Source organism: Canis lupus, chromosome 11 (genome assembly GCF_003254725.2).
Source record: "Canis lupus dingo isolate Sandy chromosome 11, ASM325472v2, whole genome shotgun sequence".
NCBI lineage: Eukaryota > Metazoa > Chordata > Mammalia > Carnivora > Canidae > Canis > Canis lupus.
The window spans coordinates 68,585,018-68,729,196 of NC_064253.1; the positions used below are offsets into that span (position 1 = coordinate 68,585,018).

The following is a 144,179-nucleotide window of genomic DNA, read 5'->3' on the forward strand; positions in this document are numbered from 1 at the left end:
GTCTAGTGGTCTTGTTATAATCAATCTCCAGCCTGCACATTAAAAACATGTATTATACACACACACACAAAAACAAGAACAAAAAACAAAACGAAAAACAAAAGAGCATGTGTTGTGCGATGTCCATGAAGTCATTTTTTTTTTCTTTTTTTTTACACATACACAGAGGGGGGGGGGGGGGCAGAGACACAGGCAGAGGGAGAAGCAGGCTCCATGCACCGGGAGCCTGATGTGGGATTCGATCCCGGGTCTCCAGGATCGCGCCCTGGGCCAAAGGCAGGCGCCAAACCACTGCGCCACCCAGGGATCCCCATGAAGTCATTTAAATTCCAGTTGAGTTCCTTGCTCCTGGCGTTTAGATGAAGCGGGAAGAAGGGGTTAAGGGGTGAGTGATGTTGGGGGTTGAAGGATAGCGTGATCTCCCTGTTTACACTCAGGATCTCCTGTCTGAACCCCTGTAACCCCCGAAGTGAAGTTAGAGAGTGGACTCCGGCTCGCAGCAACCCTTTGCAGCAAACATCCCGGCCCAGGGCAGTGAGAGGCTCCCGCAGGGGGTCACGGTCGGGGCTGCAGGTTGTCCCTTCTGAACGGAGCTTGCTTCCAAGAAACTCATCAAACCTAGAATTTTTAGGGCGTTTCGGGTTTTGCCCACTTGGAAGCGTGGCTCCTCCCAGTCCATTCCCTGGAGGAAGGAAAGAGAACCCTCAACACTGTGTTTATCTCGTGTGTCCCCAAGGGGCCGCCTTCTTCAGATAACACCCGTGTCTTGTGGTGTCGTCATTCTGTCACAGGGGCCTGTCCTTTTGCTGCGTTGGAGACCCAGGCTGGAGGCTGAAAACCTGGCACAGAAGCTTTTCGACAGCTTGTATGAGAAGCTAACCGAGCCGGAGGAGCAGGATAATAAGCCCGTTTTAGGGCTGCGAGGCACAGCACGACACCACTTTATTTAATACGTGAACCTCAAGACCTAGGACCCCTCCAGTATCGGGGCTCCCTGCCTCTCTGATGGCTTGCTTGTTCCCTGGATGGTTTTGGTGGTGACAAGTTCGTTTTTGTTTTTAAAGATTTTATTTATTTATTCATGAGAGACACACGGAGAGAGGCAGAGACACAGGCAGAGGGAGAAGCAGGCTCCCTGTGGGGATCCGGATGTGGGACTCGATCCCGGGACCCCGGGGTCACACCCTGGGCCCAAGGCAGGTGCTCAACTGCTGAGCCCCCAGTGTCCCGGTCGTGACAAGTTCTTTTCTTATTTGGGTGCCATTTGTCCCATGTAGGTTTCAGCACGGACCCTCCTTCTCCCCTCTGTCACCCAACAGGGGACGTCCACCTTCTCTCTGCCACTGAGATTTCTCTCCGCCCTACAGAGACTCTGAGCCCGAGCTCCTGTCCCTGCTCGTGATCCCATCTCTCTTCCTCTCAAAAGACTGCAGCGCTCTCAGTTTCTTCACTATCCGATTGCCTCGCGGAGCGGCACTCTAAGGATGTCATCTATTGAGTGAGGGCCATTCTCTTTCGGGCTGGACCTGCTTGTGACCTGAGAGCCCTGCCTGAGAACTTCCAGGCAGTTATGGGAAATTGATACCATACCAAGGAAATCTTAGGTGTGCGGCTACTGGGCCCAGCACTGTGAACCGTGGACGCGGTGCTGGAGACGCAGGGTGACCGCAGCAGGACCCGCTGGGCCCAGCCGGGCCCTCCTGCAGCTTACAGCTCCCCAGGTGGCCCTGGAACCAGCCCCGTGTTGCTCTCAGTTGGAAGTTCTTTGCTGCCTCAGGACTGGGCTTTGGGGCGGAGATAGGTGCTGTCTCAGACCCAACTGTGACGCTCCCCTGGGTGTCCAGGTGGAGTGCAGGTCCCAGCTTCTGCTGAGCCGGGTCTACCGTGCAGACCAAAGCCCTGGGGCCTGCTCCACCCTCTCCTCTGCTTGGTGCTTAGAAGGCCTCGACCGTCAGCAAATAGATATACTTCTTTTTGGAGAAGCTCTTGAACCCACAATTAGGTGACTTTAGTTTATGATGCTTCTACCGTCCCTGGAAATTTTTCTCTGTCTCTGTCTTTGTCTCTGCCCCTGTCTCTGTCTCTTTCTCTTTCCCCTTTTCCCTCCGTGTCTGTCTCTCTCCCTATTATTTCAGTAGATTTTTTTAAGTTAATTCATGAAAATAAAAGGCTTGATAGGTCACTAATTTCACTCACTTCCCATCAACCCTTGAGAAATGATGGTTCTCAGCGTGGTGGCGTGGAACAGCCTCTGTCCAGCGTTGGGAGGATTCTCTCCAAGTGACCACATGTGTGGAAAGTCCCTGGACGAGTGACTTTGGTTGGAGACACACCATGCTCTGCCTTTGAGATGACTGATATTTATGGTGTTTTGCCTCTAACTATCCTGCTGGATTTCTCCCAATCTCAGCCCACAGCCTCTCCCTCCCGAGGAGAGGCTGCTGCCCGGGACTCTGGATAGAGCAGTTCTCCTGCTGTTTCTTTAAACCACAGGACAAGTGATGTGGGTGAGCAGGAACCGAATTGGAATCCATACCGGTTGCATGACCGTTCTGGGAAAAATCGCTGCTCTGAGCTTATTTCCGCTTACAATGATGATATCTAGGGGCAGAGTTGATGCTCCACGAGTTAAACAGAAAAGAAGGCGAGGCGGATAAGGCCTGTTTGCCAGTCTTCCTAGCACGTTGACACATTCGGTTAAGACGGAAGGACCAGGAAACCTTAGAAGGGCTCTCTTCTAGGTGCTGGAGGTACAGCAGGGGCAAACACATAGGAAGGCTCCGTTGTCACGAAGCTTCATTTCTAGAAGTCACACCCACCAAGTCAGGTGGGAAGATGTGCCGTGGAGAGAAGAAGAGTACAGGGGACGGGAGGCGTGCGTGCTGGGGCACAGACTTGCGCGTGTGGGGTGCACCTGCGTGTGTTGGCGTGGGGTGCTGAGGGAGGGTCTCACGGAGCAGACGGCTTTGGGAGGTTGCCCGAAGGAAGTGAGAACGCGGCTGTGACATGTTTGGGGGCAAGAGCATTCCAGGGGAAGGTTCCGAAGCGGGAGAGCGCTGGGTTCGAAGAACCGCGGGCGGGCCCGAGCTCCTCGAAGGCCACCAGACGGGGGTGCGTTCAGGGAGGTATCACGGGACAGAGCACCCAGGGCTCCCAAGGCCGCTGTATCGTCTCGGGCTTTGCTGGAAGCCAGAAGGCAAGCTCGGAGGGAACGAGGTGATGGGACTCAGCAGTTTGGGCAGACGGCTCTACACCTCTGTGGAGGGATGGGCCGATTCAGGGAGCCAGGCCCTGCGGACCCAGGGCCCTTGGTTACGGTCCCCATGCCCCAGCTGCTCGGGGTCACCCAGCGGGATCACCATCCCAGCCAGGCTTGTGAGGAGAGGAGAAAGTAAAAACAGTAGCAACGACAGCCGGAACCAGTTCCCATTTCCAGAAGGGCCTCACTCTGTGCTGGAGGGTTAGGCGGTGGGCACGACGAAGTGGGGGGCTGAGGCGCCGGGGACAAGTCAGGGGAGCCAGCAGAGGAGGGTGGAAATTGTGTGGGCTGGTCCGTCACCCCCAACAATGAGGGGTTAGTGAGGGCACGCAGGTTAGTGAGGAGAGCGCACGGCCACTGAGCCGGAGGAGGGGCTGGGCCCTCAGACTCTGCGTGGGGGCCGGTCACCCGTGGGCCAGAAGCCTCCCTGTCCCCCCTCCCCGGTGCACATGTGCCAGGGGATATATAAGCAAGAGGGTCTGCAGTGTCGACCTAAGGTTTGGGGCCGTCGAGGGCGAGACAAGAACAGAAGGGATGGCCTGCCGTGCCCTGCGGTCCCTGGGCAGGGTTCGAGCCTCTCATGGAGCAGAGGATGGGGGTGAAGGCAGAGAAGGTGACTCCCTGGGTCCCCAGCCACGTGAACACATCCCTAGGAGCACCTCTTTGGGTGCCCCTCCTAAAGCCGGAGGGGACTGCCATCTGCTGGCGACTTGAGGATCTTACCCTGATGCTCGGCTTGGGACCAGGGCCTCTCAGCTTTGGGGTTGGGGGGTGGGGGCAGGTAGGGTGGGCATCTTCTCCAGGCCACGTGCTGTCCATTTTCCTCCTTCAGATCATCACAGCTTCTCATCGGCGTATATCTTCTTCACCCTAATTTTAAGGATGCGCAGAAAAATTCAGCGACTGGACCGAGATCATCGAATAATCGGACGGCGAGATTCAAGCTCAGCTCCGACTGCGAAGGTGATTACTTCAAAGAAGTCAGGACCACGTTGGCTTTGCAAACTCCGAAGGGTTCGGAGGGCACTGGCTTGCGGCAGGTGTTCCTCGCGTGCCGAGCGGAAGAATATTGGATAAAGGAGTAAGTGTGCGATAGATGCTCCCGAGGCGCTTGGCCTAGTCGGAAGGCCAAGGCCGCAGTCCTAGGTCTGGCCCTTCAAGGTCAGGTGAACCTCAGAGAAGTCATTTCACTGCTCAGTTCCTTTCCCTGCTGCTGCAAAAGTACCGGCTACTGCGGGAGCTGCTCCCTGTGACTCTGTGTGTGTGTGTGTGTGTTTCTGTAACACACTGACATCTATTTTCCTGTCGTGCTGAGGTTGGAGTGATGCTCCAGAGAAGAGCCCTTGCCTGCTTCCTTCCTGAGCTTTAAATTCACTTTGTGGGGCAGGCGGTGGAGGCAGGAGGACCAGGAGTGAGCCCTCTGCTGGCCACTAGGAGGCCACACCCGCCCGAAATCCTGGCGAGGGCGGGGGTGGAGGGGGCGCCTGTGCGGGCGTCCAGCACCCCACTGAGGCCTTAGGACGCGCAGCAGGAGCAAATGCCTTTCTAGTCTGGGAGGGAGTCTTCTAAAGGGCAATGCTGACTCTGTCACTCTTGCCCTAAACTCTCGGCTGCACTCAGGACCCAAGGCCTTCGGGGCAACGCCCGCCTCCGCCTTCACCCTTCCCATTCTGCCCACAGCCTCGCCTTGGCATTGATCCCATTCTCACCACAGTAACCTCCAGGGAACCCCCCGGAACACCCCCCCCTAAAGTCCGAGGAGCGATGCCTAGTACTCTGAGACCCTGAAGCCCTCCTGGTTCCTGGGGCTCAGGAGGCTTTGACTCTAGCCCTGCACACCCCTAATGAGACAACGGAGCTGCGTCTAGAAGACACCCTGTGCAGGAACTGGGAGCAGTTCAGGAACTAGGACGTGGACCTGGAGCAGCTCTGTGGGACCCCAAGTCCTATGGGGTCTTCCCTCTAAACGTCTCCCAGAACCATATGCCCCATCTCCACGACACCATCAAACCCCATCGAACCCCATCACCTTTCCCCTGGGCCCCTTCGGCACCTCTCGTCTTGCAAGCTGCAACAAAAAGATGGTTTAAAGAAAAGCTATGAGCATAATCCTGCCCCGCTTCAAATTCCTTAGCAGCTTCCCATTGCACTTAGAAAGAAGATCAGAATCCTGATCCTGGACCAAAGGAACCCCCAGGACCAGATTCCTGGCTTGCTTTCCGCACAGCCTGACCTCAGGGCCTCTAGAGTTGCTCTGCCCCTGCTTCCCCTGCCTTCTTCACTGGTTAGTGCCCACTTATTATTTGGGCCACGATTCAGATGCCCTTGCTCAGGGAAGCCTTCCCGGTCAGGGTCGGGTCCTCGTTAGATATTCTCAGTGTCTCGGACTTGCTTCCAGAGCCTACCCTCTGTTTGCTTGTGTGACGCAGCGGCCGTTGCCAGCCTCCCCCGGGCATGGAAGCTGCACGAGGCCAGGGCCTGTGGTCATTTTGTTCACTTCGCGCTGGGCATCCGGGGGATGTTCAGTACTGACTTCTAAATGGAAAGGGAAAAGAGGATGTTGGGAGAAGAGAGGCAATCAGCACAGCCCACCGGGCGCCCCCACCCCACGCTTGGAGTTGCCAAGACGTGGTCGGGAAGAAGGATGGCGCCGGAGGGGCAGATGGAGAAAGGGACAAGGTGGGATCCCCTGAAGGATGGGGAGGTGTGGGCAGACCCTGTGGTTGGGGTGGGGGGAGCCAGCCTCATAGGCTCCTTGATTTGCATTCCTCGCTCGAGGCGGAAAGTCCCGCTGGGGTATCAAATGGGCAAAGTTCCAGTTACGTGCCCTGGCTTCCACGGGAGGAGACAGAGGTCCCCTGTGGCTTCCGTGGAGGGAGGGAACTCATGGGGAGCGGCAAGCAGGCGGCTGCAGCCGTGGTGCCAGGAGCCCCGGGAGAGGCAGAGGCTGGGGGACTGGGTCCCAAGGGGCCGGCGTAGGTCCCAGGGTGGCAGCAGCCACGGTGCGGAATCACCCTTGGGCCTGGAGGCTCATTGCAGGGGCCGCGTGCCCGACACCGGCCAGGCGCTGTGCCTCTGCCGGGAGGGCGACTGTCAGCCGCCCTGACGCCTGGAGGAGGGGCCGCGAGGTCAGTGCCCCGACCCCTCAGCTCCCCAGCGCCCCGCCTGCAGTGTTCTAGCACTTTCCACCTGGGTGGCTAGCCCAAGACTTGAGGGTGCGGTACAACACGCGGAGGCTGGCCCTGAAAGGGCCAAGCGGGGACAAGGGGACAAGGGGGGTTGGAGGCAGGGCAAAGGGCAGGCCAGACTCCCCGTGTCCGTCCTCGGCCCAGAGCTTCCAGGGAGGCCGAAGTGGAGGAGGCCGTTCAGGAGCCCTCGGGGTGCTGGAGCTTGCTTGGACGAAGCCAGAGTCGCCGACAGAAGGACCGTTTGAGGACCGGCGAGCTCGTGCCATGGGGGCCCCTTGAACCCAGCTGCACAGCCCTGAGCGGCTTGGCTCGGGCCCTCCTGCCTGCCCAGCTCTGGGTGGGGGGCACCCACGACCCCCCCAGGGCCCGTCAAGGCCTCCCGCCTGCTGGGGCTCCTGCACCAACCAGAACTGCACGCCGCTGTGGCTCCTGGACCTCCTGCCTGCCCAGCCCCGGTGGGGGGGGCACCCACGACCCCCCGTGGGGCTCCTGCACCAACCAGAACCACACGCCGCTGTGGCTCGGGGCCAGTACGTTGGTGCCCCTGGTCTCGCTGGAGGGGCCGGGCGGCCCGGGCTTCCGGCTGGGGGCTCGGTGGCTGCAGGCGCCCGTGGTCGGGTTGACACAGCGCGGCCGGGGTTGCTATGGCCCAACTGCAGGCAGCGAGTCTTGTGATCTGGGGCAGCCAACTGTGTATATAACGTGACAGCATTTATTAAAGCAAGATAAACTCGGCAGCAAAGGATCCGGCCCGAGCCATAAATTCTTCTCGTCCTCACATCTGAGCCATCACATTCCATTTGAATGAGGCCTATCAGCCCAAACGTTTCCATTAAATCAGTCCATTTGCTGAAAATCTCTGAGGATCAGCTGGGGGTTGCTCCTCCCGCCCCCCAGCCCCCACCCTGCTCGCAAAGACGAACGTGTCCTGTGGGGTCCCAGCTCACTATGCCGTGTGCTTTGGGGCCCCAGCCCGCTATGCCGTGTCCTGTGGGGTCCCAGTCTGCTATGCCGTGTCCTGTGGTGTCCCAGCCCGCTATGCCGTGTCCCCTGGGTACAAACAGATGTGCTATGCTTGGGGGGGTTCCCGCCCCGCCAGAGGCATTCAGGCCGAGGCTGGGGACACCGGGGGCTCTGAGGCCGGGACACGGAGATACCCCTGACACACACTCCTTCTGGCTCTATGACCTCGGGGTTGTCGGAGGCATCCACTGGACCTCCCCGCCCTTGATCATAGCTCACAGCACACACACGTTTCCTCGGGGAAGGGGGGCTTTTCATCATATCCCGAGGGACAGTGAGAATACTGGGGTCAGAGACCGGAGTCGAAATCCTAGCTCTAGGATTAACTGGGGGTGGGGGGTGGCCCAGGGCAAGTCATTGCACCTTTGTCAACCCCAATCTGTCACCGACAAAGTGATAGTAGAGACAGCTAACACCTGCTGGCACCTGCTCCACCCCCGGCACCATGTTAAGGGCCGCATCTGGATGGGTTTTTTTTTTTTTTCTTTGAAGCAATGCTATGAAGTTAAGAACTGTGAGTATCCCCCACTTTACTGATTAGGAAACTGAGGCACAGAAAGGTCAGCGAATTAGGAGTTGGTGGAACCAAGATTTGAACTCAGGCAGTCTGCCTCTGGGCATATTAATCCCTGCTGGATTATCATCTCCTCATCTCCATCATGGAATTTCCAGGAGGTTACGTTAGAGGACGGATGTAAAAGCATCTTTGAAACAACAAACTCTTGGGACACCTGGGGGGCTCAGCGGTTGAGCAACTGCCTTCAGCTCAGGGTGTGATCCTGGGGTCCTGGGATCGAGTCCCACATCGGGCCTCCTGCATGGAGCCTGCTTCTCCCTCTGCCTGTGTCTCTGCCTCTCTCTGTGTCTCTCTCATGAATGAATAAGTAAAGGTAAAAAAAAAAAAAAAAAAAAAAAAAAAGAAGGAAACGACAAACTCTTAGTCTTGAAACCATTGAACAAGAAGCCGAATCTGAAGTGGTAACCTTTCCCCAACTTCGTTCAACTTTGTTCAAAAAAGTGCTTTCTTCTTTCCCAGCCTGTAGCCCTCCCCCCTCCTTCCCCTCCCATCCTCCTCACCTTCCTTTCCAGCATTCCTCTCCTCTGTTCAAATACATTGACTCTGGTGGAATTTAGCATCAACAATGAAAGGCAAAACAACAGCCGAATTTAAAAGTACTTGTGCTTTTATTAAAAAAAAAAAAATACAATCAGGTACTGTCCAGATGTGTTTTGGAAAGGAAGATCTCTTTAAAAATTCTTAGTTTTCATCATCATTATTATTATATTAATAATATTAATCATATCCTTAAAATCGAAACAGTATTGCTTTTCTGGTTTTTGTTGCATGAACTGTAAAAAAAAAAAAAAAAACTGGGGGACGGCCTCCCATGACACACACCAAATCACTGCGAACAAAAATAATGATAATTATACAGTTTTGTGTAAAATACAGCTGGTTCTAACACAAACTACCACTGTACAGCCTACCCCTCTCCTATTCCCAGAGCCACCCAAGAGAAGGACAACCACCGTGACGTCGCCACTGGAAGATTTTGCTGATTCAAACAACAAAACAGACACCTGTGGAGACTGTTGTCTTTGGTGCGAAGGAAGTACTCGCAGAGGAGGTGAGGCCATTGCTCCTGCCATTGGCCCCGGTGATCCAAGGTCAGCTTTAACTCCTGCCAAATACCCGGTGTGGCTTGATGGTTGGACGGGTTGTATTGAGACTTTGGTAAAATTTGCTTCTTTCTCTGGGCCCTACTCCTCTCCCACCCAGTAATTGTTCCTGGAATTTACGCCCGTTTGCGCCTGCCTTCGAGATTTCGGAAGTTGCTGGGCCTCAACTTCATCTCAGCAAACTGGATTGAATATTCGTGGCCCTTCCAGTGGAACCAGTTAACGCCCTGTAAAAAAGAGAAGACCTCCAGATTGGTTTCCACTAGTCCAGGTGCTCACTGACTGTTGCCGCTTAGTTGTTGGGAACAAAGGGAGCTCTGTTTCAACCCGACCATTTGTTAGTTCACAGCTGTCTCTTGCATCTCTATGGATCTGGGCCGTGAAAAGTTGCAAAGGAGCGGCCCAAATCCGAGTCCATGTTTTAAATTTCAGTCAGAAGCCACCCGCATTTGCATTGAGCTGCCGTCATGAGACAAAATGGTGGCCCATGGAACTTGCCATTGGTAGGAGTAGGCGCGGGGGGAATTCAGGTCACGATTGGAAGTTACAGGATTGACTAGCTATGTGCAGGGGAGTCTCTAATTCACTCCTGTGGAGTGTTTTAATAAAGGTTTCTCCGGAGTAGCAGGAAAAACCTAGGGGGGACACAAATCTTACAACCTGATAGATGGAGTTAAATCTTAAGGCTCTTACTTGAGACATAAATGGTCTTGAACAAGCTGTGCCCATTGTTACTTTTTTTTTCCCCCCATTGTTCCTTTTTGCATTTCTTTACAAACCTTTCTGGGGCTCAGTTTCACCACCTTCTCCCTCCCCTGCTTAGGGTCTGATAGGGCCAACCTAGAAAGGATACTATGAGGATGAAATGAGTTTGTAAAGGAGCAATCATAGTGCTGGGCACATTTTAGGTGCCAAGTATGACTTCTCTCATCTTCAGTAGGGAAAAATATCCTTGGAAACTTGGCCAAAGATTTTTACTTATTATTTTATTTTATTTTATTTTATTTATTTTATTTTATTTTATTTATTTTATTTTATTTATTTCTTTTGCTCAAGAAAAGATTATATTTGTGTCTGGGCCCCTCAATTCCACATTTGACTCTTCCACAGAGTCTACAGATGGTAGAGTCTCCCCATCAAAACTCACAAGGCCCGTTGCCCCACCAGAGGAGGGAGGTCTACTTCCAGGAATGCTCCTATGAGGCCACCACCTCATTCTCTGACCCCTCTCCTCCCTAAGTTGAGTTGGGCTGTGAAGGGACATGGAGGAGTTAATGGCTGGTAAAATGCACAAAAATAAAGACATTTTATATGATTCCATTTTCTTTTTGGCAATCATTGATCTCAGGTAGTCTCAGAGTCTGACGGGGAGGTGGGATTGGAGAATGGCTGGTGCACCCCAGGAGCAAATGTGCCTGTAACTACTCAGTTTGGGGGAAGTACTGCAGCCTGACTGCTTGGTCCCTATGCTGACTTCCTCCGCCCTCGGTCTTCCCTCAGACGGAGGTGCAGAGCTGCAAGCAAGCCCTCCTCGTCCTATGCTGCAGCCTGAGGCCGGAGAGGGAAAGTGACTTCATGGAGTCACAGCTGCCAGGGCAGAGCCAGAGCTGGGACAGGACTCCTGACACCCCTTTTTATGTCAGTTTGTTCTTCTTCCCATATTGGATGGGAGGAGGTTGGAAAAAGAAGTTTCTTTTTGGGCACGCGTTTATGTTTGCTCACTTTTTCCAGAAGGACTTTGTATCACTCTGGTGGTAGGGGATGAGGAAAGAAAAGTGGTACCATAATGCTAGAGTGGACGCGTCCTGGGGGCAACACAATAAAGTGGAAAAAACACCCCACTCTTGCCCCCACTTCACCTAGACGGCCTCCACTTTTATCTACTTTTCCTTCTGGAGTTCAGACCCGAGTTTTACCTGAGGAGAGCTTCCTGTGTTTGGGATCCACATGACTAGGGGTTTCCCCGGGATCTTCATGTGTTATCATGTGCTGTTTCTAGGATTTTACCTGACTTGCAGTGTCTACGAGGTTCCTCCTTTCTGGGAATAGATGTGCCACCATGTCCCAGAAGTGGCTGCCCCCAAGTCTCGGCCAGGACCCAGGGGCTGGGGTGCCTGCCTGTCACCCACAACCAGCTTCCCAGGCCCTGCCCCGGACTCTGAAAGTTCGCTCACCTGACTGTGGTTGTTGTCCCCATATCTCCCCATCAGGTTGACACGGTGACAGTTCTTGTACCAGAAAGCCCCCTTATAGGATAGGGCACAGTTGGTGATGGCTGAGTCCGTGTCCTTGTCGAAGGTAGAGAAGGATCTGCCATTGTGGTAAGCCATGGAGTCACCTGTAGTGAGGAAATATGGATCTGAGGAATCCCAGCTGGGGTTTCCTTGTGGGCTTAGAAGGGCAGGACCAGGGTGGCAACTGAAAGATCCTGGGGTGGCTGGCCTCGAACTTTGGACCCAGAATTAGTATCAAACACGGGACTGGAAGGGCCATAGGCGTGCCCCCCAAGGACTGATTTCTGCTAGAAGCAGCATCATGGGGGTAGACAGAGGCTTGTGGGTGGCTTTGGAGGGTCCAGCTTTCACTCCCTAGTGTCCCCTTGCACACGTCAGGCCTCCTGTTGAGCCTCCGAGTTCTAGAAAATGGAGCTAGCACATTGGTTCTATCCAGCTCAGGGTCCTGTTGGGACCCTCAAGGGGTATGAAGGTAGAGTGGTGTGCATGGTAGCTGTGATTCTTGTTACTTTTATCATGGCTTTTGCATTCCTTTACACGCTGGCGCTCAGAGAGCCAAAGGCAGGACTGACATTTTGAAGCAAGGTACAAAGGGCCTCATTGCCTTTTCACCGAGGAAGCGACCAGGAGCAGGTAAGTAAGGATGAAACAAGATGCCCTCCTGTGGAGAGCCAGCTGCCACCAGAGGATGCAGCTTTACCAGGGCTCCCTTTGTGAAGGGGCTTGGGAAATAAATGCAGAGAGGGGGGTGGAGGTCGCATTCCTGCTGAGCAGAGGCTTTGCTTCCTTCCCATAAGGATATCCTTCTTGCCCGAAGCCACTTCGCTCAAAGAGATATTTATTGCCAGGTAATAAAATGTCAGAATTCTTTGAGGGATGCAAGAATGTAAACAATTTTGGCTCTTGGGTCTCTCTCTTCACTACCAGCACACTGGTCTCAAAAGAGCCCGGTCTCTCCTTAGACTGAGCCTGGCTTTCAGCAAATCTTTATCTGGAGACTCGGGGCTCAGAGAGGTTAGAGAAGTGCCATAGCTTCTGTCTTTTCTCTTTGCATAGACGTAACTGGGCGCACCCCAAAGCAGGTAAGGGTGGTGGGGGTGGGGTTGGGTGGTCATACCGTCAGACCTGGTCCCTCCTCGATACCAAGCACATCTATCTCCTGCCTGTCTGCCTCCCCCTGTGTCCACCTTGGGCAACTCATTCAACTTTTCTGGGTCTCAGTTTCCTCATGTGTGTTCTAGCACCATCTTCCTGGAACAGTGTCTGTGAGAATTGGAAGGGGATAACGCTAGTGGAATATTCCCAACAAGGAGATGCTACCTCATAGGCCTGAATGCATGTGGCTTCCTTATTAATTTCTCCTCTATGGTGAAGCCAGAAAAGCACACAAAGGCACTGCAGGTCAATGACATCTGCAAGATCTGAGCTACGTTGTGTATCACACAAGGACCGCGAGGGCCCTTGGAAGGGAGTGAGCTTCTGATCGTCGGGGGTATGTGGGTTAAGGCTGGATGACCATGTGGCAGGGATGTCTTTGAAAAGATGCAAGTGGGTGGGTGATGGAGTGGACTGTCTGCTACTCAAAGTGTGGTCCATAGACTAGCAACATCCCCAACAGTGGCATCGCCTGGGAACCTGTAAGAAGTGCAGAATCTTGGTGTGTCTGCACCCACACATTAACAGGATCCCTGGGGGTCAGAGGTACACAATAAATTTAAATAAATAAACTTAGATGCACTGGATTAGGTGAGTATTCAGGCCCCCAAGAGACTGCTCATCCATCTAAAGTTGATACCTAAAAATGGGTGAGAGAAAGATATATTTTTCTGATTCCCAACCCAACTCTGTGTTTTGGTGACCAAAATCTACCCAGATCTGTTTAGTTGCGGTTCTGGATAAGGATTTCATAAGGATTCATTTATTTGTTGATCTGATAAGTCAATGGATTGATCAAGGAAACAAGGGGGGAGGAATTAGTTAAAACACAAGGAAGGCTTTTGGGGTTTCAGAGGCCCGGAGTGTGCTATCCCGTACCTGCAGTTCCGCTGTACCCCTCCACCTTCAGCTTGTAGCGAGTCTTGGCATCCCCCACGCTGAACCTGTCATAGACGGCGTAGGCTGTCTTCCCGTGGTCCCGCAGGTCTACCCGGAGCTCGTACTGCCCTTGGGCTGTGATTTTGTGTAGATTGTCCAGCCCTGGGGAGGACAGGCAAGGGTTACAGAAGAAACCCAAGTGACTGAGGCTATTGTTTCTATTCCATCCACCCTATAGGAGCAGCAGTTGGGCTATAAAAAGAGGTCCTTCTCACATAGACCTAGGCTTTGCACTTTGGTCTGCTCCTCGATGGCATAACAGCAGATAAAATATAGGGTGCTTCTGAGCCTCAGGTAGAATCAGGTTGACACCCTTGCCCTGCTAGCCTCCTAGGGCATTGTGAAGATCAAAGGAAATAAGGTGGAGAAAGCACCTTTTAACCTCCAAAGCTTCTTGCAAGAGAGAGGCAGTGGATGCTAACCGGGTGGACATTCCCCGGCCCAGGTACCAGAACACAGAACAGTGCTCCTTGCAGAGAGATTGTTGAAAAAGTACTAGATGCATGGATAGATGGATGGATGGGTGGGTGGATGGATGGGTGGACGGATGAGTGGATGGATGGGTGGATGGATGGGTGGATGGGTGGGTGGGTGGATGGATGGATGGGTGGGTGGATGAATGGATGGATGGGTGGATGGATGGATGGGTGGATGGATGGATGGATGGATGGGTGGGTGGATGGGTGGATGGGTGGGTGGATGATGGCACTGAAGTGTTGTTTGGGGAGATTTCAAGTTGCAGCTCCACTGTTTATTGGCTAGATTCCTATGGGTATGGGACTTCATCCCTCTTTTCCCATGTGCAAGATGGGAATTTTGTACCTTGCACAGGTGCTACGAGGCTCAAGGTTATGGCTATAAGGCCCATCTCAACACCTGGAGCCCAGAACGAAAACAGTTAATAACATCAGTGAGGATGAGTCTATAAGTGGTTCAGTGAATGACTTCAGGCTAGACTCAGTCTGGTTGTTGGCTCGCCCAGTACCAGGTTTTTATTTTTAATGACCTAAAGAATTTAGAGTCTTTTCCATGGAAGAGCTGATATTCCGTGTCTACTACCATAACTATTGTTCCCTCCTGGTCTCTCTCTCTCCTATGGGGCGCTGTGGGTTAGGAACAATGACAAGGAGGGCAGAAATGGGCATCAGGGACGCAAACATGCAGGGCTGCGTTACCAAGCCAGAATTCTTCTCTGCGGTCCCCGAACCCAGCAGCGTAGGCTTTCCAGTTGCGATAGAAATCCTCACGTCCGTTCTTGCGCCTCAGGAACACCTGTAACATAACCAGTGCATCAGGGTGCGCTTTAGCTACTGCAAGAGAGAGAAGGCATCTTTTTGAGAGGAAGAACATCAGACCAGTCCCCGGCTTTGTCTGTGTAACTCTGGGCAGGCCACCTCCACGTGAAAAACAGGGATTAAAAGTACCACCCAGGGGCCCCTGGATGGCTCAGCGGTTGAGCATCTGTCTTTGACTCAGGGTCCTGGGATGGAGCCTTGCATCTGGCTTCCATGCTCAGCGGGGACCTCTGCTTCTCCCTCCCTCTGCCCTCCTCCCTGCTCGTGCTCATGCTCGCTTGGGCTTTCTCTCTCTCTCAAATAAATAATTTTTTTAAGTTTATTAATTACAAAAAAAAACCCCACTATCCAGTTTGAAAAGTAATGAGACTGAAATAATTCATGTAAAACTCTTAGCACAGTGCCTGCTAGATAGCAAATGCTAATTAATCCACATAATGGGCTCTACAACCGTCATTTTTACGCATCACAGAGTCTTCTGAGGATCAATCAGATAAATTACAAGAACATTATTTTCTCCTAGCTTTTATCCCCAGCTTCTTTCTCATTCCTTTGTTTAAGAGATGGCTCCTGAGCATCTCTGTGTGACAGGCACTATCTTGCAAAAACCTCAAATCCTGGGTGTGTCTGAGTGCACGGGGAGGACCTGTTCCCCTCCCCACCCCTACTGTGCCCTCCACCCCCTTGCCCCATGCCCCATGCCTGAGAGCCCTGGATACTCACGATCCATCCACCCCCATCGGAGGTCATGTCACAGTAGACTTCCAGAGCCTGGGCCTTATCACCATTCAGATAAATGGTGTAGAGGCCGGAGGTTGTGTCTCCATTCAGCATTGCTTGGGAGCAGTCCCTGGGGAATGGGTACAGGAGTCCAACTGTGGGAGAAGAAGGAAGAGTGACCTCTTAGACTAGGAGGATTGGGGTAGGAGCTTTCAAACTGCAGCTCCACTGTGTATTGGCCAGATGCCTATGAACCAGCACTTACTCTCTCTGAGGCTCTGTTCTCTTGTGTGCACGATGGGGATAAGGCCTATTTTGAAGGGGTGCAATGAGGCTTTAGAAGTTAGGGATATAAGGGACCCAGCTCAGTCTCTTATATTCATGGCAGTGGCTGATGAGCTCAGTGGGAGGAGAGCTAAACCACGGTGATGAGTGTGTATCAGGCTGACCTTGATCTACCTTGAGCAGCCAGGCAGCACCTGGTGCAGACCTAGGTCCTGGCAGGATGGCCGGGTCTCTAGCACCAGTAGGAGGCGTGCTGTGGATCAGGACGCTCTCCTGGGCATCTAATAACAGTGCATCCCAACTTCTTCAGAGGATTTGGGAGCCAAAGACAAGGAATCTCATCCCGAACTTGCCCTCCTTTGCCTCAGGACACTGGAGAAGTCATTTAACTGCTCTGAGCTTGGGAATCTTAGAGGGAGCAAACAAGAATGTCTGGGGAATCTCCAAGTGCAATAATGTGACCAAAAAAAAAAAAGAAAAAAAAGAAAGGTAAAACTTGATAGAAATGGATGATCTTGGGGTCTGCTCAGCAGACGGAACAGAGAACTGTTGGTTCTGATCTGACCTGACCTCCTCCTTGTACTACCCCTTTTCCTGAGGCCGTACCATTAGCTGTGTCCTTATTTACCTCCCGGCTCTCGTCTGGGAGCATCTTTAGGGCAGACTCATATTTTTGTGTTCCCAGCACCTGGCGTGAGGTCTGGCAAGAGAGATTGTTGCTTCTGCACCTCCCTCGGCAGGTGTGTGCAGAGTGACTTGAGTGAAGGGTGAAGGGCAGGAGGCAGCTCCGGGATGCACTCTGTGTATCCCATGGTCAGGGCTTTCCAAAAGCCAACTCCTCCCTTTCTCAGAAATGCATGCTTCCTCTTAATTCCCTGTGAAACCTTGCCATTTGCCATCTGCAGAAGACACCCGGTGGCAGGGTGCAGGGCTGGTTCCCTGGGCTGGGACCCCTGAGCCGAGATCTGAGTCTCACTCATACTATAAGCATTTAGTCATTGGGAGCCTCTCCTTCTCCCGCCAGAAACCTGGGCCCTGATTATTCTACCAGCTTGGGTGGAGGACTGTTTCTGCTTTTGAGCATGGACAGACTTTGTAAAGGCTGACATGCTGAAGGGGAAGAAAAGGGACACAGCTTACAGTGAGCCCTGCCCCCTCGGCTGGGAGTTCAGATACAACCCAGGGACCTGCACAAGGTCCTTGTGAAGAAGGGATCCTCGTGATCCCATTGTAGATGAAGGAACTGAGGCTTGCAGAATGGTGGTAACTTGCCTAAATCACCCAGAGCGATGGGGGAGACGGGGTTTGTATCCAGATGTCTCACTACTGGCTTTCCTTCCCGTTCACCTCGGGAAAGGGAGGTCCTTGCCCTCCTGCACCCACATTCCTAGGCCTTTCAGGTAGTAGCAGGCATTGAGCCTTTTAATGGAAAAATTCAGTCATAGTCAGAGGAGAAGTGGAGGTTTGACTTAGTCTCACAAAGTTCCATCTCAAGGCCCTGTTGCACCCTGAGTCCCTTACTTGTGGTAAAGCTGGTCTGGACCAGCTTGCTCCTCAGGGGCCCATTCAACGCTTGGATCTTGGCCGTGTAGTGGGTGGATGGGCTCAGCTCTGCCAGGTTATAGGAGGTGGTTTCTGGACCCAAAATGACTTCCTAAGGGCAGAAGAAAGAATATAATAGTTTTTTTTTTTTTTTTTTTTTTTTTGTCACATAAACCCTCAGGGTATAGCTGATATATGCATTCATTCACTCATCCATTCATTTCTTCATTCAAAAGAATCCACTGAGTCTCACTGTGTGTCAGGCTCCATGCTCACTTCTGGGACATCAGAGATGGGGAGAGTGAAGTATGAGCAAAGGTCCTGAGGCCAAGAGAGGCATTAAAATAATATGCAGAAGTAAGGACCTACCTCGACCACAGTTTGTTTCAGGTGGTGGAGTGGTAGAAGAAGTGGACAAAAACCAGGTTACAAAGGGTCTTAAGTGCCAAGCTGTGGAATTTGAAGTTTATCATAAGGAACGTGGATTCCCCAAAGGTTTTTGAACAAGTGAATGATGTGAACCAAGAAGCTTAGCTTTGTAACAAGATGAACCACACAAATGGCAAAAGGATTAGATTTTGAGACCTGTCATATCAATGTCCCTAATATGGATCTTTTTCACAGTCCTCTGGGAAGCTTTAAAATAAAACAATGCCTGGCCTCCATCTCAGACGGGCCGCATCGCCTAAGGGCCAGAAGTGGAGCTTTGCCAAGTGCATATTTAAGAAGATTCCCACACGATCCTGTTGCAGTGACTCTGGGGCTCTCTTGAGTCAGGGGTGATTGCAGGAGCTTGGCAGGCATGGCGGGAAGCTGAAGCTGACCCTAGAACAGAGATGTCCAGGAGAGGCATGCATGCCTCTCACTACCCCTGTAGTTTGTGATTGCTCACTGGGCTGCTCTCCAGATTTTCCTCCTTTTCAAATTCTCTTTCTAGCTTCCAATGCCTGTGACTTCACCTTTTAGCAGATGACCTTGGTGTCTTGGTGTCTGGGATTGGAATCCAACCTACACTGCTGGCAAACCTAACCCAACAGTGCTGTCTGCAACCTGCAAACACAGCCGACAAGGCATAGACAATAATGAGTCATGTCAGGACCCTGTAAGGTTCTCTTGCATCTTCATGCTGGGCTGGTGAGGTTATCCTGATTCTTCCCATGAAGGGTGGGGGGCTGACTTTCAGAGAAGCTGAGGGACTTGCTCTCACTCCATATTTTGTTGGTGGCAGACGTTAGTCTCATCTCCTGTCTTCTAACATCCTGTCTATGACTCTCCTCCTACACCAGGTTGATTCTCTTGAGTGAAACATGCAGATTTGGGGATTGGACAGGCAGAAAGGTTAAGTCAGTAAGCTGACACCAGTGACCTTTATGTGGTCCCCAGGTCTGGTCCCTGGGGAAGGATCAAGTCTAAAGCTGAGTTCATTGAATTACTTGGGGGATACAGTGACGGCTCAGCTCTCTAGGCTGCTGTGCAAAGTCCTTTTCTAAGCAATCAGGGTAGATTGAAATGAGGCTCAAGACTTCAGGTAAACACAGTCCTAGAATGCCTGCTGGGAAGGGACTTTCAAGATTGGTCAATCCAATGCACTCATTTTAGTGAATCAATGCACTAGTTAAACATGGCAGATTGGACATGCCAGTTTAGCTCTACTTTCTTCTGGAACCCGCTACAATGAGAGTAAAGGGATAGAAAGTACAAGTCCATGAGGATGAAGTGAATGACAGATGAGACACAAGCATGCAATGTCAACAGTATCTTGAGAGATGGGAAGGGAGTCGTGGAGTGACAACCCCGGGGGGCGCAGAACTCAGAAGGCTGGGGGATAACTGACTGAGTGGGTGGAGCCAGTCAGAAGCTGGTTGATGAGTGCTGCTGAGCCCAGCAAGTTCAGGAATGGAATTTTTACGAAAGCAAAGACGCCTTTGAAGGCCAGTGTGGGGCATGGGTGGACAGAAGTTTGTTTAAAAAGCTTAAATAAAGAACAGACTCCAAGCTCTCCCCAATCCCCCCCCCCCCCCCCACGGTGTGGATGACTGGCTTTCCCTCCAGATGAAACAGTGAGGTTAACTCTCTGGAGACATTGACCAGAAAGAAGACTGTGGATTCAAATCCACCAGGTGGATGCACTGGAAACAGAAGTGAAGGTATGTACACAGTAGGGTCTCAGACTCTTCCTCTGATTACTCTCCTGGCAGCTTGTTTTGAAGGGGTTGGAAGAACTCCAGGGAGGCGGGTTAGCTCCAGAGAAAAGGCTTACAGAACTGCTACTTGAAGTCCCCCAACAAAATAGCTGGGTTCTTGCCTACTCACTCTATGGTGACCCCCATTAGTTGACAAGGCCTGTGTCTGCAATCAGAACTCCCAATAAGCTGTTTTCATTCTTGGCTCAAGTACAAAAGGATCATCAGACATTGGGTGGAAGTCTCCAAAATGAAAGATAAAGACCCAAACCAAACAATAGCAATGACACAGACAGAGAAAAAAAAATATAGAAGAAGAATTTGGAAGAGACACTATGAAGGTTGTAAAACAAAATACCAGTTAACATATATTCTTAGAGATAAAGAGAAGATAATGATACGTGGAATACAAACCATACGCTAGAGAAAGGTGAACGAGCAGGGAATAAGTAAAAGATCTTGGACAGGTAAAGAGTGATGACTAAAATGAAAAATTCAGTAACGGGTTCAGAAAATAAAGTTTAGCGGTCAAGTTCACTTGTATGAAAGGAAGGGCTAAAGTCATTTCAAAGAAAGTAAAAGAAAAGAAGTTAATGAGGAGAGAATACAAATAACAATTGCTGTAAATAGTATTCACAGTTGATGTCCTAAGAATGTGGTGACGTATGTTTCAATACGTAATGGAACTATGCCATCTGCAAGATAGTGTATATACGGCAAAGATGCTAAAGAGGCCCTTGGCTTCTGCTCAATAAAACATTAAAGGACCACGAATCCAGCTCCTAAAATGTCCTTCAGTCTTGTGAGCAGTGGTTCTTGACCTTGGCAGGCTATCAAAACTGGAGTCTGGTTAAAATGAGACAGGGAGGCTGGAGCATATGATTCAGAAGACCTGGCATGGCATCCAGTCCCTATTAATTTTTTTTTTTTTTTTCCAGCTCCCTAGCTGTGCTGGGATGGAGAAATAGCCCCAGGGTAATTCTTCTCTCCTTTGAGGGTCATGTACAGGTTTCAAACAGCAGCGGGGAGTTTATAGACTTCAACATACCTTGACTGTCCCATCCACAGATTCATATACCAATAGGTAACCGGTGACAGATGCCCGGGGGGGTCTCCAGGTGAGGAGGGCAGTTTCTGACTGAACCTCAGTGGCAGTCAAGTCTCTTGGAGAATCAAGGTCTGCAGAAGATAAGTCATCTGTTATCAAGTATGTCAGCAACTCTAGGACAAAAATCCCTGGCTGGGTTATCAGGAAGCCTGGCTTCAAGTCCTTTTCCTATATGACCTATATGACCTTGCGCAGAACCTTTCATCTGTAAATGCGGAGATTGAGTCATGTGATCTCCAAAGACAATTCTCTGTGGTTTGTTTCACCTGAAGGGCCAGGTTTTCCTCAGCCCAACATACTTTTTTTTTTTTTTTTGGAGACCAACATACTCTTGATTGGCCTTGGGTGGATTTGCAGAGAAAGACAGAGCTGTGAACATCATCCCTAACCCCCTTGCTCCTCAGTAAGCAGATAGATGAGTGCAGATATTGGTGTTCACCTCTGCTGAAAGGATGAGTATTTCCCCATTTGCTGCAGTTTGTAAAAAGATCTCAATGTATAAAACCCAATGGACATCCAGGAAAATGTGCCATAAAATCTTTCTCTTAAAAATATTTCCCTGCCTAGAATATGGATCATTAAATACTGGGTTTAGGGCCAACGGGGACTGGTTTTTCACTTAAAAAGGCCATCCTCTTAAAACTGTTTCCTAGTCCAGTGGGGAGAATAAGGTCATTTCAGTTCAAAAGGAAATGGTGTGTGTCTTAAGGTCCTGATTGAGTGGGCGCTGGTGAATTGAGCTGGTGCTGACATCATCACATTGCAAGGATCTGACTTAGGAAAGAAGGCTTGGAGAGCATGACCGTCTAAGAGGGAGGCTGTGGGTGGGCGTCTTCGTACCTGTTGTGAACTTGGTGGTGATGATTGAGCTCTTCTGGGGCCCTTTCTCTGCAAAGATCCTCAGTGTGTACTCGGTGGCAGGCTCGAGATCGGTCAGGGCATACTCCACTGTGTTCCCGGACACTGTGCGTGTAATTTCTGGCACTAAACATGAAATACACACCAAGGTGGTTACCTCTCCCTGTGTGAGCCATCAGCACACGTGGCACACGGCGCACACATCTACTTCCAGCGGAAACTTTCAGTGACCCTGAAGAAAAGCAGGTCTGATTTCCGACTCACACCCTTGCCTCTCTCTTGAGTGCTCAGCTCACATATAAAGGATTTATCATATGGAGACTGGATTTTTCCAGGCACAAGAACAAGAGGAAGCTAACGAGGCTAGCGAGCTAACGTCTCCAAGCCTCGGGCTGCCCAGATTTAATGCGTCCCGTTACATGGTCTCCCCTCTTGTTCTCTTACTCTCGTATCCCTTTATAATTTGACAAATGTTGTGTTGAGAACCACAAAAATCAGGCAGACACAGACCCACTACAGCCTGGTTACTACCTCTCAGACCTATTGGGTCATGTCCAGTGGTGGAAACCAAAGCACGGTGCTAGATGCATGTGTTTATTTTCTGATCTCAGGTGACTGACCAACTTCTCTGGCTTGCGGAGGACTGAGAGATTTCCCAGGGCATGGGGCTTTTAGTGCTGGCACTGGGAAAGCCCTGGGTAAACTGGAATGAGTCCATCATCCTGTTTATCTTCTATGAAACCTGCTTTCCTGGACCAGGCCCTTTTCTAGATCTGCATCTTCTGGTTCCATAATCCCTGTGAACTATATTCTGATTTGCTGTTGGTGTTATGACATCAGCTTCCCTGACTCTAAGGAGTTCACTCATTGGGAATATTTAATAATTGAAGAGATGAATGAATGAATGAATGAATGAATAAATAGAAGAGTAAAAAAAGAATAAACCCCCAAATCTCTCTTCTCTCGTTCTCCAATTCATTCTATGCTCATAAAGAACTCTCTGAGGTTGAGCCCAGGGAGGAATTAAGATTTTCAGGGGCCCCAGGTATGGGTTATGGCACCTCCTCATGATGTCACTGCAAGTAAAACAAAACCGAACCATAAAATATGAAACTTACACATACTTTGGGATTAAGATAGTAAAGTCTTTGTCTAGGGTAGTTCATTACAAAAGCATGAGTTCATTCACTGAAAAGCAGTATCTTTCTCCTCTCTCTTACTTATATTTGATCTTATGTTTTGGTGGCCATGGAGTATTGCTGCCCTGAATAAGTGTCTAATAGGCTAACTGAATAAATTAATTAGCATAGATGTCTGCAAAGACAGGGAGAAATAATTTCTGATTTCTCAATCTCATCTGTTACAACTGGCCTCCTCTGTAGACCTTAAGAGGCCCGGGCTCCCCAGTGCCTCCTGAAATAGCCTGTTTAAGACTCTGGGAAACGAACTAGGGGTGGTAGAAGGGGAGGAGGGCGGGGGGTGGGAGTGAATGGGTGACGGGCACTGGGGGTTATTCTGTATGTTAGTAAATTGAACACCAATAAAAAATAAATTAAAAAAAAAAAGACTCTAGATTCTAGGGATCCCTGGGTGGCGCAGCAGTTTAGCGCCTGCCTTTGACTCAGGGCGTGATCCTGGAGACCCAGGATCGAATCCCACGTAGGGCCCCCGGTGCATGGAGCCTGCTTCTCCCTCTGCCTGTGTCTCTGCCTCTCTCTCTCTCTCTCTCTCTCTCTCTCTGTGACACTATCAAAAATAAATAAAAATTAAAAAAAAAAGACTCTAGATTATGAACTCATTCTTTGTAAGAGATTGGGGGAGCTGCCTAGAGAGGAAGGCTCACAGTGACAGGCAGGGAGACTAGCAGGAGAGAGGGGACGGACTGAGGAAACACATGCAGGCTGGACATGTGCCCTTTTTCCCCTTTAAATGGCCTGCTGGCCTCCCTTGGTATAACCACAACATTGATGCTCTTCAGTTGTCAACAAGCAGAGGAGGATGGCCACCCTCTGGCCAGGCCCCCCACGTCGACTTACCCAGCCCCTGCCTTCAGCCCATGATTCTATTCTGAGGTCGAGAGCCACAAGTTACCCATGTATTTTTGCCATCCTGGGCCAACATGACAGGGAAGAGGGATAACTGCATGACAGACACTCCTCCTGGTGGCGAGGGTCTTAGACATGACCTTACCTCTCTCCCCTGTGTAGGAGATGACATAACTGTCCACAGGGGCAATGGCTGGCTGCCACATGGCCAGGGCTTCCGTGTCGGTGACATTGGCTGTCACCAGGCCAGATGGGCCATCCAGAGCTGCAAAGAAAGATGATGACATGTTGGAGAGATAGGCAGTCATGGGCTAGGACATCAGACCACAGCTGATCTGCTGTCTCCCTGCTCCTGGACTCCTGGTGTTGGGACACAGTGCCTGCTGCATGGACAGTTCCAAGTCCTGAGTCTGGGGCCAGGACAACCTGGGTTTGAGTCATGATTCCTTCCCTTGCTGGCTGGGTTATCTTGGGTCTCTATTTCCCCACTTGTAAAATGAGGACACTAATTCTGTCTGGCTTTACCCTCAGTGTTGTTTTGATGCTCACATGCTATGATAGGTGGAAAGGAGCTATATAAACTGGAAAGGGCTGAACACATGGTGAGGGTTGTCATTATAATAGTTCATACCACTTTTCCCAGTGTAAGAACTTACAAAAACAGGGAGCCTTAGAGAGTAAAGGCTGCTGGAGGCTCTTTTGGGCTTTGAACGATAACTCTAGGTAGGTGGCTGGTGGGCAACAGGGACCCAGGCCCCAGAGGCTGGCAGTCCCTGGTTCTATCGTAGCTTCTCGGGCTAGTGTCTGTGTGCCCTTCTCCAAACCTCATTTCTTCAGGTATCAGAGGGTGGCTGCTAGGATGAACTAGTCCATGTACGTGTGACGTGTGCTAGGGCAGTGCTTGCTCAGGGCAGCTGCTGTTCTTAACATGACTATTAACATTGTTGGAGTCTTAGATATGCCTCCCAGATGACTTGTACAGACAAAGAGTATGGGCCTGTTTAACCGACCACTGCTAAGACCTAACATCTCTTTCTCAGAAACGAACCTGAATATGACTATTATCCTCTTGCATTTGCATTTATTACTCAGTTATTCCAGAACAACGGCCCTGGAAGGGTGGAGGGCAGCTGTCATCAGCTCATTTCAAAGATGAGGCTCCTGAGCTCCAAGAGACGTGAGAAGTAGGAGAAGGCAGAGTGATTTTGGGAGCCTGCATGGTCTACTCCAAGCCCCTTCCTGCTTGAGCCTGCCTGTACAGAATCTCCTTTAAATACCAAGGACAATGGGCCTCGGGAGGAAGTGCAACCAGCTTTTGCAATCGGAGAGTCCATGAATGAAAGAGTTCTATGGGGGAAATAAGGGCCTGTGTGGCAGGGCGGAGAGGACTCTGGGTTCAGATGGGATGTTTTAATTGCATATAATCAACTTTTTTCGACTATTAGGATATTTTTAAAAATTTCCTATGAGGCCCATTCTTTGGATCCCTTAATGGATTAGACTGGATAATTGGTCGTCTATCAAAGGATAAATTGTTTGGAGACATGGCTGCCTGAAGAGAAATTTTCCACTTCATTCTGCTTCAATGCAATTCATTATTTCCCCCTCCTTACAGTATGCTGCACAAATCAGGTTATAATAGGAAAATAATCCTCTATTTTAGAAGAACACAGGGCTTGGAGTGAGACTGACCTAAGTTCAAATTTGCTTCAGCATAACTAGTAAGTGGTGTGGCCTAGGCCAAGGTATTTCATTTCGTTGGATCTCAGTTGTTTCCTCTGTAAAATGGGAATGATAGTAGCCGTATTAATGGTTTAAATGCAAAGGGTTTAGTTACAGTGCCCAGAACACAGTAGCCACTCAATCAAGTGTAATTACTTTATAGCTGTCACCATTGCACGTCTATGTGATGCACCTGCTTGAAAGGATTCTCTCAATAGGCAGGGAGGGAAAGAGGTGGATCAACGGGCACAGTCATTTACATGTACAGATGCTTTACATATATCATTTCATGTGATTCCTACAGCACCCTCCAAAGGAAGCAGAATTGTACCCGTTTTACAGAAAAGGAAACTAGATCGTAGAGAAGTTAACTGACAGCTCAGGTATCTAGAAGTTGTAGACTTGGCACTTCAATCCAGGTCAGTATGACTCCCAAATGTGTGCTCTTTCTTCCACACTAACCCAAGAAATGAAGGCCCAGGGAGGTTAAGGATGAAGTCCAGGCTACCCTGCCCATAAGAGGCCAGGGACAGGCCAGAAATGAGGTCTTTGGGCCTCAAACTCAGTCCCATTTTCCACTAGGATTTCCCAAATAAAAGAGCTTTTTTCCAGCGGCTGAGTCATGAGCAATTATGTGGAAGGTGGGAAAAACACCTGTGGTGAACGATCCTGAGACTGGTTCACTTTCCTCGAAGCCCTTCATGGCGATGACACTGACAAGGTACTCTGCTCCAGGCAAGAGCTTCATCAGCCTGGTCTGGGTCTTGGTTCCATCCACATTTACCACTGAGGATGTCCCTGGAACATGGCAAAAGCAAGATCGGGAATGGTGAACCTCACTGAGATTTACCGTTGCCCCAAGAACGGGTGTATCCTATTTGGAAATGAAACTGTATCTTGATCCAATACCATTTTCTTGACTTCCTCCCATTAGCTCCTACCCTCTGGCATAAGCGAAGAGGTCTTACTTTTTGTATAATGCTTTTTTTCCATCCATGCAGATGCCAAAACCCAAGCCAGGAGAGGAAAAAAACATGAAGTCACAATGTGCTAAAAATGGCAAGTTTCCGTTCAGTAGAGAGCTGGCATGTTTTTATTTATTTTTTTTTTCCCACAAAGAGTATGAAAAGCTCACTATGTAATGTATATTGGATATATTTAACCCTTTGTCTTAGCTTTGGAATGTACAGGCTCCCTTACTCGCCGAGATTCTACTCTTCAAGGAAAGAAGACGGTCATGGTCAAGTGTGGTACTCTTATATTTGCCAAAAAGGCCACAAGTTATATTTCAGGGCGAGTTAGGAGCTTACATACCAGCCGGCCAAACTTCCGTAGAGCTGCCACAACATTCCTCCAAAGAGATATCAACCATCCCTTCTGTACATACTTCCGCTTGCCAGGATGTCTTTGGGCAGATTTGACTGTGCATGCCCCCTCCCCGCCACCCCACCAGGGTCTTTGTAGCCCCCGGGTGCTGAACTAGGACTCCCAGTTCTACTACCAAAGTCACAGCTCCCCATCTGTGGGACAGACAGATTTTGAGACCAAAGGGTAAAACCCCACATGCAAGCAGGTCAAGATGAGTTTCTCAGATGAGTGTGCTCAGATGTATTTAGAGTCTCTGCCATTGAGTGAAAACAACATCGGAGTCCATTTCTCATGGGAATCGAGAGGTTCAAGGCTGGAGAGGGTCTTCATAAAATGACCCTTCACAAGGCAGTTCTTCCAAAGATCTTACAGCATTTTACAAATGAAACCTACAGAGAGGGTCTCAAATAGAAGGAAGTAACTTTCTTTGGTTGTGTTTGGGAGATGGGATTATCAGAGGCCCTTCACGATCCCACTCAAACAAACCCTCCAGGCTGCTCCTCCCCTCCTGTCTTGGAGTGTCCTACCTCCTGCAATGGGCACGTAGGTAATCCGGAAGCTCTCCACCTGGGCTGAGGGCGCCATCCAGCTGACAGTGGCCGAATCTTCAGTGATGTCTGAGAAACTGATCTCCTTGGGAGAGCCCATGGCTGTCAAGGAGAAAGCACAGGAGAAGCCCAGAATTAGTCAACCATCTTGCTCCTCAGAGATTCTTCCTGGATTCCTTATCCAGGAAACCTCAGCCTCTAGAGTTTGTGTCTGAGCCAAGCCTTTCAGATGGAGAATACAGTGATCTGCGGTCAAGTTGTGGCTTAAGAGAAACTATTGCTCTCTCATTCAGGTAGAGGGCCCAGAGCCTGAGAGCAGCCATTAGGTTTCATTCAAGTAGGATGCTAACACCACAGCTGATATCTGAGGAAATGAGTCTGAGCTGTGTCACAGCTTGGGACAATATGCCATCCTACAATTTTTCAGTTTTAGCATTTTTTCCCCCAAACCTTAGCTTTCTAGTTCCTTTTATAAATGATACCAAGACTTGACAATTATGTAGTTCTTTGTAACCGATAAGGATTAATCCTCATTGAGAAACCCCTGAGTAGAAGGTATGGTTGTAGTCATTTTACAGAGGAGGAAACTGAGACTTGGTTCTCCAACACACGTGGTTGTGGTGTCACCTTTCTGGGTCCCAGGACTGCTGCAGCAGAGCCGGTGCAGCGTGGGGATCCTGGAAGTGACATTGACAGGGAAACTGACCTCGACAAACCCATTCCCAGAACTGGATGGAGGTCCAGAGCCAGGTGAGCAAGCAAAGGCAACACCTCTGCGCGCTGGGTCTACCTGCAGGGAAAGCCATGCCCACGGGACAGTTTCTGCTACATAAATACCTTCCCCCAAAACCCAGTTTCCGTTGGCTCTCCTCTGTGTAGTTTTTGGCTTAGCTCTTTGCCCTCTTCAGCTGACCATGTTTAACCAGAGAGATCAGGAAACAATTTTCAGGTCTCCGGGGAGCTCATTTCCTCATCTTTTCCCTCTCCAACCCACGTTGATCATTAAGTTTTAAAGCCCACAGCCCCCTGGGGGAGATGTTTTTCCCCTCTTCATTTTGGATTCTCTCCTCTTTTGGCTTTCTTCTGTGACCTTTTCTCCTGGTCATCAGCCTCTGTGGCTGCCTGGGGTTTTGCCCTCTCCTTGGAACCAAGCTTTGGAAACCACAAGGGCTCTGGAGCCTGGAAGATCTTGATTGTCCAAATACCAGAGAGGGCGAGGGCAACCGGAGGCGGTTCCCTTCACTTCTGTGAGCCTCCATCTGTCCAGTGGGAAAAGTGATGCCCACCTATAGGAACAGCTTCAGGATTAGCAGAGCTCATGGATATAAAACCCCTAAAAGAACCTGGCATCGAGTAAGAATTCAGTGAATGCGATTGTTCTCTCTTTATTTCTTTTACCATATAACTCTTTTCCCCATGGGCTACCCTGGATTTTAAAGTATCTCCCAGGAAAGATCTAGATAGGCTGGCTGAAAAAAAAACCAAAATCCAAGAAACCAAAAAACCAGCGAGGTGTGTAAACGCAGGCACTGTGCTCTCCCACAGCTAGCCTGGTCCATGCCGCCTTTCGCTCCGACTGCAAACCTCAGCACATTTTAGATGTATCTTTGTGGACACGGCTTTTTTTCTCTAGACACCAGGCTTTCTCATCTACAAAACAGCAGTAAGCTCTGCCCGTCTTGGAAGTCATAAGAATTAGTAGCTTCATACATCAGAGTGGGATGTGCTCGATCAGAGTGGTGGTAGGAAAACAGCTATGTATAATAACCCAAAGGAATGGCACCGTAGTGATGGAATTCTAGGCTCAATGGTGTGGAATTTTTGGACGATAGGCCTCCCTAGGTGTGAAAAACTATTTGTTATTTTAGCATATCTCCTTCTGTCATAAATAGTGCCCATAAGTCTCCAGCACCATCGTAGAGGAGATGGTCAATGGGAACATGAAGATAGAGCCCCTACACAGCAACTAAACCCTACTATTGAAAAGTTGGGAAGACCCAAGAAAGGTGATGCCTGTGTCTTCCCAAGTGGGCGCTTGGTTTTCAATAAAAACTCCATTAGGAAAACATTTGGAATTGGTAAATGTAAATTGCTTCTATCTGCAATTTGCATAAAACGTTGCCTCCTCAAATCTGGAGCAAATGTTCACTGCTTTAATTATGTGGCCGTTGACAACCATTTTTAAAAATTTATTCTCCTTCCCACATATTTTTACTGAATACGTCATATGTCCAAGGTCCCATATTAAGCTCCAGGGGACAGCTACTGTAGCCAGTATGGTTTAAGAGCAAGGATTTTGGGGTCAGATTGATCTGGGTTTGAATTCCATGCTGACCTTACTAGCTAAAAACGCCTTACCCCCGTAGTTCTCAGTTTCCACATCCGTGAAGTGGGGCTGAATGCAGGCACCCACTTGGTCTGGCCGTGTCATGGCGAATCATGGAGATGAAAGTGGGTCAGTTGCCCTGCTGCATGTGGCAAGGAGTGCATGTGTTTATGCTTCATGGGAGTCAGAGCCAGAGGCACCGAGCATCAAGAGCCTGGTTCACGTAGAAGGGAAGGGAAGATTGCCAAGCAAGGGTCTCTGCAGACCTGCTGAGTCAGGTCCCCGGACACATTGCCATTGTAACTTGGTGGGCTGTGGTTTCAAGTGCATCTGAACTGGAAATGGGCAGAGGAGTTTCAAGGTTGTCTGGCTAGGAGAGGAACAGTAGGATGGGGGGGGCACATAGTGGGAGTTGGGAAGAAACACACATACGCCAGAGCATGGAAGTGTTCCCCTGAAACGATTCTAAAAAGCGTACAGATTTATGCCTGATTTTGTCTATTTGTAGGGACAAGAAAGTGGTCATGTTGACCGCCTCTGTAGAGAGGAACTAGGGAGCAGGGACAGCATTGAACAGGGACTTTGCTCTATATCCTTTTTTAATTTTTGAATTTTGAACCAAGTGGCTCATTAAAAAGATGAAATTCATATAAAATCACCCAACCATAATAATAGTATTGTTACAATGGATAAGGAAACGAAGCACATGACATTCATGATCTTATTTAAACCTCATGGCTGAATTCTGAGTTAAATTTTACTTGCCAGATGAGGGGACCAAGGCTCAGAGAGGAAAGGAGTCCTGCCCAAGGTGACACAGCTGGTGGAGCGAGGCTTAGATATATTCCCAGGCATGGGCCCAGAGGCTCCAGGCCAAAGCACTAGGTCTGCTGCCCTATGCTGCCCCCAACCTCCGTCTCTGCCGCCAGGCACTCAAGGCTGGCAGCTTGTGCCCAGGGAGTGAGAGAATCTGCAGCAGCTTTTATGAGGACAAAGAGGAACAGAATATCTCAGAGAAGGGTTTCCAACTGTGTGGGGGAGGAAAGAGGAGGAAGGATGGAAAAGACAAAAGGGGCGCTTTGTGAAACTGCTCAGGTGATGGTGGAATTAGACGTATGCTGTCTGATGGAGTCACCTGTCCTGTCCTGTCCTCTCCAAGTACCGGAGCAAGGGGGTGCAGGCACACGTGTATACACACACGGGCACACGTGCACACACACACACACACACACACACACTTCTCCTTGGCTGTGAAATGTAAAGCCCCAAAATAAGACCTTAAAGAAAAGGCTTTCCAAAAGAGCAGGGTCTCTTTTATTTTTCCTTCTTACTTTCTTTCTTTCTTCCTTTCTTTCTGTTCTTAACAACCAAAAAAAAAAAAAAAAAAAAAAAAGCTCTTGATTATTCATTCTCTCTCTCTCTCTCTCTCTCTCTTTTTTTTTTTTTTTTTTTTTTTGCTTTAGAACTGCAGGACCTCTAGCAAAAAAAGATTGGCAAAACAAAATCAGTGATCAGAAGTAAACTTTGAAAGGCAGTGTTTATAAACCAAGGTCAAAATCAGGTTCTGTCTCTGATCTGGAGTTGTTTTATGGGCAGCCACAGGGAGGAGGAGACAGGACCGGCATCCCAAGGATAGGGTGTCCGAGTTAATAAGAAACAGGGTTTCTCCTCTGACTGAACTGCCGTCTGCACTTCAGCCTTCCCTCCACGCCCACAGATACTGATTATGGTTTCTGTAGGTGGCTTCTCTGAGTTCAGCAGGTCCTGAGACTTGACATCACAATACACCCAACTCTGGGCAAAGAGAAGGTTTTGGCTAATGCTGTGCTCTATGCCCGTCAGAGATGGCACGTATATATATTTGTTGGCTACCTGTCATCCAGCCTGCTTACATTTAATAGAATTAAAATAAGTTGGTGTTTGGGTTCTACAGCAAACCCGGCCATGTGATGCTAGGCAAATCACATCTTCCTGGGCTTCAGGTTCTTTATGGCACAAACAGAAGAGGCTGAGCTGGGCTATACCCTTTCTCAGGTCCCTTTTACCTCTCTCTGTGCTTTTGTGATTCTTCCTTCTGATTCCTCTTTGAAGCAGTGGTCTCCAGGGAATGCCATGCTTCTCTTTGTCCCTTAGTTTCAGGAGGGAATTCACCCCACCTGTTATATAGGTCTTTCCCTCTAAAAAGTCCTGTTACCAATCAACTTTCTTTTTTCTTCTTGAAACAACTCATATGGGAAAGGGTTTGCATTTCCCCCTCTAGTGCTTTTTAGAGTTGCTATGAGTATCTATCGTATAAAATCATGAGCTTCATGAAGAGCAGCCTGTTGACCTTGCCAGCTCCCTCCTTTGATCCTTCCTGAGCATGGTACTGATTATTCACACATAGCATCTGATAAATATTCATCTTTATAGGTGGAGGTACCACTTCTCCATTATCCTCTGTATACTGTAAGGTCAAACATTTGACCAGAGGTACTTCTACACACAAAAAAGGACAAGATAATAGGGTGAAAGAAGGCTCTTTGGAATTTTAAAAATGCAGTAACTGTAATGATGATGATGTATTAATGAAAATAATGAAAATCCAAATAGCTTTAATTTGCTGAGCCCTTGCTCTGCACCAGATCCTCTGCTATGGGCTTGCCACGAATTATCTCATTCAATCCTCACAATCCCATTAAATAAATCGCATCACACTCTTCTTGCCTAAAGGCTTAGCCAAATTGTCCACACTCACACCGTCTATAATTGAAACAGCTTGGCTGCATTTGAAGCTCTTATTATTTTGCTGCCCTGTGAAAGAAGACCCCCAAGTCCCGACTTTTCTCTGTTATCTCCTGTTTATGTACGATACCTGTTGTTGCTATGGCACTGACTGGTTGGGATCGCCTTCCACTGCTTATTCCATAGAGTTCAATTTCATACTCAGTGGCCTCTCTGAGACCAGTTATGTCCCTGGTTCGTTCGGGGGCAAGTAGGGTTATTTCCAGTGGCTCAGACTGCTTTTTGGTATCTCTGATTTTGAGAACAAAACTGTCGAAGACCCCCTCATCAGCTGTCCAGGACAGACGGAAACCATCTGGGGTGGCGTCTGAAACCAAAAGGTTGTCAACCTCTGGCTCGGCTTCTAGAGGAGGAGAAAATGGTGGGAGGAGGAGAGAGAACATCATTTACCAGCCTGTGCAATCTTCTTCTTCGGTTTGGAGGGGGGGTGTCATTAGGCAGTGGCCCTGGCTCTCAGAGATAGAAGTGTCCTGAGATACCGAAAATAAAATTATTCAACACAAACAAGGAGAAGGGAAAGATGGAGTTCACACATTCAGTACAAGCCAAGTGGATGCTTGCATATGTGAGTTTTGTCTAAAAGCGATTCTATAAATCCACATCTGGACTCAGCTTTGGCCCCTCCCAGCATTATTAAACAAGTTCAAAGCCAGTAACTTGTTTACATTTGCTGTCTTCCAATGGCTGAGTGCCCATCCTCTGTGAGACCTTTTTCTTTTCTTTTTGAAAAGACAAATAAACCCGTATTAACGATCTGTAGAGTTGCCCATGAAGATACTGCTGGGTGTATTTCCCTTGATCCTGAGCAAAATGGCTTTTAAAATTTTATAAACGTTATGGTCTTTTTGCTTTTTTCTTGGAACTTTTGTACTAAAGAAGGCTCCTTCTCTTGACTTTTTTGCTTGCCTTTTAAACCATTAGATAAGTGTTCAGACAGTAGACCTGAGGCCCAGAACCTCTTGTGCTCCATACTTTGGACCCAAGGCATTATCTTGGATTGCCTTAACTAGACAAAACTCAGTGTCGAGGTAAATTTAGAGCTGAGTTTCCCAAAGTGTACTCAGAGCAAACTATTCCTGTTTGTTCTTCTTCCTTAAAAGGCACCCAATACCAAAAAGGTTTGGGGAATACTGCCTGGGTAAGTCCCTCTTGGAGAGACACATGCACATTGGGATATTCTGTGAAGCCTTGTTGTCAAGGATACTACTAAACTATGTTTAACTGAGTGTTTCCAAAACTTATTTGAACATGGAACTTCTTCACCAAGGAGGACCTTTGAATATCCTATGGAACTAGTGAACTCTAGAAAGACTTTGGGAAACACAGGTTTCTGATTGTTAAAGTTGTTAATGCTATATGTCTCTAGGAATTATTATTAGTCTTAAGAAAATTATGGATTTAGTCTGTGTCAAAGAATCTCTATGACATTAGTGTTTACCAGTACAATAGGTTCGCAGTAGGTTTCCAAGAAGGAGCCCACCTGGTAAGTTTATCAAGATCACAGCTGAGATTTTGAGGTGGCAAATGCTGTAAATAGGTTTTTGAAATATACTCATTGGTATATTTCTTTTGAGAAGGCTGAAACATAGCTGAGGACCAGCCAAGATGTGCACAGAAGAGGGTGATGTGGAGTAAGCACAAAGAACTGTGGACAAGACATGGTCTAAAGGATTTGGGAGGCCAAGTGGCAAACATTTCGACCTTCTCATTTCTGGAGTGGGAGAAGAGTGCTCGGTAGAGACATAAGACAAGGGGGAATGTGGGTGAGGGGAAGACAAAAGAGCAGGCCACAACTATGGATTATGTAGAGAAAATGGACAAGGATGTTAAAGCCATGGTGATGAGGTAGATGGATTACACAGAAGAGAACCAAAGAGGGGAGAAAATGGCTCACTTGAATCCAAATACCTGTAACAATCTCAGCCCTCAAGGGCTTGGTTTGGTGCCCTTGGCTGAAGCCAGAGACCATAACCTCATAGCCAATGCCAGTTATGAGGCCTCTAAGCTCCAATTTCCTCTGGGTTCCTGAAAGTGTGAATTCTTGGGGGTCCAGCAGCTTCCCAGAATCCACCACTGTTACTAGGAAGCTGTCAAAGGCATTCTCCGATGCCATCCAGGAAACTGTGAACCCGTAGGGATTAATGTCGGAAATGGTTAGGTTTTCCAGAAGGGGCAGGGCCTCTGAAAGAAGGGAGGAGTGAAAATAACTCAGGTTAGCAGCAATGACCCTGCTGGGATAACACAAGTCTCCATGAATACCAAAGATACCCAAATCAAACACTAAATGTGTTAAATTCTCAGAAAATGAATATTTAGTAAAAGCTTATTGGGTGCCAGATGATGTTATCTTGTATCAATCTCTCCACAGGCCTATGAGATAGACATTATTCCCATTATGCAGGCAAAAAAAAAAACCCTGATTTCCAAGAGGTTGATTGGCTTGGCCAAAGTCACAGAGCTCGTAGGTGATAGAAGCAAGGCTTTTAGCTGGGTCTCATTCTAAAAGCCATACATTTTTCCATATAAAACTGGATATCTTTTGTTGGGTCTAAAGCCCTTTCTCTGCTTCCCACTGTCTTCAGGTTGAGAGGAAGGAAATAGACTCCCCCCACCCCTCAAATATGCTTATATACTTCCTTTTTGGTATACTTCATATGTTTCTATTCCAGTCCTAGTTTGCATTTTGAACTAAGGTGATGAGGCCCATTAGTGACATCCTCATAAGCTGAAATAGAGGGAGGGAGTAGGACTTTTCCATGAGTCAGAATTAACAAATCATGGTTGTGACCCAGTATGGAATATTAGGACTCGTTAATTCTTTTGCTGTTTGTTTTCCTGGATAAAGTCAGGAGATAAAGACAAGTCTAGATCTTTAGTAACTTCTGATGTCATCTGTTCATTCATTCACCAAACATGTGTCCCGGGCACTCGTATTTCTTAGGTGCCAAGGGGTTTTCAATCACTGAGATTTCCCAAAGGACTGAGCTCATTATCAGCTAAGTGCCAGCACTTTCCAATTGACAAGGCTTCAGGTCCATTCTCCTATTAAAGCCTCACAATGACACTGCGAAGTAGATATTGCTACCTGTCCCTTCACCCCCATGACATCAAAGGAAACGGAGGTCAAGGACTTATCCAGGATCATATATCTACTGGATGGCTAAGCTGACCTCCCACCCAGCTATCTGATTCCAAGCTCAATGCTCTTTCCACAACCTAAGCCAATGTCTAATTGGTCAGCCCCATCAGGGCTGGCAGGTCTGGAGGCGTAAGCAGGATCGATGATCCAGCGACTCCCCTCTAGCAAAACAAAATGTGATATCGGTGAATGTGTTTTTCATTGGAGGGGGCATGGACCTGGGCATTCCATGACCAAGGCTGCTTCAGCTCCACCTCATTTAGAGGCACCTGCTCCATTGCTTCTAAATAGAAACTTTCAAAGAGATAAATGACCTTACACTAATCCCCAGAGTCTAACCCATGGAATGTAAAGACAAATGTTTAAAAAAGAAGATTTTGGTGACTGAATGAACAAGTGAATGAATGTCCTCAACCCTGCTTTCATCTGAAGCAGAGATTTAAATTTTGTTGTGGCTTGGACGTCCTATATATATTTAACACACTTTACATTTGTTTTGAGAATTTTTTTTTTACCATGTAAAGATCTAAAAATCATAACTCTATCAAAGGCAGAGATGAAATTGCATACACTGTGCAAACAGACTTCTTTGTCTGCAAGACAAAGATCTCAAGTTCTGTTGCTGAGTTTTGTTTAGATAAATGGCGCCTCTTTTGATAGCTAGCCTCTTTGCACCTCCACCCCATCAAAGCAGCAGGTTCCAAAAAAAAAGGAGGGTGTTCAGGCTAATTAGTCAATTAAGGCCTTATTTACAGTCATTCATGTTCAGCCTTTTTTTTTTTTTCTTTTTAAAAATATGCTTCTTTTAAGACTCAGGGTCTTTTCACTTCAAGGATTAGCTGAGACAATGCTGTAACCAGATCTGGGATTCCCAAGACCAGCACTCCCAGCCTGCCTTTCATCTCTCTGTTCTGTGGGAGGTCCTGTGAGAGGGCGACAAGTAAGGGCCTGACTGACGGGATCTGTGGCTGGCCATTCCTCTCCTCCTGCTCTTCTCATTGCTTTGGGATGCAAGAGAATAGAAGTCCCCACCTCTCCCTCCCCAGCCCCACTCAGAAAGGAGCATGTTCTGCATTTGAAGACTCCTCTGAATGACTAAATTCACAAAAGCATGGAACAGAAAAAACAACCACTTTTTGATCTCACATTAAAACACATCCTCTGTTCTCTTAAAAAAATAAGAAGTCACGATTTCATAATAGTAGTTGCCTGGTTTCTATCTAGACTCGTTGCTTATTTTTAAGAACACCACTCCCTTCCTCCCTTCCTATTGCTAGGAAATAGAGCCCAGGAAGACGCCTGCTGGATGCCAGGCAGGTAAACTCCATCATAACCATTTAATTCCTGAGACAAGGGCTGCTGGAATCAGCTGTGGGTGTCCATTCTTCATTCATAAGGAAATTGGAATTCAGGGCAGTTAAGCACCAGCCAAGGTTATGCAGCTAAAGAAAGATGTGGGAGAAAATGAGAAACCACTCAGGCCTGATTTCAAGACCCTCATGCTTCGAGGTCATCACGGCTGCAGTCAATTAAATATTTAATTGAACGTATTAACAAGTCTTATTGGCAGCAATTTAGATGCTGGGAGAGGCCTGGTTTAATGTAACAATCAGAAGGCAAAGCCGGTCTCCTGAAAATTATCATTAGTGGAAAGCAAGAGACTTCTAAATATTTGTCACGCCTAGAGATTTGGTAAATCAACACCGTTCGCAGTCTTTGCCATTGATTTGGGATAATCTCAGGCAAGAAAATGGAAAGCCATATCTTTTTGTAATTCTTATGTAATTCAAAGAGAGGTTAGAGGTCAAGTTCAATAAATCGGTAAGCTTTAATTAAGTTTGGATTTGTCTGCTATCCCAGGTCAAACTTTCAGTAATCTGTTGTAGGTGTTGATTTAGGACAAAGTTTTTGTTTTGTTTTGTTTTTTGTTTTTGCTTTTTGCTTTTTTTTTAAAGCAAAAGGTAAATTACTGCATTTCTGGGGCAGGTGGTTTATGAACTGCCTTACATAACCTGATTTATGGACAAAATTCCTGCTCTTGGCTGTTACTAACTTAGAACTCATTCTTCAGCCAGAATCACTAAAATATGGATCAGCCCATATAGCTAGGCAGGGAAATCCCTGGAAGCTTTATAGAACTGTCAAGTACATGGTCTCCATTTCTCACAAATGGCTGCAAAATACCCCCTTTTTGCAATAGGATCTGCTCTCTCCAAACTTAAACGTTTACATTTGGAGTGAAGACTGTATTTGGTGCCGAGTTTCCCTTTAGAAGGCCTGTCACATTTCCCTTCCCCGTTCCCCATCTCAGAATTCTAAACGGATAAGTGGACAAGCAAGAACCTCTGAATGAGTACCTGTCACGACAAAGGCAGTGAGGGGTCTGGTGGGGTCCCCAGCCCAGGTGGTCCCTGCCACACTAACGTCATAGCCAGTGTTCTCCACCAAGCCCGTGATGTGAGCGTGCTGTGTGTCTCCTGAGACCGTGAATTGCTGGGGCTCATACAGCGAGTGAGAATCGCTAACATTGACAACAATCTTTGCAAAAGGCCCGGCTCGAGTGGTCCAGGACACGTTGAAGCTGTCGGGAGTAATATTGCTAAGGATTAGCGTGCCCAACTGTGGCTCTGGCTCTGAAGGGAAAGGGGCATGGGTAAGAGAGAAAGAGAGAGACATTATTAGAGGAACCGGTGGATTTTTCCAGAATGTAGCCATAGGACATGAAAGTGCCAATCCCTCCAAATATTTTCAGAAAGGTCGTATATTAGGCTGTGGCTACACTTGCATTGACTAAAATGCTAGAGAATACATTGATTTCCCTGTAGACATCGATGTGCATTCCTTGTAAGTATGTGTGAAGAAAATTAGAATGGGAGACAGGAATAATACAGAATATTAAGGGTGCGTTTCTAAAGTTTGCAGTGGGGCACTACGTGCTCTAAGAAAAATAGCTTTATAGTGAAGTATTTGTGGATATTCTATCTCGCTCTAGAGATTCACAAAGCACGTTAGCATTTTATAGCCTCTGAAATGCTGGTTCTGTAAAGAAACTTACTGAATTTTGTGTAGCCCAGAATTTCACAGACTTACTGATCAATGGATACTCTCTCTGAGAAATATTCTTTGAACATCTCAAGGAGCTGAGCACATCTTAGAAAATGCTACTTTGAAGTTTCCTTATTTAGTGTTCTTTTGATCTATTTGGATTGTACAAATTAAAGGCTAATACCCGCACAAGAGAAATTCTCCACAGTGTTTAGGAATCTAAAGGTCTCCTATATACCTTGGGGAAATCTGCATCCTACCTGAAATACTGTAAAGTAAAATGGCTTTCATGAATTTCCTGACGAATACAAAGTGAAAAGAAAGTTTAATTAGGTGTTGCATTTTCTGACTAGAAAATTCACTTACTGGATAATTTGCAAAGACAGCCGTTTCCCCTGGGGGTTAAGTTCCCCTTGTGCCTTAAAGACTGGGAGATCAGGGATGAAGGCAACTCATTTTTAATGTAGGGGGCCTGGGCTGCTAATTTCAACCAGGATGCGGACCGTCAGGCCTCCTCAATGCTCATTCATCAAGTAATATTAACATCAAAATAAGTTCAACTCAAACTGTATTTTAGAAAGAGGCGGCAGTCCTGGAGGGTTGAGGTACCAGGGTCGGCATTTAGTGTTAGGAAGAGAAAGACTCTTTCTTCCAAGGATTTAGGAGTCGTTTGGCTGCAGCTCCAGGATTAAGAGGAAAGGAGGGACTCACTTGGAGAAACTTTAACTGGACAATCGCACAGCATAACTTGATGCCATGAAGTCTCCAAGGGCAAAAAAGGTTCTGGCTCAGAAGCAGAAGATAGCTGTAGGTAATGGCACACAATCTCCTACTTAGCAATTAGTTTGAGAAGCTAATGATGCTATAATTTTTAGCCACAACATTGGCAAATTACTTCAACCACACAAAATAGGCCTCTGTTTGCTCTTTCCCTGTATTTGGCCGTGGAAGCAATCTCTCCGTGTAAGGATGTGTGTTAGGACCCTTCTCATGCTACCAGACAGGGACTGGCAGTGGCAACACATTCACCATGCAGAGGAATACCTAGGTTTTCATGACCAGCCTGGCCTCCAGCTGTCTCCCAGTGGGTATGACCAAGCTGGAAAGCGAGGTGCAAGAGGAACCCCAAAGAAAGACAGAGAAGGAAGTTATGGTCAGTGTTCCATGCAAGCTGGGACATCTTTCTCTCACTATTTCTAACCCTTCAAAACATGCCATCTGCTTCCTGGGAACAACAGATCTTTTCAAGAATTTAATGCTCTGAGCGTTCACCACATGCACCAAGATTTGGACAAGATGACAGATGAAGGCAAGACTGACATTTTGTGATGGATGTCAGTAGATGACAAGGCATGCTGGACAGGGGAAAGGTCAAAAGAGAACAGTCTGTTTGCATGGAAGACAAGCAAATAAAAGTCTTAAGAACAAGGTGAGACCCCTGGGTCCTCTCACGTGGTTCCGAGAGCGTGCGTTAGGGTCTTTTCTCTGCATGCTCCTGGCTTTTTAGAGTTTCGGGAGGGGAGAGAAAGAGGATGCAGACCATTCTGATCAGGGAACCAAAACTGGCATGCACGCACCTCTTTGAACATGACACAGGCGAACTTTGATTAGACCACAAGCAGATGATAATGGGTGGAACTGGAAACGATTATTCAAGATCAGATGGAAGGAGGGTTTAGAAATTCAACCAAAGCAAGTCAGGTTAACTCTATACAAACAAACAGAGCAGCTCCAGATGTGAGTGGCTATTTAGGAAAAAAAGAGGTTGACATTGAAGTTCCTTAATTTGGGGTGAGGGTTTTTTTTTTTTTTTTTTTTTTTTAGTTTTAAAGCTCTGATTTGGGTGGCCCTATCAAATTGGAGAAAGATATGGAAGGAAAGGAGGATGGAAAACGAGTAGCAAGTGTTTTTTGTTTTTTGTTTTCTTTAAATGCTCCTCAGAAGAAGTTCAATGGAGACTTCCAGAAGAAGCCATCATGGGAAATACCTGTGGTTGCCTGGACCGTCAGAGTCTGAGCAGGGTGCCCGCCAATCAGCCCATGAAGGTGGGCAGTGTAATTAGAAGAAGCTTTGAGGTTGGTGATGACAGAGCTGCGAGCCGCTGCAGGCACAGAACGCACCACCGTCTCCTGGCGGTGGACGGAATTCCTAACTTCTATAAGAAAGCTATCAAAGGTAGCCTCCTGGGCTTTCCACGAGAGGGACACACTGGCCCAGGTCACATTCGAGACAGTGAGGTGGCTAAGGAGAGGTTCGGCTACTAAAGCAAGCAGAAAAAAAATATGAAAGTGTGTCAGTTTAAAATACGGTCACAGAGTCAAAAAAAACAAAACATGTAAGACTAAATCCATAAAGTTTCAGACTTCATCCTTTGGAAAAGGCACTGGTCCTTGGTGGAAACCCAGTTCAAGCCATGAGAAACAAATGGATTGGGGTTGGGTGGTTTTTTTTCTCCCTTTGGTTTGGGTGGACTTGAATCTGGGGAGGACGACAGCTCGACCACCCCGCTGGCCCTCTGTAATCTCACATCCAATGGGGACAGACCCTCCCTGGGCCATGGGTGACTTAAGTGATAGATGAAGCTATGATGTCAACCCTTTTCTTGGATTCACTGTCCAAAACATGCTAAGGATGCTACTTTGAATGGATAACCTTCTCCTTTCTGAATTCAGATAGAGAGCTCTCTTTTGCTGCAAGCCAGGGAGCGTCTCGGGCAGCATGTGTGCCACACATACTAAAAATTTCAGGAAGAGCAGCTTTTGACTACTTCTGTTTTTGAAATCTACCATTCGCTCCTCTTGGGGGCAAGACAGCATGCTCAGATCTTTGCTCCTAGAGGTCGCAGTGGCGCTGGGTCTTTCTGGATGGCACAGATTACTTGTGCACCCATCTGATTAGAAATCTGCTCTTAAAAAAAAAAAAATTTCCCAGTTGAAAAAAAAAAATAAGAGCACCAACACAATCTCATTAAATCTTTGGGATACTTGGGTAGCGGGAGGCCGAAGACACTAGGATAACACAAAATATAATTTTTAAGACCTCTTTGATGGAGACACCTTTCCAAATCAAGGGCAACTCTAGCTTTTTAGGTACAGAAGGGCAAAATTCTTTTCTCCAGATTCCATATGGCAATCGGAACCAGACTACGTTTAGTGCTGTGCATGTGCTAGGTCAGTGGTAGAGCAGACAAGGGGCTTCGTGGAAATCCACCATTTGGGCTGCTGTTGGAAAAGAGTTATGTTAAGTGGTGCTCCAGCCTAGCGTCCTGGAGGAGTTACGTGCGCTACGGCTTGTGCTCCAGTGGGCGAGAAGGAGCAGCTTCACCTTGCAAAGAAGACTCTGCAGACCTAGAGAGAGGGTATCAGACATGGGAGGAAGCAGATGTACCTGTGGTGGCCGTGGCACTGATGATTTTGGTCCGGATGCTGGGAGCGAGCCCCGAGAGGTAGATAACAAAATGATTATTAGGGTGTAGCCCTGAGATGTGGGCAGTTCGTTCAGTGCCAGAGACATTGTATTCCATCGTCTCCAAAAACCTATTGGAATCAACAATTTCAATGGTAAAGGTCTCGAAGGCCCCATCGGTGGCTGTCCAGGAGAGATTGAAGCTCTCAGGAGTTATGTCAGAAACAGTTAAGTTTCCCACTTCAGGTCCTGTGGCTGAAAGGAGGGGGGGGGGAGAGAAGACAAAAATGAATCGAGGGTTAATCATTTGGCTCGTGTTTTAGGACGGAGGCTGTTAATAGAACGGCGGCTGGGTAAAAGGATCTGCTAGTTCAGGGTTATAGGGAAATGCAGCAGGTGTTAGCTGTCGGTGCCGAGGGGAGAGAGAAAGGGGACTGGTCAACAGGAGAAGACACAGAGGCAGGTGGGGGCAGCTGGATTGCCCTGCTCTGGAGCTGCCGCTGAGATCCTGCGTGTGAGAAGCCACGTAGCGGAGGCCAGCAGGGACCTTGGGCCTGCGCTCATGCTCCCCCCTCTGCAGGGCTGCTGGCTGTCCGTCAAGAGGTAAAGGAGTGCTGGAAGCTTCCAGTCTCTGCCCTTGGGAGACCAGTTACTCAGCTCCCTCCTAGGGGCATCCTTCGCTTTGGGGGAGCTCCCATCTATTTAAATGAACACTGAGTGATTCTGATGCCATTACTCCCCCCCAAGGTGGTACCTTGAGGCTTCTGATTTTGTGACTTGAAGGGAACTGGCAACTTGTCAGTACAGTTCTTGGGATTGTCTCCGTCCTCCTGACAGCAGCCAGCTGTTTTCATACTCTGCTAGAATAGCCCGTCCTCTCCTAACTGCCTCTGCGCGGGCCAAGAAAGCTACTGCTACCGCGTTGCCAGCCAGGGGAGCCGAGCCGAGGCCAGGCATTCAGGGCCTCCTCCTCAGCCAAGAAGTAGCATTTCGTCCAGGAGACAGTCCTACCAGTGCTTTTCCACGCAACAGGAATCAAACAGGCAGAGGGCGGGCGGAAGCGGGGTGCGAGGAGCTAGTACTGCTTCTCTAGCAGGGAAGGAGAAGGCGTCCCATCCCAACAGACGTGGTGAGACATACATCAGAGGGGATTACGGCTTCCTCCCCTCATTCCAATTCCTCACAAACAAGCATGCTGCTCTCATTAAAAAGAAACAGAACAAAACTGGACACACACATAAAAGGGCACCCAAACCGCAGGATCTGCAGGAAGGATCAGAAATGGCAGGTGATTTCTCTTGCCTTCTGGGAAGAGATGACTTATGGATGTCAGATCCAAGAGCCCTGGGTCCACCCTGGGCAGCCTCAGCTGCAATTTCTGGGCATTTCAAGGTCATCATCCACACAGTGGCTGTCTGTATAGTGCTTGTCTCAGCGAGGATTATTGAAATGATTGAGGCTAAAGAGTAGAGCTCTGCTTTTGCTAGAATCCAGGAGGTTGTATCGGTTTGCATGGCAGTTTCGTTGTTTTTTTTTTTTTTTTAAATTTTTATTTATTTATGATAGTTACACACACACACAGAGAGAGAGAGGCGCAGAGACACAGGCAGAGGGAGAAGCAGGCTCCATGCACCGGGAGCCCGACGTGGGATTCGATCCCGGGTCTCCAGGATCGCGCCCTGGGCCAAAGGCAGGCGCTAAACCGCTGCGCCACCCAGGGATCCCAGTTTCGTTGTAATAATTATCTAAAAATGGGGCAGGCGTATGCAGACCCAAACAGGACAACCTCTGCTGAGCATCAGGCCAGTGGGGGCACATGGGAAGGCGAACAATGGAACACGGTGCTGGGGGACGCTGCTCACTGGCGCAGGCTCCTGGGGAGCACGGAAGGCCCTGCCACTGGGTGAGTACAGTTCGCCGCACCCTCCTGGGCCAGCGCTGGGAGGGCGCCGCGCAAGGCCAACACTCCAGGGAGCAGCTCTTGATTAAAAGAGCAAAAAGGGCATCAGAGCTTTGACATTCATAGCCTGGGACATTCCTTGTTTCAAATGCTGCTGTGTGGACGTCTCCTAATGAATGGCTTTTTCTTTGGTACCGTCTCCAGTCATAATTGTGTGATTTTTTCCCCCCTTTTTGGTCTAGCTATTTGCTAATTTGGTGTTCTCTAACAATGACTCAGTATCTGAGAGAATTGCCCAGAGGAGGGTAATTCAGTTCTCTTATTATACTCAGTGCATTTTAAAGAAACATTTAAATTAAAACATTTCTTTTAAATGCAAGAACCACGGCGCCCATACCCTTGAGGGATTTGGGATGGTAAAGCACCCGTTTCCAACTAGCAGAAAGACTCTACAGTAAATCATCGGTGCTCTACCCGAACTCACACGTGGCCAGGGGTGGCTTTTAGCTATGGTGCAGCACTGGAGAAGAGAATGAAAACCACCAGGCTGTCTCCTGAAACAGAAAGCCAACATTCAAAAAGAGAGGGAGTGGGAGGACGAGGCATCAAAGTCTGGGAGAGGCTGGAGGCTGGAAGTCAGAGAAGGCAACATCTCTATCATTCATTCTCGAAATGGCAGAGGCTTGTAGACCACAGCACAGCTCACAAGGACGTCCCCGAGCATGCACAGCCAGCCACTAGGAGGCAGGAGGGAAGGGCCCAGACGCGGAGGGAAGCTGATTTTCTGCCCAGTCTCTTGGAGAGGAAGCAGGGGGACCCGGGGAGGGCGTGGACAGTGGGGAGGAAGGTACCTGTGGAGGCCTCGGCAGAGAGCACCGGTGTTCTATAGCCCCGGATCACCCCGTAGATGGTGACTCTGTAAGGGGTGGCGGCCTTGAGGCCCGGGACCTCCACGGCCCGCAGGCTGCCCGGCACCGTGAGGTTCTGAGGTGCCTCCACCAGGTTGGCCTCCTGCACCTGAATGACAAAGTGCTCATAGGCCGGGTCAGCTGCGGTCCAGTTGAGTCTGAGGCCGTCCCAGCCAGCCTCGGTCACGGCTAAGTCTCCTAGCTGGGGGAGCTCCTCTGAAGAAGGACAGAGAGGTATTTGTCAGTTCTGCAAACCAGAAAAGGAGGAAACCAAACGTCCCCTAGCCCAGCACTAGGGAAGAGAGAGAGAGAGAGAGAGAGAGAGAGAGAGAGGCAGGCATGAGCATTTTCCTGGGTATGTGTGGTCATTTGCAGTCTCTGGGCATTTCTTTACAACTTGGACTGCCATAACCTAGCCACAGCTTTCTTCAGGAGTTGAAAAAGGCCAGGAAGGGGGAAGATCCTTGGGGTTCATCCTTTAGAAGGCAATGCCATCCGAACCACTGCACAACCCACAAGAGGTGTCTGGGCATGCGTGGCCAGAAGCTAAAGGGCAGTTGGAAAGGTGGGATTGTGGGCCAGGGAAAGGGGGGATTGTAGGCCAGGGAAAGGGGGGATTGTAGGTCAGGGAAAGGGGGGTAGGGATGCTTAAAGTGCAGGCTTTGCAGGCAGCTGGGCTGCGGTTGGAATTCCAACAATGAGACATCAGCTGGGTAGCCTTGGGCCTGTCACCCAGCTCATCCCTGAGTCTCTCTCCCCTCACCTACAAAGAGAGCTGATAGTGCCCTATTACTGGACCATGTGATGGCTAAATCCCGTTTATAAAGCCCTGAGTGTCGTACCTGACCCACACGGAGTGCTTAGTAAGTGGCAGCCCAACAGATACATCATTATTTAGATGCGTCTCCCTGGCACGTCTCAGCCATATTGGAGACAATGACCTGCCTCATTTCACGGCTCCACGTGGGAGACATGGTCTGACTGCTGGCCACCTGCTATCAGACTGGCTTTATAAAGTGTGTGCGGTCTCAGTCGGGGCAAATGTGATGTTTTATCTCTGGACTTTGCTCGGCTTTCAGGGATCAAATGTTCTGTACTGGATTCTTGGCTTGGTTCGTTCCCTCCTACCTTCTGTGAGTACTTTGCGCCTGAACGAAGAACGGCTGTATCATGAAGCAAAGCCATTTGTGCAAAATGAGGGGCCTACTTTTAATTAAAAGTGATTATGTTTTGCTCGGTAAATGGTGCAGAACAGGGCCCACTATTTATCTCTCTACCGCGTAGGAAGGAAATTTAATGTAGTTCTTATTGCTGATTTAGAAAGTCTGGATTCGGAATGTGGCAAAGCCCACTGTTTAGCGTCACACCTCTCAGGATTAAGTGCAATCTCTCAGACTCTTTTTTAAAGGCTGCAGTGGCCATGGATTCAAAGTTAGAAAAGAAAATACCTGTAGGGATTTCAGCCAAAAAAAAAAAAAAAAAAGGTGCACCGGAGGTACTTATTCTCAGGTATTTCAGGATTCGGAGCACTGTGAGAGTCTGAGCAAACTCAGCCTAGTGGAGGGGCCGTATTCAGGGCCCCATATTCAGGGGCCGTATTCAGGGGCCGTACCACATCGCCATGGTGCTTTTGCAGGAAAGCATCAATGCAGGAAGTCCCCTCTGCCTCCCTACCTCACCGAGGAGAGCTGCCACTTATCTGGGGTTCACGTAGTAGGGTTCCTTGTAAGATTTCCATGTACAAAAGGAGTTCTATTGCTAAAAACAAAAGTTTACACACTACAGGTAGAGACCGTTAGCACCCTGTATCCAAGTCGCTCGTGCCTCAAAAGCCCATTTTGCTCATTTGGTTTGAAGGCCTTATAAGCAGCACAGGACAATATAACCTGGCCAGCTTAGGTGGATTGCGATATCACCTTTCTTATTTTTTTGGAATTGTGTGTAGCTTCTAGCAAGGACCAAATTTATATGGTATATGTGAACAAGAAGAACAACTTATTTGAATTAGGTTATTTGGGTGCTATTATCAAACCGCAGGATGTATGGAGAAAGGCACGGATGGAGGGTCCAGCATAAAAACTCTATTACCAGAAATCTGGCCCATTTGCCCCTTTTAAGGCTGTTTCTAAAAACTTCATGAACAGCACAGAGTTTCCTATAACAGATGGAACAGCATATTTCCAGGGGACAAATTGAGATAAATTGTTTTTCCTCCCCAAACTGAATGAAAAACATTGAAGTCAAGTGTGGCTGTTCTTTCTTGGAAATCTGCCGTGAGTGTCTGTTAAGGGGAGAGAGAGAGAGACTCGAACAGTTTCAGCCAAAGATGGCTAGATGGTTTCAAAGTTTATCCCATGGAGATATGACTGCAAGTTGGATGGCAGTCAATGACTCTGAGGCCACTAATGATAAGATTTCTCTAGAAAGTTCCGACCTCATTCTTGTGCCACAGCGCTACTGTGTCTGCTATTTTCATTATGATACGTTGGCTCTCTGATAGACTTAGCTCTTTGCTGTTCAGTATTTACCGTAGGATGGGACCTTTGCTAAGCACTTCCGGCTATTGTTTCATTCACTACTCAGGACGATGTTCTGAGGTAGGCCATTATCTCTGATTTGAAGGTGAGAAGAGAAGGCTCAGCAATGTCAAATGATAGACCCAGGAACATCCAGCGAGCAACGTGGAATTCCAACCCAGACCTCCCTGAGTTAGAACCTGCGTTCATGCTGCTCATTAGGAACATCGAGATAAAATTCTGATGCACGGGGAATGTTCTCTATTCCAAAGAAAGGTTAGCTCAGTCATGTCTCTGGTGTGGGAGGAGGGTCCTATACCTGTGATGGCCTCCACCACAAGGGGTCGAGTGCTGTGGCCCCCCACCTCGCCGTGCAGAGTGATGGTGTAAGGGGTCCCGGGCCTGAGGCCTGGGAATTCCACAGAGCGCAGGTTGCCAGGAACCGTAAGACTGTGAGCTTCCTTGGCCTGGTCAGCCTCCTGGATCTCAATGACAAACTGCTCATAGAACCCATCGGGGGCGGTCCAGTCCAGAGTGAGGCCATCCCAGCGAACCTCGGGCACTGTGAGGTTTCCCAGATCTGGAACCTCCTCTGCATGAGGACACAGAGTTGCTGAGTTACTAAAAAAGGTAATTGCATGCTGGGATTCAGGTAAGATGACGCCTTGGCTGAGGTTGGGATGAGTTGTCTGGTTAGTGTTGATTACAGATGCATGATTTACAGCAGGTGCTGAGCACACTCTAATTGCTGGCACTAAAGCCAGGGTTTTTCTCTTCTGTCTCCGGGAATGAAAGATAGTTCTAGGAATTGTTCATAACTTCCATTCTTAACATATAAATGGGGCTTTAGGGAATCTTTTAGTGTGTTCTTAAAATGAGCTCAGACCAATTTTTTTTTTCCACTTGCAAATTGTGCTTTCCAATTCCTTAGCTATTATGACTGAATCTTGCTTTGAAAGAAAAGTCAACTCTCACTTTTGTAAGGGAAGAGTAGGTAGAATTTTCCATGGAATTGGCTACCATGCTAGACTAGGACTTGGCCAAATAAGGGATATGACATTTGGATGGAAGTGGGGATGATTCACTGGTGTTCCCCAATGTGGCGGGGCCTAAGCCCAGCTTGCAGCAGAAAGAGCTCTGATCCCTCCTGAGCAGAGAAATGGGGAGGAAGAGAATTAATGAATTAGTCTAGAGTACCTGTCAAGACTTCAACAGAGAGAGGAGTCGTGCTGAAGTCCCGCGTGAGCCCACGGATGGTGACGCTATAATGAGTGGCTGCTTTGAGCCCAGGCAGGTCCACGGACCTCAGTCCTCCAGGGACCGTGAGGTTCTGGGCTGCCTCTACCGAGTCAGTCTCCTGCACCTGAATGAAAAACTGTTCATAGGCCCCTTCCGGAGCGGTCCAGTTGAGTTTGAGGGCGTTCCAGCCCACCTCGGACACCATGACCTCTCCCAAATTGGGAGTTTCCCCTGGAGAAGGACAAATAACTAGTTTAATGATCAAACCACACAGCAGGATCCAGGGGACCTTTACGACAAGAATAGCTTTACATTACTTAGAAATACAAGACTTTCATTAGAGAGACAGGTATCATGCAGCTTCCTGAATTTGAGAAATAGAGCAAAGAGCATGACGTCTAGAAAAATATTTGTTATCTTATTAAAGGATTGCCCCAACCTTCAGTGGGCAGGGAGATTAATTATGGGATTTTTTTTCTCCCTTTTAAATATAATGCCTTCACATCCCTTACCAGTAGGGAGTCTGGCTATGAAGGTAAAGATGCCCACCCCTGGGGCTGCGTGTATAGTCCCCAGGCAGGACTCTGCACAACCCCGAAGGGTATGGTTCACATGGGGTGCAGTGTCAAAGGTGCCCCTGGAGTCGTAGAGCTTGGTAGCTCCCCTTTATTAGACACCACAGCATGCTATAACTTGGGGCAGAGCAAGTCCAGTCAAAAGTGAGCTGTGTCTGATGATCCGTGGGTAGTTTCCTGTTAGGAAAAACAGAAGCTAGAGACAGAAGGGTGAGAGGTACCTGTGGAGGCCTCGGCAGAGAGCACCGGTGTTCTATAGCCCCGGATCACTCCGTAGATGGTGACTCTGTAAGGGGTGGCGGCCTTGAGGCCCGGGACCTCCACGGCCCGCAGGCTGCCTGGCACCGTGAGGTTCTGAGGTGCCTCCATCGTGTCGGCCTCCTGCACCTGAATGACAAAGTGCTCATAGGCCTGGTCAGCTGCGGTCCAGTTGAGTCTGAGGCCATCCCAGCCAGCCTCGGTCACGGTGAGGTTTTCCAGTTCAGGGGCATGGTCTGGATAATGACAGAGACGGGTCAGTTAAACCATGCCTCAAATCCTTTTCCTGCTGGGAACCCCAAAATGGCAAACCCACTGCCAATGCTGAAAGGCCTGCGGTGGGGGCCGGGGCGGGTCGAGCACCATGTTTCTGTCACTGCCTCCCCTGCAGGTGTTGTCGCCATCAAAACATCAACAGAAAAATCAATATAATGGTTATTTTGCCTTGTGGCCTGTTTGGGTGTGTCTTATGGAAATGGTATTTTTCTACTGACCAGTATCCTGTGGACCTAGAAAACTCTACACATCCATGTTAGTAGTGGCCTAGGCTTTGGTTTCCATTTTGGAAAGTGTCTCTCATCCTAAGGATGAGATCATAAGGAACAGCCTTTGGCTCTTCTCAGGATTCTTGGTTTGAGCTGCTCAGCCTTCTGTATTTTGAGAAAATTGGCTCCTCTTAGATTCCCTTCCTTTTCATGCTCCCTCAGGCTCGTCTGCAAGGGCTGCTTTATAGTCTCTAAGAGCTGGGATTTCTGTCACTCTCTAGGGCTCAGGTCAGTTTATACAAACCACTTGAGGAAGATCAGAGATCAATCAGCACAGCCTAAGTAAGGGCGTACTGAGGAAGGCGAGGAGCCTTGGCAAAACAGTCCCTCGCTGGAAAGCAGGTCTGAGGCCTGGGACGGACAGAGCTTATTAAGCTCAATTAACACCGGAGGTGCCATCGTCATTCATCTCCTGAACATACCATGTACAGCAACAGCACACCTGTCTGACTATGCCTTCCAGGTGATCACTTGCCAGGGGCTGAGTGTAAGCGGGCTTTGTGTCATGACCTAGGAAGAGATGATTTTCTCTGGAAATGGATCCTGTAAACAACAGAGCAAGAACTCCCTCCAGCTCATTTAAAAGAACAAATTGTTTCTCTATTTATGCCTCCCATCGGCCGCTAGTTTCAAAAGAGCCCTATGGGTCCATTAAAGCTGGCTCCTAACCTGAAAATTGAAGCTATCCTTTCCGAAGGAAAAATGTTTCTTTTCAAGAATCTAATTCAGACTTTTCCAAGTTCTGGGGAAAGTTCTTTTTCATGTTTCATATTGACAAAGCTTGCACGCCTTCAAATCTTGTTTGATCTGCAACAGGGGGTCTGCAAACTATGATCTGATGGTCAAATCTGGCCTGCTGCCTACTTTGGTAATAAATTGCTAACCATAGTTTTTCTATTTTTTAATACAAAACTGTGGCAAAAAGAAGAAGATTTCATGACATATGAAAATACCACTGAAATTCAAATGTTGGTGTCATAGATAAAGTTTTATTGGAACACAGCCACGCTTGTTCACTCATGTATTGTTGATGGCTGCTTTTTGCTCTAAAAGCACCCCTGAACAGTTGTGACAGAAACCTTCTGGCTTGAAAAGTCTAAAATACTTAATCTTTGGCCCTTTACAGGAAGTATTTGCCATACGTGATCTTGAACTACATTCGGTGGGCTCCTCATATAACCCAAATCCATGGACAAAAGCTTACCCAAAGCCCTATAGCAGTTCTTAACCACACAAACATGATCTGGAAGAGAAAGAGAGGACCCAGCATATCTCGTTTGGGGGAACGAAAGGGAGAGTCAGCCATCCTTAAACCCATTGGCCCTGTGAGGTCAAGAGCAGTGCTCCTGATATAACAGTTGCCTCTTTAACCTTGGGATTTAAGCACAACTAAAATCAGGAGTGTGTCTTTTTCAAATATTCCAGCAGTCCTCATTGAAGAGATATAAGGCAAAAAAACAAAAACAAAAACAAAAACGAAAACAAAAAAAAAACAAAACAGTCTAAGCAATACTTTAAGATTAGGGAGATTAATCCTATCATCCACAAATGCCCTCTATGACTCATCCCACTTTCCTCTCTTTTTCTCCTCCTGCTGCTTGTCAGGAATGTAGCTGGCATCAACAATTTTCCCCTTTAAGTGAATTAAGCCACTGTCTTTCCTTCTCAAGTAGCTGCTTTTTAAGTTGTCTCTCTACTCCTGACATAAAGCTTTATCCTCCCCACCTCCCCCATGTGACAACAATGCCAGGGACCAGCTTGTAGGAGAGGTAAGGAGAGTTACCTAACTGGGGTAGGGAGGAGGTGATTATGGATTGTCTATGAAAGTAAAGATGGATGCAGTAAAGATGGATGGAGAGAGGACAGGAGGGGATGCGCGGTGGGAAATAGCTCTTCCTGGGGAAAATGATCTTTTCTCTTCGGATTGGCATTTTTTTTTATATGCCACTGACACTATTATATGACACCCCTTGTGTCCTGGTTCATCTGTTCTTGCAGTTGACAGAGTGATTTTCACATAATGTCATGTTGCTCAGTAAATAGGAATAATCATGGTGATGATATTTCCACCAAAAGGTTTCACTGTTCTTCCACTTTTTTTTCTTGAAGTAAATCAAGGAAGACTATTAGTTTATCTTTAGTGAGTAGTGCTGTGACTATCTCTGTAATGGGTGCTCTCCACAACCTTTCACTAAACAAATGCTAGTCAGATAAATAAAAGGTGTAACTTCAATGGAGGGAATCGATAGATAAGTTAAAGGGAGAGAGATCATAATTATGAAATTAAAGGGATTGATATGAATAAAAAGGTGGGGACCAAGAAGTTTCACATAAACGCAGACTCTACATTTCAACAGCAAATGACACGCTGGTGGCCTTACTGCCCCAGGAGCCCAGCGTTTCCGCTGTATAGTTCCACATTGCATTTCTTGGCATTTCTTTATGAAAAGGCTGTTGTCTTTTTTTTACAGCTGTGCACTGGCATCTACCCTCTGAACAATGCCAGTGGGCCTGGGAAATCAGAATTTTGAAATCCCATTTCTATGCTCATGGTGGGTTGACCAGCTGGCCTGGAGGAATTTCTGGCTGTGCCAACTCTCAGCCTTCAGATGTTGCCAACTTTAAATCTTCCACCATCTTGTAGATGGTGGTTACCAAGTGCTAGCTGATTAGGAATTCACTTTCAGCGTCCACTAATGGGAGAGAGTGATTCTCCCACAGCAGGTGGACGGCCAAATTCAAGCCCGAGGATCCCAAAGGGTAGATTTAATTGCTTTGATCTTATCTTGTAAAGTCAAGAGAATTAAAATTAAAAGCCTTGACTACTTTAAAACTTTTCAGTGACTCTTTATAACTGTCAATTATTGAGTCCAAGCCCCTTAGCATGATATTCACTGCCCTTTTTAGATAGCTTCTGATAATGTCTCCAACCCCATACCTTGCTGTGCTGCTGCTCCATCATACAGCAGGACGGGGCAGCTTGTGTTCCACTAATATGAAGTTAGTTGCTCACATCTGTGAGCTTCTCACATGCTGTCCCTCCTGCTGGAAATGTCATTACCCCCTTCTGCAATTCCTTTCTCCTTTTCCTCTTTGAGGACTCAGCCAAGTGTCACATCTTCCAAAAAGCCTTCTCTGATAGCCTTCCTTCCCTTTGCTCAGGTCTGGAATGGTTACTTAAGTTTTTGCTCCCAAAGCTTCCCACATTTCCCTCTAAAGCAGACTAGTTATATTCTTATATTTCTGGTTTTGGTCTCTTTCTCATTGCAACGTGCATCATTTATTTTAATTTTTATTTATTTATGATAGTCACACAGAGAGAGAGAGAGAGAGAGAGAGAGGCAGAGACATAGGCAGAGGGAGAAGCAGGCTCCATGCACCGGGAGCCCGACGTGGGATTCGATCCCGGGCCTCCAGGATTGCGCCCTGGGCCAAAGGCAGGCGCTAAACCACTGCACCACCCAGGGATCCCGCAACGTGCATCATTGTGTGCCTTCCTGTTCTATGTATAGATACACCAGCATTGCCTGACCCATAGCAGTTAAGTAATAAATATTTGTTGGATGGTTAAATATTTGAATAAATTCGAGTTTGCTCCATGAATGAATCAAAATGGCATCAGAACAGAATGTTCTCTGTTACTTGCAGACTATAAGCAAATTTCCACCTTTCTGCTTCCCAAACCCATGAGAATTACTGGGGTGTCACTGTTGAGTCTTCTGCAAGTATGGAAAGATGCTTTATTGGCCTTTCGTTTAACATATTCTCACTGTTTTGTGTCTCTACTGCTCACAGCAAATTCATAGCAGTGTTACTGAGTTATCAGAATATAAATGGGGTGCAGGGGTGCAGGGTGGGAGAGATGCCTGGCACACACTGATTTTCCTCAACACTAATGTCATTCTACCTCTCTCTGTCTGTCTGTCTCTCTTTCTCCTTCCCTCCTTTCTTTCTCCCTCCCTCGTTCTCTTCCCTTCCTTCATCCTCCCTTTCCTTTCTCCCCTCTCCTTTCTTTCCTTCCTTTTCTATCCAGAATAAGCTTAATTAAAGACAGCAGAGTAACTTCCCTTCCCATTGTCCTAAAGAGAGAGAATTTGGGTTAATGCAGAGGTAGAAGGAAAAAAACAAGGAGATTCAATGGAAACACTGCCCCTCTGGTGCAGCGGGAATCCCCAAATGCTCACGAAGCACATGCTTGGCTGTGTCTAAGGCACTGGGGATGCAGCCCTGAATAAGGGAGACAATAGAACCAATTCTGGTCAGTAGAAGGAGGCAGGTCATAGGCAAATAAACCAATACTGAATAACATTAGGCCAGGTAAGTTGTCATGAAGAATTCTGGAGTAGCATGAAGGGATAAATCAGGATGGGAACACCATTTAAGACTTGTGGCCAGAGAGGTCTACTGAGAGGACACTCCAGCTGAATGAAATGAAGCAGATGCCAATGAACCACTGGGAGAGGAGTGGTATTTATGCAGCAGGAACAGCATGTGTAAGTGTCCTAAGGTAGGAGCAGGCTAGGCATACTCAGGGACAGCGAGAAGGCCAGGGGGACCATGGTGAAGTGAACAAGAGGACGAGAGTCGGGAGTGAGGTCAGAGAGATTGGAAGGGCCAGAGTCTGCAGGGCCATATAGGCTGTGGTAGGGTCTTTGGATTTTATTTCAGGTGTGAGATGGGCAGCTGGCTTATGCATATGTTTAATTTGGTTCTGCATTAAGGAAAAAGTTTGCATTTTGGCTCAATTCCGTGGCTAGAGCTGTGGAATTCCCTGGGAAAAAATGCTTTGGGGACAGCCAATTCCACATTTTCTCCATAAAACCCATGGATAATCAGCAGCACTTTGCAGACTTCTGTTATTAAGAATCTAGGGATGGGGCTTCCTGGGTGGCACAGTTGGTTGAGCATCCAACTCTTGGTTTCAGCTCAGCTCATGATCTCAGGGTCATGAGATGAAGCCCTGCATTGGGCTCTGTGTTCAACGTGGAGTCTGCTTGAGATTTCCTCTCCCTCTCTCCCTCTGCCTCTCCTGGTCGAACTCTCTCTCTCAAATAAATAAATAAATCTTTAAAATAAAAGAAAAAGAAGAATCTAGTGATGCAGAACCAGGACCCCCTTTCTTTTGAGGTTTGAACCTATAGCCCTTTGATATTTCAGGACTCACAGCCACATGATACACTTGCCCAAGAGCTCCCACTTTATCTGTTTCTTTTTTTCTTTCCATATGTTTTTTTTCCCTATATGTGTAAGGCTAAGTGCCTACACTTGTACTTATTTCCATATTCCTCAACACAGTCCTGTTTGCCTTTATGTGTCTGTGCAAAAGCTTCCTGCCATTTTAAGCCTTTCCTGATGCCAGAAGTCATCCTGCACTTCTGCTCTACCCTCTGTACCCCTAACTCTAGCAAGCAGAGTGTTCTGTTGTTGTCTGTTCCTATGTTTACCCACAAGTCCCCTGGAGGCACAATCTGGGCCTAATTGATCTAGTATCCATAAAATTTAGCCCATAGAGCTCAGTTGTAAACGTTATTGGTCAACTAAATGTTGAAAACTTGAAAAGATAGAATTTAGGAGAAGGAAAGAAACATCCACCTCACTTTTAATAAAATAAAGCTGTTACATGGAGAAAGCCACAGGGAAAAATATTCTGGAGACTGTGGAGGAAGAGCCAATAAAAGGGACTCTGCACATTTTTTTTTTCCTGAAATGAAGGATGTCTTTAAATAGACAACATGATTTTTATGAAACCATACGAAGGATTCATGACTAGGGAAATGAAACCACTGAGTCTTTGGGATGCCAAAACTGGGCTCTTAGTCAGAGACCAAGTAATTCCAGCCTGTGGTTCCCTTCAATGCTTTCATCTTCCGGAGCCGCTGAGGCCTGGGGCTTCCCCTCTGGAGACAGGAGATAACCTAGCTATGGCCAGAGGGTAAAATGATTGAGTAAAGATAGGAAACATTCAGATATAGCATTTGTCAAACTCAAGGAAAGGTGAAAAGAGAGGGAGAGAGAGAGAGAAGGAAGAGGAGCAGGAGAGGAAGTAGAAAAAGAAGAGAAATACCTTCTCTCTTGTTTTTCTGGTTCATTTGCTGTCCCTTGACATCTTATGACAAGCTCATGTTTATAAAGCTGAAACATTCAAATCTCTACCATAGATTTTTTTCTTCTGGAGTTTATCTTGCCCCTCCTTTATCTAGGATTCAACTGTCCCTCCAGATCACCCTTGATGATCATCTCATAGCTGGGTTGGAAGCAGTATGTGTGCAGAGTCAATAGAATTGACCACTTGAGCTCACCATAGACTTTCTAAAGAAGCTACTCTTTGTCTACCAAATATCCCTTCTCTCTCCCTTATAAACAACAAATTTATGTGGGCAGGAATAAGCTGAACTAGACCACTTTCCCTAAACCTGCTTATAGCTTGGAGTGGCCCATGAATATGAGCAGAAGTCAATGGTGAGGTTTCCAGAAAGACTCATCTAGGAGGTACTCCTTCTTGGTTTTGGTTCTTCCTCCTTCTGGCTGCCTCATTCAGAGACATGAAGGCTGTACTGCAGCAGCCATATTGTGACATGAAAGTGACCTTGGGAATGGACCAAGCACTAAGAATGGTGGAACAGAAGAAGAGAAGGAGCCTAAGTCCCTGATAACTTGGAACTGCTATGCCAGACCTGAACCACCTAGTCTCAGATTTACCTTAGGAGAAGAAATCAACTTCCATTTTGGTTAAGTGACATTTTTTGAGTTCTCTGTTTTTTTGCAGGTGAAGGTACCCATAAATGACAAAGACTCTTCAAGGCATTTACAAATTTGCCCATCATTATGACCTCTTTCCTGCTTATTGAGATTGTGTACGACTAACATCTCTGCCATGACCCTTTCTCTGGCTGCCCCTGATTCTCCCATTCACCCCCTTTCCTTGACATTGTTCTGTCTGACATTCCGACTATCCAGTCTTCCCCACTGACAGGGAACACATGAGTAAAAATAACAATGCCGAGTACATGACCCACTTCCCCCTCAAGTATCAGCACACTAAAATGTATTCAGTGGGTCCTCAATAAAGACTAATTAAATTGAAATGAAAAACTATTACTTGCCAAGCCCTGAAGAATTAACATTTTCCACCTATACTTCTTGAATAGTTTGGGACCACAATTATATGTGCACATATTTTTTCATATAGGAAGAATGAAATTTTTTTTCCTGATTATTTTTTCAACTTGGCTACTGAGGAACTGTGGCAGCAGGTACAAGGAATAGGATAATCAGGAAGAAGGAACACTGGCAATCAGGATTTAGCTGTCATGGAAAAATCAAGTTTGCTTCTTTAAGACTAGGAGGAAAGAAAACGAGGATGGTGCTGTGCAAGCCTCAAAGGATCATATGCAACTTCTCAGGTAACCTTAGAGGGAAGCAAAAGACCTGAAATAAAAACATTTAGTGGTAGGGGTGCCTGGCTGGCTCAGTCAGTGGAGTACACAACTCTTGATCTTGGGGTCATGAGTTTGAGCCCCAAATTTGGGTGTAGAGATTACTAAACATAAATAAATAAATAAGAAGTCAACTTAAAAAAACATTTAGCAGGAAATAATCAAAACATCCTTACCAAAATCTTGGTCATCTTTCTTGAAAAAAAATAAAAAGTGAAAAGTAAATTAATTGTTAGTCTCATGAAGGGGGCCAAAAAATAAGAAACAATTTAAAAGACTCTGTAAAATGCACAAAATTAATTAATTTAAAAGAAGAAGAAGAAGAACAACAACAACAACCACCACCAAAGACAAACACAAACTCTGATGCTTTCAGTTCTCTTGGGAAGAAATATCTTAAAAATGCTAGTGATTTCCCAGCAAGAAGACTGCTGAATCAGCTGAGAGAGGAAATGGTAAGTGAATATCTCCTTCAAAGTGCTCCGTAGAAGATGCATAAGTAGAGAAAGTTGTTTGTTCTCCTCCCCTGACTTACCCTTATGAAGATGGCCCGACTTATGGGTGTGCGAACCTTAGACCCCGCAGAGGGTCTGGAGGGAGCTCAGAGGCTGACCTCACCTGTGGATGCATTTAGCCGTGCAGGCTTGCTCTTGTGCCTGCCCTTCTCTGCTGTCAGGAGGATGGAGTATCCCTTCCCAGGTTCCAGGCCTCTCAGGTCGTAGGAGGTGGTATCTCTGGGGAGCTTCACCTCCACTGGCTGGCCTGAGGGCAGGCTGTAGTTGAGGCGGTAATGGTCAAACTTGGCTGAAGGCTTCCTCCAGAGTAGGGTCAGGTGGGTATCTGTAGTTTCAGACACCCGAAGGTCCTTGGGTGCATCCAGGTCTGGGAGGAAAGCAGGGAGATTAACACGCCTCTAAGGCTGGAAGGCAGGGCTGCTTCTGGGGCTGAAAGGGAGCTGGGGGCTCGCATTCCAGCTCTGCCATCCAGGGGCTATGTGGCTGCAGGTGGCTTTCCGTCTGAGTCTGTTTTCCCCTCTCTAGGGTGCTGTTGTACAGTGCCTTGTTGGAATTTTGGAAGATTAAAAAGAATACGGAGGCGTATGCATACCATGGAATACTACTCGATTGAAAGCATCTAAAAGAAGGAACTGACTATTGACACAAGAAACAATTTGAATGGACCTCGAGAGAATTATGTGGAGTTAAAAAGCCAGTCTCTGCAGGCTGCATACTGTATGTATGATTCCTTCTATGTAGCATTCTTGAAATAACAACATGACAGAGATGAAGAGAAGATTAGGGATTGCCCAGGGTTAGGGAGAGGGGGCGGGAGGGAGGTGCCCATGGCTATGATAAAGGGGACAAAAGTGACCCCAGTGATAGAACTATTCTGTGTCTTAACTGTATTGATGGCTGCTTATGATAGAACCACATAGAACTAAATACATACACATACAAAAATGAATGCATGTAAAACTAGTGAAATATGCATAAAGTTGATAGATGGTATCAGTGTCAGTTTCCTGGTTGTGCTACTGTTCTATGGTTACACAGTTGTTGACCTTTGGAGGAAACTGGGCAAAGGGTTTAGGGGGATCTCTCTGTATTATTTCTCACAATAGCATGTGACTTGACAATTACTTCAAAATAAAAAGATGAAAAAGAATAGGTGCGCAAGTGTTCAGCATTGGGTCCTGCATAATGAGGAAGCCCCGTGAGGCATGATCTACATCCTCTTTGCACACTGGACCTCTTTCTTCACAGTCCCTGGGGGAAGTAAGGAGGAGACTGGTGGAGAAGTAGAGGGAAGAGTTTTCTTTTCTTTAACAAAATTTCCAGGTGGAAAAACAACAACAAAGCAAACCTTGAAGAAAGAATCAGTGGCTTCAAATCATACAGCTCCTCACCACCCTCATCCAGAGGCTGGAGCTTCAGGATGTAATGGGTAAGAGCAAATGAAAAAGAGCATTTTCAGGATGAAAATGGGTAAAGACTGTGGACTCTTATCCATAGTCTGAAACTATGTTCCTGCTACTTATCATCTGTAGGACAAGGTTATACTATGAAAGTCAAGTGTTTTCTAAGAGAAAACCTCCCAGATGTGTTTTGATTTGTTCATGGTTTATTAAAAAATTGAACTGATTACTAGCTTAAAAGATTTCTTGTAAAATCTGGTTCCAATTTCTCCTAAAAAAAAAATCTCATTCCCCTTCAGTATCATTTAGATGCCGTGTGCTTATGTTACTTTTGAATTAGACATCTGGGCTAAATGATGTTAGGGGTCCCTTTCTCCTCTGAGCATGTACTGTTCCTTTCAAAGTACATTTTCTGCCTCCTGAGCCCCAGCACATCTGCCAGCACCAGCCCAGAGGTGACGGGGATCCAGGGGTGTCTCACCTGTGGCCGCGTTGATGGTGGCTGGATCGCTCTCCTTATCTGCCTTCACAGCAGACACTCCGATCCCATATTCAGTTCCTGGCCTCAGACCTAAGAGAGAACATGCAGGTGGATAGTCAGCCCCAAACTGGAAAGACTTTCAAAGGATCATCAAAATAGCTCTGAGCTGCCTGTTGCTGGAAGCTATGATTTCTCATTGTCTGGTATGTTCTACAGACTGTCTCCCTGAAGTCCAAGTGGGAGGGATAGCTGGGAATTGCACTATTTTCTCTATGTGAAGGGCTACAAAACAAGGACATGCCTCCTGACGGGTCGGCTGGGTTTGGGAGGTGAAGCTCACCTGTGAGTGTGGTTTTGGTGGTGGCTTGTGGGCTCCTTGGGACTTCGACCTCGGCATGGTCACCTCCAGAGATGGGAGCGTACTTAATTCTGTAACTGTCAACAGCTGCCTTGCCATTCCTCCATTCCAGGGTGATGCTGTTGTCTGTCTGGGAGACACGACGGAGATTTCTAGGAGCATCCAGGCCTATTTGGAAGAGGAAGGGACATTGATATTGAAAACACAGGTGCCCAGGAGACTGGGAGTCTGACAATTCAAGCTGAGACATGAAAGGCACCTGCCATTGGAGCAAAATGACAAAATCGTCCCCACCCACACAAATACTTGATGCACAGATCTAAATAAATACTACATATTGGCACCTTTCCCCATTATTTTATTTGATTTCATTTTATTTTTTTACCTTTCCCTATTATTGATGTATGTGATACTCTAGTCATTCACAAGCTCCTCAGATTTTATGCTTAAAAAAACTACATAGAAACTTACAAATAAATAAGATCCGTGAATGTTAAGAACTGGTCTATTGTGCCCATCACTGTATTTCTAATAACTCATATGGTGCTTTCTGAGCTCCAAAATATATTTATGGAATTAGTGATTGACACTCTGGGACTTTCAAAGGAATGCCACAGGCTAAGAGGTTATGGGTGTCTTTGTCACTATGCTTTATTAAACTATACTTCATTATGAAAATATTTATTTGAATTTTATTTTAATCAGCACTTTTTTTGGTCTGAGATTGTGAGACCAGCATCTTCTATGTCTGCTGTTTTTTTTTTTTAGAAGGTTATGTGGGTATAGTTTTTTTCCTTTAAAGTCTAACTCTTACAATATTTTAAAATAAACATTTAAAGGAATGAAATCTCCCTTTCTATTTTCCTACTGTCAAAGGAGCCTGGAAGACACAATCCTTTCTTTCATGGCTGTTGACAGGGGAAGGCCTGTTACCTGTTGTGAAGGTCTCTTTGGCCGGGTTGCTGGACATGTCACCTCTACGGGAGATGAGAGACACCTCATACTCGGTGTCTGGCTTCAGGCTCCCAATGGAGTACTGGTTCTCATCATGTGTGAGATCGATGGTGGTACGGTCACCAGGCACATCTTTGATTCCGTAGGAGAGTTCAATGCCGTCAATCTCAGCCAGGGGCTTGAACCAAGTGATCAGAGCAGTGGTGTCCGTGACATCTTTCACCTCGATTTGGCTGGGGGCATCCAAGCCTGTGACAGGCAAATGACAGAGTAGTTTCAGAGATTGGGGCCAGCGTCAGGCACTGAGCAGAGAGGGACTTACAACCAACCGTCCAGTTCCATTTCTGGAGAGTTCAGTGTATACTGACCAACTGACCTTATTTTGTCTTTCTGAGTCTTGATTTCCCATTTGACAAGCTATAGAGAAAGATGATGACAACCACCTTGCAGGGTTTGTTTTACTGAACATTAAAGGAGATAATGCTTGCAAAGCACCTAGCACAGAGCCTGGAGCATGGCAGTTACATGATAAATGCACCTTGCCCTGTTATTATTATCACTACGGTTCTCATGAGTTGAAGAAACATGCTAAGGGCCTTTTTCATTTAAAAAACAAAACAAAACAAAAAAAACATTGATTTAGTCTCTCTGACTTTTTAATTAGGCAAAACTCCCTGGATGGTTGGTAACTTCTCCATCAGAATTATGGAGCCCAAAATTGAGGCCACCCCTGCCTTGGCCAGGTGTGGAAAGTTACTTATGAGGAAAGAATTCAGGCAGAAAGTCACCGCTGTCCCAAGTCTCGCTATCTTTGTGCCTCCATCTCAGCCCTCCTCCCACCCCACCCACCCTCCTGTTGTCGTGTTGTACTGTGTGTGTTCTGTTGTTGTGTTGTGATGGCAGGCATGCCATGCTATTTCTAGCCTCTTGGCCTCTGCACTTGCTGTTCCTTTGTGTCTTCGTCCTGAGATTGATCCTGCTCCCTCTAAAAATCTCCCATTCATCCCTCGAAACCCCACTTACGTGTCCTCTTTGACCCTTGTTGTAATCAGAGGAGCACATACACCCTCCTCCAAGAAGTATAAAGTTTCAGTTATGTATGGTAAGTTCTAGAGATGTGCTGGACAACACAGTGTCTGCAGCTGACAACAGTCATGAAGAGAGTAAATCTCATTCTAAATAGTCTTAGCACAATTAAAAATAAGAGAATCCTCATGCACTTTTTTTCACTCTTTTGTAACATATTTCTCTATAGTTTATTCAAGCTGTATTATTCAATTTAGATAGGGATCTAAATTCATTTATTTAGAGAGTGGGTCTTTGACCCCTTTTAATTCCCAGAAGAGTGTCAGACTTTGTCATTTATGTCTTAATTCTTTTTTTCTAAGTATATAAACCATTTTAATGCACACATTAAAACAGACCAAGCATTTGGTAAATGCCTAAAATTAAGATATTTAGGCAGTTAGTCAATGTTTCTTTATTTCTTCAATTTAAAAATAGCTAAGTTTGTGTTTTCAGCATTGGTTGAGGAGATATCAGATGAAAGGAACTGCAGTGTTATATGGAAAATGAGAAGAAGGGATAAGACATATCTGATTATAAGAAACCTGCAGAGTCTATTTTTTGACTTCTAAGTGTTTAGCGCATCAGTCTCAGCTTATGGACAATGAGCCCACAAGATACACAATGAAAACAAAACTACAATGCAACAGTGAACCTGCCTGTCCTGTGTTCTTACAGATGCTAGCAAGCACCCAAACCACGCCTGCTACTAGCCTTAGCAGCTGTTTTGTAAGAAGTTGGGATTGAGTTATGCTCACTGATGTTCCCCCTCACCCCCCCAGCGACCCTTGAGACCCTTGAATAAGAGGAGATTAGCACTGCTGTGTGCTGACTACATGTCAAGCACAATGCTTTGTCATGTATGTCTTAACTCTCATGATGACCCCACAAGGACACTATAAACCCATTTTCCTGATGGTAGGTCATAGGATTAAAGAAATAGAATTGCACAAGGTGATGGTGAGCAATGAAGCTGGAATTCACACTCAGCTCTGTTTGGGTCCACAGCCCATGCTCTTGCTCCTTTAAAGGACTCTCAAAAGCATCCAGGTGCCAGAAACAGTTATGATACAGTCTTATACAGATAAGAAGAGAGGAGGAGCCAAAAATGCTTTGTTACCCAAACTTTAAGGCTAACCTTTAAACCTGGATAAAGTTCAGCTATCAGCAAAATGAACACATAAATGTCTGCCTCTCAATGTTGATATTTATGTGATTATGGAACTTCAGGTGTTGGGATGTTTGTCCTGCAAGAAGAATAAAGCAGCTAATCCCCGGAGTTAGACTAAAAAGAAAGAGGCAGATAAAAGAAACGGTGTTTTTTTTTTTTTTTTTTTTGTGGTGTGTGTGTGTGTGTGTGTGTGTGTAGTTTCGGTGTGCCTTCTCTACAGCAGGTAAGCATTTACTGGGTCTTTTCTATGCCTTTCTGGTGATCTAATGATTTTTTTCCTGTTGATACCACTCTCTACCTACCACAGAGGGATGGTGTCAGAATGATGGAAAACACTTGCTTATAGAGGAGACAATCTAGGAGTTGGCTCTGAGCTAGGCAAAATGTGCAAATATTTAAATGCAAGATGTTCTTTCTTGTCATTAGTCAACAGATTTAATTTTTCCAACAACTCTTGCCAAAAAGAATCAATTCCTTATACAGTTGGCACATACACTATCCTGAAGGAGATAAAGGTTTTCCCAAATGGCAGTGCAAAATAAATTTATTTATTTATTGATGTTCATGATTTTGCTTCTTGGTAGAATGATTCCAAATTCAGACTTTCTTCCCCCCCGCCCCCCCACCAAGGGATCTAGTAGTGCCGAATTCTGATCTACCTCCAAGAAGTTCTGACATCTTTATTATTGAGTGACACTTAAGTTTCTACTGGAGATACGGGATGGACACTCTTCATAGACCAGCTCCTAGTCAATGCCAGTGGTAACTGAGGTGAAAGTCATAAAACTAGATCCTCACTGACAATTGTGGCCTCGTGGCGGCCCGTTGTTAACCATGTGGTCTTTGTTAGAGTGATTTAGGTTCCCAAAGTCTCAGTTTCTACTCTTGAAAAGTAGCAGCTATAATATGTGTCCTACCTCTTTCACAGGACTGGAGTATTAGATGATGTGGTGGGTTATTTACCGTGGTCTCTCTTATCTGTCTTCCTATACCTGTGCCCCCTTTGAAATCGCTTTGAGGCTCCTTTCATCAAGGGATGGGTCTGTTTCCCCACCCCTTAAGTCTGGACTGGCCTTGAGATTTGCTTTGACAGAGTGATACAGTGTCACGTGAGCAGGCCCAGGTTAGCAGGCTGGAGGCTGAGAGAGCAGAAAGGCACATCCTGGTTGAGGCCACCCAGGGCCGACCAGCCCCCAGCCCCCACAGATGCATAAGCGAGCATGCAAAACATGGTCTCAAACAGAGTTGCCCAGCAGAGCCCAACCCCAAATCACCAATGTGCAGAATCATTGTTTTAAGCTTGTTTTTTTTTTTTTTTTTTTTTTTTTTTTTTTTTTTTTACGTAGCAAAATCTGGTCGATGCAGAAGCTATGTAAGAGGAAATGCTATCGAGCGGAGGCACTAAGGGGGACAGTCAGCTATGTCACAGTGTCTACGCTACTAAAGGTGGTACTCACGGGTTGTGGTCACCCTCTTCAGGCCTGGGCCCCGGGTATTATTCTTCACGATGTGCAGAGAGATCTCATACTCTTGCCCGGGCGCCAGGCCAGTCTGCCGGTATGTGGTCTCTGGCCTCCTCAGACTTTTGGTGATCTCTCCCTCATCTTCTTTATTCTGGAAGACAGGAGGACCTTGGTAAGACCTAAAGGAGGTGCCAACCTCTTCTTCTCTGTGACTCATTCCTTCCACATCCACTTCTTCGCTAAACTCTCACTGGGCTGCCGATCAGCGTGGCAGGTACTGGGGACACACAGATGATAAGGACACTTCTCGAGTTGACGTGTCTCTCTTGCTAACCTCTCTACTCACTCCTGTGACATTTCAGCCAAGGGACAGAATGTGAGAGCCAAAGTAGCTCTAGAGCCACAGATTCCATCTTTCCCATGACAGACCGAGAAGCAAGCATCAGAGAAGTTGGCTGGTTGTCCCATAGGCACCCAGTGAGTTAGTGGCCGGGCTTGGTCTCAGGAACCTGATTCCCCGCCTCTTCTGTGCTTTAAGGCCCAGACAGAAAGGATGCTCAACCTCAGATATGCCTGGGGCATCGGGAGACAGAGGTCATTTTTCCTCTTCTTTGTGTCTGAGTAGAAATTTGCCAGAATATGAGGAGCAGAGGGGACCCAGAGATGGCTTAACATCTACTTGAGTTCACAGCCCTCAGGGCTACGCTTACCGACTTCTTGAAACCCCTTAGATATAGGGGAAAACATGCGGGGGCTAACCACAGCCCTGTCCTCCCCCAGAAGCTAGGGAAATAAAGCCAATATGAGTCTGTAGAGCCCTGGGACCGTCTTTCAGATCCTCGAGGCCAAATATGCCTGCTCCTCTGTGCTCCTTACCATATTCCGGAAGATGATCTCCCAGGTTTCAAAAGCAATGTCCAGAGGATCCCACTCCACTTCCACAGATGTCTCCTTGATGGACTTGAACTTTAGGCCTTCAGGTGCCGGTAAGTCTGTCAGGAAGAACAGAGGGAAGGATGGCTGCATATTTGGGGTGGTGGTGGTGACAGAGTGATGATTCCCCCAAGCCCCACTGGTGGGTGCCCCAGCCCTGTCAGAGCCGGATTCTATTTCTGACCACATCCGGGATGCTGTTTACCGCCGGGCAGTATGAAAATTAGCATTAGGACCCACCATATGGGTAAATACTGGCTGTTTCACAGGGTTAAGCCATGTGAACACAGGGTTTGGAATCAGCCAGACTTGGGCTCGAATCTAAGCTCCGCCACTGCAAGTTTTGTGTGCAGGGACAAGTTGCACGAAGCGCCCAAGCCTCAGCTTCTTTGCTCAGGAGGAAGAGGTACATAAGGGAATGTAAAGAAGACTCAGCGATGTGCTGCCTGTAGACCGCTGGGCATGGTTCCTGGCCCACAGCATACGTTCGATACGTGGCGGCCCGTGGTATATTTACTAAGCAAAAATAAGGACCAGTTTCTAGCCACAACTTGCTCTTTAGGTGTGAGGCTAATTGTACTGAAGTTGGATTCTTAAAGGAGTAACTGGAACCCTAATGTTTCTACTCTTTGTTTTATTTTTTATTTATTTATTTTTGATATGTGAACAATGAGCGCCCTAGAAAGGTCGTGGTAGAGTGGTTAAGAGCATAAACCTGCAACCAGACCGCCAGGGATGAAATCCTACTTCCAGCACTTATTAACAGTCTGATTTTGGGATGCGATGCTGACCTTTCAGCCTCAGCTTTCTCATCTGTAAAATGGGTTAATAATTGTCCTGATCTCACAGGGTTATTGTGAGTTGAATGAAGTAGTAGATGAGGGGTTGCATTAAAGGAGGTTTCAATGGGCTGGACTGGATGCCAGGGTCCTCATCGGTGCAACGATGGAAGGACAGCGGGGCAGCTATGGGGGCAAAGGTGAAGCAGTAAGTCACGGGGGTGGGTCGTGTCCTGGGCAAACCAAGGGCAATAGAGGCTGTGGAGGCTGGGGGAGCCTTCTGCGCACTCACAAGTGGCCACTCGGGCGCTGACGGGAATGCTCTTCTTGTTTTCCAGGATGGCGAACACGCGGATGAAGTACTCCACGCCGGGCTCCAGCTCCCGGATGGTGGTGGATGTCTGGTCCCCGGGCACGCGGAACTGCATCTCCAGGCCGTCCTCATGGGTGGGTGTGTAGGTGACGAGGTACTCCGTGACCCGCATCTCGTTGTCCCAGGCCAGGTTTACGGTCTCTTCCGTCACCTCTGTCACGATGAGGTCTTTCGGAGGGGACACTGGCAGGAATACGAAAGGACGGCTGGGGTCAGGCGGGGTCAGTCGGGTCCCCTATAAAATTCGCTGTCGGTTTGTTTCCCTTCACTTGTCCCTTCCACTGTCTATCACAGAGCCCTACAATCCAGCTCCCATTCCCTAAAATGAAAAACTCACCAAGGACCTCCTGCTGTGACCCGACCTGAAAAGCTTTGGTGGCCTTCGGGCTCAAGTCCTGAGTCCGCAGTGCGGCCTTCAGCTTTCCTCGTGACCTGGCCCCTCTGAGTTTTCTACTCTCTGGACCTCAGCTCAGCTTCAGGCCGCCTGAGTGCAGCTCCCTGCTCTGAACTCAAGGTCACCCCTCATGTGCTGGAAGGGGACCTGGGGCTGATTTGGTCCAATTCTTTCATTTCCTAGATGTGAGCGAGGCCGAGGGACTTGCCTAGCTTTGCTCATCTCATCAACTTTGGGACTCACACCTCCTCCCCGCTAGCCTGGCGCTCCTCCCAGCTAGGCTTCCCTGCCTTGGGCACATTAGCCACATTTATTTATTCATTTCAACCACACTTTAGTCAGGGCGGAAATTCTCTATTACAGCAGGTATGGTGTGGGTGGGTGAGAGGACCACAAACAAGACTCTCACCCAACGCCCGCAGTGTCATTCTTTGCTGTATTTTCACTCAAACCGGGATTAGTGAGCGCTTACTGTATACTGCGCCTTGGGCTGTCTGGATAGCGCTCCTTTCAGGAGCCCGCAATCCCTGGGGTCAAATATAGTCATGAAAAACTGAGTTAAGAGTTAGTCACGACCTCCCTGCCTCCTAAGTGATTCACTGGCCTTTATTCTCTAGCTGGGTGTGCGTTTAAAACGGTTTTACGTAATCTCACTGTCTGTTCAAATTGTGCTGAATTTCTGCTTCTATTCAGACAGAGGGATTCAGGTTCTTTGGGGTTCGGTGTCAGTGGGGAGTAGGACAGAAGGCTCACGTCTAGCAAAACGGCTGTTTTCCTTTCATCTCCCTCACCACAGGGCCCCGGGGATTACACTTGGTGTAGACCAAGGGGGTAGACTCGGACAGCAGCTCCGAGGTGCATGAGCTAGGGGTGGCCTTGGGACAGTTCCAGGACCGCCCTGAGCCTCCGAGCCCTCCGGTGGGTGGCCCAGTGACAGGTGGCCCGTGCGCGCGTCATGCGCTGCGGCTGTGCAGGCCGCCCCGGGACGGGCTCCTGCAGCAACTCACCCTGGGAGCAGTCCTCCCCGGCGTGGCCCTCGCTGCACACGCAGCGGCCCTCCACGCACTGCCCCCAGCCGCTGCAGCCGTTGGGGCACGAGCGCTGCCCGCAGTCCGGGCCCGTGAAGCCCTCCTGGCAGGTGCACCGACCGTCCTCGCAGCGGCCCCGGCCCTGACAGTCGCCGGGGCACCTCCGCTCCTGGCACGTGGCGCCCGTGAAGCCCTCGTGGCACACACACTGCCCGTTCACACAGCGGCCCTGGCCGTGGCAGTCCGCGGGGCACGCGAGGTCGGCGCAGTCGGGGCCCGTGAAGCCGTGCTCACACTCGCACCGCCCGGCCACGCAGCGGCCCCGGTCGCTGCAGTCCCTGGGGCACCGCAGGTCGCGGCAGTCCTCCCCGGTGTAGCCGTCGTCGCAGACACACATGCCGTTCACGCAGCGGCCGTGCTGGTGGCAGTCGTTGGGGCAGCTCATGTCGCTGCAGTCGTAGCCCTGGAAGCCCGGCTCGCACACGCACTGGCCCTGCACGCAGCGGCCGCGGCTGTGACAGTCGTTGGGGCACCGCAGCTGGCCGCAGTCCTCCCCGGTGTGGCCCTCGTCGCACACGCACTGCCCGTTGACACAGTGGCCGTGGCCGCTGCAGCCCCTGGGACACTGGAGCTGGCCGCAGTCGGGCCCGCCGAAGCCGGCGTCACACTCGCACCTGCCGTGCACGCAGCGGCCGCGGTGGTGGCAGTCGTTGGGGCAGCTCCTGTCGCTGCAGTCGGGCCCGGCGAAGCCCGGCTCACACACGCACTGGCCCTGCTCGCAGCGGCCGCGGCCCGTGCAGGCGTTGGGGCAGCTGAGCTGGCCGCAGTCCTCGCCCGAGAAGCCCTGCTCGCAGTAGCAGGTGCCGTTGACGCAGCGGCCGCGGTCGAAGCAGTCGTTGGGGCAGATGAGCTCGCTGCAGTCCTCGCCCGTGAAGCCCTCGTCACACACGCACTCGTTCTCCACGCACCGCCCGCGGTTGTGGCAGCTGTTGAGGCACAGGGGCTCGCTGCAGTCCTCGCCCGCGAAGCCGTCCTGGCACACGCAGCGGCCCTCCACGCACCTGCCGTGCTCCTCGTTGCAGGGCACCGGGCACACCTCGTCGCCGCAGTCGGCGCCCGTGTACCCTTCGAAACACACGCAGACCCCGCTCACGCACTTGCCCTGGTCGTTGCAGTCGCTGGGACAGGCCAGCTGGCTGCAGTCCTCCCCCGTGAAACCCTCGTCGCAGACGCACTGGCCGTCCAGGCACTGGCCTCGCAGGTGACAGTTGCCGGGACATTCAGGCTCCGAGCAGTTGGGGCCTTTCCAGCCCGGCTCACACACACAGCCACAGCCTTCCGTGCTGAAGTTTCCGCGGCCGCTGCACAAGGGCCTGGTGTCCAGGCGGCCTGCAACGACAGAGCAGAGGCGGGCAGCTGAGCAGAAGCTGCGGCTTTCCCTGGCACTGCCTGCCAGACCCAGATTCAAATTCAGCCAGAAGGCGGTGGCACCCTCAGGTTTCTATGTGGCTCGAAAACTGGTTGCCTTGTGCGCGGATGGGTGGGAACAGACATCTGACTAGTGGAGATACGAATTCTTCACCTGCACACTCATGCAAAGATTGTGTACTTATGTGTGTAGCTCTGTGTGTGTGTGTGTGTGTGTGTGTGTGTGTGTGTGTGTCTGCACCCCTCTACCCCCAGCCCTGGAGGGGATCCATAGTTTTTATCAAATTTTCAAGTATTCCCATGACCCCAGGGATCACAAATCATTGCCTCGTGGAATGTGTTATGCTGGGCTCTGTGATTTCTCCTGCACCTAGCCAAGGTCAGACACATTAAGAGAACAATTGTTTCACACAAGAAATATTTGTTGATCTGAGCTCAATTCTGATCTGGCTCAGGAGCTGTGCTGCATTTGGAAAGGGAGTTAGATGCTCTGGAGATCAGCTTCTTCATCGGTCAAGTGGGACCAATAGCCTAGTTCCCTGCGGTGTATCAGGGTTAAGCGAGGACACCACAGACCTACTGTTGTTCTCATTGTGATTTTCTCTTGCAGAGTTGGATTTATTTTTTTTGGGGGGGGGGCTGACTCAAGTCAGTATGTGGGTTTATGACGTGACCAAACTTTCTAATTTTCCGTAACTGAAATGAGGCTGTTCAGGAATGAATGGCTTTCTCATTCTGTCTCTAGGACTCTCAATGTGGCTCTGCCCCCATAGCACTCCTGTGCGTCTATCTATCTTTTTTCCTCCTCATCCCGAAGGCTGCAGTGGTGGGTTAATCTGAGAAAGACATGGTCAGGGTTGACATGACTCCAGCTCTTTGAAGTCTACATAATGTCTTGGCTCAGCTTGCAGGAGTGACTGGTGTAGTCTCCATGGAGCCAAGGAGAGGAAACAAAGCTCACTCCATTTTCTCTGCACCCAAATACAGTCGCATTAATATGTTTTTTCTCCTTCCTCACAGCAGGGAAGAAGGCCATTAGAACAAATAGTTTGAAAGGTGAGAATCTAAACATACGTTTTCATGCAGGGGAGCCGCTGGACACATGAGGCTAGTAGGAAAAAACTGGATCGTGGCTAGTCTGAACTGAGATTTGCTACACATGGTAATACATACGGCATTTCAAAGACTTAGTTTAAAGAAGGGAATGCAAAATGGCCATTAACAATTTTTGTGTTGATTCCAGGAGGAAAATTGGATGATTTGGTTACACTCAGCTAAATAAAATAGTTGATTAAAAACTATTTTCACCTGTTCCTTTTTTAATTTCTTTAATGTGAAGACTGGGAAAAGTCAGGAATACATATCTGGCTCACGTTATATTCCTATTGGGCAGCACCACACTAGACGATGACTTCAACCCCTTCTTTAGCGTTCATCGTATTGTGTAACTTCATCTGCTTTTTGCCAGGCAGATGATGAAAGTGGAAGATAAAGTAATCTGTGCCTAAAGAAACATTTTCCCCCCTCCCCTGGAAACTTAGAGCATGTCCTATAGTCCCCTCCGCTTACAGGGACTAGGTCCACTCTTGAAGGAACTTATCAAAGTGCTTTCTGGTCATTTTTTCAGGGTGGCAGAAATAAAGATGTTCAGCTCTGATTTGAAGCTGACAAAACTCCCATAGCCCTAACTCTAGGCAGTGAAGATGAAGATAATTCTAAAGTGTCAAAATCTCTGAAAAAAGGACCCAATGGTGGGGGAGAGGGGGGTGCGGTGCGTGAGCTCCGGTGCATTCAGAGTTCCTCTCTCTCATTACCCTGGTTGTCATGATGTGTCAGTTGGTTAACTTCTTTGAGTCTCAGCTGTTAGATCTGTGGAATGGGAGTATTCAACCTTATCTCAAAGGGTTGTTGGAAGGGTTCAATGAGGTAAAGAATGACAGCACCTGATGCACAAAGAGGGCTCAATGCATATTGTGATCGTGGTTGTTGGTGCCTTTAAACTGGAACATTTTTCCAGTTTCCAGACTTTGCATGACCACAGGCAGCGCTGTGTCTTTGTGCGAACACCAGGGTGTGGGAGATTGTGGTTGTGGTTCAAGTCCTAACTCGGCCACTTGTGGCAGGACCATGAGGCATCCTACCCTCCTTCTGGGCCTTAGTTTTCCTGCTGGGACAATGAGGTGATAGGGCCATAGACGAGCACTTTTCAGAGAGTGATCTGGGGTCAGGAATTTCATAATGTGCTTATAGGTTTTGGGATAGAGAATGTGTAGATCTCATGGTCAAATAGGTGTTAGAAACCGGTCATTAAAGTGAAACAAGGTTTTTCCGAGCAAGACTTCTCAGGGGCCTAGAAACTCCTCTGAGAAGCATTTGTCATCAAGGCTCTCTAAGAGCAGAGTGGAGATGGTTACATTCCCCACATTTATCTGACCATATAATCTCTTCTCAATGAACACTTTGTGAGGCCAGTCCCCAGGGAAGGTGCTTTGGAATCAAAGTGACAGATCTGGCCATGCTCATCACTTCTCCCATCTGGGCAGTGAGGGGCTGGGTGTACCTTCGGCAGGCTGGAGACAGCAGCCAGCTCCCGTGGTGCACTGCTCCCGCAGGGAAGACACAAGATTCTCCAGCTCCTCCAATCTGCTCAGAAGCTCCTTGACATCAGGAGCTGCCGCGCAACCACAGGCCCGGCGGGGGATGTTGATGCGGTGTGTGAAGACAATTTGGTTTTCCCCGTCGACCGTGTGCTCCTGGAAGCTCTCGCTGGGCTCTGAAGGTGGGGCCAGCTCTTTCTCCCCACTGGCTGACTCCAGGTCCACCGAGCACTGGGAACCTACGGGCAGCTTGATGTTGTAGACGTGGTTAAACACCACTGGCTGGTGTTCCTCGGACAGAGTGACATTCACTCCACTCTCTCGCTTGTGCCGGATGACTTTCTTGAGGACCCCACCTTCGGTTGTGAGGGTGAGCAAAGCTAGGAGGATGCCCGCCAACAGCCGAGTCGCAGCCCCCATGGTGGAGGTGGGTTTGGCTGGGGGTTTCTGCGTTCTTGATCCTGGGGTGTCTCAGTCTCAGGCAGATGTGGCGACGTGGAAGCACAGAGTAGAATCCCGATCAGCTTGTTCGTGCTCTTCTTGAAGAACTCCCCTCTACAAGAAGGTGAGGGAAAACAACACGCTTGTTAGTATCTAATGCTCATGGAATCTACTGAGTATTGTAATTCCCAGGGAATTCTGATGTTCCATCCCTGGGGTGTTGATGCAAACTGGTCTCTAAAAGAATATTACCATCTCCAAGGGATGATTTCACTCACTTTTCACTTTCCAGAAGTACACGGAGACAGCAGGGAATAGAGAAAGGGGCAAAACTTTGGAATAGTACAGACCAGACCTGGATTTGGATCTCAGCTCTAGGTCTAAGACATATAGCTTTTCTTTCTCCTATTTCTCTTTCCATACAATGAACGACTAATGTTGGGGTTAAAATGATAGGAGTAAAGACTAAGTAGAAATCTTTCCTGTATTTATGAATCCCTTCAGTATTTACTGGGTGAGCCCACTGAGTGAGTCACTGTAGTGATATGAGGCTGTAGGCACAATAGATGTTCAGGTGGTTCCTCTCTCTGCACTGGGAGGCAGAGCCTCAAATGATGAACATGCTTAGAAGGCACGGTGAACTTTGATTCCAGCCCAGCTCCTTAACTGTTAGGTGGCCGTTGGACTAGTACTCTACCTCTTTGAGCCTCGGTTTCCCTTCTCCCTGCTTTATTTCTAAAACCTTAAAAAGTCAGGTTTTTTCGGAAAATCTGATAGAAGGTTTCTAAACCAGTAGTCCCAACTATGATGGAGGGTAAGAGATGGCTCAGAAAGAATGTCCGTGAGCCTCTCTGGTGTGTTCTCCGATCTCCAAGTACTTCTACAATTCTCACTGCGTGTTATGGACTAAATCCTGTCCTCTCCTCCCCCCACATTCATATATTAAAGCCCTAAGCTCTCATGTGACTATATCTGGTGATAAGGCCTGTAGAGAGGTATTTAAGTTTAAGTGAGGTCATAAGGGTGGGTCCTTAATCTGTTAGTGCCAGTGTCCTTGTTAGGAGGGGAACAGTCACCCCATGACAGAAATCTCCCTCTTTCTCTCTCTCTCTCTCTCTGCTTGTGCATGAAGGAAAGGTCATATGAGGACACAGTAAGAGGGCAGCCATCTGCAAGCCAAGAAGAGAGGCCTCACCAGAACTGAATTTCCCAGCACTTGATTTGGGACTTCTATCCTGTAGAACATGCAAAAATAAATTGTTGTTGTTCAAGCCAAAATAAGAGTCTGTGGTATGTTTGTTATAATAGCACAAACAGACTAATACACTGATTTTTCCGCAATAATCAGAGCTCTGTGGGGGCTGAAATAAACATAAGACCAAGTGCCTACCCTCAGAGGCCTTAACAATAGACTTATAAATAAAATGGAATCACACATTCAGTACTTAAGGAACTAAGCAGGATGGAATGCAAATTGCTGATTTTGTGGTATAGAGTACAGCTGGTTATGGAATTTGGGATAAAAATGAAAAGAATTGTCAAAATAATGGTGGTCAGGAAGGACAGAATTTAAACTGAGCCTTAAAGAGTGAAAGGTTAGATGCCAACAAAGTATGGAGGAGATTATGCTACTGTGAGGCAGTACTGACTTCACTAAATAGCCTTATTCATCTGTCTTATGACTATTTATTGGTATGGACAATCAGGGTAGCAGAGGAAAGGGCTGTTGTCAAAAGTGGTTGAGAAATTATTGGGTAGATAGGAAGACATGGTTAAACCTTAGGTGGTTATAATATTGACCTAAAGATGCTCTGGATGCATGTGAGAACGATATATACAGGAAATGAAATCATTCATACTCCTTTTTTTTTTAAGATTTTATTTATTTATTCATGAGAGACACAGATAGAGAGAGAGAGAGAGAGAGAGGCAGAGACACAGGCAAAGGGAGAAGCAGGCTCCATGCAGGGAGCCCAACACGAGACTTGATCCCAGGACTCCAGGATCACACCCTGGGCCAAAGGCAGGCGCTGAACTGCTTAGCCACCCACGGATCCCCCCATATTCAGTTTTTAATCAATCATTTCCCAAATTGGCATTTTTCTATGCCCATGCTATTATTTTTACACTTGCTCATTCAGAATTAGCTACATATGTCAATTAGATGCAGTGTTTGGAATGAGTACCCTATAGAGGTTCTTTAACTTTTTCTTTTTTTCCAGAAAGATCTTATTCCAATGATAGAATGCATCAACATGATCCATGTGATTGCCTCCTGCACAACAACAGAACGTCTTTGTGAACTCTGGAGAGGGATTATGGCAGGGAAAACAGAACCGAGAAGCATTTCTGTAGGACTGAGCAGGGATCTGGGGACTTAGAACGCACCGGCTATGCATTTAATCAAGAACTTCCTATCCACACATCCTCATCACATCCTAATTATATTCATACTTGATATTTTTACCAGCTATCCATGTAACATCTACTTAGGGCATCCGCTCCCTGGTTAGGCAAAAACAAACAAAACCCCAAAACAACAGCAGCAAGAAAAGGAAACAAACACTTCTTTTGAGTATGCTTTCTTATTCAAATTAGTTTCCTAAATAAGAATGTGTGTATCTGTGATGTAGGCCAGCCCATTGAATAAAAATTATTATGAAGAGAAACTTGGCAAGTTCTTTTCTTTTAAAACAGCATAGCCCATCTTATTTGTTTACTGGACAAATATTCATTAATTGCACACTCTATTCCAATCACTTTAACTCTCTTTGCCTTCCAAAAAGGCAAAGTCCTTCCTTCCACCCTCTTCCCATCAATTCTTAGCTTTTTCTTTTTTTCTTTTTTTTTTTTTTTTTTTTTTATGAGGAAGGGCCACAGGCCAAGCCTGAAATGCTTTTGGACTTCTATCCAACACTTTTTTGTGTGTTGCTAAATGACTTAAATTTCCATCTAAAAGGCCATTAGAGTTGCTGGTTGAGACTCTGAGGCAATGAGTCTAGGGTAATAATGACCAGAGTATGGGTTGAGTGAGGATTTTTCACTGTGTATTTAAGAGACGTGCCCTGGCACAGCCAAACGCTGCATTGTTTGGAGGAAGGAAATGTGTTTCTTGCGGGTTGTGTATTTCCCATTGGCTCAGGGTGGTCTGAGGGCAGGTGGATATTTTTTGCCCTTTGGAAAAGACCCATTACATCTTCAGCACAGAGGAAAGTGCCCGGGCTTTGGAGCTACGCACACCTGGGTTCAATGCCACTCACTAGCTCTGTGACTTTGACAAGCTACTTATCCTCTCTAACCATGACCTTATTTGTAAATGTGAGTTGAAGCCTTTCCAAGGGGAATTATGGATTAGAAATCAGTACAGAAAGCGCCCAGCATGGGGTAGGGCCCATAGTAGGCGCTCATTAGAGAGTAGCTGCTATTGTGTTGCACAACCAGGAACAAAATGAAGCATGAGCCCAGGTCAATAGTTTCTCTCTGCTTAAGCTTGAGCTTGACCTCCACATTGAGTCCTGTCCTAAGCTCTGTAGCAACCTGGATATAGATGAAAGAGGCACTGTAGAAATTGCTGATGGGGGAGGAGGTAAACTTTATAAAGATAAATTTTCTAGAGCTGGAAATATTTATGCCAGAGAGGAAAAAGATAATGAGCAAATAATAACCTTTAAAAATGTAAAATATTCTCACGCAGACAACTGGCTGTTTAATGTCTCCTTTGAGGATAGAACTAGGGGTAATTACTTTAGATTGTAGTTTGCGATCTTTAGGTCAGATATGAAGGGTCATGTTCTGGTGGTAGGGCTTTTAAAATTTCAGAATGAACGACTTACTCTATAAAGACTCTTTAAAAAAGCACAAACAGATTCTTATCTTTATAGGAAGTGATCAGGTGATAGAAGGTCTGGAAAATATCTTGTAGGAGGAATGAGTGTGGACCGTGTGTGTTTATCCTGTAGTTGCAAAAGCCAGGGTTGAGAGGGACAGGATGGCCGTGTAAATATCCTAGGGAAGCCAGAACTGGCTGGTCCCTTGTCCTCTCAAAGGACAGAACAAGCGCTGATGCATGTTGATGTTGGGGATGGGGAGGGGGGTAGGTTACAAGAAGGCAAATTTCAGCACAACCGGAGAAATATTTTTCTACTTGGAACTCTCCAGCAGAAAGGGCTTCTTTGAGAAACTATAGCACGGTCCAAGGCACTGGAATGTAGACTAGTGTGGAAAAACACAACTTCCGTAGACAAACTATCTTGGGTTCCAGTCACTGTTCAACTTTCTCTTTCTTGGGTAAAATATTACCTAGTATCCTAAACCAGAGACACATCATCATTTGAATGTGATACAGGGATTCTCAGGAGAGATTTGTTGTGAAAAGTGCATGACATCCTTTGTCAGCAACAAGAGCTCATCAAAGAGAAGCTTTTGTGGTGAAAAGTATGATCTTCAGTGAATATTTTGCCTGGAATTTTCTTTCTCCCAACTCTTGAAATCTACCTTGGCGTATGCAGATCTGTTTTTAAAGCAAGGATAAGAGTTCTGCTGCGAAGTAGAGATTTCTCTTTCAGAGTTCCCAGACAAATAGGCTCTGGAAGATACAGATGCAGATGTAGATCCAGGTCTACCTACATTTTACAACAAGATTAAAGGATCTAGTGAGTATTAGTGTTTGCAAAGGAGAACAGCAGGAAGAGACACAGCTCAATACGTAGATTGTTGGGGTTACACATTTGGGACAAATGGGCTATTTCCAAACTTTGCATGTTGCCCTGCTCTTCATCCTGTCTAAGCATATATTCTGAGTGCAGAAAAGTACATGCACAGATGAGACTTTGCTTTGTATTTTTACCAAAACCAATTTTCAGGTCCAAATGAACTGCTGTGCTTTATTTTTATGAGACCCTTTAGATCCCTCCCTCCTTATTAATTTCTCAAAACAAAAACTAATCGGGAGCGAAAAAAATACCATAAGCATTTCCCCATGAGATAGAAGGTTCAAGAAGAGGTAGAAAACGTGGAATTAATTGATCTAGAGTTGCTGTGTCCAATATGGCAGCCACTAGTCAAAGGTGGTTGCTAAAATTAAAATGAATTAAAATGAAACATAATTAAAATTTCCATTCTCCGTGGTAATACTCATCACCCACGTGTTTTATAGTGGCATGCGGCCAGGGACTATAACATCAGTGGATAAAGAACAGTTCCATTGTCGCAGGAAGCTCTATTGAGCAGGATTGGTTTAGAGGGCTGCTTGGTGATTTTTTAATTTTTTTTTTATTGGAGTTCAATTTGCCAACCTATAGCATAACACCCAGTGCTCATCCCATCAAGTGCCCCTCTCAGTGCCCATCACCCAGTCACCCCAACCCCCCACCCACCTCCCTTTCCAGTACCCCTTGTTCGTTTCCCAGAGTTAGGTGTCTCTCATGTTTTGTCACCCTCACTGATATTTTCACTCATTTTCTCTCCTTTCCCTTTCCCTTTATTCCCTTTCACTAATTTTTATATTCCCCAAATGAGTGAGACCGTATAATGTTTGTCCTTCTCCAACTGACTTATTTCACTCAGCATGATACCCTCCAGTTCCATCCACGTCGAAGCAAATGGTGGGTATTTGTTGTTTCTAATGGCTGAGGAATATTCCATTGTATACATAGACCACATCTTCTTGATCCATTCATCTTTCGATGGACACCGAGGCTCCTTCCACAGTTTGGCTATTGTGGACATTGCTGCTATCAACATCGGGGTGCAGGTGTCCTGGCGTTTCATTGCATCTGAATCTTTGGGGTAAATCCCCAGCAGGGCAATTGCTGGGTCGTAGAGCAGGTCTATTTTTAACTCTTTGAGGAACCTCCACACAGTTTCCCAGAGTGGCTGCACCAGTTCACATTCCCACCAACAGTGCAGGAGGGTTCCCCTTTGTCCACATCCTCTCCAACATTTGTGGTTTCCTGCCTTGTTAATTTTCACCGCTTGGTGATGTTAAACCCGTGGTGCAGACAAGGAAGCTGAAGCTCAGAGAATCTGTATGATGTTGCTAAGTATCCTGTCTAATGAAAATGGGTGAGTACCTCAGGCACAGGTGCCAGGAGACTAGCATGAGAAGATGGCGTCTGTGTGGTAACTCAGCTAAACTAAGCAAATAGGCATGTGCAGTGTAATTTCCATTATGTTTTTGGACCTTACATATTCAGACATATCCAGATACAAGTGAGAATGGTCTTTCTGGCTATTGTCCTCTTCAAATCTGAAGAGACATGCACCTCGCCCCAGACCAGTATCTTTCTCCTCTATCCCTCTATCCTCCATCCTACCCTTGGGATAAGAAATTTTCTTTCTTTCTTTCTTCCTTTCTTCCTTTCTTTCTTTCTTTCTTTCTTTCTTTCTTTCTTTCTTTCTTTCTTCTTTCTTTCTTCCTTCCTTCCTTCCTTCTTTTTCTTTCTTCTTTCTTTCTTCTTCTCTATCTGCATACTTTAGAACCTCAAGTTCTCTGTGAGTTTCTTCTTCTTAAATCAAACCAAAGATAAACTACTCCAGGGACCACTCTGGCCATGCCTAACATCTTGTCCTGCTCTGCTCCACCCTTCTCTTGCAAGCTAGTAGAACTCGTCAAAGATAAGTTATGGTTCTCTTTCTGTTGACCCTATACTACTCTGCTTGAGTTTTTGAGAGGACTCAGTCCATTTACTTCAGCAATATAAACCATTCTATGGTTGGTGAAGCAGCTGGGTGTGGGAGAAAGAGCCTGGTCTTCAGAGAGAAACCGATCTAAATTAGAAACCAGCTCTTCCACTTAGTAGGGGCTTCTCACGGCCGTTCACTACCCCCTAAGTCTCACTTACCATGTGATTCCCTACATGGCTATACATATGTCTATGTCATGGTGCTTTGGAAGAATGGAATGAAGTGAGATATATGTTAAGCTACTAGCATAGTGTCTGGCATACAGTAGGTGCTTTATATATGGTGGCTAATAATAGAAGCTATAACACTGATCAAATAGAGAATGGATCAGAAAGAAAACTGCATCTACAAGAGATGGGAGAACCAGTGAGATACATCAATAATAATAATAATAATAATAATAATAATAATAATAATAATATAATAGATAACAAGAGAGATTGGCTAACCTCAGTCTATGCATGTGGAGGGAGTCTCAGTCTATAAAGTGGAGGGAGGCTGCATTCTTTTGGCGGGCTTAAGAAAAACACGTTGAAAGGTGCCATTTGAGATGGACCTGAAAGATGGATGGCAGTTTTGAAAAGCAGAGGGATACGACGGCAGTGGGTGGGCCACCTTCAAAGCCTGTGGAAGCCTAGAAAGGGACCAGAGAGAATCAAGGGACTTGGAATGCATGACTGATAAGAATAAAGAAGATGACAAATGCTCCCCTTTGTGGCTCTCTGCTAGAGGCAGAGGTAGGGTGATGTGGGTGGAATACTAAAGAGGCCTACTGCGGTGTCCAAGAGTGGTAGAGCCATAGTGAGGTGTCCAGAGTTGGTAGAGCCATAGTGAGGAAAAGGAATACATGAAAGGCCAACGAGAACGGCTGGCACCGAGCCCAGTAAGCAATGGTTGTAGCTCTCTAAGGATAGGTGTCTAACTGCTCAGTGTCCTCTGTGGAGAGGCCTACATAGAACATGGGATTTTGTCTTTAGTCCCTGGTCTCCAAATACCTGGCATATTTATGGGTCCCCCTTCCAAGTTTCAAAAGATAAAAATAATGGTCCTGACGCCTTTTTTTTTTTTTTTTTTAAGTGGGGGAGGGCCTTAAAATGTTAGGACTTCATTACTGTTGCTAGATAAAAATTAGTTCTTGGTTCATCTTCTTTGGAACTAGATGTTGCCAATGTAGGATCATTTTCCAGACCTTCATTTTCCAGGCCTTGGCATTATAGATTTTTATTCAGAACATTACTCTGAGGCAACCCTTCGTTTAACAGGTGAGGGAAGCAGGGTCAGGATCATGGCAGCCATATCCTAAGGACTTTCTGGTTAATAATTTCATACTTTAAGGTGCCTCTTGTCTGTTTATCAGATCTGCCCTGACCCCAACCCCAAGAAATGCTGTTTGGTAGCTAACCTTTTGGAAGCAGCATGACATAAACTATCGGTTATTTTTAAGCTCTTCCCCATAGGACAAAGACCTTTGCTGGATGAAGGAATCAACAATCTTTGAATTTTTTCCTGGTCACAGCTGGAGAATAAACAATTTCATTTTTAGATAAAGATAAAATTTCCAACTGGTTAGAATCATATTTCAGAATTAGTTACTTATGACTTCATTTTTAGTGGCTCCCAGAATATATCTATCTTGTTGACTGAGGCACGCACATGAAATATCCTAGGTTGGGGGCAGCGAGGAGGATTCCTACTGTTTAGAAATGCCGATGAATCTCTTTCCACTGTATTTTGGCAACACAAGAGGCAGCTCACACCAAATTTTTCTTCTTGCTTACAGGCAAGAGAATTTTATCGCACACAGTCATTTAAGCACGGAGGTGCTTACATGGGCATTCTTAAAGGTTCTAGAAATTCTTCACCCCTTGTCCTTCCCAACACCCATAAATTCCTTCTTGGAATGTGTCAGGAAGAGAGAGGAGCCAGGAAACAGCCTTAAGTGTGGATTTTTTCCGAGGACATCTGATCCTTACAGTTGAGTGAGGCCAGCACAACCTGTCTTAAAAGAATTAAGAGAACTCTGACTGCCAAACCAAAGCACCTCTAAGCCCTAGGTGTTTGAATCCTGGCATTGAAAAGCATTTATCCATTCATGTAGCTTGGTGGCTTCATTGGTGCCCAATTCGGATGCTACTGGGGCCAGCCATCATCCCAGAGGCCTGAGAATTAATTCATTTGAAAAATTACTCATTCTTGCATTCAACAGAGATGAATTGAATGAAGGCTAAGATAGCCCAAGGGACATTAAGGTATCTCAGAGACCCATGATGGATAATTCTTGCTCTCATTGAGTTCATGGTCCAGTAAAGGAAGCAGACATGTCAACAGATCATTACAGGGAAGAATGATAAACGCTAAAATTAGGACAATTATCCAGGGAGAATCTGCACAGTGTTTGAAAAGATCTGTTCTAGAATCAGTCAAATACTATTGAACCCTGGTTCTGCCGCTTGCTGTCAGTTGGACCCCTACGGAACTGCCAGTTGTGTAGGTCGAAAATCGTTAGATAGAAGGCAACTTCATATGGTTCCATCTAGTATCTATGACCTTGGATATGTAGCATTGCCTCTCTGGGCCTCAACTTTCTTGTCTGCAAAACAGTGACACTAATAGCAACCCGGCAATAAAGTGCTTTCCACTGCAAGTGGGAGAAAATGAGATTAAGTGATAATTATGCCATTTCATTATTATGAGAATATTTAGGACAGTGCCTAACAGGGGAGAGACCTCAGTAATCTGTGTGTCTTGTTATTGTGTGATGGTTTGTGTCCTTCGTTTAGAGAGGGCAGTTAGCAGAAGGCTAGTCTCTGACCGATGAGAGATTCATAAGGGAATATGGGAGCGTCCCCTCTTGTCCACTGGTGCTTTTTCCTTGGAAATGTATCATTGTTAGTGCTTCAGTTTGTTAAGTGACGGGGATACTATGAAATTCATAGGGGAGTGAGGAGGCTGAGGCTACGGCCCTGGTTTTCCTCCTGGTGTATTCTCATTCAGTAGCAAGAAAAGCAAATCAGTGAGCCTAGGGTGGAGCTCTTTTCTGGGAGGTCAGTACCCTGGCCAAGAGGCAGTGCTGCTACTGGGATGGTTGTCCATGATGCTCTGCCAGAGATTTCTCCAGAAGAGGCTGCTTGTGGTTTAGTCTTTTAAGACATTGCTCCTGACGGGAAACGTTTGGCTCAGCTTCTCAGCACTTTCCATAGACACAAACAGCCATGAGATGATACAGAGAAATCAGAGTTGAGCAGGCCTTAGAAGCAACTGTGGAGGATCACTGAGTCCAGAGGTGGCAAATCTGTGCACCAACACACCTCCTTCTAGTATACGTGGCAGGCATTGCTAATCCACACCTATCCTTTTCTTTGGAGCCCCACTTCAGAAGTGTTACGAATACCTCGCTCCAGGCAGCCCCGTCTGAGTAAGTAGAGGTAGTGCCTGCCATGAAAGGGAATTACTGAGCTGAAACACCACAGAAGGTCGGTAGCTAATTCGTGGTAAAGTTGACATTAAAACCCAGAGATCCTCCCTCTTGGTCATTGCATTCGATTGAGGTTTATCTCTTCCCCGAGGCTACTGAGAGCCCTTCAAAAATAAGTGCATAGAAGAGGCTTCTAGTAATTCTTAGTATGAGGTCATTGTAAAGATTCCCAGAGAGAAGTATCAGCAGCAGTATCTTGGAGAAACTCTGTGTTAAGAGATTTCTAGCATTCTTGGTCCTGTAAGATTTCTTCAGTTCTCCACCCACCCACCCATCCATTCATCCATCCATCCATCCACCCATCCATCCAGCTATCCATCTTTTCAGAACATATTTGTTAAATACCTGCCATCTGCCAAACGTTGAAATAGCAATGAAGAAGATCAGCATGTTCTAATCATCAAGCTTACAATTTCCTTCTAGAAGGAAATGTCCTTCAAATGCATTTTATTTTATTTTTATTTTTATTTTTTTAGAGAGAAAGAGAGACTGTGTGGGGAGGGGTAGGAGAGGGAGGGAGAGAGAGAACCTCAAGTAGGCTCCATGACCATCAACAGACGGATCCGAGCCTTAATCTTACAACCCTGAGATCATGACCTGAGTTGAAATCAAGAGCTAGAAGCTCAACTGACTGAGCCACCCAGGTGCCCATAAATGCAGTTGATTTTAAGTCCATGAACTATGGATTTAATAGTTGTGATATTCTTACTGCAGATTGGGAAAGTGGCACTTACTCTTAAGCTGATGGCAAGAGTATAAATGGTAAGATTCTTTTAAGGGCCACTTCTTGTTTACTTTCTATGGGCTGCACAGCATGCTGAGTGCTAGGGATACTAAGCAGAAGAAGGACTTATTTTCTGTTTCCAGAAATGTCAGAAGCTAGAACATACATAGCAAGGTTCAATAGCAGCGCTGGTCTGAATGAAGGAATTGAAGAAAGTGTCATTCTGAGCATAGAAAGTTCCCAGAGGGCTTCCTGGAGGGGGAAATACTTAGAACAACCAAATATTGATTGAAAAGGCCTTGGAAGATAAGGAAGAGATTGAAATCATAACAGTGATGATAAAACTAATGAAAGTGTCATCTACGACCATTCACTGTGTACTTTGCCAGTAAGCATCTTGCGTTTCCAATTTTAATTTTTCACAAAATGATATGAGGTGGTATCTTTATTCTCATTTTGAAGATGAGGAAACCGAGGCAGAAAATAATTATTTTATTTTATTTTTTAGAAAATAATTATATAGCTTATGTAAGTTCAGACATTTATTAAGTAGTGGAGTCAGAATTTGAACACAAGTCCATCTGAGTCCAAAGTAAATGCCCTGAACCTGATCTTCTACAGCCTTTTGTGCTGGAGGGCCAAGGAAGAACGTTATGGTTCAAGACCAGTCCCAAGCTCTGTTTTGATTACTCTCAAACGCCTGGTAATTTTTTCCCTCTGAATTCTCTGAGTTCTTGATTTGGTATGATTTCCATCATGTATCATTCTAAAATTGATTTTGGGGTGATTTTATTATGTATGTATATGTCCCTCTTTTAAAGTATAAGCCAATTCTATCTTGTATTTATGTTGGACTGTAAGGAGTCAGAATGTATGCAATCTATCAGCTCCATGAGGGCAGGAACTGCTTGTGGTTGACATCTGAGTCATTCATCTTTTTTTTTTTTAAGATTTATTTATTTATTTATTTATTTATTTATTTATTTATTTATTTATTAAGCTCAGTGTCTCCAACATACTGAAGGCACAATATCTTTATATTTACATGAAATAAAGCTGGATATATTTCTTGATTTGAACTTACACGTAGCAGGGGCTCATATTCATGAGACAACTGAATGAACTAATACTCTTATTTTACTGATGGCTCTCATGTAATGAGTTCTCCTGTGATCTCTTCTAAGACAAGATGTATCAAGGAATTCATCATAGCTAAATTCCCAGAATTAGTTCATTTTTTTTTTCACTTGGCTATTCAGTGAGTACATACTAAATGCCAGATACCACACTAAGCACAGGGGTTGCAAGAGTGCCAAGACACACTGGGCTCCTTCCCATGAGATTCTAGTCAATACCTCAAAGGCTCCTGAGAGCCCAGTACTGTCCACTTTGAGATAGACTTTCCATATGATCAAAGTAAACTCAACCAGACCTTTGGCAGGAGGTGAACTCAACCAGGCCTGTGATATACTCAGTGTAAAATTCTAGTTTCAATGTGAATGAAGCCTCCTGGGTTATTAGTCAGCAATTCTTCCCATTTCACTGCAGTATTTGTTGATGGTTAAATTTAGGTCTCTCGTTTGGAATTTTGAATTTTCACTACTTATTTTTCGGTTTCCAGAGATTTGAGACCGTTCTGAGACTGTGTGGTGGGGAATGCAGCAGGTTGAAGGGATAGAAGATGAGCTTTGAGGTACAGTCCTGCCAACCACTCACTCACTGTGGGTCCTTGGGCAGGTCCCATCACTCTCTTATCAAATAAGCAACAGTGTATGTCCCCAGTCCTTGACTCTTTGGTTCTAGGGACTTGTGATCCATCGCTAATTTGGCAATATTTTCTGCTGAACTTAGATTTGGATTTCATTTTAGATCCATGTCAGGTAGCAATATTAAGGACAACTCCCCAACCCCCCCCAATACTGTTTCTTTCTTTAGTTGTTTGCCTGAAGCACTGGTGGTACTTTGTGGCTTCCTCCTTCCCATCCCCCAACACAGGTTTCATTACTAACCAAATTAAGCTCACAAATCTTAATCCATAAAATATTTCCATCCAGACACAATAATGAGATTCATATTTGTGGTTTAGTATACCTAAGAAAAGCTCAGATGAAATATGACTAGATCCATTGATACATTCAGACCATAAACTGCCCTGGTGTGGTCTGGTTTCAATTTTTGAAATAAAATTTCTGCAGAGCACTTGCTTTCTCGCTCCTCTTTCTTGCCTACACAGAAAGGAAAATAAAAAGGGGGTCTGACCAAGTGGCAACTATATAGGTTCCTATAAAATTCTGGAAAATTGTTTCAAATGTAAATTTTAGTTCATTTCCTAAGGGTACAATGACCTCCTCTGGTGTTCATGCAGAATTTTAGGAAATCTAGTTGACTCTTTTGTAAGTACTGGAATTAGGTTCTTGAGCTCTTGAGCCAAAGTCAAGAGATTAGATATTTGTCTAGCAAGGATGGGTTACAGACTGACTTTTACCTCAATGTTAAATAAGAGACCTTCTAGAAAGGGCTCTGTGACATGGTGACCTCTGTGAAACTGCTGTTAGCTGCCCAGTGCCAGAGATGTAGCCTTGAAAGCCTGAAAATTCTTAAGGATGCACTGTGATGGGATAGGGAATAATAGGGCCTTTAGAGCAGAAAGCCTGGAGATCAAACTCTACTTACCTGCTGGGGAGCCTTGGACTAAATCCTATAACTTTTCTGAATTATGGCTTCTTTAGCTCTAAAACAAGGATCTTTCCAGGGTTGTTGGAGACAGTGAATGGGATAATAGAGTTATAAACGCTATCCAAATGTTAGTATCCATTCTGCTTTTCTCTCCTCTTCCTCTGTGGCTTCTCTTATAGAGATCTCCACAACATCGGACATATTAAAAAAATAGACAGTAATATTGTAAAAGTGGTTCAAACATTCATTGACTGAGAAGTTGAATTGGTTTGGGATGGCAAATGAGCTTCAGTTTACGTGTCAACCTCAGTGAGCTGATATGGCCATCTGGCACCATGTTGAGAAAGATTCCATGGCCTCGTTTGGACTCAAGGGGGGAAAGTGCTATGATGGGTTAGCAATGAATGCCATGGGTACCGAAGTGAGGGAGTGTTGATATGTGTGCCAAATATTTGGCATAGCAAGGCTAGATGTCTTTGGAAATCTTTTCCAAGTCAATGTGCTGATATTCAAATGAATGGAATGCTGTTTGAGGCCTGATTCAGAGGGAGCCAGATGGAGCCTCTGACGATATAAAAGCCTGTATGAATCAAGGGCAATAAAGTTGAATACACTTTGATAGTAGTTGACTCCTGAAATGAAATTATGCTTCTAAGATTGGAAGCAGGAAACTGGACTCTCAGGGAAAACTAATACTGCTACAGCAATTAATTTGTGTGATACCGTGCAAGGAAACATACTTTCATTGTCTGCTTTCTCTTTCTCAAATGGGGCCATTTCAATGCCTCAATAACAGCTAATGTTGATTGAACACATCTGTGCCAAGAATTGTGTTACATGTCTTACATGGGTTATTTCATTGAATCCTCTCCAAGACCTATGAAGTACCTACCTTTATTATTATTATTATTATTATTATTATTTTTTTTTTTTTTTTTTTTTTTTTTTTTAGTTTAGAGATAAGGAAACTGAGGCTCACAGAGCTTCAGCTCACCCAGCTAGAAAGGGGCAGCAGGGATTTAATTCAGATAGACTAACTCACATGTCAGAGAGCCAGGTCCTAACCCTCAGCTTTGGTGCCATCCGTGACTGATATCAAAGTGTGATTTGCACAACAAAAGTAAAAAGGCAGACTTCAAAAGGACCTGGTGGTCAGGGTCCAGAGCAACCACTGGCAATGAAAGACCTTTATGACTTCCAGAGAGAGTAGGGGAAGCTGTACCTGAGACTGAAAAGTAGAGATATTTCTAACCTCTGACTTGGGTTAATTAACTGTATAACTTTCGACAGCATTTTGTAAAGTGTAATCTACAACATGTTAGCAGGTATTAATGCAAAGGAAGAAAAGATTTCTTAGTTAAACATGTTTGGAAAATGCTATTTTTAAACCAAACAAATTATACAGCTTTGTTTATTTCAGTGTCTTTAATGGGTTTGTGTTCATCGGAACTCTCCAAGACTGGGAGAGTTTATAGTATTTTCCAAACCTACTTGATTATTTTGTGTTTAAGTACATCGCGGGATTAGGTTTGGTGGCACACAATGGGGAAAGTGCAGATTTGGAACAAATCTACAACCTCCTCTTTCCATTTCCTTACACATTAGATGGGAGTAATGATTACATCCGACCATGGCCAACCTCTGAGTGAGGAGCTCATGGATGGAGACTCTTCCAATGTAAAGCATGGGTGAGATAGATAGTGTCACATGTATTCTGTGCCTGGAGCTATACAGATGCTGTTTTTGGTGGGTTTTTTTTTTTCTGTTGTTGTTTTAAAGATTATTTATTTATTTGAGAGAGATTGAGAACATGAGCAGGAAGGACAGAAGGAGAGGGAGAGAGAGTCCCAAGCAGACTCAGCACTGAGCAGCAATAAGAGCACTAAGCACTCAGCAATCTCACGATCCAGAGGTCATGACCCAAGCTGAAACCAAGCATTGGATACTTAACTTACTGTACCACCCAGCTGCCCCCTCCACATGCTGTTTAACTGTGATGGCAACCTTATGAGTGAGGAAGTGCTATTCGTATTTTACTGTTAAGAGAGCTGAAGGTTTCAGAATTAAGAACTCAGTCCTATAATTCCAAATCTTATGCTCTTTCTGCTACACAAAGTTATCTTTTTTTTTTAATTTTTATTTATTTATGATAGTCACAGAGAGAGAGAGAGAGGCAGAGACATAGGCAGAGGGAGAAGCAGGCTCCATGCACTGGGAGCCCGACGTGGGATTTGATCCCGGGTCTCCAGGATCGCGCCCTGGGCCAAAGGCAGGCGCTCAACCGCTGCCCCACCCAGGGTTCCCCCAAGTTATCTTTTTAAACAAGATTCATTTTTCAGTTTAAGCAATTAATATGTATGCGATAAATATCAGAAGAACACCTAGTATCACTGATACAGGTAGAAATGTTGGATCCCTAAAATGAGGCCCCTTGGGAGGGTGGGGCTGGGGAGCTGGAGTGCACATAGACATTTTATGTATAGTTTTGTACTTGAGGGGAGGCACAGAGCCAAATGCACTGTAATATCCATGTCTCAGGCAAATCTTTAAAGCCTCCGGAAACAGCTTACTCTCTTTGAGTCTGGCCTGGAGAGAAAGTGAGTAAGTGAGAGGAAGATAAAGTGAGAAGTAGCAGACAGAGGAGCTTAATGAATCTCTCCTTTCTGGAAAACTGGCCCTCATGCTATGTACAACCAAAAAAAAAAAGAAAAGAAAAGAAAAAGAGTATGGTTTCAGTTAAGGCATGAGTGTCAGAGGGTCTAGAAATTACAACTTTCATTCTTGAGAGAATGGACTTATATGAACAAACAAAAATATACGGAAAAGGCAGGAGGACCCATTCTGGACAGCAACATTTAATTCAGCATATCGCAGGAAAGTCAAGAAATTTAGCCTGAGAAAGATAAAAGGCAGAGATGGTTCTGGAGAAATCAAGGATGAATCATACAAATGTGTAACTCTTCTGTCATTCTTTGACACTTCTTTCAACATCATGTTTTGGGAGGAGGACTTACCAGATAAGCCTTTATTTCTGCTTCAATCTCTTCATATATGTAAGTATAATATTTTATACCTTGCTAGGTTGTGGTGATTGGAAATTATGTATCTAAATTTAACACACTGGCAGGAGCCAATAAATTTATTTCTAAATGACCAGACAGTAAATATTTTAGGTTTTGCAACTAGATGATCTATGTCACAAAGATTCAACTCTACAATTACCGAGAAAGTAGCCATAGTCATGGCATGAATGAATGAACATGTCTGTGTTTCAATAAAACTTTATTTATAAAAATAGGCTGTCACCTGGTGGTTTCCTGAACTTTGCTGGAATATAGTAGTAAAACCAAATACAGACTGAAATGGACAAGAAAAAAACTACCATTTTGTTGAGAGCCTACTATATACCCACTGTGTGCCAGGCCTTATGCTAGATGCTTTTTATACATGTATCATTTATCTCATCATTTGTCATGACAACCTGTTGAGATACGTATTATCTGGAAGTTAAATTGAGACTCAGGGAGATTCAATGACTGCTTTAGAGGGGCAGTCAGCATTTGGACCCTAGCCTGCGACTCTAAAATGCATGCTCTCAACTACTACCCTGGGCAGATTCATCAAGCTACCTCCTGCAGTTCATACAAGGTGAAAATGTAAATTAGCACTGCGCAATGAAGAGAGCGATTAGAGCCCAAGCAGACACCTTCACCTTCCATTTCCTAGATCTTTAACAGCAATCTGGTGGCTGTCTGTGTTTAAGCACTGAAATATTTGACCTCTGTCTTTCTCTTGGAGCCTCTGGCCGGACCTCAAGTTTTATACACTTCCCCTCTGGAGAATGCTTAAGCCAAGGTGTACTGTTTGCAAACACTTATTAGCTTTTAGGCAGATGTTGGCAAGTTTCCTTTGGCCTGAGATGGGATTCCAGAGTCTGTTGAAGCCTGGCTGCGCTCATTGATCATCTCAGCCAAAAAGAGTTGCTAATTAGGGTGACACCCTGCTTTTCTTTACCTCTAAAACTAGGTTTTTTTTTTTGCTCCAGGCATGCTTATTTCAGACCAAGTGGTTTGCTGGGCTTTTTACTATAGGTCTAGATGAGTGAGAGCAAATTTATAGTCCTTTTAAAAATCTATGAAGCCTTGTGCTCTAGTGAAGAATTTACCATATTACATGCCAAGATGTTTTTAGGTACATGTCCTGTGGAAAATGGCATCTGGGGTCAAATAACTTGGGGAGTGATACTGGGTTAAACAAAGCTGAATAGATTAATTGCTATAGGATTTCTTAGATCATGTACTCTTCTCCCCCAGATTTCCCATTGGCTTCTAATTACACTCAGAATAAAATCTCACTCCTACCCACTATCTACAGAGCTCATTTTCCTATTTTATTCTGCTCCCTGCTTAACTGTCATCTCTATGTCTCACCCTATTTAAAAGATCACCCTGGGCAGCCCTGGTGGCGCAGCGGTTTAGCGCCGCCTGCAGCCCAGGGTGTGATCCTGGAGACCTGGGATCCAGTCCCACATCGGGCTTCCTGCATGGAGACTGCTTCTCCCTCTGCCTGTGTCTCTGCCTCTCTCTCTCTCTCTCTCTCTCTCTTCTCTCTCTCTCTCTCTCTCTCTCTCTCTCTGTGTCTCTATGAATAAATAAATTTAAAAAATTAAAAAAAAGATCACCCTATTCAGCACCACCTCATTGTTTGTTCCCTTACTGTGTTTTATGTTTCTTCTTAGCAAATACTTGCCTGAAATTGTACTCACGTTTATTTGATTCCTTGTAATTATCTACCTTCTTCCACCATAATGTAAGCTCCATGAGGAGCTTAAAAGGATCATGCACATCCTCTTACCTACTGTATCTCCATCTTTGGAACCATGTATTGAATATGAGCTAAGAATTCCCAAGAACAGGACACAATGCCAAGGGTCTCCTAAAACCCTTTGGCCACAGAACACCTTTTCAGTTGCATCTCATGAGAATGCTGCTTCACAGGCCACAGTTTTGGGAACCACTTCTCTAATGGAGCCTTATTACCCATGACCATTTCAACAACAGGTAGCAACAACGACAATATAACATTTATATCTGAGTGTCAGTTCTGTGCTAAGCAGTGCACTCACCCTTATGCCATTTAATCATCACGATAACCTTCTGGAGTAGGTGCTACTATTTTGCCTTTACTATGGATGAAAATGAGGGTTAGAGAAGTTAAGTAGAGAAGCTAACATGGCCAACATCACGTTGATAAGAAAAGAGCAAGCACTTGAACCCAGCGCTAATGGCAAAACCATACTTTTACCATTAAGCAATCTTCCCCCTGCACTGTGAATTTCTCCATGTCCTAAGATAGAGAGCTCTTTGTCTCCACCCCTCCCTTGAATCCTTCCCTTCCTCCCACTGGTTGTAGATTGATCCTTGTCATAACCTCCAGATACTAGGATCTCTTGTGACTCAGTCTCGAATTCCCCTACAGGCCTCCTCTGTCCTTGGTACTGGTTTTTTCAAATCCCAGGCAGGGCATGCTTTGATTCCAGAAGCTTCCTCTGAAAGCAAGGGCATTCCTTGAAGAATGAGTCCTAAGATAGTTTCCTGTCCCAGAACAGGGCTGGCTTCCTCCTGTGATATGTTATGACATCACTCTGCACAGTAGAGAGCCCAGAGGGCAAGGCATGAAAACAACTTCAAGTTCTAAGCTTTCTGAATAAACTCTGGTGAGGAAGAAGCCCAAATCTGGGACACAGTAAGGACTCTTGTCTGTGGTTAAAGATTAATTTTATTCCAATTGTGCTCAACTTCAGATGAACCAGATACAAATTATCTTTTCAAGAACTTCATTGACAGAAGGAGTTGATCTCTGAGCAGACCGGCAGTTGCAGGATGATAAGGTTGATGACAGAAAAAGATATAGGGTAGAATGGATTGACAATAAAAAAAACATCTCATCTACCCAGAGGAGGCAGGTGGTTCCTGAACTGAATTTTAAAAGGAGATTATGAGTAGATGAAAAACATAGGGAAGGATATTCTAGGAAAGGGGGAGTGGCATTTGCCAGGGCACAAAAAGCATGAAATAGATGGTGCTGAGAGCATGGATTACAGCTGAAGTACAAGACCTGTTTGGAGGCTGGAAGAAAACCATGAAAGAATTTGAAAAGTCAGGCTGGAGATATGATTTTTTCCTGTGGCTAGAAGAGCATCATTTGCAAATATTTAAGCCTGGGATTGTTTACCTACAACCCCAGTTGAGGGATAGATTGAAAGGAAAGCCTGGTGGGATGGGAGCCAATGGAGAAACTATTGCTATGGTCCATCTGTGAGATGCATGACCTGAACTGGGATGATGAAGGAGGGGTGGAAGACAATGAACTGATTTACTTATTAAGGCAAAAGAATTTACAAGATTTGAAATATGGTGGCTTAGTAAGGAAAAAGTGGAAAGGGAGCAATAATTAATCCTAAATTTTTAATCTTCATTATAACTGCTAAGAGAGGAATAGGTTGAGTTTCAGTTTTTGTCACTTTGAATACCTTGCCTTTGAGTGAAATACATTTGAAGTCATTGCCTTGGAAGGCCTTGTCCTGAGATATTCAAGAGGAATTATGTCTCCCCAATGAACTAGTACATCTAATGCAAAACATCTGGCTCCCCTTTATAAATGAATGGAAAGCTTAAATAAGATACAGCCCACTCTAGTGGCTGCCATAATTATTGATTGCTCATCAACAGAAGTGTAGGTGGGTTGGGTGAACTTGTTATTGTTAAGAAGTTGTCAGAAATAGGTGACATTGGAGCACTGGGGTGGCAGAGAAGCTCTAAGAGAGGCCCCAATGATATGCCCCTGCTATTCACACCTTTATGCAATTCCCTTTCCTTGAGTGTGGGATGGCCTAGTGGCTTATTTTTAACCGACAAAATATGGCTAAGGTGATGGGTATCACTTCCACAATTAAGCTGTGCAAGACTGTGATGTCTATTTGCTTGCAGACTGCCCCCCTCCCCCCCCCCCCCGTTGGCTTTGATGAAACAAATGGTCATGTCGGAGAATTCCATGTGGCAAGGAACTGAGGGTGGCCTTGGGTCAATAGACCTCAAGAAACTGAATGTAGCCAACAACCACATCAGTGAGCTTGGAAGCTAATAATTCCCCAGTTGAACCTTCGGATGAGACCCCAATTCTGGCCAACATTGTGAGTGTAGCCTCATGAGAGACCATGAAGCTGAACATCCAGCTAAGTTATGCTCAGATTCCTAACCTACACAAATTGTAAGATAACAAATTGGGTGTTATTTTAAATCACCAAATTTCATGGCAATTTGTTATGCAGCAAGAGATAACAAATACAGTGCACTCTTGCTTCACCCCATGTGTGCTAAAGCTGTTCAGAGAATAAGACTCTACTAATTTTTCATTTGTAAATAATATATTAACTCTGACTCTTTTTTTTTTTTTTTTTTTTTTTATATAGTCTCTGGCTTCCAAGAGCAAGAGTCAGAAGACCTCAGACTGAGTCCTGACCCTGTTGCCAACTGGCGTGGGATCTTAGAAGGACTTTTCCCTCCTCTGAGTCTCAGTTTCACCATCTTCCAAATGAGGGAAGTTAAACCAGGCCAGCAATTTACAAAAAACTTTAAATTTATTTATTTATTTTTTGCCACAGAACTCTTTCACCAAATGACATTTCATAAGGAAGCTCTGTGCACAAAACAGATACAAGTGAAGGGGCTTAAATTAAAGTAAGATTGAATGGAGCCCCTGCTTGGCCTCACCATCTCTCCATGGCAGTCCCCAAATCACCTTGGAGGAGTCTTTCGAATCCTGTCTCCAAACCTGTGGCTTAGAGGCTGCCGATGAACCCTTTTAATTCCAATATTCTACAGGTTCTAACAAAAAAAATTTTTTTAACAAACTACCTATAATTTAGAGCACTCTACTCTGACGTCTCTGCATCCAGCTTCCTCGGTGTGACTATCCCAGGACCCAGGCCATCCATTTCCCAGAGAGAAGCCACCCAAGCTTCCCTTGGGGACAGCACTAAAAGTGCAAGGGCCTGGCATGAGCTCATCTTCACTTCCCGGAGCTCCCCAGCAGGTGCGTTTTCTCCTGCTCCTTAGGTCTGCCTCTCCCAGACTGTTTCTTTCCTAGGTGGAAAGTCATGGCTTCCTTGTCTGGATGTACTCACAGGCTCTATTATTATTGCTGCTGTGGTGGTTATTTTGTATCTTGGTGCCTACCCTGGATGCAGTATTTCGGAGAGTCTCTGGCTGGTAGAGTGTCCAGTGCTGCTTCAGGCTCTCTTGTTCTGGCTGTGGTGCGTCACTTTCTGCAGTGAGGCTGCATGTGTCCATAATGCACCCCATGCCTACAGCAAAGTTCCCCAGCACACAGTTATTAGCCAGGACTTCTTTATACTCCATTTGTAGCCTTAGAGTCCTCAACAAAAATATACTGACTTGCACTCAATATTCAGTCCCTGCCATGTTTCTTTCTATCAAGTATGGTTTTGTCCCTGAAAATGTCCCTAGGTGATAAAATTTGAGTTCTGCTACCCCACCAAAGTAGACCCTTGCCTGAAAGGGGGGATACTACTGCCAATTATTTCTCGGTTAGACGTTGCCCTCTCTTCTGAACAACCCTTCAAAAATGAAATATTCCTCTAGAAAGCAGCCTGCTTGCTGCCTTGAACCGTCTTATCTGAGAAATGGGAATAAGACCTGAGTGCTCAGTGGCACAGTGAAAGGAGCATAGCTGCGGGAGTCGCGAGTGACATCACTTTGCACTTTGTGCAAATGACAGCTTTTCTAGGCCTCTTTTTACTTACCTGTAAGGTTATCTATAATTGCTGGGACCATCTGAGAGTGAGGCATAGAAAAGCTATTTTATACATTTACTGATTTATGTGTATCCTACTTTGAGAAAAATTGATTCAGGTTATGAAGATGCTTCAAAAACCATGAGACACAATTCAGAAGCAAGGCAGTGCTGTGCTATTGTTCCATTTCCTTTGGAACGGCAGAGAGGATCTCCAACAATAACCTACTGAGGGCCTGGCACCTGTCAGCAGCTGGCTAGGCTTTGGGGAAAATGAACACCAGTGAGACATAGTTCCTGCCTCACGGATGACCTTGACCTCAGGGATGTGCAGTTAGGTGCGGTGGGGTGGGGGGTGATTATCTAAGTATTTATGATACACAGATATCAGTGGGGGAAGCAGAAAGTTCTGTAGGAATTCGGAATTCGGGTATTTGAGCCAGCCTGTGGGGCAAGCATGGCTTCGTCAGGCAGCACTTGCTTAGTCTGTGTACACGCTTTGGGTCTCAGGCTGGTGAGGGGCCCGGGGTGTGGACCAGGCTTCACCCTGGGCTGCCTAGAGCCCAGTAGAGGGAACACATTACATTAGCCACTACACACTAATTATTTAATTACAGTTTCCACAGGAAGTGAAATCAGGAGGAGCAAGTCAGAGATATTACCAGTGGCTGCTCTGTGGAAGAGAGCACTGGGGTCTGAAAGATGAGCTTTTGACTCTTTCCTAGCTTTGTGATGTCCAGACCTCTCTGTTGTCAGAAGACAAATACAATTAAGGCGCCGAGCGTCTATCCTAATGGTTAGAACCACATGTTCAGGCCCATGAACTGGGTTTGGGCTTTGGCTCCAGTATTTACTATCTGGGTGGTCTTGGGGAAGCTACTTAAACTTTTTGAGCTTCAGATTCCCCGTGTTTGAAGGGGAGGCAGTTACACTTGCTGGATGGTTGACAATTCGAAGGCAAAATGCCTGTAGAGTTGTTGGGAAATGTTAGCTATTACAATCACCCCAACACCGTTGCTAGAAGAACTTTTTGGACCTGTTTACGCAGAAGTTCATAGCAGCCAACTCACTGCCTCCAGGGCAAGAGTGAAGCAGTAGCTAGTCCTGAAGGAAAGATGTTGACTTTCAGAGCTTACCAAATCTCTCTGGCTCTTGACATAGGATGGTTTCTCATGGAGGGGGGTGGGGGTGGAGGCCAACCAAACAACCTTTGGTTGTTAAAGGACCAACCAAAACTATTCGAGTTACTCTGGCTACATAATTAAGAACCTGTGAATTTCAGGAAATTTCAAAAGATCAGAGACAAGTCGGCATGTTTTTTTTTTTTTTTCACTTCCATCCACAAATAGACTAGAAATGAATATGGTGAATATGGAAGGGGTTTTCCTCACACAATCTGCTTTCAGCGTGGGCAGTTTGCTTTGATTTCTTGATGGAGGGTCAAGCGATACAATGATAGTGCTGAATTAGGTTGTTGCTGGATAGAGGCTAGAAATACGAGACGAGGGAGAAGGAAACAGGACAAACAATTCTAGACTTAAGGGCATTACTGAAATAAAAGTCTGGTCACCAGGGTTAAAGTCAGGGAGGCACACAGACTCTTCTTCTCTACCAAGGAGTCACAAGGTATGCACAGCCCCTTGGTGGTAGGTCAGGCCACTGCGGCCCTTTATTTGGATGGAATTAATCCTGGAGATGGCAGGAGTTGGATGGGGTTTCCCCACCTTGGAAGAGAGCCTTCATCTCATGTTTCCCACATGTTGAAGATGTTCAAACTGGCCGGGTTTAGATTCACGGGAATCCCCTGTGATTTTCTCAAAGCGAGAAGTGACTGGACCATAGCCCTCATGTCTAAGACTTCAGGGGAATTTGTGGCTTGGAGCCTACAATCATTTCCTGATCACGCTGAGGTTCGCTGCCCCAGGGCTGGGCAACCTGATTCACTCTGTACCCCCTCACCCCCATCAACCCTTATAAACCAGGTGCTTGGTTCACCTGGCTCTCAGAGAGGGTGCGGACACAGGTACGGTCCTGCTTTTCCCATCCGAGCTCCCACCTGCAGAGCCCAGCAAAGTCTGTGCCTCCTTTCCTGGGATGAAAATCAACAGTAATGACCTGACGGCTACCTTTAGTGTCATTCTTCTCTCCCTCTCGGGGCTGAAATTTGAACTTTGCTGTGTCCAGGCAGAGAATTGTGCCACTATAAGCTGACCTTTCCTGAGCACCACGAAAAATGATCTAGGCAGGGCTATTCTGTAGAGTCAATAGACACCAATGCCAGTTGGGGGCTTCTCCACCGTCTGGCCGATCACTGAAAGAGATCATTCAAGGTTCGATATGAGGTCAGCCCTGCCCTTCAGGAAGCAACGCAGCACAGTGGAAAGAATAGTAGAGTTTAAGCCAGAAAGTTTGGGTTCAAAGCCAACCCCTGCTCCTCACTTATGGAAAGCCCTCATTGAGCCACTTAGCTTCTTTGGGCTCTTGTTCTTTGTCCATAAAATGGGGCCATTTGTAACTTGTCGTGTTGGAGTAAGAATCAGATGAGAAACAACAGGCCCCGCTATCTCGCATGTGCTACACGGGTAGCTCTTCATGATGATCACCGTGTGTGTGTGTGTGTGTGTGTGTGTGTGTGTATCAGCACCCTGAGGAGCCATGGATTTGGAGTGAGCTAAATGTTCGTTACCTACTTTCTACTTTTTCAAACTATCGTGACTTCAGCGTGGGGGGACTTTACGTCAGCTAGATACTTTTCCCTGTAAGAAAACACGACCGACCGTGTGTCTCTGGAAATCCCGGGGAAGGAGGGACTAGGTGTTCTTCGTTCACTGTGAGCATCAGAAAGGGTAGGATTAAGGGGGGACGTGTTTTTCATTCTGTCAGCTTGAATTCCCTTTCCAAATTCCATTCTGGTTATACGATCAGGCTACTGCTGTATTTATGGGTGGCCACAGTCTGGCTGGAGGGGTAGAGTTAGTCAGAGTTATTTTTCCTTTTCCCCTTCTAAAGGCAGCAAGCGCAAGAAGTAGCAGCATTCTGGAGGAACACAGGGAAGTGTGCTTCTGATTTGGGGATCATCGGGACCTGGGGCTGAAAACTGGCTCCATCACTCTGTGTTCTAGGGCTCTAGAAAAATTATTCATCCTCTCTACTCTTCAACCTATGTCTTTGACCACCAGGCATGGTCCGTTTCTCAGGGACGTATTGTGGATATTTAGTGAGGTGATGTACACAAGGGGGCTGTAGAATAAAGTAGGCTTTCCATGTATTGTTATTTATCATCAGAATTAATTAAAATAATCGTCCTCCGTTAAGCATTTCATACTTCCCATGTACTTGTCTACTGTACTGCTTGGGGAACTGCACTGACTCCTGTTACGGGTGGAGGGACACGGAGGGGCAAACATCCCCACTGAGGTGCAAAATCGCAGCCTGAATGTGCACTGCCCGGCTTCATGATTTTTAACTGTGTTCTGTGTCCTTTAAGGTCCTGTGCAAATGCCCTGGGGGTGGAGAACAGTGGGGTGAGTTTCAGACCCTCCACCCCACTTCAACCAAAGCAGCCCCACATCTACCTGTCATATTGGAGGCCTGCCATCAATTTCATCCAAGGAATATTTCAGCTAAATATATGAAAACCCCTGTCTTAGAGCACGAATTTCAGATAAGTCCTTATAAATCGATAAGCAAGAAAACCAAGAAAAACCTCCATTTATGGAGCCCTTGCCATGTGTCAGCTACTGAGTCCGCCCTGTATTATCTCCTTTGGATGTCACGAGAGCCCTGAGGGATAGAGATCGTCATCCTCTTTGCACAGACAACAAGACCGAGGGCTGGGAGATCAGTGACTTCTCTGGGGAGAGGAGTCAGTTAGTAGAAGATGAGATAGGGAAGCTAGGTTTTTCAAACAAGGCATAGAAAAAAAAAATCCTTCCAGACTGTAGAGTTGGTAATATCCCCTTTTAATCCTTTATCCAATGACACTGTTCTGAGCAAAACCGAGAATATTCATAGAGCGCACGCGTTTCTTCCCCCAGACGCCGTCACCTACCTGAATCACACGTATGCTCAGGGCACAATCACGTCCACTGCAATGGGCTCAGCTGCACACGACACCAGCAAACTTTCCCCCGGTTTCTCTAGCGCCGGACAAACCTCCCCCCAGTCCTCTGTTGGGCTTATGGAAGGCAAGGCGGGAAGCTGGCGGGGGTGGGCAGCGGGTTTTATTATTTCTAAAGCACATATGGGAAAGCTTCATAAAAACGGGGGGGAAGGTCCACAAAACATGAAAAAGAGGCATTCATTCTTCAAGTGGGGCTCCCTGTCCCGCTCTCACTCTGGACGGAAAGCATTGCCAAGGAGCAACCTCCCCCCCACCAGCAGCATCGATGAATCTGCAAACGCCCCAGCCCGAAACCTTGTGCATTCTGGACGCAGAACTCAACGTTTACATCCAGCCCCGGGCTGCTCCCTTTCCCCTGACCTGTGCCAAACAGCCTCCTACTTAGAAAATACAGCCAAGCCTCCGACCTGCCAGCCCAGCGAGACACCCTTAGATGGGGGAGATGAAGAGAAGGGGGTTGGGGGGCAGGGGTGAGGCGCACAGGGGGACCGGCCCCAGACTGCCTAGATGCCTCTCATAACTTCCGAGGAGGTCGATGACAGGGTTTGATAGTGACAATGATTATCTGAACTTCCGGTTACTGAGCACTCGCTCTCCCAAATGCTTTGTGCCCTGTTTCCTCCTCGGAATGACAACCGAGGTTGTCGTCCTCATCGGAGAGAAGTGGACACCGAAGCTCATAGGGGTTGCATAGTCTTATCAGGGTAACGTCCTCGATGGTGGTGGTGGGGACACCAGAATGACAGACCCCCTATCGTCAGACCCCGAGCTCCGGGTCCCCACTGATGAAGGAGAGGCTCAAGCTCCCCAGACATGCACACCTACCCGGCCCAAGGATCAGCGAATCAGGAGTCCCCCGCCCTCCAGAGTGGCAGCTGGTGCCCACCCCTCCCACCCTGTCCTCCGCAGCTGCTCATCTGGCCCCAGCAGTCACCTCCTCCCTCCTGTCCTCCAGCCCTCATCCCTTTCTGCGTCTCGCCACAGGGAGCGTGTTGTGGAATAAGGGATGGATACAAAGCTTTGGTAAATTGTGAGGTGAGCACTGTTTGGAGATACAATTTTATTGTTCTCTGCGTAATCCTCTCTCAACCTGCCCCTAACCTGTCCCAGCGTGAGGCATGAACGGTTTCCACCTTCCCATCATCCTACCACTCTCAGTCTCAAACAAAAATATTCACAGGTGACTCAGCCAGGGGCAGGGCGGGGGGCAGTTAAGAGAAAATTCTTACTTTTCCTGCGAAGAACACAGAGATATAAACTTTACAGAAAGTTCCTTCCAGGTGCGACTGTTCCTAGAACTAAGACAACCCCCCACCCCATCCCCAAAGCCACAAGACAGGAAGGGGCAAGGAGAAGAGTCAAGGTGCATCATCCCAAATACCCCATTCTGGCAGCAGCGAAGACACAGCAAAAGTTGTCTAATTATTATGACCCCACAAGCCCTTTGGTACCAAGAATGCAAACCGTGCGCCCTAAGGATCTTAGGTGATGGGGGTGAAACACACTTACCTTTCCGGAGTTCGGGAAAGACCTAGATCCTTGAATGGACCAGCTCCATGGAAGAAGTAGCTGGATGTGAGCAGCGGGGCTCCCACGTGCGCTGCCCCCAGGGTCACCCCGCGCCGCAGGGTCCTTGGGCGAGGAGAGGCGGGCGTGTGTGCGCCGGAGCCGGTGACAGTAGGCAGGCTGTGGCCAGCGCAGCCAGCTTTGGCTGGCTTATATAGCAGCTCCTTCCTCTGTAACGGGACGCCTCGCCTCCAGACATCCTTTCCTACTTTTTCAGTTGGTGAATTAAAGGAACAGCCCTCCCAGCGGAACGGGGTTAGCTCATGAAAGACGCACTCCCTCCCTGCTCCCTGCCAGGAAAGGAACCCATTTGCATACAATTTATGGCGAAAGTAGGAATTCCAGCTTCCCTCCGTCGGCCTCCTCCCCTTCTCTCTCCACCCCCCCACCCCCATCCAGAGCAGCTGTTCGCTAGGTGTGATTTTTGCCCGGCTCCCCAAGCAGATTTTCTGATTGTGAGACCGAAGCCCCGGGAGGAGCAAGGGGGAGCAGGATCGCAGCCCGGGCTCTGCTGCTCAGGCAAGGCTGGAAGGGCGCCCCGGGGCTCGCCCGGGCTCTGGGCGGCAGCTGCTCAGGGGCACCTCGGAAAGCCAGCCAGGCCAGCCCGGTTCCTGGAAAGAGGAGATAAAGCCCTTCGGAACCCAGGATTAGCTCCCAGCAGGTGGGGCGGCCGGCCTGGGAGGGAGGGAGCCGTGCCCAGCTGCCCCCAGGCTCCCCTGGGCAGCCCCAGAGCCCCTGTGCCCGGGCCTGTCTTCTAAGCAGCACTTCTGGGGAAAGCTCTCTATAAACTTTTCTCCCCGGTGCAGCAAGGTGCCCAGCAAAAAGAAAAAAAAAAAGGTAACAACTCAATCTTTGAGACACAAGCTGTGCCTTTGCTCTGCAGCCTGCTGTGGATTCTTTCCAAGCTTTGAGTCACCCGGTGGTGCGGTGGTGCGGTGGTTAGCATGCGCTGAGCAGCCGCAGGGCACACGCAGGCTTTGAGGAGGGGGCAGCAGCTGGGACAGGGCGCTCCCCGTCAGCTGGTCACAGCACACCGTAGTTTGTGACCACGATGGGAAACGAGGCATCTTGTGACCTGAGGCCACCCCTGGACCCGCCCCTAGGAAGTCTGTATCAGGTGCGCTGCAAGGTACTTCGGGGATGGTGTCCCGTTACCTGCCCGCGGACACCACGCAGGTGTCGGGCCCATTAGACAGATGAAGAAATCGAGGTTCAGAGAAATAATGTTACGTCCACTTAGGGAGTATACCTGGGAAGCGTTCAGATGACAACCCTGGACTCCGTCATTCTTCCTACAACTGCACAGCATTGCCCACGAACATTGGCAGAGGGTATTTCAGTGTTTTGCACCCTACTGAATTATAACACTGCTTGTACAAAGATCACTGCTGTCTCTGAATGTGGAAACTGTAATTCTTTGTTCCGTAGGAGCTAAAGTGGAGATCCTTGGTTTGGTTTGGGTTTTTAAAAAATTCATTGCTAATAATGGAGGCTTCAAGTATCTGCCTATTTTTAATAATGAATGATATAATTCCCATACTCATTATTATCGCAGTGGGCCTCAGTTTCTCCATCTGGAAAAAGTGGGATGAGGTTAGGTCATCCCCACGGTTGCTTATGGCTCTGGCATTCTAGGATTCTCTGCTTACGTGACCCTCCCAGACAGCAAGAAAGCCCATAAATAGTCATGTCACAAAACAGCTCGTTTGAACTTTTAGACATTTTGGCTGATTCAAATGTTGGTTGTTTTGGAAGTTTTTAATTCTGTGTTTTAGCCAAAGTATGCTGCAGTAGCATGAGACCGTGTCTTTCATCTAGTAGCGAATGCTTCCATGCCTCGTGGTGTCCCAGATTCCACCAAGGTAATCTCCCAGGCATTAGGGAATAAAAGAGAGCGGTGTATGGTCCATTTCATATGGCCTGGAGGCTGTGTTCGCATATAACATGGGATCAATACATGCTTGCAGTTGTGTGTGTATTTAACTGAGATAAGGAAGCATGCTAGAAAACTGGGTAAGAAATATGACTTCTGGGGATGTCCCAAACCTGACTGCCCACCCCCTGCACACACACCCCCCATCCTCCTACTATTCCACAGCCATTGACTAGGGTCTACTACAGGTGGCTTAGACAGTCAGAGGGAGAACAAAGCCAAATATCACCAGGCTGGCCCTCGAGGCAGGAATAGGCCAGTGGAACAAACAAACAAGAATATTATGAGGCATTAAGTTACTACCAAAAAAGTGTATTCTGATAACACAGAAAAGAGATGAGTGGCTTTATTTACGTGTCTTTAGAAGAGAGAGGAATTTTAAGAATTTTCTCCAAAACCCATGCGGCGTCTTGAAGCCATACCTTGGTTTTTGAGTCGGGGTGGGGGGCAGGGGGGACCCAGACAAGGACTCATTTCCATCCATCCCTGGGCCTTTTGCAGCCTCTGAACCTTGGCTAATGCTCTACTTTACCTAGAAACGTCACCTCGGCGTCCTCACATCAGCTTATGAACCAGTTCTGATCTAACTCTACCATAGAGCTTCCTAGATATGTTCCATTAAGACGTGACTCCATGCACCACAGCATTTGGGGGACTCTGTTAGGACATGCGTTGTCTGTATATGGTATACATATGTCTAGTTTTTATTTACCTCCTACACTCTAGACTTCCAGAGGACAGGGATCACACCTGTGCCTAGCACAGAGCCTTGGGTATTGCCGACACTTGGCAAATGTTCACTGAATGAATATAGTAATGGAGGAACACGTGAATGTTTGACATGCTGTGCTTTATCACTAAAAATCTTCCTTTCTCATTCATAGAACATGAGACGGAAGGAGATTATTGTGTCCAACACATCCATTGCACAGATGAGGAAAGGACTCACAGAGGAGAAGTGACTTGTCCAAGGCCACCATGGTGGCTTCCACCCTAGACATTACAGCAGAGGATGTTTATAGAATTAATAACCATTCATCCTCCTGTTTGGCAGATGCCACACCTCTTGGCATCCAGTCTCTATGGTCTTGTCCTTCTTGATACTATAAGAGCTTTTCTCCACGTGAGAGTGTAGAGTGAATGCTTGTAAACACCACCTCTGCATGGGGCTCTTTGCCAAAGACCGATGTTGTTGACCTGTTTGTGATCCTCCCTCACCGGCTGCTGGTGGAGGCTGTGGTTTGGAGGCCAGAGGGAGCATGAGGTTTTGCCTCAGGTGAGATCATTCTCATTTCCTTGAAGGTCTGTGAAATGCAATACTTCATTTGTTTTTCAGATAGAGCAGCCAGTGAGTAGAAGGTTGGCCAGGACTAGCAGTATCTGAGACAGTCAAGCATCTATTTCCTGGAGAAGCCTGGCACCTCCTTCCCACAGGACCCCTTGCTTAGCCACTCCTTTACTGTTTCCAACCTCCTCCTCTTCTTGGGATTCATTTAGTGTGCTCACTTCTGTCCAGAAATCCCACATGGCTCTACAATTGCCAGAAATCTCTCCCCAAAGCAATGAAGGAGCTTTGACCCAACACAATGGGCTAGTCATTCAATTAGATGCATTTGTTTAGAGGCAAGGTTCCCCAAACTTGCTGCCTGCAAGTCTTTCTTTGTTCAGTGCTCTTCTCCATCTCTTCTCATTTTTCCTGAGACAACAAAGGACAAAAGAACTCAAAGGCATCATTGAATGAGTTGCAAGCCAGAGGAGAACTTTCCTGTGTGATGGAATAGCACAAATCAAATCAGCTGCATAGTCCAACCATTAGGAGGATTTTCTGGTCAGTATAGCAGAGTGGATGGAGCTTTGGCCTAGCATGGGTTCAGGTCCTGATGCACATCAACTTACTGTGTGACTTTGGGCAAATCCCTGCCTTTCCTTGGCTTTGAGTGTCCTAGTTACCAAACAAGCCACACCTATGATCTTAGCAACTTAAATTTTTTCAAAAAAAAAAAAAATCAAAGAAAAAGTTTTGAGGGCCCTGAGACTTTGCATATTCAATTCCCTGTCCCTTGAACAACCTTTCTTCCACTTTGTCCATATGGCAAATTCCTGTACTATTTCTTATTTTACTTCATAGTGCTTCCAAGAACATTTCCATGAGCTAACAACAAGAGAGAAGGGCTTCTCTTCTCATCTAGACTTTCATTTTTCATTTTTAGCACATTGTATATTTTATTCCATTAGACGATGAACACTTTGAGGGCAGGCACCATACCTTTCCTCTGCTTATTAACAGATATGTCTATAACCAGCATTTGTTCATGGTTGGTTCCTATGCCATACCACTCATTAATTATTGTGAATATCATCCCGCACATTATGGTTCTTAAAATGCCATAGACCCACATTAGATTTTGGAGGGAAATAACAAAACAAAACAAAAACAAAAACACAAACAAACAAAAAAACAACTTTCTTGGAATGATTTATTAGATGATTAGAGACTTTATCGTTATCACTGATTTACTCATCAATTTCCCCACTTGGGATTGTGAGAGCTTCTCCAGGACAAGAATTCTGCTTTCCATCCCAAAGCACTGGGAAGTCAGTTAACATTTCCATGAAATGACTGACTAACCGATTGGCTAGATGATGAAGAGACATAAGACTGTTAGTTTGGGGTTTCATCAGCTTGACTATTTACAAGGTGAATTACCTCGAGGAAATCATGTCTGTTCTTTGAAATCCAGATTTCCCATTAGTGAGACAGATAAAAATTGCTACCCGTAGTACCTTTCAGTGTTGGTTTAAAGATGAAGGAAGAGAGTGGGAGAGAAATATACCCACATATATTTACTAATAACATCATAAGGCATTAATGAATGTTACTTCTTTTTTTTAAGATTTTATTTATTTATTCATGAGAGAGACAGAGAGAGAAGCACAAACATAGGCAGAGGGAGAAGGCTCCCTGTGGGGAGCCCGATGTGGGACTAAATCCCAGGACCCCGGGATCATGCCCTGAGCCGAAGGCAGATGCTCAACTGCTGAGCCACCCAATGACCCCAATGACCATTACTTCTGTTCTCACACCTAGGTTCCCCCTACATTACCGGGGTGAGACTGAGGTGAAGAGAAATCAAGAAACTTGCTTAAAGTCACATAACCAGTACATAAGCAGGGTGACAGAGGGTCTCCCCATGCGAAATATTGGTTTTCTTGGTTTCTGCTGTAGAAACTGTCTATATGGAGTATTATTTCATCAGTTTTATGAGTACAGGTGGCATAACAGAAGAAGCCTATCATTTGAAACTGGACAGACTTGGGTTTGATCCCAGTTCTGCCATTTATTAGTGTGTAAAGTGTTTCAAATTCCTTCACGGCTGTGAGCCCCATCTGTGTCGCTGACTGTAAAACCCGGGTGAGAATACTCACTTCATAAGTGGGCAGGAGGACTATGGTAGGCTGATTAATGCTCCCCCTAACCCCAAAGACGGCCATGACCTAATTCCCCAGAACCTATATATGTTACCTTATATGGCAAAAGGGACTTTGCAGATGTGCTTAAAGTAAGGATTGCATCATCAGGAGATTATCCTGGATGCAATCACAAGTGACCTTATAAAAGGGAGGCAGAGGATGATTTGACTGCAGGAGACTAGAAGGCAGAGTGACCAGAGATTGAAGTGATGTGGCCACATGCCAAGGACTGCTGGCCCTTTCCAGAAGTTGAAAGAAGCAAGGAACTGATTCTCCCCCAGAGCCTCCAGAAGGAACCAGCCCTGTGGACAACTTGATTTTAGCCCGATAAAACTCATTTTAGACTCTGCTCTCCAACTCTATGAGGAATAAATTCCTGTTCCATGAAACTGGTGCTGATTTGTTACAGTAGCCGTAGGAAACTAATATGAAGACCCAACGGGACCATGTCTGCCTGGTGCACAGCAGGGCCTTTAAAAGGATCATTCCGTTTATCACTGGATTTTGAAATATCTTCTTATTGCAGCTCCTTTAATATGACTTTTTAGATACTGTTTGGAAGACAGGGAAAGGAATGGAAGCTGGAGGGAGCTCAGCCTCCCCCAGTAGCCCGACAGTTTTGAAGGGGCCTCTTGATGTGGGAGTTTTGCGGTGTTGAGTGATTTAGCTTGGAGACAGGGGTGAACCTGGACTTACACATTATATCCTTATCATTCTGGACCCAGCCCGACCCTAATAAGTGTCAGGCTTATCTGGGTGGTTGCTCATCTGTAACTCCGAGGACTCCTCTCCAGTATACTTTGTCAAGCTGAAAGAGCTACGAGATCATCGTGCTCAGGGAAGAGATAAGAAAAGGAGGCTCAGAGCAGTGGCCGGCTTTGCCCACACACTGTGAATTGTGGTCAGCTGCGGCTAAAATCCAGCTTTGCTGACTCCCAGAGCAATGTTTCAGATGGAGGAAGCGACTGGTTTGGATTTCTTTTTTTTTTTTATTTTATTTTATTTTTTTTTTATTTTTATTTTTAATTTATTTATGATAGGCACACAGTGAGAGAGAGAGAGGCAGAGACACAGGCAGAGGGAGAAGCAGGCTCCATGCACCGGGAGCCCGATGTGGGATTCGATCCTGGGTCTCCGGGATCGCGCCCTGGGCCAAAGGCAGGCGCCAAACCGCTGCGCCACCCAGGGATCCCGTGGTTTGGATTTCTGTTAAGACTCACAGAAACCAGAGGGGTTTATGTCTTAGAAAATCCTTCACATGGAGTTTCTTCTACTTGGAAAAGACGTAAGGGGGTGATTGAGAAGAGGGAGCACCTCTCTGCTTCCCTGCTACGGTGCCCAATCCGCGAGTCCTCTCTCACCTGCTTCCCTCAGGTTTCCAATTCACTTGGTGACAGATGGAGCTGTGGTATCTGGGGACTAGAGGAGCCCCAGAGTGAGATGCCAAGCCAGTCTTTCAGATGCTGTCTCAGAGAGCCTCCTTCATAAGGGAAGTTCAAAGGCTTTCTAAATTCTTTAGAACACCTGCCCAGGCCAGGAAGCAGCCTGACTCGCAGAAGGATGGTACACGGGGAGTACTCTGCAGTAAGTATAGATACATGACTCACTGTTTGAAGCAGATGATGGAAGACTTCCTCCCTGGAAATACTTTATAAGGAAGTCATGGCGAAGCCTTGATAATCCCCATGGACGGCAGGGGCGTGGGGGCCAGAATGAATCAGTGAGACAGCTGCATTGTAGAAGCCAGCAGAGGGGGCTTACTTTGAAGCCTATTCCACCAGTAGCTCGTCTAGGCTAGTATAGTGTTGCCAGTGAGAGATCTTCTGGGAGCCTGGTTTAAGGAGCGGGAATGGGTAGTGAGTGGATGCTTCTAAAGGATATGGAAGTACTTTGGTTCTTTGGCCAGTTGCAGTCTTGTTTGCACAGTTAATCTAACATGATTTATGTGAAACTGCTGGCATTCGACTACATTCGACCTACAAAGATGGCACTTACATATTAGTTCAACTAGTGAACTTAGGCCTTGCTAAGATCCCAGCACCACAGTGCACAGAGCACTGGGTGTGCACAGAGCAGAGGCACTCACTTCTAGGAGTGCAGGCTTGCACAGCGACGAAATCTGCCACAGTCAGAGCTGAGGGAAGTATACAGTGGTTCCTAGATATTCTGGGACATGTAGGACCCCTGGACACCTGAATAAACCAGGAACAACTCCCCATCAGAGTTGAGATTGAATTTTACCAGATACTTGGTGACTTTTATTTTATTATGATTACTTTTTTTTTCTTCCATTTTAATAGTTACCTGGGTGAGGATGTAAGAGCAGAAAGGCAGGGTTGAGAGAAATGAGATGTTTCCTATGCTCCAGTGTTACATGAGGATTGTATCTACTATAGGGCTACAGACACAAAGCTACCATGCAGACAGACACGGAAAATGCCAATTTCCTTCTTCCTTCCCATGGAGAACAATCACAAATGAAGTCATGAAGGAAGTTGTGTGTCAAGGGAGTTACATGATGGTTGGACAGATGAGACCTATAAATCTGCCAGACTTCCTGATGCCCAGGCACCTGCTTTGGAGTCTACCTTGTGGCTAGGAAGTATCTGTGGCTTAATAACTATTTTCTTTGTGCATGAAGAGTTCCCTTCTCCAAAAGCACTGAGGTCAAAGGATGGAGAGTTTGTCTCCAAGACTTCTGAGTCCTTTTGTGCTCTCTAACCCAAACAATGCAATAAGAACTTCCGGTTTCCTTTGGGTAGCTGAGAAGAATGCCCCATGGCAAGGTCATTCTCTAGGTCATGAATGATCCAATGAGATTTAACCAGCCCCTTGCTAAGTGGCTGGCACACAGTAAGCACTCTGTAGACATTTATTTTATTAATGGTTGAATCTAAATATCTTTGAATCACAAGCTTGGATGTGAAAAAACCTGCTCACACCTTTTCCTTATAAAAGCAGCCAATTTCATTTAATAGAGAATTATTGATTGTTATGTTTTTCTGTAGAAATAAAAATAATGAATGCAATCCTTTGTTCCTGATGGTCGGATGTTGCATGAACAGAGTTGGTAGCAGTTAGAATTGCTGAAGCCTAGAATTGGTGAGTTGAATAGGAAGATATCAGAGTGGTAATTTTGTCTGAGTTGTAGTCTGGTCATTGATGCCCTCCCTCTAAGACGTCAATGTCTTTATTTTATCAACTTTATCTACTGGATTCAGACATATGTCCCACCATGGGTATCAGTAACGGGGCCATGTCACCATGTCACAGAGATTAAAGGGTGATCTTTCCAGCTCTGTGGTTGTTTATCACCCCATAGGAGAAGACACACAGAGAAACTTAGGTAATTGCAGAACAATGTGATATGTGTTGTAGTGAAAGTCACCATAAGAGGCTGTGATAGGACACAGAGGTATAGAGAACCTAATGTTTTCCATTGCTTCAGTGCTTCCAGGATCAGAAGATTCATTATCTTACAAGAAAATGCAGGGAGAAAGAGTGCATTAACGTTTTCTAATCATTCAGCTTTTTTTTTTTTTTTTTTTTTTTAACGAATATCTATTATGTGTGAGGCACTAAGTCAGGTGCTGGAGAGGCAGTGAGTAAAAGGCACAGTCCTCACTCTCAGTGAACTTTCAGATTCATGGGTGAGATGACCATTAAACACATAAATACACACAGAAAGCATATAGTCATAAACAAAACAGTGATGAGTGTGGTAAAACAAGAACCAAGTGGCTGTGATGCTCTATATTAGTTCCCATTTCCTGGACTTAGTTCAATCCTGAGGGGTGAGTATTTTTTAAAAATTTGTATTAAAAAAATAATTTAATGACCCTTTGTAGACAAAACTAATTTCTGCAGAAAATGCTTAGCCATTTAAAAATACCTTGCTATTGATAGAAAAAAAATAACATAAGCCATTTTTCTTTATTCATGATACTGGTTTCCTTTGCGATTTTCACAGTGGGGATGTGAATTTTTACTTTATTCATTTAAAACATATTGATATAATATTTATTTTGTGTTATGGACTTTAAAGCGTTACAGGTGCTAAACTCATTAAATCCTCATAACCTATCAGAGAGGTATTATTATCATCACTATTATTTCCACTTTTTAATTAAGGAGATAGCTTAGGAACTCAGAGAAGTTAGATAAGATGTCTAAGGTTTTAAAATGGAAAAAAAAAAAAAAAAGATGTCTAAGGTTGTACAACTGATAAGACTAAGGGTGAGCCAGGACTCAAATCCAGACTATCTGGCCCCCAGAGTCCCTGCTTATCACCACTGTACGGCTGCCCTTTGAGGAGTTACCAAGGCAGATGAACTCTGAAATGTGCCCATCTAACTGGTGTGAGAACTGAGTGTTTTAGTCTCTATTTTGCTGAGGAGTTAGCTGAGGCTCCCTATGGTAAAGTGCTTTGCCCAAAGCCACACAGCTGGTAAGTGTCGGAGCTGGAATTAGATCCCAGCACCCTTCAATGCCAAGTAAAAGCCGTCGGCTCCACGTCATCACTGAGGAGCCTCAGGTGTACCGGCCACCCAATTCAGGGACAGAATATTAGAAACCCAATCTTTGAAACATGCTCTTTCTCTTCGTCCTACTATTTATTTTCTATGCCTTTAACGTGTACTGCCCCCTTAGGGGTTAATTATGTGCTATTTCTTGTTGACTTATAAACGTGGGTTGGTTACTCTTGCCTAAGTAAGAGCATGGGAAGTCTGATTCTTCCACTCAAATCCACCCACCTCTGTCTAGGCTGACGCTGAGTGTAGTAGTTCTCATCAAATACTCACTGGTTTAAATCACAGACTTTAAAATTTTTATCATGTTGCATACACGACTCCAAAATAACGCCCTAAGATAACCCAACGGCTCTGAATTTGTGCTTTATATCATGCAGACCTGGGTTCAAATCCCAGCTGTTACTTTAGAGCTGAATGCTTTGGGCGAGACTGGTCATCTCCCCAAGTCTCAGTTTTTCCCTCCATGAAATGGAGGTAAAAACAGCTACATGCAGGGCTGTTGTTAAAAGTTGGTGAGATGGGGCACCTGGGTGGCTCAGTTAAGCATCTGCTTTCAGCTCAGGTCATGATCTCAGGGTCCTGGGATCGAGCTCTATGTCAGGCTCCCTGCTCAGTAGGGAGTCTGCTTCTCTCTCTTTCTTTGCCTCTCCCTCTGCCCATGCTTTCTCTCAAATAAATAACAAATAATTTTTAAAAAGTCAGTGAAATAAAGCACTTAGGACACATGAAGTGCTAAATAGTTGGAAATTATTATCGCTTCTAGATTTTTCTCTTTATTTAACAAATATCTGAACAAAGCTTCCTTACCAGCTTTTACTTCATTTCTAAAACTAGATAAGGATCTGGGGACTTAATGTATTTTGTTTTCCTCTTGAATTCTTTCTCCTGTCTTTGATAAAAAGGGGTTGATTTGTTTCACTCTTTGGTTTATGCCAGTGCTTCTGACCTGGGAGGGAAGGCATTTTCCTCCCCAGGGGGCATTTGGAAATGACTGGAGATATTTTTGGCTGTCACAACTTGGGTGGGAGTGCTACTGGCAACTAGTGGATAGAGGCCAGGGATGCTGTTGAACATCCTGTAATGCGTCCCATGCAAACCGAAGGCTTATGCAATACAAATATGCCAATAGGGCTGAGATTGAGGAATCCTAGTTTATACCCTCTAGCACCTCACACACATGCACATAACATGTACACATGCACACTGCACACAGACATGCTCACACTCACGTACGCCCCAAGTCCCTTGCCCACATGCAAGGAAGAGTGTGAGCAGATCTGAGCCCTGGTGAACTCCAGGATGATGTCATGCTGGGGGAGACCCACACAGGCCTGCGGTGAGACACATTACACGTGGGGGATCTCACCATTTCCGCACAGACCCCTTACCTCGGGATTGCCGCCGCCTCATATCCTGCTCTGGTCCCTCCTGGGAACATGGGAAGGCTCACAGCAGATGGGGTTTCACTTAATCACATTCTCTGTGGTCAGATCGGATTACATCCACAGCAGCTCTGGCTCTGAGAGACCCACAGTTGCCTTGTGCTCTCTGGGCTGGCCTATGACCTTCCAAACGCAAATGTATCCCAAGACAGGCAAGGAGAGGGGCTCATTTGCTGCTCTAGCTATCAAAGGAAAGAAAGGTGAGAAATAGAAGCCAAAGGATGCTGATATCCTCTTTTGAGGGCAGGGACTGGATGTTTTTCTTGTGCTTTCCAGGTGGCAAGTAGTCTATAATTAAAAAAAAAAAAAAAAAAAAAAAACAGAAATGTTACAAATTTTGTAGGAGTTTGTATTTCATAGGAAAGAGTAAAGATGGGTGCTAATTATTGAGTGGTTATAATATTACAAATATTGTTATGTGTTTAACAACTATTTTTTCATGTGACTCTGAAACAGAGATGTGTAGGTTAGCATCTCCACTTGAGAGCTCTTCTAATCCAGGGCAAGTGAAGCTGGCTGACCCTAGGGCACAGAGCCACTAAGTGACAAAACCAGGATTCGAGCTAGGTCTCACTCTCTTCACGGCCTGGGTCTTCACCATCAAGTTAGATGCCCCTCACTAGCGCAGAAAGCATGGCTAACCCAAGAAGAGTTACATGAGGAGTGATGGAAGGATCTAGGACCCCTCTTGGAATTGCCCTCTAGCAAACAGGTGGCCACTGCCACCTCTGTCTCAAGCTTTGGGTGTTTTCTGCCCTCATTGTGGCCCATCCTCTTAAAATCCTTGCTCTTATGGTTATCTGATGAATAGTGCCATAGGCTCAAGGGTAACATATGTGTAGGTAGAATTAAACAGTTGCTGTAACAGGAACAAAAATAACTTGCATAATTTCTGTGGCTTAACACAACATAAATTTCTATGTTGTCCACACAGAGCCCTGTTAGAGGGCTGACTCTCCATCAAGCAGTCATATCAGAATGTTTCCATCTATAGCTATATGTCCTTGACTTCCATGGAGATCATGCTTACTTGCAATAAGCCAGCAGAAGTAAAAAGGACGAGGAGGAATGCATGTGTGGGATTATGGAACAGTTGTAGTAGTGGCATTCCATTGGCTAGAATTATGAGTTTATCTAGGGGTCTTAGGAAAGTGAGGAAACACATTTTATGAAGAGCTAGACAGTCCCTGCCACCGTGGGGGATCAATGAACTTGTTCCTGAATGTGGAAGATCTTGGTCAGGGATATGGAAGAAATTTTGGTAGGTAACAGATCTGGCCATGCCCCTCAGATCTTACCTTTTAGTTGATGACTAATTCTTTCTATGTGTAGACCTCTCTCCTGGGTGGCAATATGACAGGGTGGCGAGCAATACTCCCCTGAGGTTTGGAACAATTTATAGGATGAAAATAGAACTCTTTAGGAATAAGGATCAGTGGGGCCCTCTTATCTCTCTGTTCCATGTGAGTCTACCCATATTGTAACTGGTTCATTGGCTCATTTATTCCACAAACATTCATTTGAGTATACTATGTATGATGCTAGGCAATGGGGACCTAAACATCCAGTCTCTGCTCTTGGGGCATGTACATTCAAGTGTGGAAAAGATGAGTAATGGGGCTGTTACAATCCAGCAGAACGAATCCCATGGCAGAGGTAGGTACAAGCTAGGGTCATCTAACCCAGGCTAGACAGAGGATTAGTTGACTTATCTCTACACTGAGTCTTAAAACATCTTGAGAGCAAAGCAACTGGGAAAGGATGTTCTAGTAGAAGACACAACACGTGCAAAGGCAAGGAGGCACGGAAGAATGTTCTGGAGCAGTGAATAATTCAGGAGGGATGAATATGGGATCCATAAGGGAGATATATGGCTGGACTAGATTATGATGAATACGGTGTGCTCGGCAGAGGACAAAGCATTTATTCAGCTTTGCTGACCTTCTGGAAAGGACAGTGTCTACTGGGGAATAGGGAGTTTCATGGAACTCAATGGATCTGCCCATGGCTGGCTCTGGTGAGAACTGGCTGCTTGCCTACAATGACTTGGGCACCACCAGCCTACCCATGTGCACCCCACTAGGCAAAGGACTTCCTGTAGTCACGTGCCCTTGCAGCTGTAGTCCACACACAGTGTTTGCTACACATGCTAGCCTTTTATAGAACTTATGCGTGCCAGAGAGGCTACTGATTCTCTACCCACTTAGGGTACCACTCTTGTTTTTTCCCAAGGACTCTCCAATAAGATGATGTCCTTCTTCCCTCCATCCCCAGGGGACTGATGGCTGTTTCCAGTCTCCGGAGAAAAAAGATTGAGTCACCGTATCATCACTCTGCAGCAACTTAACACCCTGTAGTCATTGGCATTCATGAAAGAGACAAATTAATGAGGATGCTCTGGGAACTAGAATCTCAGTTTCTCGTTTGTAATCTATTTTTGGATAGGAAACAGAAACACATGGAAAAGATTTGATAATGTTAACAAATGACACAATAGTAACTAGCTGAGCCAAGAAATGTGTCTTTCCTCACTCAAGTGATGTGCTTCAGTTACACAGACTTTTGGGAAGACAGCCTTGTCATCCTATCTAAAATGTCATTTCATTCTCCAATGCTCAGCCTAAGTGCCACCTGCTCTGTGAGTCATTCTTCGATAATCCGCTCAGAACGCCTCTCTGTATTTTACTTGTGTCTCTGTTCCCTGATCACTCCCTTTGCCAGGATCGTAAATAATCCTTCCATATGTGCCTCTCCCATGCGATTATAAAATAAGGTAACATTTACTATGAACTTGCATGTGCCAGGCACTGGCATAATTGTTTTACACATTTCTTTTTTCATGGAATCTTCTCAAATTGCGGGCAGATGTTACTAGTTCCATATTACAAGTGAGTAAATGGAAGTTCCTAGATGTTAAGCCCTGGAGGGTTTAAAACCGTGCATCTTTATCTCGCTCCGTATGCTCCGTCGGTATGGCATAACAACAGTTCCTGAAAGTGGTGGGAACAAATATCCTTGGAATTCTTTTCCCTACCCACGTAATGCAATATCCATCCAAGGCTTGTTTTATATTAGAATAGAAATACTCGGAAAGCTCAACAGTGGTGTAACCAAGGAGTCAGAGCACTAAATCTTGGGCTTCTGCCACAGGCATTTACCATAGGACGCGTATTGTTCTGTGCTTCATCATGATAAAGAATGTTCAGTGACGTCATGATATATTTTAGGATCAGATTTCCAAAACTTCTCCCAAACAGCTGTGTGTCACAGTGTGGAAAGGGCTTGGGCATCTGGACCACCCTGTGTCTGTCCTTTTTCATCTTCTTTCTTGACCTTTAGCCAGCCCAGTGTGCCTTTTCCTTGAAAGAACTTATGAGACACAACCCTTCTTTGGGTCAATCCTTGGTTAAAGGAAATCTTCAAATACCTGCTTCTCTTTCTCGATCTTTGTGTGTGTGTTGGGAAGGAGGCAAAAGTGAGGAAGTGGGTTTCCACTCAGTAGCCTGGGGCCCACAGTATTGGAAGATTTCCCCAAAAAAGGAAAAGTTGCAAGAACTCTTCTTCTGCAGAGCTTGGAGTGGATTCCTTTCTGTTTTTGGAAAAGCAGGTGTGAAAAATCCATTATGTTCTCATCCACAGTCAGAAGGTCTGCTCAGACTTTTAAAATTGTGGAGAAAGCATTTGTTAGCCTCTGTTTCCAATTAGCAGGATGAGTTGGTTCCCCTGCTAAGGGAACATGGTCTCATAAAGACAATGAAGCCTCTTCACCATGTGCAGAAGAGGGAGGCTGGGGTGGCCCTAGTGAGTTAATGACAAAGTTCAAGCTCATTTAAATTTTGCAATCACACTGTTTGCAAATACAGCATCCATTATGAGAACATATGATGTCCATTATGAGGTGAAGATGACAATGAGGATATTTAATACATAGATTCTGATCATTTGTTCTATATTTAGCTCTGTTCTGGGCAGTGAGGAATTTAGATGAACCACAGGGTTTGCCCTGAAGAGGCTTATAGCTCAGGGAGGAGACAGACAAAGGGACAGTTGTGATACAATGTGATGAGTGCCATGATGAAGCAGGTACAAGATCTACGTGGGTGGGAGTGGAGCAAGGTTGCTAGAGAGCGCTACCCCTGAACAGAGTCTTGGACATGATGAGTTATAGTAGAAAGGGAAGGAAAGAAGGATGGGAGTTGGAGAAGGGCAGAGGGATCAGCATGTGGAGGTGAGAAAGGGCATCCTGCATTCTAGAAAAGCTGGCAGGGAACAGAGGGATAATTGGGGTTGAGCTGGTGAGAAGGGCAAGGTGGTTGGTAGGTTCTCATGCAGGCCTTGAAAGCCATGTGAAGGATTTCGATCTCTCCTGCAGCCAAGTGATGAGAGGCCATTCCAGGATGCCAACAAGGCAGGGGCAAGGATAGATTCATTCATGTCTTAGAAATATCATCCTGGCTGCAGGATGAAGCAGAGTTAAGAAGGCAAATTGGAGTCAGGGAGACCACCGAGGAGCTGTCAGAGTCACGTATGCAAGAGATGATGGTGTTTTGGGCCAGGGTTGGAGCTGTGGGGATGGAAGGATATGGAAGGTTTTAGTGATACTAGAGACAAGCTTGCCAGGGTTTGGTGATCGATCAGATGTGGGAAATGAAATAGAGAAAAGCAGCATCCTGGAGGTGGAGGCTCAGTAGATGGTGATGCTATTTACTGAAGTGAGATTAGGAGAGGAACGAAGATGACCATCCTTTGGACCTGGCAGTTCCAGCTCAGGAATAGAAGCAATAGCAGTGAAAAGACTCTCTGTGACCCTGGCCTCAGCAGGACCTAGAGCTCATGTTCCTTTCATCTCCAGACTTGGCCTGTGAGCACATATGTGTAGAACCCCCTCACTTGCAAGGGAGCCAAGGGCAGGCCAAATTCATCTCTAGAAGGGTTCTCCTCACTGGTTTGATGTGTTTTTATTCTCACAGTCCAGAACAGTAGAATAGTTCGTGTAAGCCAGGCTGCCCGGGTTTGCAGAGAGTCTAATTCTTACAGCAGTCTCACCTTGGCCAACTTACTCAGCCCACCTGTAACTCAGTGTATACGTTACTAAGGTGGGGCTCATAGTTCTCACTTGACAAATATATTGTAGAGAGAAAAAAAATGTGTGGAACCACATGTAAGGGACGAGGCACTGATAAACACTGATAAAACAAATGAGTAGCTAACTTTCTGGTTCATTCCCTCCTCTTCTTAGTATAAAACATTTACTGGATGCACTGAATGCCATAGAATCAGAGCCTTTTTGAAGAAGAAGATGTTGTTGAGAGGTCAGCTAAGGGTTTCTGGAGAATCGGTTTGCATCCATCACTAGGATAAACATTAAAAAAAAAAAAATCTTTGAACCCATGAACACCCAGACTCATCAGCCTAGAATCCTGATCTAGTCATGTACCTTCCCATTGCGCAAAGGATAAGGCTTTCAAGGCTCTCTGTGACCTCTCCCCAACTTCCTTCTTGAGCTACATCTCCTGTCCCTGCCTCCTGATTCTACCCACTGCATCAGCCACAATGTATTTTCCATTCTTCAGATGTCATGATGGCACATGCTGCTGCCATCTTACAGTATGTACTGTGCCTCCTGCTGGAACTGCTCTTACTTCTCACTTATTTAAAACCTGTTCAAACATCACCAGCTCTTACAGGATAGGTCTCTCCACCCTTCTCTGATCCCTACCACCTTGATGGTTCTTCTAATAAAATGCTTACTGCAGAGTATCTTAATTACTTCTTGACCTTTCCCTTAGTAACCTCTGAGCTCTTCAGGGCAGAACCTGCATCTTCTTGGCCTTGGGAGTTCCAGATCCTAACCCAGAAGTTGGCACCGACTGAGTGTTTAGGTAAAGTTACTGAATGAGTCAGTGGATAAATAAACCCCACTTAAAACTAAAGCAACAGCAGAGAGATGACACACATTTTTTCCTCCTACCACCTCCTTGACTTGCCTTCACCCCAGTTCAGCAATCTTCCCAGAAAGGAGAGCACATGGAATTGACCAAAGAAGGCAAGAGCATCCTAAAAAATGATTTTAAAATATTTATTCCTTTGCTTGTGTTCTCCAGATAAGGCATTGATTCCAAAGCACCAGCATTATATTTTATAATTAAATATATATTTTTTTAATCTCTCAACAAAAGCCCTGGGTTTAAAAATCTTTCAATATCCTAATCAAGCTATGGTGCCCAGTTACAAAGGGTAACTTTGTAGTTACCCTTGAAGGTGGGTTCAGGTGTAGCAATACTGGACTGAGACTGACAACCAGGCCCAGATCTAGTCCGCTCTCAGCCCAACTTGACAAGCAACATTTATACTTAGAAAATGTGTCATTCTTACCGCCTTTACACAGATTAGTTTATCAACAAATAGGGTCCCTTTAAACACCTGCCATTTGATCTGTCCTGTTATAATTATTGAAAAGATGATAAAATACAGTAAAGGTAAATACAATAAATCTTCAAGTGGTAAATATAGTAGTCTTCAAGAGTTTGTTTTGTACCTCCTAAAGTAATCTTGGAAAACCATTTACCTTTTAAGTTGACAATTGCTTTTGTTGTCTGTTTAAGTAGTTGCAAAGGATATAACTTCAAGTATATTAAAAATACATTTAAAAATAAAACTCTTTTAAATAGATTTCACAAAATCTAAATTCCATAGTGATTTGGTGCTATTTATCCATTAAGAAATATGTGAATAAGATGTTTCTTAACAGTTGAAAACTTACATAGTTTCTTTTCCTCCTTGAATGTGTATTTCCATTCCACTTCCTCCATAGGAGTTTATTATCTGTATTTTTATATTTGAAAGTCTTTCACTGATCACGTTATCCTCTTCCTCTAAAACATAAGATGTATATAAATCGATATTAATTTTTTTAATGTTCTGTAAGTATAAGGCTCTAGCACAAGGCAATTTCTTCTGATTGAATTATTATAGCGATTATTAGAAATAATAAATTGATAAATCCACTATACACTTAATAAAATTTTGATGAATATTTGTGACATGAAACAGAGGCTTATTGGAAATGCTTGCTTGCTCTTGCTTTCTTTTCTTTCTTTCTTTCTTTCTTTCTTTCTTTCTTTCTTTCTTTCTTTGTCTCTTTTTCTTTCTTAGAAGCAGGGGAGGAACAGAGGGAGAGAGAAAGAATCCCAAGCAGGCTCCACACCCAGTGTGGAGCCCAACATAAAGCTTGATCCCATGATCCCGAGATCTGACCTTAGCCAAAATCGAGAGTTGGACGCTTAACGGACTGAGCCGCCCAGGTGCCCTTGGAAATGCTTTCTGAAAGACATGGATTTTTCTTCAATCTTCTGTTAAGGAATATACATTATTGGTAGCATGAGATGGTATTATATAAATTCCATTCCTGGTTTTCATTTTTTCATTGTAAGCACTGAGAAACTCATTCACAGCAATTAATAGATGAGACAAGGAGAACTATTGTGATCGCAATGTTATAATCTTCTACCAGGTTGTATGCCAAAAATCATTCAAAATGCTTTTTAACTGACGTTCTAATTAGGTTGCCCTCTGGTTTTGTTGTAACCAAAGCACTGGAAATCTTCTGACTTGCAACACGGTTTGCTACTAGATCAGCAGCCATTCACTTTCTCAGCAATTAAAACAGAACTCTGAATTGTACTGTTGTTTGGTCTCCCAGAGAAATTTATACCCCAAGGCAACTCAAGATGAGTGAGAGGTGTGGCTTCCTTTCGTAAAGTGGGTGAAAGGTATTTATGAAAAGGAGACTCCTTATTCTCAGATTCTTGAGAAAGAGTGCAAATGAAAGTTGAGAATCTAAAAATTCCCTTAACACTATCTGCCAACTGGGGACCTTGGAAAACCCTTGAGTACCTCTGTGGGTATAGTGCAGTGGACTTTGAAAATTGCCATATGAGATAACCTTTCTATAATTAAATTAAGGCTCCCCAGAGAGGCAGCAAGGTTGTACAGGTCATGACAACGAGATAATAATGGAAAGCAATTAGAAGTCAAGTTCATATTGACTTACATGGATCGCCAGATTCTACAACTCAGAAGTGGGAATAACTCACATGTGTTTTTGCAATCCGGCTTGACTTCGTGAACAAGCTTGGATTCAGATGAATCCTTGAATTATGAAAACGGTATGTTAAATCTGGAATAAAGTTTAGAGATCATCTAGTCTGGAGGATGCAATGAACGTTATCTTTAATATCGGCTTGGAGTCATCCTTGGTGACTCCTTGGAGTTCTGTATCAAGAAGGATTCGGAGGAATCATCTGGGATCTGTTGGAGGGAATGCTACGATTGATTAGCCCTGTGTGTCAGTGCAAGCAGGGAGAGAAGTGGCGCAGGTGCTCTGTATAAGCCTCTCCCGGCATGCCACAGGACTGACACCCAGGGAGAGCAGAGAGCTCTATCAAAATTCCACAGCTGATTAGTGGCAGGGTGGGAAGAATGATTTTTTTTCTTCAACATTTGGTGCTCATTGTGAATTTGGTCACGTTTGCAACTGGAAAACGTCTGGATATTTTAAAGCTGGAAGAGGGAAAATTCTTTTTGTGCAAATACGAACTTTTCTTTCTCTTAGATTCCTTCACATTTGTTCTCTGTGCTATTTGGTGAGAGAAGGAAATGGGTCAACCATTATGATGATGCTGAAAGTACTCCGAGTGGTCTCAGTTGCTCATCCAGAAGGAGCTCAGGAAAAGTCAAAAACCATATAAGCAATAAGCAACTCTCTACTCATCTGGCTGTTGATTCTATGTCATCCTGGCCCAGGGAAACCGACACACGGATGGAGTTACAGAAGCTTGCAAGGCTTCTCACTCTACTGTTCTACCTACGGATGGTTTCCACTTACCCCCAGCATCTCACACACTCATAGGTCCCTACATGAGTCCATTTGCTACATGAGTCTTATCAGATCCTAGAAGTGGAGTGGGATTAGATGGAAGTATAAGCAGAGATACAACAGGACATATACACTGATGGAGGGATTAGCTTCATAGCTAACAAATGGATTTGACCATCCATACTGAATTGCACATTGCCTTACTCCTTTTTCTTTTGGACCTCTTTCTACATAAACCTATGTGTGCCTCATTCTTTTTAGCTATACCATAACATTCAGTTGATTCTAGACTTTTGCTATTGCAAACAATGCTGCAGTAAATATCCCTGTGACTTTATCTTGGTGGACTTCTGAGAATTTACTCAAAGGATAAATTCCTAGAAGTGGACTGGCTGCAACAAAGCTTTCAATTCCCATAGATATGGTCACGTGGGACTCTGAAGAAGTTACACCCATTTACCCTTCCAACTATGGTATATGGGATGCCGACTTGCTTACATCCAGCCCACACTGGTTATTTTCAGATGTGAATAATAGGATTTGAAGAGGTATAGCTTTGAATTAGACTTGAGGTCTCCCTCCTGGCTGCCCCAACCTGTGTCTCCCCAAAGCAGTACAGCTGGGTGATGGCTAATACCACAGACTCTGCTCAGAAGGCTGAATGCTCCTGCTTCAGTGGGAACAGGGGGTGTTTCTTCAGTTTGTGCCCTACTTGGCATCTGTCCCTGACAGACCCAGCCAATGTGGGGAGCCAGCCACTCTGACGGTAAGAAAGAGTGGATTGGAAACAAATTGATCTTTTCACAGCTGGCCGTTCCCTTCTTTCCCTTCAGCTTGAATCCAGCTCAGAACAAGGTCACTGATGTTCTGCTGCAACAAAGATGGCATTATTGAGGACTGCCTCTTTTGGGGGGAAGTGTCATTCCCCAAGAATTGCCTCTGTAGTGTCAACCATGACAAGCCCGGAGACAGCATAGCTACGAGTCTCCAAGGATCTCCAAAGCGACACCCAAACTGTCCATCCTGTTGACCATGGACTCTTCTATTGGTGTCCACAACTTTATTTAAAGGATGTCAGATGACTCAATTCAACAGGACTATAACCTCTTGTTTATCCTTCCTGGAGACCCGTGGTCAGAGGGTGGGAGACTTTGGGATTCAAAAAGAGAAGAACCATGTGAACAAAAGGAGAAAGAATCAGTGTTTATTTCTAGCACCGCCATCTTATCACTGTTCATCCTATTATTCTGCTTTTTTTTTTTTTCTACAGAACTTGCTCCAGCTGAGAGAAATCTTTTGGTTTATCTTGTTATTGCCTGCTCCCCTACTATTGTACAGGATCCAGGAGGGCAAGGCATTATTCAGTTCCCAACTGTATCATCAGCCCCCAGAATACCTCCTGGCCCACTGGAAGTGCTTGATACATATTTGTTGAGTGAATGAGTGAATGAATGAATGAATGAATGAAGCTAATGAGTAACCCTTGGGCTGGATAATCTCATGTATGTCATGTCATTTAAAATTTAAACTTCATAAGATATGGATATTTTCACTTATGGCTAAGGAATTTGGGTTTCAGAGATGAAATAACACTTCAAGAACCATACAACCAGTAATTGGGTAATTGATAGAACTGAGATTTTCATTTAGGCCCAACTGGTTGGAAACCTATCTTCTAGGCCACTAGGATTCTGATTTTTGAAAGTTTAAATTAAAGAATATTAAAGGCTTCTGCAAGCAATGAGGGACACGGTTATCAAAGACATTTCCAGGTGAATACAATGTGTTCAATAGGAGAAGATACTCCTCATTGCACTCACCAAGGTGAGTGATTCCCGACATGTTAAGTGTTTATTAAATCTATATTCATTTGGGGACAACAGTAGGGCTAATTTATATGAATTTGCACAAATTTAGGACCTCTGAGCTTAGTAACAAAGAGATTCTCATGCTAACAGGGAGTGACTGTAAGGAAGGGTACTAATATTTTAAAAAGTTATGTCGTGTGCAAGGAATCATGCTTTAAATATATTATTTCATTTAGTTCCTGTAACAGCATTTTTCTTTCTCTCTCTTTCTTTCTCTCTCTTTCTTCCTTCCTTCCTCCCTGCCTGCCTGCCTCCCCCCACCCTTTCTCTCTGTCTCTCTTTTGACAGAATTAGGAGATTTAGTTTGGGTAAGTGATACTTAATGGTAGGACCAACATTAGAATCTGCAGCTTTATATCTATAGAGCTTCTACCCTTTCTCCTCACCATGCTACTGAGTGTTGGGCAGGGACTGTGGTCTCAGTTGACTAAGTACAGTCTTAGGCACAGAGGGAGCTGCATAAATGACCGATTGGCAGGGCCCTGACAGCCTGTTCTCAGCCAGTGACCCCCAGGGCTACTTGGGGTTTGGCTTCATGCCTGGTATGACTTTATCCTTTAACTGTTTCTTTTGTTGGCCAGCCCCCTAAGGGAGCCCTGTCTCCTCCTTGAAACGCTGTGCTGGAATGAGAAGTTCTCCACAAGGGTTCCGGAAGCCCACACTCAGTGCTGTGGTTTCTTCTGAGAGCTGGCTGTAAGGTAATGCTCTGAGATCAGTCCTTCCAGCTCCCGACTCAAAGATCCACAAACTCCAGGCTCCCGGGGGTTTTGAGCTGGCAATTATAATGAAATATTAGCACAAAATAAAATGACCTTTTTTTTTTTTCTATTTTGGATTTCTAATCAGGACAGCATGGCAATGGGATGATCTATGTACTTGTATCTTCAAAACGTTTATTTTAATGTTGTTTCTTCTCTAGCCATTTCTCTTATCACTTGGGCTCAGCTTCATGCTTCTCCAGAATTTGCCTTTTCCCCCTCCCATCTATAAAATGCCAAATACATTTCCCCAGTCTGGCTCCACAAAACTGAGAATCTTTGGAAAACTCCTTAGAAAAAAAGCCTTACAGATATAGACTGTGTTTTGGACAAAGTCAGCCCCAAAGAGATACTTGCAGTATTTGGAGATGAAATGCTCATCTGAAATAACAGAAACCCTTAAGACAGGGGGTGGGGGCATTTTTCCAGAGCATTCTGTTCTTGATTCATTATTTGTTCATTCAACCAATCATTTGACAAATTCTCATTAAGTGGTTACTCTGTGTTAGACCTGGTGTTAAGTCGAAAGAACAGAGTAGTAAATCAGAAAGAATGCCTTTCTTGGGGGCTCATGGTCTCTGATACTAGCCAACTGAGTACTGTGGCCTGGAGAGCATTCCCTGCTGGCCACTCCTACCTTGTGAGTCCATCTTCCACAGCTCTTCCCTCCTGGCATCACTGTTCTCCTCCTCTCATTCCCCATCTAATGCATAGCCCCCATTATAGAGGTGAGGAAACTAAGGTCAAGAAAAATGAAGTGACCCACCTGTGATCCCCTGAAGAGTCACTGTCAGAGTTTGGGCTTGAATTCCAGTCCTCTTCCTCTTCCTCTGGTATTTGTTCCAAGGGACCAGAGGGACGTTTGAAATTCATCTCTGAATCTCCCCTTGCTGTCTACCCACTCAAGCTCATGCAGATCCATGTTACTCCAACCATATGAGAAAGCTAAAGCCCTCTATGCCTCATGTCCTTTGCTGTCTTTGTGTTTTTACAACCGCTGTTCCTATACTACTACTGCTACTCCTAGAAATCGAAGCTAATCCCTGCTGAGGTCTATTCAATGTCAAGCACTACTTTCTATGATTGACTTACTCTTCTGGACATGGAGATAGGTTCTGTTGTTATTTCCATTTTATGATGTATAAAACTGAGACTCAGAAAGATTAAGTAACTTGCTTGAGAGGCTAGGGCTGAAATTCAGCTTCAGAGCCTATATTTCTCTTAGGGGCTCTGTAAAGTTCTGTTGCATGACTGAGTGGAAGATTGACTGAAATTGAATTCGCTGTTGCTGTTTCTGAAATGTTATTTTAATCTGAAGTCAAAGGGAAATTATTATCTAGGAAAGATAGAAGTTTCCTAAATTAGATTGGCCAAGAGTCTTTATTTCAATCTATTCAGCCCTCACCTCTGCACTCATCATGTATAAGCATTAACTATATGAGATGAAAGATACAGTGACTTACTAAATTTGTTCATAATTCATCACTATGAGTGCATGAAGGTGAGCATATGCTGTGCACACATTCTCATGTTACCTGAGACATTCATGTACCTCTTGAAGAGGATAGTGGGAAATGTTTACCTGAAGGACCCTGGCCTGTGCACCCACTGATCATCTGCCAAATAGAGTTCCATGTAGTCTATAGTGTGGTTTGTTCAATTTTTTAAAGGGTCTCTAACATTTATGAAGCATAGAAAGAAGAAACATCACTCCTGGCATTATGGGGCTGTTGATGAATGCAGTACACCTATGGAAGGACAAACACCTTCACATGGTACCCATTTCCAAATCCTCTAGAAGCATATCTAAGAACTTCTCATTAACTCTACTTCACAGTTATTGGATTTACTAACTTGGAATTTCTCCCGTGGATCCAGAGTCTGTGCTTCATCTCCTTGGTTCCTCGGGGCTCTGTCTTTCACAGCTAGAACATTTTGCTCCCACAGCTGTTGGAAGAGACCCATTGATGTACCCAGAGGAGTTGCTTAGCATCTTAACAGCAGGACCAAAAGGAGCAAAAAGAAAAAAAAAAAAAAAAAGAAAATGGAAATCATGGTTAGTAATTGATTGATCTCATTCTGTAGGAATTCTTTTTGGAAAGGGAGCTGCAGTGTTGTGACAGACGGTAAATCATCTGTAAGAATGTTTACCATGAAATTCTAGCAAAAGAAACGGCTCAAGAAACTTCCTTGGTACACAAACAGAGTCTGCTCTGAGGCCCAAAGGGGACCTGGAAAACTTTATCCTTGTGACAGAGAGGTTGTCTATTCTAGTGCTCCGGTCAGCTGAAGCTGCAGTAGCGCTTGAGATACACAACCTGCTAGGATGTTGTTTATTAAAAAAAGAAAAAAAAAATCTTCTGATTCTTAAATCAACTCCACTTAAAAGTCTAGTTGTGGGATGTATGAAGAAATGCAAAGCAAGCTCAGTCTCGATCTACTGAGTGTAAACCAGGAATTACTATTTCAATTTTACAGAGTTTTTAGATTGATTTTTTAAATTTCCTAAATTCACTAAGTTTGTACGTTTCAGAGTCAGAGTTCAAACTCCAGTGTATTTGGCTCCAAAGTTTGCATGGCTGCTTTGTTGAGGGCAGGGTCATGCATTCTACATATTTTCCTTACTTGATTACAATATTCACCACCCTAAGTATGTAGAATCTTGGAATAGAAAGGTTAGAAGAAGCTTAGACATCCCATGATCTAATTTTCTCACAATAAAGATAGGAATAGGCCCAGAGGGGAAAGGCTATCATCCTTGCTTATCTTCACGTAAAGACCACAGCCAGAATAGTGACTGGTTGACCCTCAGTTCAAAATGCTGTCTTCTGTTCAGTTGCATCAATTTGAATGGGCACTTAATATATTTTGCTGGTTGATTTTTTAAAAATATAATTCATGACATCACACTCTCTCCTTCTAAGCAAGTCATTGCTAAATCCCAAGAGTCCACCTTCTGTTCCACTTTTCTTTTTGTGGCTGGTGGTTACCAGTATTTAATGTATCAAATCTTTCCCTTCTAGTCCAGTGAACAGCAACACTGTTGGACACATTGAGGAAGGAAAGAAAAATCAGCTGTGAGCTTCAGGAACTTACTATGGACTGAGAGAGCCAGACATGAGAACTTTTTATTTCAATACCTTATATAATCCTCTAGGGGTTATTAAAGCAGAGATGAGGGGCTCCTTCTCCAGCCTGGGAAAATAGACGGATCTTCTTGGAGGATTAATGAATTCAATTGATTAATTATTCTACCCATTCACCAAATACTTTGGTACCAGTATTTGATACTCTTCTGTGTTAGGTCCTCTTCTAGGGATTAGGGGATACAGCACTAAGAAGGTCAAGATTTTTTTTTTTTCTGTCTAATGGAAGAGATGAGACATAAAAATAAACAAAATATTCAAAGTAGCAGTAATGTTGAAAAATATACCAGGCAAAGGTCTAGAGAATGATATGGGATTGAGGATCTATTATAAAAAGAGTGGCCAGGGAAGACTTCTTCAAGAGATATCTTTTGATCAGAGAACTAATGGAGAAGAACTTCAGTTATCTTTGATAACTGCTTCCCAGGCAGAAGGAAAAAGTAGGACAGATGTCTTGAGTCAGAGTCAGTTTGATATATTTGAGTAATAGTCAAAGCCATTATGGGTAAAGTAGAGTCAGTGAGGCTTACTGTCGGAGGAGATGGGGATAGAAATGTAGGCAAGGATCAGATCACAGGCTGTGTAGGTCACAGGCAAGTGGATGGCAGTCAAATGGAGAAGGACTGTCCAATCTTTTCCTTCTTGGTAGGCATCACTGACAATGCCATGACATCAACACAGAGAAAAGTAAAGTTAATAGCAAACAAATCATTCTGATGCCCATCCTATGATTATGACTAATACATTCCTGCCATAGATCAAATCCCATCAAAACATCTCTCTAGAAAATGTAGAGTTCAGAACCCCTGGCCCCAGCACTGCCACCCTCTCCACCAGGCATCCTACATTGATCATCTCTCTCTCTCTCTCTCTCTCTCTCTCTCGTTCTTTGTCATGTTGCTAACATCCCTTAAAGGAGATGGTGTAACTCCAAGTAAAGCTGTGTCCATAAATATTTAGACTGAATAGAAAATGTGCCAAAGATGCAAAGAATCTGTCCAGAGGGAGATGAGATCTTCTCTTTGTTCTCTTCAGGCTTGTAATTTAACTCATGGATACATGTCTTTGAATAATACATAACTATCAATTTACCTAAAAGAGTTACATAGAAACCTTAGCCTCTGTCTTTCTGCTGTGCCCTGCATGGCATTTTCTTCTCATCCAGGGATATACACTCCTCTTTATTTTTTCTTCTATCACCCTCTCTTTCTTCTCTATTCCCATGTCTCTGATCACATACTGTGCACCAGGGTCTGTTAAGCTTATCTCAGCAGAGTCTATACCCACTACCTCTTCTCATCCCATAATCACTTGTCAATTCATTTTAATCAGCTTCCTCCCTCCACCCCTCTTCCTTTGGTCTGCTCCCACTGAGGTCAATCTAGTCTTCATATTACTAAGCCCAGTGGCCACCTTTCTGGTTCTTATTTTACTAGACCTCTCCATTGCATGGGTCATGCTAATTGGTCCTTCCTGAAACACATCTTTTGGCATCTGTTTGCATCACTCTTCTGCTTGAACAATGCTGACCATTCCTTCTCTCTCTCTCTCTCTCTCTCTCAAATTTTCAGCTTCCCATGGAGTCTATCTTTGGCACTCCTCTCTCTAGCTCCATCTTTGCTTGCCACCATGCTGTCATCCATGCTGGGGCTTCGGTTCTAAAAGCTTCCACACCTCTATTCTCTGCCTAGACTTAATAGCCAGTTCCTATCTGTGGGCATGGAATGCTAAGCCTCAGCCAAACCACACTCTCATCTGATTAACAGATTTCAAAGTGACCCTGATGTACCTCCTTATTTTTATCCCAGACTGGAGCCTTCTCCCTCCAACTAGCTTGCTGAGTGACCTTGAGTAAATGCCTTCCCGTCCCTGGGCTTCAGATACTCCCAAGTATAAAGTGAGTGAATTAAGCCACTCCCAACTTCCTTCCAGCTTTAGATGGACATGATACATGACCATAAAAAATAAATAAATAAACAAACAAATAAATAAATAAATAACTGTTGTGGCTTTAAAATGGACAAAAAGCAACACCCCATCCCTCTCCCCAAATTCAGAACCAAGCGCATACTTGAAATTAGAGTCATATTTCAACAAAAGAAACCCAAAGTCAGCCTCATTAGATAAAAGTAGACCCATCTACTGGTTCCTCTTTACCTATTTCCAAATCCTCCTAGTAGATATTTCCTTAAGAAGGCAGAGAAACCATGCTCTCCTAGTAATTGCATGATGGAAATTATTCCTCTTGAATGTTTGATAATGACACATTTTGATTTAATTTAGGTTTTTCAACCTTGAGAGAAATTCCAAAGCTGGGGGAATGTTTAAACTCCTTCCAGCTGCCTATTTAGCATGAAGAGCTCTTCCCTAGACCTGGGGGTGAGAGAACTCTTACCTTCTCCTTTAATCAAATCAATTTAGTCTGAAAAGAAGGCCAACTTGACAGCTTGCATTTCACTAGCATGTTACCTCTCTAAGCATCTATAATTTTTTCCTGCTTTACGGAATGAGATGGGTTGCTTGATTTTAAGGGCTCTCAATCAACAGGCACCAAATGAAGTTACATATTTGAAGTCATACAAAATAGAAAGTACTCAAGGACGAACAAGGTTAAGAGTGTACAGACCTTTCAGTTGTCTACAGATATTATCATCTGTGATGTTTACAGATGTGGAAGAGGGTCAGAAGGCAGATGTGACATGTCTGAGATCACCCAACTACCAAGGTGGTACTATAAATCTTGATCTTGTAATTTTTAGTGCAGTGATTTTTGCCCGCACACAGCATACCAGATTATAATAAGCCCTTGACATTTCTTTAATAAAGATTGTAATCTTTTAAATCAATAACACAAGTATATGGTTCAGGGCAATGCCTAATTTAACATTGCTGTAATTTCAAAGACAATAATTATATGAATTCTCCTCCTGGTCTGTTTATTATGCTGCTCCACTGTAGACTAACACATTGAAAATTATTTAACTCTATTTTAATTGGAAGAGTGATATAATCATTTTTAGGAATTATACCACTCTTCTAGTGAATTGTCAAATCTTTTTAAAAAATTAATTAATTAATTAATTAATTAATTAATTTATTTATTTATTTATTTATTTATTTATTTGAGAGAGGGAGAGAGTGAGCCAGAAAGACACAAAGGCAGAGAGAGAGAGACAGAGAGAGAGCAGGAGTGGTGTAGGGAGGGACAGTGGGGAGACTCCCCACTGAGGAGGGAGCCCAATGTAGGGCTCAATCCCAGGACCCTGAGATCTTGACCTGAGCAAAAGGCAGACACTTAACTGACTGAGCCACCCAGGTAGCACTGAATTGTTAATTCTTATAGTTAATATAATAAAGCACAATTATAACAGTGTTTTTTTTTCTTTATTTTTTCAGTAAATCAATAAGTACTACATAAATAAGTCTCACTATGAACTCAATAGTAGTATTGTGGGGCACTCATCCCTCACTGCCTGTGGAGAAATACCTACTAAAGCTCTCCCCTCTCACACCCCCCACTACTCATGCTCTGTTGATCATGTTGATGATCAGAAGCTAGTTGATCATATTAATGAATTTGGGAGATGTTGCTGAGCCTATTTAGCTTATCTCAGTGTTCTCCATTTGGTCCCAGGACAGCAGCATCAATATCACTAGAAAACATACTAGAAATACAAACTCTTAGCTCCCCCTCCCCTCCCTACCCCCTATTCTCGACTTCTGAATAAAAAGAGCTCTGAGGGTGGGCCCAGTCATCTGTCTGTTGACAAGTCCACTGAATGATTATGATGGCCACTCAAGTTTGGGGACCTCAGGTTAGCTGATTTCTCCTTTCTCTCTTTGGCTCTCCTGTCTGCAGAAGAGCTATGTTCTGGTCTGCTTTCTGTCATTTGGTTAAAAAAATTAGTTTGTCCAGTAGGGTTGGGGGAGAACATGCAGTTAAGCAGAGTTACCCATGATGGAAGGTTCCCATATGCTAATTTCAGGTGCAATGTTAGAAAACCCATGATTTCCGATACCTACACCGTGTCCTCCAACCAAACTTTAATCTAATAAAACTGACATTAGGATTCTCTTGTTTAAATATGACTCTTATTTCAATTCTGCAGTTGGTGCTGAATTTGGAGAGAGGGATGGTGTATTGCTTATTGGGCTCTTTAAAACTGCAAAAATATTATTTATTGGTTTCTTAATGGGTACATATCATATCCATATAAAGCTGGAAGAAGATTTGGAATGATCCAACTTGCTCACTTAATAGTTGGAGTAACTGAAAGCCCAGAGAGGGGAAGACATTTACTCAAGGTCACTTAGCAAGTCAGCTAGCTGGAGGTGGAGGTCTTCCAGTTCTGGGCTCAGACCCACACATCTAGCCAACACAACCATGAGGTACCTTCACCATTTCCAAGTTGGAACAGAGGAAATGCGTATTTGGAATAGTTCATCTTACTACACTGAAGATTTCCTAATTTACATTTCAGTCTGGAAATCATGGATGTGTCTTTATCTACCTCATTCTCATGGCCCCCTAGTGAATATGGCCTCTGTCAGTGTCACATCCTTGTATTCCTGCCCCAGCTTCCTGCATCCCACTGCTTTGACAGGAATTGAAAATGCATTGCAGCTGTTCAGCATCTCTGTGGAAGGAACCAAATTCTTAATCCCGAACTGAGCTCATCCCAGGGAAAGCACGTTGTGTAATGAGGAAGTGCTCTCAACTACGCCACTGAGCTCACCCCCTTTTCCTTTTAGTCATTTTTGTTTCCAGACTGCCGTCTAATTATTTCTCCAAATTGGGTTGCTTGATCTGCTGCCAGAGACATTTCCTACGAGTTAACAATTTGGCCTTCAGAATTGTCTTCTGACTGATCTAATTTTTATTGACATTATGCTTTCCTCTTCCTTGATTCCTTTTCTTGGTTGTCTGTTTGCACGCATTTCTCGTATTCAGAAGCTTCACAGCAGCCGCCAGCTTTGATGCTAGAGACCAACCAATGTATCCCTACCTTTAATTTAATAATGCCACCTAGAATTTACTGAGTAATTGCTACGCACCAAACAATGTGCTAAGCATTTTGCATGTGTTGGCTTAACCAATCCTCTTACTGCATCCTATGGGGTGGGTACTGTTATCAGCCCCCCTTTTAGATAAGCAGCTGAGGCACAGTGAGGTTAACTTCTCCAAAGTCATAGCTATTAAGTGGTGGAGTCAACATTTAAGCCCTGGTTAGTGGAATCCATAGATTTCCCATTAGCCCTGGGTTATACCATCATCTCCATGCACAATGATCTGGAACATGTCTTTATACTCCTACCTTCTCGATGTGCTATTCCTTTCTTTGCTCTGTATATGTATATATTGTGGTAGAGTTTGAGCCCAATCTTCTCCAAGATCATTTTACACAACGAGGTGTATGTTGGTTTTCTGGGATGACTTAGCAGAGGTAGAAGGCAGTGCAATCTACAAGTTTGGCTGAAGCTTCACAGGGGGCACATTTGGTCCCAGGCCTGTGCCAAAAGGAAGAACTGGAGAGAGATGATTCTTGGGCAAATATTCAGGAATTTTCCAGGAGTGTACAAAAACCAAGAGTGATCATCACAGATATCTCTGGAGACTACCTATAACCAGCAACATGGTGTGATAGATGCAGAAGATCTTGCTGCTGGCTTGGCGTCCCAGGTTGGCCCCTGGTTACAGTCAAACCCCTTGCAGTTTATAGAAGAGATAGTCAAGTTCTATTTGGGGAAAACTTACAATGTGAAATCCAGAGAGAATGGATTCACTGGGGACACCCAGCAGACATCGAAGATCTGAGCAGAATTATCATTCAGAAGTGTAGGCATGGGCAGCCCGGGTGGCTCAGTGGTTTAGTGCCGCCTCCAGCCCAGGGCCGGATCCTGGAAACCTGGGATCGAGTTCCATGTCGGTTTCCCTGCATGGAGCCTGCTTCTCCTTCTGCCTGTGTCTCTGCCTCTCTTTCTTTGGTCTCTCATGAATAAATAAATAAAATCTTAAAAAAAAAAAGTGTAGGCATAATACAAATAGCTCTTCATAGAAAATTTACGTGGCAAAACAATTCACTTAGAAATGGGCTTGTTTCACTGATGCAGGTAAGATGAATGTAGGGTTTATCAGAGCACAAATGAATGTAGGGTTTATCCCGCACGGGCGGGATATAGTGACTATGCTGAGTCTAGAAGGGTCGGTAGGAGTTAGATAAGGAAGGCAAGTTGATGTTTCAGAAATAAACAACGTATTTCCTTTACCAGCTAGGATATGGTTGGTTGACAGTGACAAACAAAACAAAACAAAACAAAACAAAACTAACAATGGGAGAAATACTCTGTGTTTACTTTTTTTACCCATCAGGCTATCTCACCCTAACACTGTCCAGGCTGGTGTTGGCACTTTTTCCCCCAATCTCATGTTGGTGGTAACAGTTCCAAGCATCTCACCCACCTTCAAACCAGGAAGAAAGGAGATGGGTGACATTATCTATACTTAATCCTTTTATGAGAAAAGCAAGAATTTTCCTATAATATCCAGCAAAATTCCACTTATGTGTTATTGTCTAGAACCAAATTATATGACTACTTTTGTTTGCCTTTCCAGCTTCTATAGTGGAGATGAGTAAGGGGGGATGCAACCAGGAATGTGTAGTAGGTTAGTCAACCAACAACATGTTCTATAGATCACCCCTGCTCTCCTGGGAGTTTTATAAAGGCACCATTGATACAAGTGTAGAGCCCAATGTTACACCCAAAAGAGGGAAAACACAAAATATGAATTTCAGGAATAAATGCATTCAGTTCATTTCAGTAGGCATTTCGTAAGTGAGGCCCATATGCTAGGAACTGTGTAGGTCCAGATCAAGCAACATAGTACCTGGGGATTAGTGGATAGATATCCAACAAAACCACATCCCAATTTGCTATGGTACATGTTGATATAGGATATAGGTACACTTGGCAGTGTGTACACAGGGGAGGGGTGTTGTTTCAGGGAACCTGAAGTAGAAGCACATGGCCCGCTTTAGTGGGTTGGAGAAGGAGAGCAAAAAGGGAGTCAGAGAAAGTCAGGATAGTTTAGGATATGCTTAGGTAACAAATGAACGCTAAGTCTCACTGTGCAACCACAGAGTTTATTTCTCTATCATGCTATGTGGCCTTTGGCTTAGCTGTGGCTTTGCTCCATCTTAACCTCAGCCTGGGACCTAAGCCGACTGAGCAGTTTCTATCTGGAGCATTAACAGAGAGAACAGAACACAGCCACCACACATGGCCTCTTACAAGCTTCTTCCTAGAAGTGACACGTCACTTCCATTCATGCTTCCTTGGCCAAAAATAAGTCACATGTCTCTGCCAAAATTAATAGGGTGAGAATGAATAATCCTCCACACAAGAGGCACAGGGTGGGTAAAGGGTAACGTTGCCTACCACAGGGGGCTAGGGCAGCGTCTATCTGTGCTCTCTGTGACTTTGGGTCTACTTCTCCAAACCTCTCTTCCTAGTGGCTAGTCATCAACCACACTGTGTGGGAGAGCTGTGGTCTGAGCTGAGTGGCCAGAGATGAGCTGGAAGAGCCAAGAGGCTGACTTCATCTCCACCTGGTCCAGAAAGGGAGACCGAGAGAAGAGGCCTATATCCAGAATCTGAAGATCCTTTCAGGATGTGGCTTTTGGGAGGTAGAAAAGTGAATTTTATCATCTGAGTCTTTCCTAATGTTGTTGGGATGGGAGCTCTCCCAGGTTAGAGAAGCTCATGGCCCACACCCCTGAGAAATTCCTGTTGGCAGCCAGCACTAGTTCAGCAGGTGCCAGTTGTGATGTGGACTTATGATGTATGTAGGGCTTGGTGTCTGCAGAAGCCAGGGAGAGTGATCCCAGGACAGTGACAATGACCAGACCCTTACTTGTTGTCAGTAGGAATAAACATGCATAAATATGGATTAAGCACACAAAAAGCCAGGTTAAAATTTAGTTTGACCTGAGTATTTGGAGCTTTGGGAGAGACCATCTTTGATTTTTTGTTGTTGTCGTTGCCTCCTTAGGTGTTTCAAGCCCTCTTGTTTTTCTCTGGCCTCCCAATTGTATTTGTATAGCTTGCATTCAAATCCTCTTTTAAAACCATGTCTGAAAAATAAGTTTCAAGATTAACTGACATTAGGATATTCATGGATTCAGATTCCTGTATAGAGGCTCCAAGAATTATGCCCTTGGACTCTAGCATGGAGGTAGGTGGAATAACTAGCTAAGACCACATGGAACTTAGTTTTGCTCCTGAGTCTGGAATTTTCTTGAATTATCAGGCACTCATTAACTTCTCTCTGCCTTAGTTTTCTCATCTGTAAAATGGAGATTCTGATCATAGCTCTCCTGCTTGCCTCAATGAACCATTTGGTGAATCCAGTGAGGGACTTTATTTATTGAATACCTACTGAATCGTTGACTTATCTGGGTGTAAGGTAAGTGAGAAGATATTGTTATTAATAATATTTATGTAAATGTAAGGAATTTTTGTTGCTGTAGTTATAATATTTGAGAAAATTTAAGTTTGGTCCACAAACGTATTATAATTATGAAAGATATACCATTAACTCTGGCATAAGAGTTTCTGCCTAGGGTTTCAGAATATTCTGAAATGTCTTTAATTGTCCAATTTGGATCACGAACCTTCTGAAACTTAAATTGCCTTAACTTAGGTTGCCAACATTCCTCCCTTGGATTATGGCAGGTGCTTTTTATCTTGTGCCTCTGACCTATCTCAACTCTTCCAGCCTGCTCTGTGTTATAGCAGGCAAGTGTAAAGGCATTTCACCTCTGCTGAAAAGCTTCATGGCTTTCTGCTCTTCCAAAAAGTCCATGTTTTCAGATTGTCCTTCCACATTCTTTAAAAGCTGGTCTCTGTCAGTCTGTCCAGCTCATCTCTTGACCCATCTCCCAGCCCCAACAATGCCACCCATTCCCACACATAAACCCACAATCTCTCTTACAGTCTCTCTGAGATGCATGAACTCATGAAGAGGTCCTTTGAACCTTGGCATACTTCTGTCTAGAACATCTTTGTTCCTACAACTTCTCAACTTCTATGTTCAACTGAAATGTGTCTTCTAGATTTCTGCTCGAAAGTCACATCACTGCCTCTGGGGAGCCTTGCATCTTTTTCTTCTTCCTTCATAGCCCACATTGCAACTGGAGTCTGATAATTGTATTTGCTATTATGCATTGTCTGTTTCATTTTCAGACTGACATCAAACTTTGGGCTCTTTGAGGACTGGGACAGAGTCTCATTTATTTCTCGTTCTCTCACTCCTTTCTTTCCTTAGGTAGTGCATGGAGTCCTACTTTGGGCCAGGCACTGTATTTTCAAGATTCCCACATCTTTAGGCAAGCAAGCAATAAATATGAATGATGGCATAAAGCAACCAATGAATCAGAAGTTCAGTTCTAACAGGCCCTGCCCTCCCTAACCATCTAAGACCACTTAGAGGCTCAGGAATATCTACACCTTTTCTATCCGTTGCTTTGTGCCATATTGTTATTGTTTTTCTGATATAGAGGCATCTTAGATGGAAACAAACTGCCACATTTTTCTATGAAATATTATCCAACTGGTGAATCACCCATACCCTTCATCTAGCTTATTATGTGGCTTTTTTTGTCTTCTTGTTAGCTTGATCTCTTGGGAAGTGGAAAAAGCATGAGCTAGAGTTGGGGGGGCTGTGGTGCTCCTATTTACAAGATGTGTCCTTTGGGCAAATCATTTACCCTCTTTGAAAGTCATTGTCCTTATCTATAAAGAATGATAGCATGTAGCCTTGTGAGGAATAATTTGGAAGGTGCATAATAAATACCTGACACAGTCTATGGTAAAGAATGGATTCTCTAAGCACGAGGCTGCCAGTGTCTATCACCCGACACCTATCCTATCAGTGTAAGCCTATAAAAATTGTGGAGGGTGACTGTAAATCACAAAAATGGGTAATATCCACTGAGAAGGTAGAGAGTTGGAACCATTGGGTAAAGAAGAGTTTCATATTACTCTTAGAATTGTTGGGCAAATTAATAAGGCTTATTGTTTTCATATATAGAATTGATATATTTCACTTTCTGTTGTGATTACTAACTGAAAGAATGAATGTAAAGTCCTTTACCAAGGCACTATCACATAGGGAAGCCTCAGTAAATTTTAGTGATGATGTTATTGTATTATCCATCTTCCTCCCATCAATTTGGACAGCTAAGCTGCACTTTAATTCTGAGATTCTTTAACTCTGACAGCTGGTCTAGACTGGCATAGATCCTGGGGGCAGTTGACAGCGTCCAGACTGTCCTTATGGGCATGACCTGTAAATTAGGTACTTTGACAGAAGGTTGTGAGACAAGAACCAGATCACGCATCACTTTTTTTCTCAGGCCAACTGCAGTGTTTTCTGTCACTTCTGAACCTTCCTGGGATGGACTTTTTGTGCTGGGTTCTGGGATTGTATTGCTTTCCCTCTTGTGGGCCTCAATGTAAAAGCTCAGTCGCTGTCAACAACAAAAATAGTGGTGCCAGGCATTTTTGAGCCTTTCCATGTATTCCAATTACACATTATTTCCAGTTATAAAAAGGAGTGTAGGTGTTGGGTCCTGTTGCTTCACCATGGTGAGAAGGTCCTTTTACCAGAACACATTTCTCAACATGGCACAGTGGCCAGTGATCTGTGGTATGACCTTGCGTAAGTCATATAACTTTGTGTGATCTTGATGTTCCCCACTGTGGGTAAAGATGGACACCATATGTGAGGCAGCAGCTCAAGGTCATGATGAGTGTTCAGGCTCGGGTGGGAGAGAATCAGGCCTAGATTGCAGTGCCACAGAGAACAGTGTGTGACACTGGGCACGTTATATGATCTTCCTGAGTCTCAGTTTTCCCTCCTATGAAGTAGACATGAGAAGTGGTCCAGTTGTATAGGGCCAATGTGAGAATTAAATGAGATCATGTATGCACAATGCTTTAGCTAACTACCTGGGACATACTAAAGGAGCAACCCACTTTTGCTACTGGTTATTCTTGGGAATGCTTACTGAGAATCGACCATGCTCAGTATTATCTAAGTTCATTATCACATTCCATCCTCACAACAACACTGCAAGGGAGATATTATTCTAATAAGATTCTAATAAGAAAATAAGACTTAAAGAGGTCAAGCAACTCATTCAAAGTCACACTCAAACTCACTCAAATTCCACTGGCAGAGCTGGAATTTAAACTGAAACCTCTTCGATGCCAAAGTTTATTGATGATACTACAAGATACTGGCCAGATGGCACTTTCCTGGACACCGAGGGTAATGATCAATCCAATTGAATGAATTCATTTCAGATCAACAAACATTTACAGAGCACCTAGTGTCTGCCAAGTGTTGTTAGAGAACAAAAAGGGAGATAGCTTAATCCTTAGCCACAGTTTGTTACTTATTCGAGGATGCAAGACAGGAATATTGATGGGAGTGGGTAAGTACTGCATAAGGCTCTGGACCCTAGGGGTTCCTGGGATGACAATGTCTTAGTTAGTTCAGGCTGCTGTGACAAAAATACCATAGACTGAATGGCTTAAACAATAGGCTTATGTTTCTCGCAGCTCTGGAGCCTGGGAAGTCTGATGTCAAAGAGCCAGCAGATTCTGTATCTGGTGAGAGCCCACTTCCTGATTCATAGATGGCTGTCTACTCTCTGTGTTCTCACACGGTGTAAGGGGCAAGACAACTCTTTGGGGTCTCTGTTACAGGGGCACTAATCTTGTTCAGGGGAGTTCTACCCTTGTGAACTCATCATCCTCAAAGTCTCCACCTCATGATAGCATCACATTGGAGGTTAGGATCTCAACCTATGAATCCCTCAAAAGTGGACATAAACATTCGGTTCATAACAGACAGTAATTTCTGGATCATGTGGTCAAAATATCTTCCAAGAGTGGTTGAGGAGCTTGTTGGGGATTTTAGGAGAGTCAGGAATGCTGCTGTGTGTGGAAGGATGGTCACCCAATCCTTGGTGATATGAACTGTAAAAAAAAAAAAAAAAAAGAAAAAAAAGAAAAACCTCCAGGAACCAGCTCAGGTTCCTCTTCTCTGGGAGGTCTTCCTTGACACTCAGGTCCATGCTTCCAACATCTGTCTCTTCCACATGCACTGATCTATCACTGGCACTTTCCTTGACTGTTGCTTCACTAGCTGTGAGCTTCCTGAAAGCAGTTGCAAGAAAAGCAGTTTCTTCTTTGCCACACTCTCTCCATAGCAAGCTTCCTGGCACATAGCAGATGCTAAAGTCTTATTCCCACAGACTGTAGGGAGGAATGAACATCTGCTTGGCTGGCTGGATTGCCCTGATCTAGGCTGGTGATTTTTAGGAAGACGTTTGCCAGTCATCCTTCTGGCAGAGGGATGACAAGTGCTGGATCTTAGAAGAAAGAGTAAATTGAACAAGTCTTGAGCTTTCCCTATGCTCAATGAGTAGTGACCCTGCAACTATAGGTCTTGCGAGCATTGCCCCCACCTTGTCATGCTTCCTAGGTGATGCTTCCCTGTGTAGCCAGACAGCTCCTTGCTTCAGGAAGTTCTCTGCTTGTCTTCTCCCTGCAATATCTCTGGGCCTATCAGAGATACAGACTTCAGTGTGGTTCAGAACTAGGAGGTAAAAATATAAGCCAAGGTTAATGCCCATCTTCATTTTCAGAATATGCTGTTTGTTCTTGTTCACAGGCTATTTCTCCTTCTCCTCCTCCACTTTGAGAACTCTGACTGCCCTTTTGAGTTCAGAATAAATCTTCCTTTGGGAAGCCTTTGTGCTCTTGTATGTCCCCTCTTTGGGCCTCCCACATGATAGCCCTACTCATGTTGTAGATTAATTGTTCAATTATCTTTCTTTCTACAATGTCTGCCACCTTTAGCTTTAATTAGTTTACCAAATGAGTTTATCACCTGTAAGACTCTGGAGACATGAGAAAAACCTTTCACAGGACTCACAGTTCTTGATGGAGAACAATAGGAAGTAGAAGGAAAGTGTGCCCAGTGGGGGTCTCTGAGCCTGATAGCACTGAGCAGCTTTATGAATAAGACCCAGAAGGAGAGTCTAGAGGGAAGGAACGCAACAGTGGAAAACTTTACTCACTTAAAAACTTGTCCATGAGCCAGTCCTGAAATCAAATATGATCTCATCAAAGCTTTTCCTCCTTGATCATAGCCCTATATTCTTGTGTGTGCATGTGTGCGTGCCTGTCTTTGCTTTTCAGACTACAAAGTGCTGTCATACAGTGTTTCAACAACATTGTATATTAAGCACAAGAGTCCCTCTCATTTATAAATGGTGAGTCCAGGGTGTGAGGAGAGACTTGTTGAGTCCTACAACATCAACACACGCTCTAAGCCTTCTGACTTCCATGGCAGCTGCTCTAGTCCCTATTTCATGCCCCCATTCTGAAAGGTCTTCAGATACTAAAGAGATAAATACATGACTTCCCCTCTTTCCTCAAAGAATTCAACGTGGCTTACTGTCTTGAATTTTACCATGAAGGTTTGCAATGGTATTCCACAGTAAGACCATATGGTATTCCCTACCATGGAAGCAGACGGCAAAACCCACCCTAAGAGACTGTAATGAAAAGACTAAGGGAAGAGAAAACACAAATATGCAAACCTCATGTATCCCCAAAATTGGTATATTTGAGCCTCACTGGGGGTTCTGGCTTTCCCAGCAACCAAAGACAAAAGAGAGACAGGTTCAACTATTTATTCTTAGGAAGATAATGGTTCCTGAACCAAAGAAATCATTTACAAGCATTTAGATGTCAAAGCAGTCTTTTCAAGGGGTTTTAGCATTTTTTTTCAACAAATAGTTATTAACTAGTCACTATGTACCAGGCACCATGCTAACATATGGGTACAGAGGGGGGCAAATCATTGTCCTTGTGCCTGTGAAGCTCAGTCCAGTGGGAGAGAGACATTCAAAACCATGCTCTTTATGTACAATAAGGGCAGTAACAGAACAGGATAAGGTGATGGGAGAGAGTATGAGGTGATCTGGTGTATTTTGAGAGTTCTGGAAGGTTTCTTAATAAAGTGTTGTTTCAGCTGAGAAGGGAAGGGTGACTAGGTTTTTACAATATGGAGCATGTAGAAGAATGGGTTCATTCTATTCAGCAAGAACAGCAGGCTCTGAGGCAGGGCAGACGGAGCCTGATGGCATCCCAGAAGATAAAGAAGGGCAGTGTGGCATCACAAGCCTCGGAGGGCAAGGGGAGAAGATCCTGAGGTCAACCCTGAGAGTGGGAGGGATGAGACCCCCGGGGTCCTGTTGACCTTGGTAGGGCTTGGTCTTTATCCTGGAGGAGCCATTGAAACTACAGAAAGATTTTTAAAGCAGAAAGTGACTGATCAGATTTGCATTTAGGACAATCCCTCTGTGGCAAGAGAAGCGGGTGGGGCAGGAGTAAAATTATGGAGACTAGGAGGTTGTGGAGACATCCCTGGCCAGAAATGAGGGTGGTCTGGTAATACAATGAGAAATGGTTAGACTCAAAACACATTCAGGAGATAGGAGCTTGACACAACTGGATGCAGCCATCTTACATCAGGCGAAGGTGTTTACTGCCCGGAGAGAAATCAAGGACAGTGTCCCTCAATCTCCAAGTCCTAGAAGTCAGGATCTATGAAAGATGGGGGAAAAAGTCCAACCTTCATTTAAATGATTAATAATATCCTTCCTGCCTCAACTTGCTGGCCAATGGGAGACATTTAGAGAGAATATCCACACGCAAAACCCAAATGTGCTTACCACACAGCCATTGCTGCTCACATCTGGGAGTTTTCAGCAAGTAATTGAAAATAAGCTATTTTGGGTTCTTTCATAGTTCTTTCTCTTATAAGTGGGGGTTCGGTCCCACAGATGCAGTGGCGAGAAGCAGGCTTGACAGCTTCTGGCACAGCGAAGCATAAACACTGCCCGCAGAATTTTTCCCTGAGTAAATGTGTCTCCCTCTGAGGGCAGATGCTGACACTCCTGAGTGACTCACTTTTGAGGGGCTCAGTCCCATCGTGGGTTCGAAGAAAGGAAGAAGCCTGGCTCCGGGCCCAAAGCTGGTGACATCATGGCTTCTTGCCTGCCTTTTAGTAGTTGCCCCAGTGGGCACATCTGTGCCCGGATTTGTTGGCTTGTGTCAAAAGACAATGAGGTTTTGTAGCCTGTATCGGAAACGATGACTTCATGGTTCTTTTGAGGCAGAATAAGCAAGGATGGAGGAGGTGGGGGACTAATGGCATTAAAGGGGGGCACATTACAACATTTGAGTTTTGCCTTGGATAGGATCTGGAAAGCTTCCTATCTGGGAGAAACTGTAAAGTCCACAGCATTAACTGCGTTGGCAATAAGGACTCAAATTTCCTCCCATTTAGCTAATTTTATAAGAAATTATGAGTCTCCAAGTCATTGAGGTGACGTGTGTAGACCGATTCTCCTTCTCTATGCTGAAAGCATGATGTAGAACAGTGGCTTTTAACATTTTTTGACAGTGACCCATAGCAAGAAGTCCATGTTATTCTGTAACCCTGAGCATACATGTGTCCTGGAAACAAGTCTCATGAAAAATACCACTACAATGTGGAATACACAAGGACAGTCTATATTATAGTTCAGTTGTTAAGTCACTTGGTTTGTAAAAATCTGTGTGTGGCCCAATACATCGGTCTCATGGCACCCTTAACCAGATTGTGACTTGCAGCAGGAACATACACATGTAGACAAAAGACCCCCCCATGATGGGGTATGGAGGTCCAGGTTCAAGGCCTAGCTCCCCACATCAGTGCTGTGAGGGTTTTCTGAGCCTTGGTGTATTGGTCAGTGTGGTCCACATTTTGCTTCAGTAATAAGCCGCTCCAACATGTCAGTGGCTTAAACCAACAAGATGACTTACTCTTATCGACACCTGGGGCTCTACTCAGTGTAGTGACCCAGAGACCCAGGTTCCTAGGACCTCCATGTCACTCCACTTCCCCATATGCTGTGAAAGAAATGTGACTTTCAACCATGACCATTTCTTGCTGTATGAACCTGGGACAGTCATAGCAGCAGGGCTGATGGAACGAGTGTGTGACTTGTGTAGTCCACACAGGGCTTGGGGCACAGACTGCTTAGCTCACTGCTCTATTGTCACTGTGTTTAAGTTCTTAATAATTTTTGAAGAAGCCCTACATTTTCATTTTTCAGTAGGCCCCACAAATTATTAGCTGATCGGTATACATTGGTCTGAATCCTCATTTCCCCATCTGTGAAATGGGTTAACAGTACAAAACTCATAGGACTCTTTTATTTATTTATTTTTTTTAACTCATAGGACTCTTAAAAGGACTTAAAGAAGGAAGGCAAAGAGGTCATGTACGTCATGCATAACTGTTGCTTTCAACTTGCTGACCTCATCTTTAGTCATAACACTACGGAAAACCTCTACCTCACCTTAAAAACTGGTACTTCCTTATACTTCTCTCCTCCTCCCTTCAGTTCATCTGAGTTTTGTTCATTATTCAACACTCAACTCTGATGGCTCCTTGGGGCTCTGGTCCATGACTTCCCAAGCACCTCTCAGCATCCCTACACCATTAATTATGGATCCTTCTTTCCATCCCCCTTCCCAGCATGGGACCCCCTCACTTCCTGCCCAGAACATTTAGCAGCCTCTTAGTTGGTTGTTTCATCTCCAGTTGGTCCTTCTATGTCACTCTCCACCATGCCAGGTCATTTGCCCATTATTATTAAGTGCCTTTTCTATCATGCCATTTCCATATTCAGAAAACTTCAGTGGCTCCTGTCACCTTAGGATGACAGGTCTTCATCTTGCCTTCAGGATCTGTCTCTGAGGCCTCCTTCTAGCCTGCTCTCCTCATGAATGCTATCTCTCTGTTCCACACACTGTCTCTGGAATAGAGCTTATTCTCCTATCTTTGGTTCTTTGAACATTCTCTTTCTTCTACCAAAGTGACCTGCCCCCAATTCTTTCACTGGGAAGAATTAAACACATATTTCACTGCTCAGCTGAAATCTAGCCTCCTCAACTTCTTATGGGCTCCAGATAAAAAGATGTTGTCCTTACTCTGAATTCCTACTACGTTTCTTGGAATTTGACATATATCCTGATGTGTTGGGCAGCTCAGTTAATTGTTTTGGTTGCCATCTCAGCTGAGTCTGACTTCCAGAGAATAGGGATAATACCAAGATATGCCAAGTGTGTCAGCCACATTTTATGAGAGGCCCCTGGAGTGAAGGGCTCCTGCAGAGTTTGCCTGTGGCTTTTCCTGATCTCCTTAGCTGATCTGAATTATCCTTCCTCCTCTGGGCCCTCTTGGCACTTTGCATAATCCTCTGCCACTACACTTACTACTTTCCATTTAAGCTACTTCTTTTCTTAATTTTAATTTAATTTAATTAATTTTTTGAGAGAGAGGGAAAGAGA

General features: G+C 45.4%; 1 protein-coding gene and 1 long non-coding RNA gene across 19 annotated transcripts; one reads left to right on the forward strand and one right to left on the reverse strand.

Moving 5' to 3' along the window:
* Positions 1-8,636: 8,636 nt before the first annotated feature.
* On the reverse strand, positions 8,637-100,853 carry TNC (tenascin C). 18 transcript variants are annotated; one of them, XM_025432172.3, is made up of 30 exons: positions 100,614-100,853; positions 72,131-72,722; positions 68,122-69,531; positions 66,640-66,903; positions 65,512-65,627; positions 64,630-64,786; positions 60,916-61,185; positions 59,965-60,150; positions 59,625-59,714; positions 57,847-58,110; positions 49,211-49,483; positions 48,373-48,645; positions 47,495-47,767; positions 44,603-44,875; positions 41,834-42,106; positions 40,434-40,706; positions 37,759-38,034; positions 34,171-34,443; positions 32,333-32,605; positions 27,132-27,254; positions 25,891-26,034; positions 23,660-23,779; positions 21,452-21,595; positions 20,552-20,682; positions 17,300-17,432; positions 15,497-15,648; positions 14,654-14,750; positions 13,419-13,580; positions 11,325-11,488; positions 8,637-9,377 (listed from the first exon to the last, which is right to left on the reverse strand). In XM_025432172.3, exons 2-30 carry the CDS (start codon positions 72,585-72,587, stop codon positions 9,267-9,269), a joined length of 7,155 nt encoding a protein of 2,384 aa, XP_025287957.1. In that variant the 5' UTR covers positions 72,588-72,722; positions 100,614-100,853; the 3' UTR covers positions 8,637-9,266. The 18 variants fall into 18 exon arrangements, with proteins under 18 accessions (XP_025287957.1, XP_035552669.1, XP_025287960.1 ...); XM_035696776.2 differs by lacking the exon at positions 48,373-48,645 and having other exon boundaries at positions 100,614-100,852; XM_025432175.3 differs by lacking the exon at positions 47,495-47,767 and having other exon boundaries at positions 100,614-100,852.
* Positions 100,854-116,017: 15,164 nt separating this feature from the next.
* On the forward strand, positions 116,018-122,123 carry LOC125756081 (uncharacterized). Its single transcript, XR_007414153.1, has 2 exons — positions 116,018-116,131; positions 121,760-122,123. It is a non-coding gene; the product is annotated as an uncharacterized LOC125756081 (long non-coding RNA).
* Positions 122,124-144,179: the final 22,056 nt, after the last annotated feature.

Excerpts from the sequence above, each read along its gene's own strand:
- TNC (XM_025432172.3), bottom strand. The coding sequence starts at position 72,587 with ATGGGGGCTGCGACTCGGCTGTTGGCGGGCATCCTCCTAGCTTTGCTC. Across the intron at positions 65,628-66,639 it reads CAGCGCCCGAGTGGCCACTT|ACTTACCGGCACCTGAAGGC; the intron begins GTGAGTGCGCAG and ends TCTTCCTGACAG. Across the intron at positions 61,186-64,629 it reads GAAGAGGGTGACCACAACCC|GCTTGGATGCCCCCAGCCAA; the intron begins GTGAGTACCACC and ends TGCCTGTCACAG.